The 120817-nt window shown below is 38.1% G+C and overlaps 9 protein-coding genes across 16 annotated transcripts; 6 read left to right on the forward strand and 3 right to left on the reverse strand.

Moving 5' to 3' along the window:
* Positions 1-1958: 1958 nt before the first annotated feature.
* Positions 1959-13190, reverse strand: adra1ba (adrenoceptor alpha 1Ba). The gene is made up of 2 exons (XM_077233462.1): positions 12116-13190; positions 1959-2671 (listed from the first exon to the last, which is right to left on the reverse strand). Exons 1-2 carry the CDS (start codon positions 13041-13043, stop codon positions 2100-2102), a joined length of 1500 nt encoding a protein of 499 aa, XP_077089577.1. The 5' UTR covers positions 13044-13190; the 3' UTR covers positions 1959-2099.
* A 37706-nt stretch (positions 13191-50896) lies between these two features.
* On the forward strand, positions 50897-56763 carry havcr2 (hepatitis A virus cellular receptor 2). Its single transcript, XM_077233466.1, has 7 exons — positions 50897-50984; positions 51543-51881; positions 51970-52038; positions 53157-53225; positions 53329-53378; positions 53538-53622; positions 56170-56763. Exons 1-7 carry the CDS (start codon positions 50942-50944, stop codon positions 56238-56240), a joined length of 726 nt encoding a protein of 241 aa, XP_077089581.1. The 5' UTR covers positions 50897-50941; the 3' UTR covers positions 56241-56763.
* A 159-nt stretch (positions 56764-56922) lies between these two features.
* havcr1 (hepatitis A virus cellular receptor 1) lies at positions 56923-61091 on the forward strand. 4 transcript variants are annotated; one of them, XM_077233445.1, is made up of 8 exons: positions 56923-57073; positions 57317-57658; positions 58686-58772; positions 59007-59102; positions 59205-59257; positions 59345-59420; positions 59513-59546; positions 60777-61091. In XM_077233445.1, the coding sequence occupies exons 1-8, from the start codon at positions 57019-57021 to the stop codon at positions 60904-60906; spliced, it is 873 nt and encodes a 290-aa protein (XP_077089560.1). In that variant the 5' UTR covers positions 56923-57018; the 3' UTR covers positions 60907-61091. The 4 variants fall into 4 exon arrangements, with proteins under 4 accessions (XP_077089560.1, XP_077089561.1, XP_077089562.1 ...); XM_077233446.1 differs by having other exon boundaries at positions 59208-59257; XM_077233447.1 differs by lacking the exon at positions 58686-58772.
* Positions 61092-62925: 1834 nt separating this feature from the next.
* timd4 (T cell immunoglobulin and mucin domain containing 4) lies at positions 62926-70138 on the forward strand. Of its 2 annotated transcripts, none has more exons than XM_077233464.1 (7): positions 62926-63250; positions 64894-65232; positions 65318-65386; positions 66069-66160; positions 69411-69522; positions 69636-69675; positions 69755-70138. In XM_077233464.1, exons 1-7 carry the CDS (start codon positions 63055-63057, stop codon positions 69834-69836), a joined length of 930 nt encoding a protein of 309 aa, XP_077089579.1. In that variant the 5' UTR covers positions 62926-63054; the 3' UTR covers positions 69837-70138. The 2 variants fall into 2 exon arrangements, with proteins under 2 accessions (XP_077089579.1, XP_077089580.1); XM_077233465.1 differs by having other exon boundaries at positions 69642-69675.
* An 11482-nt stretch (positions 70139-81620) lies between these two features.
* fam53c (family with sequence similarity 53 member C) lies at positions 81621-93892 on the reverse strand. Its single transcript, XM_077233463.1, has 5 exons — positions 93403-93892; positions 85991-86196; positions 85793-85850; positions 83671-84515; positions 81621-82835 (listed from the first exon to the last, which is right to left on the reverse strand). Exons 3-5 carry the CDS (start codon positions 85797-85799, stop codon positions 82563-82565), a joined length of 1125 nt encoding a protein of 374 aa, XP_077089578.1. The 5' UTR covers positions 85800-85850; positions 85991-86196; positions 93403-93892; the 3' UTR covers positions 81621-82562.
* Positions 93893-95119: 1227 nt separating this feature from the next.
* Positions 95120-97531, reverse strand: slbp2 (stem-loop binding protein 2). Of its 3 annotated transcripts, none has more exons than XM_077233452.1 (8): positions 97513-97531; positions 97260-97384; positions 97045-97173; positions 96854-96922; positions 96653-96736; positions 96115-96282; positions 95900-96047; positions 95120-95692 (listed from the first exon to the last, which is right to left on the reverse strand). In XM_077233452.1, exons 2-8 carry the CDS (start codon positions 97307-97309, stop codon positions 95516-95518), a joined length of 825 nt encoding a protein of 274 aa, XP_077089567.1. In that variant the 5' UTR covers positions 97310-97384; positions 97513-97531; the 3' UTR covers positions 95120-95515. The 3 variants fall into 3 exon arrangements, with proteins under 3 accessions (XP_077089567.1, XP_077089565.1, XP_077089566.1); XM_077233450.1 differs by lacking the exon at positions 97513-97531 and adding an exon at positions 96403-96549; XM_077233451.1 differs by lacking the exon at positions 97513-97531 and adding an exon at positions 96403-96549 and having other exon boundaries at positions 97263-97360.
* A 315-nt stretch (positions 97532-97846) lies between these two features.
* On the forward strand, positions 97847-102945 carry zmat2 (zinc finger, matrin-type 2). The gene is made up of 6 exons (XM_077233454.1): positions 97847-97927; positions 98362-98452; positions 98731-98854; positions 101382-101455; positions 101744-101889; positions 102428-102945. Exons 1-6 carry the CDS (start codon positions 97910-97912, stop codon positions 102569-102571), a joined length of 597 nt encoding a protein of 198 aa, XP_077089569.1. The 5' UTR covers positions 97847-97909; the 3' UTR covers positions 102572-102945.
* Positions 102946-106110: 3165 nt separating this feature from the next.
* Positions 106111-116615, forward strand: lcp2a (lymphocyte cytosolic protein 2a). 2 transcript variants are annotated; one of them, XM_077233455.1, is made up of 21 exons: positions 106111-106545; positions 106874-106936; positions 107820-107866; positions 108515-108586; positions 110506-110543; positions 110629-110669; positions 110758-110947; positions 111030-111151; positions 111224-111269; positions 111360-111428; positions 111549-111577; positions 112187-112209; positions 112682-112819; positions 112897-112918; positions 113013-113025; positions 113126-113219; positions 113372-113409; positions 113497-113564; positions 115696-115770; positions 115865-116014; positions 116105-116615. In XM_077233455.1, exons 1-21 carry the CDS (start codon positions 106411-106413, stop codon positions 116228-116230), a joined length of 1599 nt encoding a protein of 532 aa, XP_077089570.1. In that variant the 5' UTR covers positions 106111-106410; the 3' UTR covers positions 116231-116615. The 2 variants fall into 2 exon arrangements, with proteins under 2 accessions (XP_077089570.1, XP_077089571.1); XM_077233456.1 differs by having other exon boundaries at positions 111030-111127.
* Positions 116616-118538: 1923 nt separating this feature from the next.
* foxi3a (forkhead box I3a) lies at positions 118539-120267 on the forward strand. Its single transcript, XM_077232717.1, has 2 exons — positions 118539-119201; positions 119306-120267. Exons 1-2 carry the CDS (start codon positions 118595-118597, stop codon positions 119827-119829), a joined length of 1131 nt encoding a protein of 376 aa, XP_077088832.1. The 5' UTR covers positions 118539-118594; the 3' UTR covers positions 119830-120267.
* The last annotated feature ends 550 nt before the right edge of the window (positions 120268-120817 follow it).

The raw sequence follows: 120817 nt of genomic DNA on the forward strand, positions 1-120817 counted from the left end.
ATATAGACTCTTCAGAAACTACTCGTTTAAAACAGTATCTACACAATAATATACAATATGGTTGTAAAAATGCTAATTTTGGTATAACCCCAGATTTCCATTCCAGATTTTTCACAGACATGTATTTCTGCAAAAAATAACCTTGTAAATCTAGCAAAGTTATTTTTTCATATTCATTATTCATTTATAGAGTGCAACAGCTAGGTTCCGGAAGTAAAAATCCCATTCATATTTTTCAATACAGGTATTGATTTTTAACAAATTTATAAACCTTTGAAGGCAGACTTTCTGTGAGCTACGAGGTGTTCATCGATGATATGCTTTTGTTATAATATTCAGCCTGCATGATTTCAGCGTTTTTTGTAAATAATCATGTCTGACCGTGAAATTCCTGGTGCAAAACTACATTACCTTGGATTCTGCAAAGAAATTCTCTAAAACCACTTTTTTTATGCCTGCCCAATCCCATGAAGCGCTGCGAATGACGTGACAGAGTCAGTCTTTCAAACTAATTATACGCAACGTGAGTTAAGTAATCAGACTACTTTTTTCAAGTAACGAGTAAAGTAACTCATTACTTTTAAATTTAGAGAAACAAATAAGTAACGCAGTTTACTTTATTTTCCTTTGTATTGACTGACAGCTCTCCAGTCCTCGTGTTGAGTAAAATGGTGAGTAAGTGCAGAGGCGTTGTGTGCGCTGTGTGAACATGATTGGTATTGTAGTTCTAGACTGAATGTGAGCAATTTACTCATCTTACATGCACAAAAACAGATTCACTATTTCTTAATGAATAAATCAGTAAAATGCAAGCTATTAAAAAGCTATGTTAAATATTTATGTATTTAATCTCACTTTATTAACCAATTTCTTTGCTTATTACTAATAAGCAAATTTGATAGACATCACATTTGTGTTTAATTTTTTTGTTTTGTTTCTATTGCTGAAATAAGAGTGTTGAACTTTTACTCTCTTGATTCATTTCACTTTTGGTGTGAACGGGCCTTTATTTGCCAAAAATAGAACTTTTGTTTTTATAAAAAACATAAAACCAAGTTCAGCACAGGTGTGAAAAAGTAACGCAACACATTATTTTCCATAAACAGTAACTTAGTAATGCAATGTATTTTTTTAGGGAGTAACGCAATATCGTACCGCATTACTTAACTTTTCCCAACACTGATTATGCATATTTTGCAATAAACGTAAAATGTATTCTCTCTCTCTCTCTCTCTCTCTCTCTCTCTCTCTATATATATATATATATATATATATATATATATAATCAATATTCTCCTTTGTTTTTAAGTCGATTATGCCGTTTGCATTGCTTCATGGGATTGTAGTTCTTTCCCCTTACTAAAGCCGTTAAGTACCTTTGTCTTTTTAACCGATTTCCAAATACTTTTTTTCCCTATCAAATCAAAGCTTGTAGTGTTGTGATTCACCGAATAGCTGGTTGGTTTGGTTCATGGCTTATAACTTTTTTTTAAATCTCTATGGGAAAATATAAGGAAAAATACTTCTGGAACCAATGCTGCTGAAAAAGTGGACAGGCACACATAGTGCCAGCTATATTCGTTATCATGCATGGCAATGGGGTCAGACTGCTCAGTGTAAAACCATTATTTCATGCTGTCATTCTCGCTGTCTCTCATTTTACACAAACGCAATTGCCGCCATCTTGCATCTTAGCTGCCAATTTGTGAAGTCTGTGTTAATGAACTGTAATATTGTTCGCCTTGTTGCTAGGCTAGGTCAATTAATTTGTACATTGCCCTGGACTATTTTTTTGTTAGCAGAAGCTTTAAGACAATAAGCAGATAAAATGATCAAATAATTAACTCAAATCAAGTCCACGTATTTATTTACTTATTCACGTCTGCGTCCTGATCACCTTGTTGGGATTTGTTTTGTAATAATTACAAGCTGACTTTACATTATCCCTTACATAGCTACTGCAACTCTCAAATTAAACAATGTAGGCATGCATGACAAGAAGCCCAATGTATTTCACATCTACAATAATGTATCAGATCTGTCCGGAAAAAAACTGAAAGACTGAAATCACTGGCATGTAAGTCACTCTTGACACCAAGCTAGATAGTAGTTTCAGGTGCGGTTCTAGATATTGGCTCATGCTCTGTGTCTCGCTTCCCATTCTGTCCATTGGCATGCTGAGGTCCTTTGGAATTGGTCCCACTGGGGAATAGCGAAGCCATCCTGTTAGATTCGCAGGGACTCGTCGCCCTAGAGCTGGATCTCATCATACCAGGAAAAGGGCTCCCAGATAGGGAGGAAGAGGAAGATGAGGTACAGGGACCCCAGCCTGGAAGAAGGCCTGATGCTGGACGAGAGCCCACGACTCTGCTGAATAATGTTGGGCTGGGGTGCGTTGGGGCCAGGGTCTGCTGACTGCCATTCATGCAAATGGAGCTGGTGTCTGTGTAGACTTGCATGGCCGAGCCCGTCTGGACGCGGTAGTTGTACGCCCTCCAGCCCTGTTGTTTCCTCTGCTGACACTGGCACCTGAGGATCCGAATGAAGGCCTGCTTGAACTCACGGCTGTAACAGGGGTAAATAATGGGGTTCAGGCAGCTGTTGAAGTAGCCCAGCCAGAAGATCACTTTGAAGAACGTTTCAGGAGGTCGTAAACTGGTGTTAAATGACCCTACAAACAGAGCAAACGAGAGGTCATTTTTTGTGTGAACAATCTACATGCGTAGACTTGTTTCATCTGTCACCAATAGATGGCAGACATTACCAACTCACATGTATCTGCAGAAACGCATCTAGAATCTTTCTTCCTTCACATTCAAGGTTAAATAAGCAGTGTTACTTCAAAGAACTCGAAGAATCAAAACCATCAAGATTTTTTTTGGTTCATCTTTTAATCTTCTTGACAATAAATATATCCCCAATTCTCATTAGCGTTATGTGAACATATACTTGATTTTTTGTTTTGTTTCCTTAAAATCAGCATTAAAGGCACTACAACAAATATTATCACATTGTTACAGACATTAGATTTTTTTTACTTTACACTAATAATGGATTTATTATTATTAATAATTATTATTATTATTCATTAGCATTTAGATTTTTTAGCAAATGGAGGGTTAAAAAAAAATCTATATACACACTGCAAAAATCTTAGCATGTTAGTATTTTCACCCACAAATGGTTTTAAGCCAGTTGTTTATATATTTTGCTGTAGTGTGTGTCAGTAGGAAATATCAATTTACATTTCCAAACCATGATTGAAGAAACATACCTGCAAAGGGAACAGTTTGGAACAGTACTGGGAAAAGTTTTAGGCACATGTGTAAAAATGCTGTAAAGTGAGGATGCTTTAAAAAATATTGTAATAAAGAGATATTATTTATCAAATAACTTCTGTTAACTAAATCAAATTAATATTTGGTGTGACCACCCTTTGCATTTAAAACAGCTTTGACAGTGTACACTTGCACAGTTTTCAGGTAGCTTTACAGGAAGGTTTCTTCAAGCGTCTTTGAGATGTTGCCACAGTTCTTCTGGATTTTGTCTGTCTTAGTTTTTTTCTGTTTCTTCATGTATTCACAGACAGACAAGATGATGTTGAGATCAGATGGATCAGTGTGGATCATACCGCTGTTGTTAGACTCCTTGTGCATACAAAAATCTCACTGGATTATTACAATTAGAGGCAAAAGGAATGTTTGGAAATGTAAACGGATATTTCCTACTGACACACTATAACAAAAGACATATAAATAACTGGCGTAAGAACATTTTTGGGGGTGAAAATACTAATGTGCCGAAGATTTTTGCACAGTTATATAAACAGTATTATAATTTTAAATAATAAAAATTAATAATAGAAAATTGAGCAAAATATAATTCCTTATGTGTTTTGATATTGGGGTGGAATAATATATTCCATATGATCTTGACTGGTTTCCTGAGATTAATATTTTTCTGGTCAGCCTCTAATTCAGCATTAATTCGTTCTCTGTCTTCAAACCAGTCTATTTTTGAACACTCTCATCCTGCCATAAAGAGCATAATTTGAATAACTTGTTCTTTGCTGTGCACTCTGTAAGCTTTTATTAAAATGGTTATCTTATCTTAAATTCCAAAACCTCAAAAAGGAAGATTTATAGTGCTTTTACAATTTTACTCCACCTTCAACCAACTATCTATTTATGCACTTCTGGTGCCATTTTTAAAATTGAAATCTTTCTCAGGTTTCTATGCTCCCTTGCTAAAACATTAAATAAAAGGTCACTCAGATCCATCATGCTTCATCCAGACTCTGACAGTAGTTCATTTCCGCTAATGAGTTTACTAACTCACTCTTCCCTGAGGAATTTACCACGTTTTCAATCTTAATAAATGCCTGTAAATGCCAGATTTGCAGCCCGTAACCTTTTTTAGCTCAAGTCTCATTCACTCTGGTCTGATCTTACTAATAAGACAAAATAAGCCAACAAGACATAACTCTGTTCAACTGAAAGTTTATGTTTTATATTTTCAATAATTCCTCTGACTTTTTTTTTTTTTTGCTCGGAGGAACAGGATGCATGACTGAAGCGAGAGACGATTGGTTTAATTTGCTATGGTATATCAGTACAATGCAGACGGAGATTTGGGTTCATTACCACACTTCAAGAAGAGCCACAGATGTGAAGCCTTGCCCTGCGGTCAGCTTCTGTCTCTGCCAGTAAGTGAATTATTCCATTACGCTAAGATGTTCTCACCTCTTTCTTCTTTAAATCACATGTCACTCAGACATCTCTAAGCCACAGCATCTATAAATTAAGACAATCTGCACTATAGGAAGTCAACAAACAATATTTCAGCAGCCTTGTTTCTTTAAGCAAGTGTTCCCTTTCGAGGAATGGGAACGCCCCTGCGTGATTGCGTCTGATGCACATGTCTCAAATAGTCCATTGGCGAGAGTGAATGTCACAGGCGGGTGACGTCATGACCAGGAAAGTATAAAAGCACATCCGGTTTAGAACCGCGCTAGCTTCAAGCGCTCTGTGTCAAACTGTCTGTTATATTTAGTCACGAAAACCATACAGCTTCATATATATCTATCATGGCGTCCAAACAATCATTCAAGTAGTGTGCTTCTCCCTGCCCTCATTATCTTACGGGTGGGGATACACACAAACTTTGTGTGATGTGTTTGGGAGCGGAGCATGCTCTGTCAGCCTTTGAGGGGGTTGACTATGAGCATTGTGAGAGGCTGCCGCTTAGCACGCTCCGCTCTCGCCTGTCATTCTTTGAGGAGGGTGTTCAGGTGAGCGTTCCCTACGGTTCGGGCCCTGCTGCTGCCGAGGCAGCACGGAAGCTCTTAACGTGGGGATTGCAAATGGATCTCACGGCAGGGTTTGAGACAGGCCCCGTCCTTTCTCAACCTTTACCCGTGAGATCCGGTGCTCTCTCTCTGGAGTTGGAAGCCCGCCCCGCGGTTCCTTCCGCTCCGGAAGAGGCACCGGTGCTTCAGCTGTGTAGTTGCAAGGAACTAGATGTGCTGTGCATCGAAATAGGGGAAGAAGAAACGCCAGCTTCTTCCACAGCATATGAGGAGCTGGTGGAGGTTTTGTCTCGTGCTATGTCAAATGGCGCTTTTCCACTGCATGGTACGGTACGGTTCGGTTCGGTACAGCACGCCTTGGCGCTTTTCCACTGCATGGTACGGTACGGCTCGCCTCGGTACGGCTCACTTGTGGTGCTTTTCCACTGCATGGTACGGTACGGTACGGCTCGGCTCGGTACGGCTCACTTGTGGCGCTTTTCCACTGCATGGTACGGTATGGTACGGCTCGCTTTAAATGGTACCACCTCTGTTGAGGTTCCAAGCGTACCGTACCGATACTAAAATGTGACGTGGAAACACTGTAGATCACTGATTGGTCAGACAGACAGAATCGTCACTACCAGCGTCATTGTATTTGCGAGACATCAAACCCGCTGGATTTAAATAGCCAGTAACAGCCACCGCTGTAGCACCTGTTTTAAAACTACTTGCTTGACTTGCTTGAAGAAAAAAAACTTCCAAAAAAGAAATGGCTGAATCGTGGTCAGTGGACGAGAAGCGCAGACGTTCCTCTTGTTGGTTGCCGAGGAGCGGATAAACTATAACGATCAGTCATAATCCCATCCACTTTGAAGCGGTACTAACTGCAGTGGAAAAGAAACCAAGCTAAAGCGAACCGAGCCGTGCCGCGCCGGGCCGAGTCGTACCACGCAGTGGAAAAGCGTAGCGAGCTGAACCCTGCCGCGCCGAGCCGAACCGTGCTGAGCTGTACCGAGCCGTACCATCCAGTGGAAAAGCGCCAAAAGTTGAATATTGAATGGCCAGCCGAGAAGCCAGGCACTCATCCCAAAAGTCTATTAGACGAGTGCTTTCTATGATCTAGTTCAGTAACTCCACCAAGGGGACTTCCATTTTTCCAAGACCTACATAAAGAGCTATCAAGATCATGGAATTAACCATTTTCTTCCAGAGTTTTTAGCACTCAAGTTCATGTTTGCATCCGATTTTAGATCTTCGTCTTCTGAATCGTTCAGTCAATAAAATTTAAATTCAAAATGCTAACGTTGAAGCAGATTGTGCCTCAAATCAGATCCGAGGACTGGTTTGTCACAATAGATCTGAAGGACACATACTTCTATGTCTCCATCCTTCTACAACACAGGAAGTTCCTAAGGTTCGCTTTTGGGGGCAAAGCCTATCAGTATCGGGTTCTTCCATTTGGTCTAGCTCTATCACCCCGCACGTTCACAGAATGCAAAGACCTAGCTCTAGCCCCGCTCAGGCTGCAGGGCATATGTATTCTGAACTATGTAGAAGACTGGCTTATCCTAGCGGAATTGGAACAACTGGCAGTTCGGCATCGAGATGTCGTTCTCGCACATATGAAGAAATTGGGGTTGAGATTGAATGCCAAGAAAAGCGTACTTTCTCAAGCTCAGAGGACCAACTTTCTTGGTGTCTTGTGGGATTCAGTGACAATGAGGGCCGTGCTCTCAACTACTCGTGTCACTTCGATCATCACAGTTTTAAAAGAAATAAAGCTAGGCCAGTCACTCATTGTAAAACAGTTTCAAAGGCTGTTGGGTCCAACATTATACCACTCGGCCTGCTGTTCATGAGGCCCCTACAGTGGTGGCTCTAGACCAAGGGGTTTTCCCCGACTATGCATACTGGCACACCAGATTCTCTTGTGGTCCCTAGGGAAGTTACTCACCCTGAGAGCAGTCTATATTCCGGGACATTAGAATATAGGAGCAGACATCCTGTTGAGACAGGGGTTGAGGCCCGGGGAATGGAGGCTCCACACCGAGGTGGTGGAACACATTTGGGGAGTTTATGGCCAGGCACAGGTGGATCTGTTTGCGTCTCAGGATACAACGCACGGTCCACTTTGGTTTGCACCCGGGATGGTCAAAGCGTTCCTCTATCCAAAACCTGGTTACGTACCTAAGGTTCCAACCAATGTACCACAGCCTATCGTACTGCAGGCATTCTGTCCTCCTCCCTTCAAGGATTTAGACCAGGAGAAACTGAACCTCATCTGTTCAGTGAGAGCACTGAATACTTATGTCCACAGATCTGCCCAGTGGAGAAAGTCTGATCAATAAAATTGGTATGCTTTGGGCCCCCTAAGAAAGGCCTTCCTGCATTCAAAAACCACTATTAACAAATTGTAATATGTTCAGAACTCTGCCGCCCGGATCCTGACGGGAACCAGGAAATTTGACCATATTACTCCAGTTTTGAAGTCCTTAGACTGGCTCCCGGTCAGGTTCCGTGTTGACTTTAAGATCATGATGCTGACATACAAGGTTTTACACGGCTTAGCTCCGCAATACTTATCTGGCTTATTAATCACTTATTCTCCAAATCGCAGACTGCGTTCCTCACAGTGCAATTTATTAACTGTTCCACAAACACATCTAAAATTTATGGGTGATAGGGCTTTTTCTGTTTACGCTCCTAGACTTTGGAACTCTCTCCCTCCTGAACTAAGGGAAGCACACACTCTTGGCATTTTTAAAGCTCTTCTCAAGACACATTTTTTTAAACTTGCATTTGACTGCTGATGTCTCTTCGTGATCGCTTTACAGCTATTTTTTATTATTAATGTTGCTGCTTTTGTTTTTATTAACTTTTATTTGTTGTCTTTTCCGGTTGATTGTGATTTTATGTACAGGGCTTTGAGAAGCTGCTTTTATTATTTTATTATTATTATTATTATCCAAGCAGACGGGTTAGCAAGTGGATAGTCGAGGCTATCTCTCTTGCATATGAGGTTCTGGGCCAGCCTTCACCTTTGGCCACTAGAGCCCATTCTACTAGGGGCGTGGCAGCCTCCAAGTCCCTTATTTCTTGGGTGTTTATTCAAAAAGTTTGTGATGCAGCTGGCTGGTCCTCGCTGCTTACGTTTGTCAGATTTTATGACCTAGACATGGATACCCCGGGGTCTAGAGTTCTCATGTCGTTGCAGTTTAGCACGACAGGTTCTTGGCTGTTACGACTGTAACCCTAGTTCCCAGGGAACGAGATGATGCGTCACTTAGCCATACTTCCTACATCCCTGTGATTGACTTGCTTCTGCCTTTTTCGAAGCTAGCACGGTTCTAAACCGGATGTGCTTTTATACTTTCCTGGTCATGACGTCACCCACCCGCACTGGTTCAACATCGCTATTGGACTAGTTGACACATGTGTTTCAGCCGAAATCAAGCAGGGCGTTCCCAAAGTGTCTTCGACACATCGTCTCGTTCCCTACTCAGGGAACTAGGGTTACAGTCATAACCAGAGACGTTTTCAGTTCTGTTGTCCAGCTGGCACTTTGAGAAACTTCGCCGCACATGACAGATTTGATTTGTTTGCTATTTACTTAATCTGTGATTAAAAAAAGACTTTAGAGATCATAGCCCAAACGTTGTCTGCGAACATTAACCATCATGAACAAATTTTTATGCAATGCAACCTTTTCATATACCAATTCACTCCAAAATTCATAGCATGGCATATGAAAACAAAGGCTACTCAAAGAGGGGAAGTTAACTCCTCAAGGTCAAACACATATTTGCCTTCAAAATAGTTCCTTACTCATTTGCAGGAAAAACATATCTGCCCATCTGCTAATATGACCCTTTAGAAGGTCACTGGGAGCTGAACTTACAGGTCATGAAGTGAATCTAGGAGGGTGATTAAATTCTGAACAGATTTTTCTGTGGTGGGAATGGTACCTCTTCTATATTCCCACACCTCATCAGAAATTTCTGGGTTACGATAGGGAGTGAGCCTGGGAATAAGAGACCACTGAAGACATTGGCATCTCCAGTGCATTCCACCAGGAGACCACAGCAAGCTTCCAGCTCTGTTGTAACTCATCCATTGGTAAATTAAATGACCGCACATCAGGTTAACATGACAGACGTCGCTTTCAATTCAAACCAGCGCACGAGTCAAGGCTTCATACATTGTCAGTGATTAGAATATATTGCAAAAGAAAAAAATAAAGTGAGGTGATATATTATGTCCTTGAAATTAACCTTCTGCATCTGTTCCACTGGATCTCATTCATGACAGAACTCAACTATTCTTTTCTGTGAGTAAACAGTTTTGAACTCTAACAGTTTAAGACATTTTGGACTGAGAGCACAGAGATGGCTAACACAAACATAACCTGAATTAACCAATCAAGCGTTTGAGCTGGAGACGTGTAGTTTTTCCTGGCAACATGACCACATTCTAAAGTGTCAGAAGTGGCACTATCTTGACATTCAATCTTACTATTACTGATTATTTTAAATCATGCCAATAGCAACGTGACTGTGCAACTGTACCACAACTGTCTATAATACACTTTCATGTTTTGTTAGATACTACTAAACCAAAATGAACTATTAATATATAATTTAAAATATAATTTAGCATGCTAAACCTATTTTACATCATGGTCTCTTGCAATGCATGGAGCAAATCCAGCAAAGTGCCACAATGAAAGAGTAAGAAAGGCCTAAAAAAAACCTAAATATATTTACATAATCCCTATTCCCTCTCTAAAAGTGTGATAATGTGCAATAAATCTACATGACATGGTTCTACAGCCGACAAGAATATTTAGCATGCATTCAACTGTTAATAATCAACCTCAGGAACGGCTTTAATTGGCCATAAATTCCATAAAAGACGCATGCTGCTACAAATATTTATAAAAATCTAATTATTGTGGTAATGTCACATGAGTTTGACTCTCATTTGCCCAACAAGGTTGAACTTTATCTCTTATAATACACTAATGAAATAATGGGGCAGACTGTCTCTAATCGTACGCCCTGGACTCCTTTTTACCACAACAATAATACTTGTGCATGAAATATGTGATGCAAGTGTGGTTCTGTGTTTAGAAATATAATTAGGATGAATGCAAATAATGGCTGAATGTTGAACATAGCTATGCACTGATTTAAATGTGGAACAGATCTTGAGCTTAAGTTTATAGCCAAGTTATATGTTTGCTGCAATTTATAAACTACAAATGTAATTTCTAGTAGGGCCCACTAGACCTTGATCAGGCTGGTAGAACACACTTGCCCACCAAAAAGCTTGTTCTAAAGACACAGTTTTCAAACAGGGACAGAATTTTTATAGACAAAAAAAAAATCTACTTTTTTTTACGATATAAAGTGCAGCAAACATATACAGGCCTATTCTATAAACCTAAAACCACTGTTTGACTTGTACTGGTCTGTCTTAAATACAGTTTAAAATGTAAGTTAAGTTTAAATCAGTGCCTGTTATTTTCACATTTAAATTATATTAAATATTGTTACATTTACATGCAGGATAGCACCACAGAACCACAAGTGAAACATTTAAAGGGATAGTTCACACAAAAATGAAAATTGTGTCATCATTTACTCACCCTCAAGTTGTTCCAAACCTGTATGAGTTTCACAACAGACGATATTTTGAAGGATGTTGGTAACTAGACAATTGACGATAGATAGCCATTCATTCCATAAAAAAATAAATAAAATACTACTAATAATAATAATAATACCATGGAAGTCATTGGCTATCGTCAACTGTCTGGTTAACCAACATTCTTCAAAATGTCTTCAACAGAAGAAAGAAACCTAATAAAGGTTTGGAACAACTTTACTGTAAAAAAAATATATTTTAATGCTAAAAGACTGTAAAAATGCTACCCTGGAAAACTGTTATTTGGTTAACAGAAAGTTTCTATATCGTACTACAGTTAATAACTGTGATAGATCTAATTGTACATTTAATGTAATTTTACAGTAAAATACTGTTAAAGTTACAGTTTTTGGAAGTGAAAAAGCGGAGCAAAAAGTCATTGGAAAAAGTCATTGTATCATTTACAGGGAAAAAAGTAAATTGACATTCCCACAAATCCCTGCTTGACACTTCACATTTGATGTATTTTTGTTTCTTCACAAAAGTTTTTTTTTGTTTCTTCATAGTTTTTCTTAGTTTTTTCAAAACAGCTATGTAGATTAAGATTTTATGTTACAATTAATGTTTTTAAATTAATGTTAATTGCATTTTTTAAATTTAAAGTGTGTGACCGTGATGGTGTTTAGTGTTTGTGTGAATGACTCTATGCAGCTTCTAAGTATTCATATTAACTTTCTTGAGGAAAAGCTATTTGTGATAAGCTATTCATCATGTGATTCATCATCACTGTGATTAGTGGATGCTAGTTTGTTACAATGGTACAAAACATATGTTAATATTTCAATAGATATGTAAATTAATTTTATATTAGTTAATGAAATAAGTCAATAACTGTAAATTTAAGTTAAGTTTGTAAAACCTAAAATATTGCTACAGTATTTTTTATGGTCAATTTCTGGCAACCACAGCTGCCAGTTTTTTACTGTAAATTGAACGGAAGAGTGTTGAGCGTGAGTAAATAATGTCAAAATTGTCATTTTTGGGTGAACTATCCCTTCAACTGAAATGTTTGCTTTTGTTGACAATGGAACTTGTGAAGATGGTGTGTGAAGGTGTAATTGTACTTAAAAGTTTGTCATTTGATTTTTGGTTGTAGGCTAATCAATAAAACATACGTACCGATGGGTAGTGCGAGGAAAAATGGTAACCAGCACAGAATGAACATGCCCACTACAACACCAAGCGTTTTAGCAGCTTTCTTTTCTCTGGAAAATTTAAGTAATTTGACTGTCAGCGAGCTCCTCATGTGGCCTTTGCTGCAGTCATCCTGCGTCTGAGAGCCTTTATAATGGATCCGGAGCGTCAGCTCATTAGAGTCCATGTGCTCCTTCATCACTCCGGCCTCGAGGTTTTTAGTGGTTCTTTTGGCAACTATATACACGCGGAAGTACATGGCCAGAATAACCGCTAAAGGGATGTAGAAGGAGCCCAGCGAGGAGAAGAGCGCGTAAAACGGCTCCTCTGTGATGAGGCACACAGTGTCGTCCTCTGAAGGAGGCTCTTTCCACCCAAGCAGAGGTCCAATGGAGATGACAAAGGCAAGAACCCAAACACCCAGCATGGCCAAGAGCGCCCTTTTCTCGGTCACAATGCTCGGGTACTGCAGCGGGTAACGCACCCCGATGTAGCGGTCTATGGAGATTACGCACAGGCTCATGATGGATGCGGTACAGCACAGCACATCCACCGCAGCCCAAATGTCACAGAAGATCCTCCCGAATACCCAGTAGTTAAGAATTTCACGCGTGGCAGACACCGGCAGGACAGTTGTGCTCAGCAACAGGTCTGCAATGGCTAAATTGATGATGAAGTAGTTGGTTGGGATGCGCAGGTGCCTGTTGCACACTACGGAGAGAATAACGAGAATGTTGCCCACGATAGCAAACACAATAAAAGCGCCCAGAACCATGCCCAGTGGAAGCGCGCGGCTGAGGCTGAATGAGCTCGGCTCGGTTCCGTTTCCCGCGGAGCTCGAATTGTACACGTCGGACAGTTCGGAGGAAGCATTACTCAAGAAGTTCACGGAATGATCTGTATCAGAACTCATCTTGCCTCTGCAGTACCTCCATACCAAAGTAAGAGCAGTTTTCACCTTCAAATGCGCAAATTGTTATTTCTGTATTCCAGAAAAAAAGATCAGATGAAAATTACAAATTTCAAAGGATCCGGTTTTGTTGCGCAACAAGCGTGCAATAGGAAATGTCCACAATTGTAAAGGTAGTACAAAGTCCAGTTGAAGATGTGCGTGTCCACAAACTTGGTTGGCTGAGGTCTCCGCCGTGTCTCTCCCGGTGTTCCCGCACTGCTTCTGACCACTCCTGCATTCACCACCAAACCCCCTCCCCTGTGGAGACTACAGACCCGACACAGAGGTACATCTACACGGCCTATTAACCTGTACCCATATGGCAAGCCGTTGTAACCTTCATACCTTAAAATCTTTACTAGCATCTATTTTATGTTACCAATACTTGTTTTTACTAAGTAATCCAGTAGAGTTTTTCAGTTTCATCAACTACTGTACTAATTAATTTTTTTATTAGTCATTAGTACTTATTCCTTTGCTAATCATGTGCCAGTCAGTGTTGGGGAAAGTTACTTTTAAAGGTAATGCATCACAATAAATTAAATAAAGAAACAAAATGTAATTAATTAATTAAATTAAAGTTACCTTTAAAGGTAATGCATTATATATTGCTATACTCCCTAAAAAGTTACTTAAGAAAAAAGTTACTTTTATAAAAAGTAGTGCATTACATTACTCTCACTTTACTTTTTCTAACCTGGGCTGGGTTTGTTTGTTTGTTTTTCAAATGAAGGTCAGCTGCAAAGACATTGGTTAATAAAGTGAGATTAAAAAGAGTAATTAGGCTACATATACATTATTTAATAGTTATTGCAGGTTTACATAATATTGTATGCATTTTACTGTTTTAATTCGTTTTGAGGAATACTGAATCTTTTTGTGCAAGTGAGAGTAAATGCATGCTCACATCTAGTCTAGTACCAAAATGAATAACGATCATGTTTACACTTACTCCCAATTTCTCTCAACATGAGGATAGGGGTCAGTCAATAAATGGGAAAACAATGTAACTTGCATTACTTATTTGAAAAAGTAATTTTATTTTGTTGTAAATCTAAAAGAAATATATTTTACAAAAAGTAATCCGATTACATAACTCACGTTACTTAATGTTTTACCCCAATTCTGGTGCTATTAAATTCTAGGCGTAGATGTTGAAAGCCAAAATACGTTGACATTTTGATAGATACACAAAGTTGTTGTTTTTACCTCAAGTGTTGCTGGATCCCTCTTTATCTTCCAGTTGACTCATTTCCAGCTTTACATGTTACTACTAACTGTTAAAACTTCGATTTTCCTATAGGCCTATATTAATTGAATAGACTAGTTCCTGTTTATTTACTATTTATCAGACAAATCACTGTAAAAAATTATATGATCAATTATTTATGATAACAATATTCAACTATTTTTTTAAATTCAGTTTAATGTAATTTAAGTTGAAATGGCTTAAACATCCAAATTGATTGTACTTAAAAATTTTAGGCAGCAACTTTTTTTTACAGTGTGGTATTATAATTGTATTTACATTTTTAATAACGTTGAGCTCAAATTAGCAATTTTGACTAGTATTTACAAATGACAAATAAAATCATTTGTAACTATTGAGATAAGGAACGTTGCTGGTTACAATAAAGTATAATGGCAAAACTGTGGAATACGTAGGCCTAATTTTCAGTTCTAAGACTGTGACTAGTCAAGAGTAATGATGAATCTAAAAGATCACTTCTGAAATAAGTAGTATCTAAAGCAGTGAAAAGATAATTCACTACTGTATTACTTAGCCTACTAAGGTAAAATATACTAGTTAGTTTTAAAGGACAAATGTCTCAACAGCTTGTCATATTACACCTATTTTGTCGACATGGTGACATGCAAATTATAATAAAGGGGTCACTAAAGGCCCCACAGGGTGCTGTCAGGTAATGTAATGCAATGTCAACAGGACAGCATGCCAACGCATACCAACCGCTCTATTCTTAGGATCATTCACAATTTAAAATATGGAAAACTTGCAAACAATATCAAGGTTGTTGATGCATGGTGCTATCTGGGTACAAATTTAAGTCTCAAGGACTTACTGTGCAGATATACAATACCAAAAATGTCACACATGCCACTTGTCCACAAGTTTCTAAAAACAAGTACCAATTTAATGTCCTAGAACACATTTTCATGTGTCTGGTCCTACTCAAATGAACTGCAGAAAGTCATTCACTGGCAAATGCCTCCTGGCTGTGCCATCTTTAAAGACCGCCATGAGTGTCCAAATATTTCCGCAAATCATCTGTAATTTTATAAACTAGCCACTAACTCAATCTCTTTGCAAATGCCAGCCAAACGGGAATATACTTTGACAGTGATGAAGCACTTAATGGCTTGCGCCAAGAAACAGAAAACATAACTCAAACAGATGGATGAAAACCCCCAAAAGTCAACTAATTTATACTGAAATCAAAGTAAATTACATCTAGTAGGAGTTGTGAAAGAGAAAACAAGCCTGCTGTTATGCAGGAATATCCTTGTTGTGAAGAAATTAAATAAGCCTTTTCATTAAAAATTCAGAGCACAGACTCTGAGAGAGTTTGCAGTGGCATAAAAGTGAGCCCAAACCTTAAGGATAGTTCATTTAAAAAAAAATATATAGACACAGTCTGAAACTGCACTTTCACCAGAGGCTAATGGGAAACAGCAGAGCATGTGACGTGAAGGGGAAAGTTATATCCTTTGTGGATGGGTCGGTAGGCGATGGCACCAAATGTATGGCTGATGCATTTCAACCCAGACGTCCGTGCTGAGCTCAAGGAAAATAGAGGCCAAGCCGCTGTGTGACCTTTGCAGTAAATACACACATGCACACATACCCCACAGCACTGTATAGCTCTTGAAAACCATCCAACTATTAGCTCAAACACACTCCAAGTGAATTAAGGAGATTACATTTAATACCATCGCTGCTTTGGGTGATGAATGGCATAAGGTGATTTGAAGTGAAAGGTGAGATTTGAAAGCAGGAAAATGCTGAGCTGTCAGCCAGACCACACTAAACTGCACCATCTTTTTCCAGTACAGCGGCGGCTGAAGCGTCTGTCAAATGGCAAAGCGACTGTATATATACTTCATATCAGAGAGAAAGCATTTCTTTATGAGTAAATCTCTTGAATGAATTACTTTTATATTATAGCCACAGTATATATGTTTTCATTCTTGAATAAAGAATTGCTTTTAATATAATGAACCAAAGTAGCCTATTCATTGTTGTGAAGAGATAATGAAAAAGAAAAGCTAGAGGTGTTTTGCAACCCAGTGCGCTTAATTAAGTGGGTATAATAAAGTATGGGAAGGAAGTGTAATTATGCGGCATCCTGTGAATCCATAATTGCAGATGCCAAATAGTTTTTTTCATCTTTCATAAGGATGAAAAATATTTGCCTATAAAATGGTAACTGATTTTGTTTCAGACTCAGATTTTAAATTGGACATGAAATTGAGGCCCAACGCCAGACCAAAGACAAAAATGTCCTTAAATTCAAACAATTTAAGTGTATTAATATTACATTAACTACAAAAGCTAAATAGAAAAATTGTTTTCTAAAATTTTGGGATCAAACTCATTGTGGCCAACCTGATCTAATGAGAAAACGTAACTAGTATTTTACAAGTTGACGATTTTGTGTGAATTTGTATGATTTGATTTAAACAAAGGCATATGGTTTTTAGAAAATAATAATAATAATAAAAAAAGTCCACCCCTACACCTTACCTTCAATGGGGTGTGAATCGATTATGTGAAAACGTATGAATACGATTGCACAGATTCATACAAATTCACCATCATTTTGCCAAAACGTTAAATAGTTATGCATAAGAATGTGCTGTTGTGATGCAAAATATTTATTTTTAACAGAAAGTTGAATGGAATCCAATGATTTAGCTTTGTTACATTTATAAAGAGAAGTGAAGTATTTGAGGTATTTTAGTACCAATCCAGGCTCATTTCTGCAAAATGATATCACGTTTCTTGCACGTCTCGCAACACTTTCCAAGTGGAATGTCCAGTGAGTTGTGATAAAAGCAGGGTCAGTTTTATCCCAAACAGATGAACATGAATCTGGTAACATTTTATTATGTTGGTTGTTGTACATATTGTGGCAGTTTGGACATCAAATGCCTGGCGAGTGGCTCTATGAAATAACGTAATGGTCGAATCGTTTGAGAATCATTGAAAAATAATTGTGATGTGCAATATATATTGTGAGAAAATTAAAGTGTTTTTTGACCTTTGATGCATGTAAACCGGTTGTAGGAGTCCTCCAAAACAAAACTAGGAACCTTTAAAATAGCACAATAGTGGCACTTTAACATCTATGGAACCACTAAAGGTTCTTTACAATGGTAAAATTTTTATTTTAAGAACTGTTCACTGAAAGGTTCTTTGGGGAACCAAAAAAAAAGGTTCTTCTCTATGGAATCGCTGAAAAAAAAAAACTTCAGATGCATAAGCCACTAAGTCCATCTGGCATTTTTTCTTTTAAATGAGCATTTTTATCAGGCGCCTATGTTTAGGTTCAGTAATTTAATTTAATGTCAATGAAAAGGTTATTAGTCAGTTATTGAAATGCCTTATTTTCAAAAATTGTTATTTAACAAATGTGATTGTCCATGTGAGCTTTGCACGAGACAAACAGTTGCAAAATCACTAAAGATGCAGCTGGAAACATTGCAAAAGATGGAAGCAGAATTAAAAATGTAACAAAGAAAACGACTCGAGAAATCCTGTCACGATTTTCTTTAGCCTCAGAACAGACAGAATTATGGGTCCTTTTGTCTGCAACTGAAACTACCACCGGTTCATCCATTTCATCATACTCCTCCATCTTGTTTCACAAGTTTGTGTGACCATAAAATCCAAGAGTGTAATCAATAAGCCGGAAACTGATGCCTCTCGGGAGCCGCCATTGTAGCAGAACTTCACCTGCGGTTAGCATTCCCTTGACTCCCATTCATTTTGGCGTCACTTTGACAGCGAATAACTTTACATCTGAGGCGTCCAAAGACTTCATTTGTCCATTATTTATTTCTAAAGAAACACGACATTTATATTTATTCATTTAGCTGACGCTTTTATCCAAAGCGACTTACAATTGCTATATTTCAGAGGTCGCACACCTCTGGAGCAACTAGGGGTTAAGTGTCTTGCTCAGGGACACATTGGTGTCTCACAGTGGATTTGAACCCGGGTCTCTCACACCAAAGGCATGTGTCTTATCCACTGCACCATCACCACACCTACGACAATGTTTAAAAGGCTCCATTACTTTGTATCTTACGCTATGGCCCCATAGAAGCTGTTTTTGTAAAAATAGGCTAACGATTGCGACATAACTGCGCGACCTTCTGTCGCACAATAGAGACATTACCGTATAGACAGGAGGAGAAGCTCTCAGGCAATCTTTTACTGTCTATGAGGCAATCGGGGGGACATAGAGGCATAAAGTCAAGAGAGAAGCCCATAGATAGAGAGTCCATAAAAGCACAAAATATTTCAACAACGTTTTTGAGGAATTAGGTGATTCAGATTTATCTTGGCACAGCTACTAGAAGATTTACAACTGTCAGACTGTCGTCAAGCTCAGTTTGAGCCTGCGCAGTCGCTCAGCCATCAGACAGGAAGTGTAATAATCGGGCTTCAGTTTTCTCCGTTGAAATCAATGGGGTCGCTGTGTCCATTTCTTTTACTGTCTATGATAAAATCTTAGCGTAAGCGGTTAACAGTTTGGGTTTCTGTCTGCTATAGAGCGGCTTAGAGAGAATATACTAGCCAACTCGAGCTCCGATTGCCCGCCTATTAGCTACATAAGCAAAAATAGGAGGGATGCCGAAAGAACTAACAACGGGAAGTGGTAAGAGGCTTTTCTATACCTTGGTATTAATTAGAAGATTTAGATGGGTGTACTCCTCCCGAAATTATGTTTAATAACTTCACTTAGTTAAAAATCTCTTTAAACATGATTAAAAAAAAGGCAGCTCGACAATTGAAAGCCGACTTATACGCACGCAATCATTCATCTTGAAATCATATGTTTCGTCTTCTGAATGGTTCTGTGAACTTAGAGGCTTTTGCTGGCAAAGGGAAGTGGAGTTTAGAGGTTTCTGCCAACGAAACCCAACGCTGTCTCACGACCAATTCGTACGAATTTGCGATTAAAAGGTGGCTAATTCGTACGAATTCATACGACCTGTGCACATGTACGAATTTCTACGATTTGTCTAATCCCACGTGATGGGTAGGTTTAGGGGCGGGGTCAGGGGTAGGTCATTTGTACGAATTCATACGAATTGGGCAACTCGTAAAATATGTACGATTTAGCAAAAACGAGTGAGGTCGAATGAATTCATACGAATTAGCCACCTCGTAAAAGTCGTACGAATTGCCATGAGATTCTGAATGGGCTGAGGCTTGGATTTAGCGGGTTTGAACGTATAGCTACTATTGTGCGGAGAGGTTTTGCTCAATTTCGTTATCTCATTTTTGACGGAGGCTTTTGCATCTTAAGTCTTAATTTTTAAGAGTGTATGTTGCAAAGGACACAGGGGCATTTTAGTCAAAGGAATAAGGACTCCTACTAATGAATGACTCAATATCTTAATTTCACATGTTTTCATCTACATCAGTGCAAATATTGTTAGGCTGGTTAGTATATTTCACCATCTTAGGGACACCAAAAACACACATAGTGCCTTTCACACCCTTGAAAGGTTTATTTAGGACTAAGTGCTGAAATAAATATGATCTTAAGAGCTATTCCATCACGTATAAATTAGACAGCTAAGAAGGATATTATGGTATCTATTAGGAGTTCAACATTAATCCCCCAGTATGAAAGGCACGGACCATTATGGAATCCAAGCTTTTCTAAGCGACTCCTGTTATGGTAGCAAGAAAAACTAATCGTATTTCATCTGTCTGGACTGTGGCCAACGGTACGAGACATTTAACTGCAGAGTTGTGAGGGTTTTAGTGAGAAAGGCAAACAATATTATGCTCAAATACTGTGGCTAGGAATACAGATTAATACAAAGGTTTGTTTAATCAAGTAAAAGTGATTGTAAGTTTTGTTTATCGCTATGAATTTCTAGCCGGTTTAAGTGATAAGGTTCAAATTGAATCATTGACTGTGAATTTCTCTTGAGCATTGCCTAAAAACTCTGTGATGGAGATGATGAAGCTAGACAGTTATGTAACTCAGAGTCACAAAATAAAAATGTTTGCCTACATGTGTGGGAACGTTTGAATTTCGCTTCCACCCTACCATTTCAAATCCCTCCCTTCGATACACAAAGCTATTGTAAAATGACTGGTGTATAAATATACAGTGATATACATTCAGATGTATATTAATGATTCCCCAGAGGACCATACATTTACTAGAGGATCTACATATGCCTCGAATGGTATTTTACTGCAATATACTATTGTTTTTCCTCATCTCTTATTCCCATGGCCTTTTTAAAACTGGCTTTTGAAAATGTTTATTTTACACTTAAGATATTCACTACCAATCTAAAGTTTGGGGTCAGTAAACATTTTTGGTAACACTTTACAATAAGGTCTCATTTGCTAACATTAGTTAATGCATGAACTAACATGAACTAAGAATGAGCAATACATTTGTTACAGTATCTATTAATCTTTGTTTATGTTCCGTTGTTGTTTGTTCATGCTAGTTCACATTGCATTAACTATTGTTAGGAGATACAACTTTTGATTTTAATAATGTATTAGTAATGTTGAAATTAACATTAACTAAGATTAATGAAGTATTGAAGTATTATATTGCTATAGTATTGTTCATTTTTAGCCCATGTTAACCATTAGTGTTACCCATTTTTAAAATAAATTAATTTATTCAGAAAGGATGCATTGATTTGAGGAATGTTGAAAAAGAAATAACAATATTAGAAAATTTAAGTGTTTTTACTGTATTTTGATGAAATAAAGGAAGCCTTGTGAGACTTCTTTCAAAAGCATTAAACTCAAAATTAAACTAAATTTTTGAACTATAATGTTGATTTATAGTTAAATCATTAATTTATTAATACATTTTCCAGCATATCTATATGCTTTCATAATGCCTTTGGTCACATTGCTCTCTCAGCAGTCAAATATAAGGCAAATTTGTAAGATATATGCACATGCCTGCAAAAATGATATTGCTCCTGACGGCTGTGGAATATTCGAATATGAGCATTATTGTAAAACACGTGTTTGGAAATATCACACAGTCTCAAAGGCAGAAGAGAAGAATAACAGAAAGAGAAGAGTTTATCATGGGAAACGAGCCATCAGTCCATGAGATTTATCTTAGTATTAATATCCTGGATGTTATGAGGATAGCATCTCTTACCTTTTCTTTTGTGCTTCACATATTAGCGCTGGAACACTAAGTACCAGACGTCGGTATAATTCGCCCATTGCAGGAAGTGGCTCCATTTGAATTCCATAGTAGATATGAGATAGTTAGATATAGAGTGAAAATACAATCAAATGACTATCATATACCCAGACCCATTGTTGGTAATGTAACAAGCTTGATCTAAAAGTAATGCATAAAAATAGGTAAATTATCATAAACTGCAGAATTGAATTTCTAGGAAAAAGGCATTCACATAAATGTAGGCTACATATTGATGATTTATTCCCTTTCCTGCATTTCAGAACCCTTTTCCTCTTCCCGCTTTGGGAAATGCACTTAATCTATCACTCTTTCCCCCAGATTTGAATGTGGGACCGAATGGAGAGATGCAAGATAGAGATGTGGGGAAATTATACAAGAGTCATATAGCCCTGATAAAGGAAAAACTCCAGAAAGGGAAAATCACAGTGAACACATACATGAATACTAATTCTTTACACTCATTTGAGAGCATCCGCAGGAAAGGCAAAGAGTACTCTAAAGATAAAATTAATGGAAAAGAGTCATCAGATCTGCATGGCATTATACATAATTACATTGAAGACACTTTTATCCAAATCGACATGCCATGAAAATTACAAACAATCACATGCAATTATGAGTAATTCAGAGTAAGCAGGAGCATGACTGGAAAAGTTGTGGAAAGACGGGAAAAGGGAGGTAAAAAGACATGCCTTTAAGCAATATTAGATTTATATTTGTATATGCAAAATAAACGAGCAGGATGGTCATTGACATTCTCAGTGCAGTCGATTGACATACTGCCATATCTATGTATTGGTGTCCACTGATGCACTGTGTTCAATAAACAAGAGGGACCATGAGGCTCTTTGACTTGCTTTTAGATATTTAAGTGGCTTTGTTGACTGTCAAAACTTGCAATAAAACACAAGATTTGTAGTTTGTTCTTCATTGTTCAGGCTTCTTCTTCTTCTAACTAATAAGACATTATTTTATAATGGTGTGTTTTTCTTCCTACTATAATAACTTGAGACTTCTGCAGCATTAAAATGATGTCCAAACACTAGATCCATTTTAAATAACTGTTGCCCTCGTAAATAATAATAACTAATATTTACTTTCTGTTAACATCTGACCTACCCCTTAGCCCTTTGTCCACATTAGCGGCAGCTGGTTTCACAGTGCTGTCCTCCCTTCTGCTCTAAAACAGCTACAAAAACCAGGACAGCAGTCAAACTCTGGCTGCGGTTTGTTATTACTTACTGTGTAGATGTTTCTTTCATTTATTTTTGGTTAGTATTATGAAGCGGAAGTTGTAATCACTTGTTTAAAATACTTCAATGTTTATGTTGCTGCTTGCTGTGGCTGAAACATTTTTTAAAAACTTTGTTAAATTCTCAAGTTACATTTTAAAGTACAGTGAAAGAATTCACATCTGCATGTCACTTGTATTTAATCCATAGAATCCCAGGTAATTTTGATAAATGTGTCCCGAGATAGAGCGTACGAAGTTTAAGTAACTTCAGTATATGATCCTTGGGGACCGAAGAAGATTCTCCATGCTTCCGAGTTTAAATGAGTTTTGCACATTTTCTCAGCTCCTGTGAGACTTTCTGGAAAAACAGCTGAATTTCCCAGTCTGCGGCCCTGAAAAGATGTGATTTCACAGTGATTTAGCGTTCTTTAGCGTTTGTATTGCTCAGCAGGTCTCTGTTGTCACTAGACTGGAATGAATGACGCTGGATGTACGTTGGAGCTGGAGGGTCAGCGTTCATCTCCAGCAAATGTGGAGTTGAGTTTCGTCACAGCCTGACGTCCAAAAAAGACATTAATCTATCAAAATCAGCAACTTCGATTGGGTAGCATGAAAACTGTTAACAGCACAATCATTTAAAATGAAAAATAACCTCATCTTGAATAGATAGGTTTGGCCAAAAGACATGGAAAAGTATTAAAAAGATGAACCCTAAAGCTCTTCCAGCTGGAATCAACAGTCTTCAGCGCACTATTTTTTTCATACCCAAAATAAATGCAGGCTGAGGGAAACCTAAAGTAGTCAACAACTAGTCAATCAAACAAATTGGCCTCACTTTGGTCCAAACTGTACAGTAGAGACGGAACTGTTTTTCACTCAATACTGTATGATCCAAAATACACTACACTCAGCCATATCTTATACAGTATTTCTTTTTTTTTTCTTCTTTTTTTTAAATTACAAACAAAAGAATATATATATATACATAAATGTCCATTTCAGTATAATATAAAAACAGAACAAAAAAGAACCCAAAAATAAACAATAGCAAACAGAAACACAAAACAAAAATGGGGTACAGTGCAGTCTAGTGGCCCCTTTGCATCATTAGTGTTTTATTTCCAATAATAGACTATGATTACATCTGTTATATAATTACTCAATTTCCTACAAATTCCTTCCATCTCTTCCACAACAGAGCCCATTTTGTTTTTGTTTTTAATCTCAAAGAAAAGGTAGGGATTTCCATCCTATATATTTCACTAACAATTGCTTTCCAGTCTTCTATAGTGGGTGAGGTAGGTTGGAGCCATTTACGAGTGAGAGCCTTTTTAGCTGCCACCAGGAATATTCTCCATAGGTATATATAATCGCTTTCTTGTAAATCCAGATTTCCCAGAAAGAAGGTATACCATTGGAATGGGATTTTTATCCTTAATATAGCCTCTACAGTCCTGTGAACATCCTTCCAAAATAAGTGGATAACTGGACACGCCCAGAATATGTGGTGGTGATTTGCTACTTCTGAATTACAGTTTCTCCAACACCCTGAGCCTACTTCACTAGGATCTTTTGAGCAGGTGAAATAAAGCATCTACTTATATTTTTCCAAGCGAATACCCTCCATTGATGGGAGCCTGTAGTTTTCCATTGGTATTTACATGTTTCTAACCAAGCCTCTTCTGATATAGTGATATTTACTTCTTTCTCCCATTTAATTCTGATATATGAGGTGGATTCTGGTCTATGGTTTTGGAGACAATGATAAAGTTTAGAAATAACCTTGCTAATTGTAGTAGCCTTAAATGTAGAAAAGAGTATCTTCACAAAATCATTTTGTTACCAATTCCCGGTTTTATTTACTGTTGTGTTGAAGTGTTGTCTTATTTGAAAGTCTTGATTGAAGTCAAATCTTGATTACTCACTTCAAACCGATTCTTAAATTCTTGAAAGGTTAAGAAAATATTGTTGTTTGTGACAGAATAATATGACGTAACTCCTTTCTTAATCCATTTCTTAAAAACTTTGTCTAAAGTATTGGGGATAAATTCTGTATCGTACGCACACCATCTAATTGTATTTCAATTCACATTTTTTAATTATTGTGACCCATATTTCTAGTGTGATAGTAATCCATGGATATTCTTTACTTATATGGGCTCTTAGTAGTTTATCATCTGCGATTACTGCTTGGATTGGTACTTCAGAGAAAAAGGAAAGTTCAATTTGTTTCCATCTAGCTTTATAGCTTGGATTGCACCGGCAAACTATGGCTCTTAACTGGGCAGCTAATAGTCTTTTAAGGAGGGGAGGGCTAAGCCACCTCTTTCTTTAGGTATCTGGAGTGTTTTATAACGAATTCTAGATTTTTTACCTTCCCAAATAAACCTTATAATCCATTTATCCCAATGTTTAAATTGTTCTTCTGAGACCTTTACTGGAAGTGTCTGAAAAAGATAAAGAAGCCTCTGGAGCATATTCATTTTAATAATATCCACTCTCTCCCCCAAATTCAAAAAAGGGATTACACTCCACCTCTGGATATCTGCATGAAGCTTACTATTTAAATGTCTATAATTTACATCTAGCAGGGTGTTAGTACCTTTTGGCAGGTAAATGCCCAAATATTTAATTACATCTACATTATAATTGATCCTATATTTGGTCCTTATTTCTTAAGATGGAATAAAATTATAATAAATGACTTTTGTTTTTTTAACATTTAGTTTGCATCCTGATAGAGTGCTAAATTTATCTAGTGTTGACATAAGGGTTGTAAATGATATGGCCGGGTCTCTCAAGTATATCATAAGATCGTCTGCGAATAGCGGTATTTTATGTTCATCTTCACCCATCTTTATCCCGCTAATATAATGATTTTGCCGTATCCATTGACTAAGGGGTTCAATGTAGAGGGCAAAAAGGAGGGAGGAGAGAGGGCTATACAGTATTTCTATCATGACAGCTCTCTGAAGATTTTTAGCATGGTAATGGATATGACAATGTTAATGCTTTTGGTCTTGGCAGAATAGATCTGCTACGCTGCTGTTGCTGCTCGATAGCAAGTAAAGAAACTTGCTACTGCCAATACACTGATACACTACTATGAGCATTAAAGACATGCTGCTTCTGCACAAATAGAATATATATTAAATTTCTCATTGCAGATTTATACAGGTGGAGCTGGGGATGGAGGGGGGTTTCAGAGGAACTCTGAAAGCACGCTGCAAACTGCTAAAGTAAACGCTAACAAAGACTTTATATGTAAGACGGTGCACTCGTATTACTATGAATGGGAGAAAGTGCAACGCGTCATGATTCGAACCTTTATAAACAAAATTTACGAGACAGTTGTCAGATTTCATTGGTGATTTCAAATTAGAAACTTAATCGTAAGCTTGACCAACAGTTTTGGAGAATTTGATGTTTCCCCAATTTCCCCTGAGAGGCGTTTCAAAGATGGCCACCTGGAATTTGTTTTTTAAAGGGACTTGGACGTTAACCAGCTATTTAAATGTTGAGCAGCAACCTCATTGGCTGCAGATGTGACAGGAACCAATCAGCTTGTAGCATGTAGTTAACGATGTCAGTATCATCAGTTTGCATTAAGGACCCATCAGCCTGCACCATACACAGTTTCATTACAGAACTTGGTATATTAATATAATATTTTAATAATATAATATAATAATTATTTTTATATAAATGCAGTTTATGTAAATATCTTTTAGCATATATTTCTAAACCCATGATGCAAACCTAAATCTAATTAACGTAGTATCATGTCATTACATAGTTCAGCACATAAAACGCTATATTAGTGGGTTTTGAAGTTATTTTATAATCCTCATTATCTGGGAGGACATTCTTTGGCAAGTTCCCCACAGTTATGAAATAAGGAATGCTGGAGCAATACAATCAATAACAACCAAATCACATTGCAGGGATGAGATGAAATTCAACTTGGGGATTCATAAATAAAGCAGAAGTTACAAAAATAGTTAATTTTGTGCCATGTTGCATCCACGTGCTTTCTTCAAGACATTAGAGATTAGATGTCTGTTTTAAAGAGAAACATTCTTCAAGCCATCATTTTAATGGCCTAAAAAAGGATCATGTTATATCACTACAAGTCTGGAAATCATGAGACTAGCTTGTGATTGAACAGTTCTGTGTGTCTGCAATCTGATTTATCACCCAAACAACACATAGTTTTCTCTTTGTATGAGCAGAGTAGCAGATGTTCATCTATACATTGAAAACTTCATGTTTTGAACAATAAAAACTTAATTATTGTTGTGCTGTAATGTGAATCCACAGAATAAAATCAATACAATTTTAAAGACTTTTAAAGTTGTATAAAAGGAGATATTGGATGTTATTCTTAAAATTTCACTCACTGAATTTAGACAATGAGTATTATTATTACACCTGGTATTAAGATGCATTTTGGTCGATCAGATAACAAGTGGACGACACTTAATACAGTAGTAAATGGGGTCTAAAACGTTTTGAGCTTGTTTTTGAGCTACCACTTCCAGATGTAGTCGAAAACGCATTTAACCAGATTGCTTTCGAAGTGTAAACGCTCATGTGGTCGAATGTGTTCAAACAGCCTCAAAAGATTGCCTACTGTCCATCTACTGACCTAATGCATAAACATTATGGGAAGCGCACTATCCCAAAATGGGATATTATCTTGATTGTAGTGCTTGATTATTTTGTGAAATGTATTTTTTTTTGAGAGATCCAAAGGAATTTGTATTGCAGAACATATATTTTGAGGCTGCAATCAATCAATCAATCAATCAATCAAATCAATCTTTTTTTTTTTTACAAGTTGGCACAATTTTCTTCCAAACATTTCTTCCCAATGTGAGCATGCAAACATTCCTTTAAAGCGAAATTTTCCGGGAAGCCAAAAAGTCAGATCCCCTGCAAAACCTTTGAAAATCTCAGTTTCATTGAAAGCAGACTAATTTTAACTCAATATTCTTTGCCATGATTAATAATATTTCATTAAATTCATTCAGCACTGCTTGGCCTAAACATCATAATGGTACTGTGTCTGGCATGACTAATTTACGGTGAAAAAAATGACAGAAATCCATGGATTCTAACTGTCTGCATTACCAGACTGGCACGGCTTGAAGCTGTGAGGCTGAAGGAGTTCTGGAGTGACTTTGGAACAGGGACAGAGATCAAGCTAAGAAAATTAAGGTTTAATCTCCTGAGGATGCTAGGCTCATCCCTCCATTTTTCCTTCACTACCTGCGGCTTTAAACTGTGAATGGTCTCCTTTTCCAACATCACCTGTACCCACAGTGCTGAATTGTGGTACCGGTGTTATCATCAGAAAATCAATAGCGGCTGCTAGGCGAGTAAACAAGGTCAGGCTGAAGCACATCTGATTCATCCAGGTCCATATAGTCCTAAATGGACTCATTGGAAAATGACTAGTTGGATTAATAAGCTTCATCCTCACTACCTGTTAGAACTGGTGACGACAATAGCACGATACAGCATAATCTGTTCACGTTGGTTGCTTTTTAAAAAACAAACTGATATATATATATAATTGAATAAAAATCTAAAGATAATTGGAATATTGGATGCACACATTGCACTTGGGAGGGTTGACGAAGCTTATCAATGGTTGCATTCAAAATGCATGTAAAATGACTAATTGAATGAATGAATCATGAGGGTTCCTGAATATGCATGAAGCATAAGAATAAGCCCTTAATTAGCCCTGGACACTGAACAGTGAAGTCTGAAGTCTTTTCACAAGCTCTCAAAGCTCTGAATGCGGCACTCACACAAAATGTCTACGTACGCACAGACTGCATTTATGAACATCAGGGGCCAGTTGCATAATAGCCATTATGTTAATACGGTGTCTTAAGATCTATGATCCACGTTAGTCAAGAGGCTGTCAGTCTTACTTTTTGGTATCAAATTAGGACAATCTACGTTTATGCATCTGATTTAAAACAGTTGTAAAGAAAAAAATGGATGATTAACACCCACTGACCTAACGCGTAAACATTACGGGAAGCACGTTAGCCAGATAGGATTTCAACTTTGTGGAGTTTTTGCTTTGCTGGAGACCCAATTTTTAGTTTGATGACGAAAAACATACCAAGCACAATGTTCTCTCACCATTCCTGATTTCTGACTCTCACCGTGTTCGGCGTGGTTTTGCGGCTGTCAGTTTTTTTGCGGCTCTCTGTATGTTTTTCTGTTGTCTCCAAGCACATTCATAGGTACATTTTGTGAGGTTATTTTGTCCATTATATCAAAAGATCTGAAAAAAAAACCCATACATTTACCCATAGACCCTCCCCTCTAAGAAATCAGGACAGAAGTGCTTGAAAGTGGACAAAAGAGACAGGATTAAAACACCGGGTGTAAACGGGTTTGTGTCTCCCTCGTCTACTTGTGATCAGATCGAACAAAACACATTTTAATACCAGAAATCCTAACCCATCATTAGTACATATAGTCTGTTTATATTATCCAGTAGTATAATTACAGTGCAACAAAGACACCGTAAAATAAATTGCAACAATTTATGTTTTTTTTTCTTCTTACAGATAATGGATCATCCGCAAGTAATACAAAGACATAGGCCTGGTTTCACAGACAGCGCTTAGATTAAGCTAGGATTAGACCTTAGTTTAATTAGGATATTTAAGTAGCTTTTATAAACATGCCTTTAAAAAAACATTACTGGTGTGCATCTTGAGACAAAACAATGGCAGTGACATATTTTGAGATATGCCAGTGCAAGTTGCTTTCAGTTAAAACATCTTAAACATGCATTTTAGTCTGGGACTAGCTTAAGCCTTGTCTGTGAAACCAAGGGATAGTGTGCTTGGGTTTACTCTCTGCATCCCAAAAACAACATTTAGAGAAATTTAGAGGATAAAAAATAAATAAAACGGGTTTAGTCATCAAGCAGAGGGAAAAACTGGAATGTTTCATGAGTGCTGACATGCTCTGTATACACTCCACAGTTGTTATGAGCCTTTTTTTTTTAATCGAAGGGACCATCCCACATGAACTGGATGTGTCCTTTGTCAAGAGCAGCAGATATGGATCAGCTATTAGGAGGAACACTTAAATGTTGTGCTTCTATGAGAATCAGGGCAGAAAGACCACGTCTTCCCATCGAAGCATCTCCCCACTGAGCTCCAGCAGGCAGAAGCAGCTCTACTAATTCCCATGAGATAAATCCCATCATGGCTCCCAGCCAGGTGGAACCACGGCCGATCTGTACTGAAAACACAATTTCTAATTACTCTGTTTATATACTCAATGAGCTTTTTAGCTTTGTCCAGCCCATAAATATACTTTCCATTACTGTTGCTAAGGACAGATCAGAGTATAGTGCACTGTTTTGGTTCATTTATTTTGAAGATCCAAGCATCCTCACGCACATTTAGACAGCGCCTTCATGGAAAATCTTTTGGGAATCGTGATGATTAAATCCTTTTAAAATATATAAGTGGTCTCAAATGAAATGTCAGGAGCCTGGCGGATTACTTTATAGGAGGGCTTTCAGCAATGTGGAAAATCAGTCTGAATAAAGGAACAGTCTAAAGTAAATAAAGACTAAACTAAAAATAACTCATTCTAAATTGGCATTTTTATGTTATACACTACACTTCCATTCAAAAGTTTAGGGATGGTGAGATTTTTTAAATGTTTTTGAAAGTCTTTTGCTCACCAAGAATGCATTTATTTGATTTATATATATATATAAAGACTTCAGATGCAAAAAAAAACTAAGTCGGTTTAACGTTTTTGTTTAATATTAATATTTTTTATCAGGCTCCTATGTATAGGTTTCTACCTAAGTACCTGTATTTCTGCATGGGCTGATGCTGGGATTTAGTGAGTTTGAAGTGAAAGTATTTGATGAGCATATACTATGTGCGGAGAGCATTCACTCAATATTATTCTCATTTTTGACATAGGCGGCTTTTAGAGGCTTTTGCATCTGAGGTCTTCATATATATATTATACTATTACAATTTCAAAAAACATTTGAATCTGTTTTAAAGTGTCATTTATTCCTTTTGATGGTGAAATCATTATAATATGCTGATTTGATGCTCAAGAAACGTTTCTTATTATTAACTTTTTTTCAGGATTCTTTGATGAATAGAAAGTTCAAAAGAGCATTTCTTTCAAATAGAAATCTTTTGTAACAATATAAATTAACTGTTTTGATCAATTTAATGCATTCTTGATGACTAAAACTATTAATCTCTTTAAAACAAACTGTATCTTAAATGGATATCAGCTTAATGACCCAGCTTTGCTCTTTTTAATGCAATCCTTGGTTAGAAGCACATTAAATAGTTTTATGTTCATGTTTCTGGTTGTCCAGTACTGTAAACCAATCAAAGAGACCACAGTGAAAACTCTCTGCCCACTGCGTTATCTATATGAACTTATGAAGCACGACTCACTGTGTTCAGCTCAAATCAACAGATGGGGCCGTTGTGTAACAGGATAGCCATGGCATTTTCTGTTCAGCGGCCATTAGAAGAAATCTTCAAAAGAACTTTTTTAAAAATATAAAAAAGCCTCTTTCGTTTTATAGTCATGCGCTTACGCTTTGCCCATCATCAAGCGTTTATAACAGTGGTGTTTAAAAACAACAACAAATGTTAGTCCAATTGTTTAAATACAGAGTTCAAATCTCCACTTGAATCTCAATAAGCTGCTAAATCTCCTGTGTAAACATTAGCCTGTATCTGATCTTCTCTGTTAGGACTACAATGACCTTGTTGGAATATCAGCATTGAGATGCAGGTGTGTGTTACGGGGTTTAGGGCAACGGCCCCAAGAGCACTGAAACTCTTCAGCTGTGGAGATTTTTTGTGCGAGGGGCCGTGAACCTGCAGTGTCATTGTAACTCACAGCACGCGGGGGACTGAATCAGCACTTGCTGCCTGCTTGGCTCAATCCGTCCTTTTTCCTTCCCACTCGGGCTGATTTACTTTCATAAGAGGTGTAAAAGTCCTAATCGCTCAGGATTCATTTTTATAGACAGCAGTGTATGCCACCCCCATGTTGTTCTGGGTTTGCCTGCTGGCTCACTATCTTTCTGTCAGCATTCACACATCAACAGAATTTTACATAATCAACAGAAGTGTGGAAATATTCATTTTATTTATTTATTTATTTATTTATTTCATGATTTCGATCCAATTATCAAATAGAGCAATCCTAATTATTTTGCTGGCTAAAATAGCTGGAAAACAGCAAGATCTACAAGTTTAGTATGAATATAGTAAGTAACTTTGTTTAGGCGTGAAAAACGGGGGGAGGGGGTTGGAATGAAAAGAACAGAGAAAGTTTAATGCCAAGTCATTAAAATCAACTGTGATAAATAAATCTGAGTAAAAATAAATGGATTTGGAGCTTGCTGGTGCAGATGATCGTCCAGTGCGTACCAGAATACAGTCTTTAGGATGTCATCTGCCCGGTTTACCTCATGAGAAAGCTCCAGGAACTTTTCGACATATTCTTCGATCTGGCGGCCGTCCTGGAAACAGGTTACCAGTCGATTACGGGGGTGTGGAGAACGCCCATGTTCTCCTCTTCCACTCTTTAAGCTTTTGGTCCGACCTTCTGTCACAGGTGGTTGCAGGAAGACAGAAGAAGATGAGGGTATCTTTTCAAGCACAAAGGTTTAACAGGAGTGATATATACTAGAGGACAGCAGAACAGGCAGTAACACACTAACACTAATGCAAACACAGATGACACTGATTAACAGAACACAGGTGATACAGCTGAACTGATAATGACAGTGAAGATGACACGTAATATGTGAATACAAGCAGAAAAGTCCAAATTTTTAAATACTTATATTGTAACGTATTTTCCGTTTTGGTTTGGTTTCACTGAGTTTTGGTTCTGTTTCCCTGTTCTAGCTTGTGTTCCCTAGTTAGTCTCCTTGGTAGTTAATTAGTTATGTTCAGTTGATTAATCTCCCTTTGTAGTTAAGGCCTCTGTTTCCTTTGTTTCATTGTCTGGTATTGTTTTTGTTTGTGTGGTTATTTCCTGAGCTTCTTCCCTGTGAGTCTCCTACGTGTTGCTAGTGGAATTTACTATTAAAGCTACAATGTAAAAAAAAAAAAAAAAGCTACAATGTATTTTTTTTTCGCCACTAGGGGTCGCTAACCTAACAATAACAAAGGCGTAGGTTGATGACGCATAAGCGGAATTATGGAACTTGTCGTCATGCTGATGGATCTAATAATGTTTAGGGATGAGTGAATACACTGATGTGTTAACCATGACGATGATATGAAGCAGGGAGCGATTGGTCACGAGAGACAGATATCAGCGCCACACGCGAGTCCCGCGGATATAAAGGAATAAGGACATTTCATTCTACCGAACTACATGCAAGTGCTGTATTAATACTCACACAGGTCAGTTTATTAGAAGAATTAAACTTGTGAGGTAACGCAGCGTTGTTTCACTTGGTCTACACTATCACACTAAACAGCATTTGAGTGTGTTGAAAGTTATAATGTTATTCTATGTGTTAGTTTGTCTGTATGAGACTAGCAGTAAGCTAGATCAACATTAGAACAACACACTGATCATATTCTAACATTTCAACATGTTGAACTATATAACATTGATTAGTTTTATGTACATTTGCTCACCTGTCTAATAAAGTACATGCAAGAGTGGTGTCTCTGTCAAGTCAAAGTTTGTCACGGATGCGGAGCTCTCGGCATCTCGAAAACGCTGATATTGATCCTCGTTTTAGTTCTCCTTTTGTCCCAAAGTCTGCTTGCTATGGTCCATAATGTTCGAACAAAACAACAACAGCGTGAGCGTGCCGCTAGACGTAACGCTGTTGTCCACGTCTGTCACCATGGTTACTATGGCAGTACGAGCGGAATCCAGGGAGAACGCGGATATGATGTCATTGACTGGCGACAAGTGAACGTGCCATAATTTAAAATTCTCAAAGTTTCTCTGAAATTAAAAATCTTTGGGACCTTTGAGATATTGTAAGTACACAACTGCAGGAAATATATCACACTGTGCAGGTGATTTTTGGATATTTTATTACAAGAATCTTACATATTTTAGCTTTAAAGACTCCTTTTGTTTTCCTTTGTGATTGATTTCCCGCCTACACAGAGCATGACAATTATTTATTTTAATTATTTTTAGTACGTTGTTTTTTTATTATTAAATAATATTATTTTAAAGCTTTTTTCCCCTGAGGTCCATTTATACTACTTAAGTTATTTTTAATCAATTTATTTGACCTTCTTTCTGACCTTTAGAATTAACCCTTAAATGCATGAATGTTTCGCCAATTCTTATTACATATTCTGGTCTTTAGCGACCCTAATCTATATCTAACATGAATGCATTTCTACCTGTTGCGATAGTATAAAACTCTCCTGATATTAGAGTAGCAATTACAGAATAATAAAATAAAGCATATTTTGTTACCTTTTGGAGCTTGGAAGGGTTTAGTTTGAGCAGATGTTTTATACCATCATCACTGTCCTCGTCAGAGCTCATTTCCCAGTACATTCAGCATCTGACTCATATTCGCAATCTCCAACATATTCTCAAAACGACAATTTTCCATAACTTCAAAGTCAATACTTTGATTGCTGACAGCTTCTTCACCAGATCCACCATCAAGTGACAGTGATATTTGCAGTACTTCCCTGGTGAAATATAAATATACTAAAATGTATTTGAAATACATTTATTTTATGCTAAGTTTGTTACAAATACATATTTATGTACTTAATATAAATAGCCTGCAATTGTACTTTCGCTGTGCTAAATTGGTTCACTGAAAGTCTGCTTAATTGGAAAAACTAGGGTTGCCCTGCAGTAAATCTCTGAGCCATTTCAAGTTTTGCTGATGATTCTTCCTATTCTTTTGTTTTTTGCCTGCGGTTTCTATGAGTGAAACATCACTTTATCATTCCGTATCAGACACTGCCACCTTGTGGAATAAAGGTGAATTGCACTTATTTAGTCGTCAAAGATTGAATTATTGTGCAGAAAAAATATACTTACACTGTTACACACCTCGGGTCGTTTAGCGACCCTATACAAATTTTACAAAAGAGAAATGAGAAAACAGTGAGTCTTTTATGATTGAATGATTTTTCATGTTATATTGTTTATAATGAATTAATTGGGGAATACTAATAAGTTTGACATCTAACTTAAAAAATTAATGAGGGTAGGAGGGTAGCGAATGATGACTTGGGTCACTAAAGACCAGAGGTATGCTTTTAAGGGTTAAATATGTTTTTTTTTCTTGTTTTTGTTTTTGTTTTTTTGCTGCTGTGCCCTTTTAAGAAACGACCCCTTTACATTGAAATGAGCAACAGCTAAGACACATGACACAGAGTTGCTGTCATGTCCAATATAGTTTTTAACTGCCCCATACTTCGAATACAGCCTCTTATATCACATTTGTAATAGATTCGTAACACAATCCGACTTGAAAAGGAAAATTTGATTTCTCACAATATGACACCTTAAAACATTTCTTGGTTGACAGCTGGTCCCTCTTCAGTTTCATCAAGCAAACAGTTTGAAATGACGGCAGTAACTCTTGCGTTTTTCCTCGATTGCGATGAATTTATGATGTTATATATTTTCTATAACTGATGACCTGTTCATGTAAAAATTAGATCTGTCTCATTGTGTATTATTTTATGTTTTGAATTTATATTTATACTGCATGTCATTAATTAGTTCCTTACAATGCTCACAATGTTGAGACAATATATAAGGGGTCTTCAAAAAATAAGCACTATTTTAGGTAGCAATATCCCTTAAAATACTAAATATAACCAGTGAAAAGAGTAATACATTTCAAAATGATACTTAGCAATAAAAAAAAAACAAGGAAAAGTGCTGAGTAATTTCTTGAAAGATTTGGATTTCTAACCTGGGTTTAAGATTTAAAATATTAGCTTGCAAATGAAGGAGACCGAACACTGGTGAATTGTACGTGGCGAAAATTAATAAGGACTTCTTAGGATAAATTAATTTCATGGACTGAGACTGGCACTGAGGAAAAACTTTGCACAGATGAATCATTCGCAATAAGGCCAGGAATGTGTACTAGTACAAAAATAAATAAGCTTAATATTATACTAATATTTTATAGATTTAGATTTTTGATTATTCAAAGCCCCTGTAATTCAAGTATTCCACTGATTCGGGTTCATCTCCTACAGGATCTCTCACAGTTAGCCTGAATCTGTGCGAGCGGAGATGTAATGTCATCTCCGCTCGTGTGATGAAATGAGTCACGTGTTCCGCTCCGGTGGAGACCTCTAACCACTGACTCATGATGAACGACTTTTTGCGAGTCTGGCAGAGTCTTGTTGAGCATACAAAGACTGTAAAAAAACAACTCCGCAATCAGCAACAAATCACTATGAGCCATGAAACACGTACTATAAATTATCCCTGAGTCTGAGGATGGAGCCCACTCTGTAATCACACCGCTCGATGACATCACTGGAATGACCGGTTATTGATTTCCACCATACAGGAGGTTTTGGAGAAAACTGTTGAAATCATTTGGTCATAACGTTCATGTAGGCTATTTGTATCATATAAATGTAAGAATGTCTAGTTTTACTTCCAAACAAAGAGTTTTCCTTACAATCCACTCACAATTGCTGACCAGTGACATATTTTATGTTTTGGTGAAATATACTAGGCTATGTATGCTTTTTTAAGCATTTGAATATGTATCTCTAATTACATTGCTTAGCATATTACGCCAGTCAGATATTATATTAATGTTAATATCACAAATCTAAAGCATCCATTACAGTAATGGTTCATGGTTCATTTTGAATCAGAGCAAAGAAAGACTCATAAATTGGTAAAGGAGTCAAATGTGAACACAGTAAACGCTCTGAACAATTCACTTACTTCCTGAATTTGACTCTGAACTGAGTTCGTTTCATGCAGGAAAAAATGGTGCAGACTTAAAATATTGAATGAATTAATGCCACATTACAATATTAAATCTAATGAAACTGCATTTGGATGTATACAATTTTTTGCTAATCGATTTTAAGTTATTGTTACAAATTTGTGTCACATCTGCAACCATTTTAGTTACAGTCTAGAGGTTTAATACCAATGGTCATCATCATACACTCTTAAAAAAAGGTTCATTGAAAAAAGTGATCAATTGACTTAACTTAAAAAATGAGGAAACCCTTTGCCTTAATTAAGTTATGAGGAATTGTCCCATTGTATTTTTTTGCACCGATGCCATGAAAGAACCAGAAGGTTTCAGTGAACAGTTTTTAAAAGAACACTTTTTTATTAGCGTAAAGCACATTTTAATAGACTAAATAACTTTTTTCTAAACAACCTTTTGTGGGATGAAGAAGTTCCATGGATGTTAAAGGATCTTCATGAAACCATATATATCAACAAAGATCCTTTTTTATGGTGTACTCTTTAAGATCTTCAAATAACATAGTGCAGTATTTGTAAGATATGCCCTAAAAAACATGGTATCACAATGGTACCAAGTAAAAAAAAACCAAAAAACAATCTTGGGTATTACTGGTACATTTAGATTTTGTTTTCGATCTTTTTGTTAGTGCCAACTGTACGGCCCACCCTGAGAGACCTGCTACTGACCTATGTACTGTCTTTCCTCTTGCTACTGCATCCCGTTCCCTTCCCAACACCCACCTCTCAAGGGTTTCTGTGTTTGTGCCTCAGTAATCTGTTTCCTCTGTGTGTGGGGACAAGTATTTGGCACATGTTCATATCTCCAGCAAGGGCCTGCAGACAGAGCCTCTCTCCACTCTCCATGCAGTCACGCTGGGCTGATAAAGGAGCCATGGGCACTCCGACTGTACAACGTCAATGAAGCTAGTAAAAGTGTCCTTAGCGGTGCTAATCCATCTCAAATTCTCCTGCAGTCTTCTCCTTTTAAGGTCTCTGGTTTAAATTAAACACAGATCATCATCTCGGATCAAAATAGATAGTGTTTAATGTCATTTCCGATAACCCGCTGATTTAGTGATGCTGTTATGATCTCTCAATGGCTTTGTGCAAATCGACAACAGAATGTATCTTTTTCCAACCCATCCAACAAGAAAACAGATTTATGGCTAGATTCATAATCTCACAATAACTGTCAAAGCAGGTTTTCTGTTGCAGCTGTGAGCCTGTTATCAGCCTGGTCCAGGTTGTCCATGCGTCCAAGTTCAGCCGCAGCCAGTTGTCCATTGAGACATTACGAAACGTGCAGGAAGTGACAATTGGCTTCTTTTTATGTAAATGCTATAGTCACACTTTCAAACGCCTAATTCTTGGATCCAGAAAAGCTTCCTTTAAAAGCCGACGTTTAACTCCTTATATTGTATGATGGATTTAACCATGAAAAAGGTATTTCAGCGTAAAAATCTGTTTTGTGTTTACTACCACCCCAATTCAGTTAAACCAGGCACTAAAAGCAACAGAAGACTATAGACCTTTACCGCTAGGCCAATGGTTGTTAACTGGTGGGTTCTGCTCTGACACAATCATATATAGGAAAATATAATAATATTAATATTAATTAAATTCAAATGTGAATAATAAAATGCAACTAACCCTATAATGGAATAATGTATAGGATGGTAAAATAAACAGAACAGACCTATAAAATTTTACAAGGGAGGGAAATATCAAATGCGCAAACTCTCCAGTATTTTGTCACTTGGTATAAGCTTTGTCATTCTTCATGAAGCACAGACAGTAGCTACTTGGAACAGGATTAACATGATTTGTGAGAACACGAGAACAACGTGTTTTGGGGCTTATTGTCTTAATAATAATGAATAAAATAAACATATAGAAATCCTATTTTCACATTATAAAAAAACAGGTAATGTGAGATAAAATGTAAAATAGTAAACATTTACGTGATATAAAGGTTCAATGAACAAATACATTTGGAATTATGAGGCATAAAGTCAAATTTGTAACATTTTGTTTGTTTTTGTACAATAAGCAATTTTGGTTCGGTGTTGAGTCAACATTTAAAGTCCAATGTAAAATCTGGGTCCCAAAAAAACAACTAAAACAAACATGGACCACTGCCCTATGGGCTATATCATCCCTCCAGGATTTGTATGTTAAATTGAATTATTAGTGTAATGTTTGGAGCAATAAATACCAGGCAGATTAGAAGCACATGTTATATGTTAGATCATCGACTGCATTTATTTGTCACATATGCATTTGGTTCAGTGGCACAAAGTCCCATGGAACTTATACGGTGATAAGAAAATAACATGATTACATCCTCTAGTCACAAAAGGTCAAAATTTGTAGAAGTCTCAAATAAAAGAGTTGTGCAAGTAGGAAGTGAAACTGATGGTGGAGAGTTCAAAATGTCTTGCTGTGCGAGATGTATTTTTGCCCTTAAATGTGGTTCTAACTGGTCTTTTTGATACAAATCAATGGATAAACTACCTCTGCACTGCATGGTTCTGCTCCTCTGGCAAAACACAGTGAGGGCTAATTCCCAGGAACAGCATAATTAATTCAGGAGCATGGCAGCATTTAGGAATACACAATGTTCAAGATTAAGGACAAGAACAGCCTGTTAAATTGAGTTTAGGATTCTGTTTGGTGAAGCGCATAAGACACGATTGTACAACAACAGGTTTGTTTCAACCAAAATAATTACTCACATTGAGCATAGAGAATCAGAAAAAGGTCTGTTAAATGAGAAAACGCAAACTGCTCTGGATGGTAATGTCTGTGTTAAATATATCCATTAAAGAAAATGTGGCAGAGTTTCAGTTAATATCAAGCACCAATCTGTGCCGTAAAATATGGACGTCCACGGCTGACATTCTCACAAGATGCTGACAGGGCACATAACAGTGCAATCTTTGAACTAAACTAAACCCAGATTTACAATCCGATGAACAAACTGAAAGTATGAAGAGCTCTGCAAATTTGTATCAACCTTGTCTGCCAATAATAATGATGACATGTAAAAGTCTTAAAAGCATCAATGTGCTGAACAATACAAACCAATCAGTTTATGTCATTGTTTCCAGTAAAACTGTGTTTATGAACTCATCATCCACCTGATTCTGTGTGTGAACTGATTCATTAGCCAGGTAAAAAAAAGGTAATAATTTGCGCTAAAAACCAGTGAGTTTATGATTACGATTATAAATTAAAATAATATAATAACATATAACAGATGGCAATATCAAGCAGCATAACGGACTGTTTTTGTACAGCTGAAATAACTGGAAGTGGATGAGACCGGGAGCCTTGACACATTCAAGTTACAGATGGCTGCACCGGCTCCTATGTTACAAATAAGAGGATTAACTGTTCATTGCCAGTTTGATGTATATTATATTTCTGTAAAATATAAATAAAAAAAATAGTATCTGTAAATATAAATATTTATAAATTTAAATATATATAACACATTTGCACAGCTGCATTTACAAATAGCATTGCATGTTGTTTTCTTAATACCTCTGGGATTTACAGCGAAACTCTATAGACCTCTGTTTAACTTGCTGTTTTTGTGTCTTACGATAGTATTAAAAATAATATTAATAATAATAAAAATATAAATATTTTAGAAATGTGTTGCTAAAAACAAAAAACATTTTCTCAGATTAGACCATTTTTTGTGTGTGGGGTAAGTGAAAATGTTGCAGGGCAAGTAAAAATCGGAACTACTGGCCAGATTTGACAGTAGAAGAATCAATCCTTACTGTTTAGACCTGCAAGTGATCTGAGTGGTATAAATTATGTCTTTGCAGGGGACATTAAGGGAGAACAATCATGGCCGCCATGTTGTGCACTAGGATTAGTTGGAAACCCAAGCTGCCAAAAATAAACATTTAAAGGTGCAGTAATGGCACTTTTCCCCTGCATGGTGCGGTACGGTATGGTTCGGTTCGGTATGGCACGCTTTGGGGCTTTTCCACTGCATGCAACGGTATGGCTCGGCTCGGTACAGCTCACTTGTGGTGCTTTTCCACTGCATTGTACGGTACGGTACGGCTCGCTTCGGCTCGCTTTAAATGGTACCACCTCTGTTGAGGTTCCAAGCGTACCGTACCGATACTAAAATGTGACGTGGAAACACTGTAGATCACTGATTGGTCAGACAGACAGAATCGTCACTAGCGTCATTGTATTTGCGAGACATCAAACCCGCTAGATTTAAATAGCCAGTAACAGCCACCGCTGTAGCACCTGTTTTTGGGCTGGACAATAATTCAATATCAATATATATCGCAATATTTTTTTTTCGATAACGGTGATATGATTTTTAAACACATTTTCGATATTTCAATATACATAGCAGCATTTGTCACTGACTGACGTTAGGCGCGCAGCCGTCAGAAAGAGCAGAACACAATTGGCTACTTTCCTGATGACGTACACCACAGACACGCAGCCACTGCTCAGAGCAGCGGATCTCAACGCGCAAGTTTCAGCCACAGAATGAGCGCCCCTGACCGCAATGCAAATGTGACTGAACGAGCTTCCACAAGTGAGGAGAAAGCATACGAAATAGTTGATAAGAGAGGAAAGACTAATTCAGTGGTATAAATTCAGTGGTGTTTCGGTGTTTCAGCGTGCTGCAAAATGTGCCGGAGTGTGACTGCCGAGTCCGACTAGCAGCGGGAACACATCAAACGAGGATCAGGAGATAGACTGTGCCGATGCGTGCGTATCGCTCCCTGTGAATGTCCTGACGCGCGCGCACACGACGCGCAGAATCCAGTTCTCTTTCTTTAGCGCTTGAATAATAACACACACACATTTATGCCAAAATGTCCGTTTTGTCAATTGTATCCTCACAAGAACAGTCTAAATGAGTTAAATAAAATCTTAAATGAAAGTTAAGAGTAGCCTAAATGAGAAAATTAAATGCGTAAGATCCTCTCATCAGCGACAGATATTAAAGGGACAGCAGCCAATTCTGTCTGTCAGTAAAGTTAACCAAAGAACAAAGGGGAACAGAGCAAATTAATCACTGATGTTGTCTAAAGAACGTGTGTAGCTTTAATAAGGATTAATCTATATTTAATTTATAATTTATGCAGTTCAGACTATTTGATAACCTTATTCAATTTCTGTATAGGCTATTTCAGTTTTATTTACACACAAAACATTAATGGTGAACATTTTTGACTTTATAAAATGATTATCTCAAGTCTTGAAAAAAGTAAGACATATTTTTGTTATACATAGTTTAGTAGCCTACTTTTATTTTTGGCAGAATTTATCATTATAATCAACTTAATTATTTCCTGGATTTTGTAACACCATAGTCCCTAAATTTATGTAAATGCAGGAAATGGGATTTAAATCGGAAAAAAATTCCCCCATTTTGTGTACCAAATGTTATGGCATATGTAAATTTAAAAACAGAAATGCATTGCCATTTTACATATTACATTGTCATTTTGCATATTACATTTCAAACGAAATATTGCTACCCATATGCTTTCATAGTCTTGTAGCAGGTATTGAGAAGAGAATATTATTGTTATGATGGGTTATTTCATTGCTTCATGTAGTTTGTTATGGTGCAGTAGCGAAAGACTTTCATATTGTTCATATCGATATCGGAATTATATCGTATCGACCGAAACTAAGAAACATATCGTGATATAAAATTTGGCCATATCGTCCAGCCCTAACTTGTTTTAAAACTACTTGCTTGACTTGCTTGAAGAAAAAAAAACTTGAGAAATGGCTGAATCGTGGTCAGTGGACGAGAAACGCAGACGTTCCTCTTGTTGGTTGCCGAGGAGCGGAAAAACTAACGATCAGTCATAAACCCACCCACTTTGAAGCAGTACTAACTGTGCCGTAACTTGCGCCTCCAGCACCTGCTTCAGCTCATTATGTGTGTGTAATGTATGCGCTCCTGCATAAACAAACATCCCCGCCCCCACATAAGTCTACACACACGTCAAATACACAGGAATGATGATCGGCCTGTTCACATCTGCCCTATTTTGACATCGGAACGATACCGATGTGTAAAAAATTGACCATATCGGCCGATATTATATCGGCGGCCGATATATCGTGCATCACTAAAATATTTGCAATATTAATGATTCCCAAAGCAGCTAGTTCCGAAAGTACAGCTTGCAAAGCTTATGTTACAAAAAACTAACCACTAAAATCTTTTAACTTTAAAAGAAAGGGATGATATCCTTCACCATTTTTGTATAAGCTCCCATCCCTCAGAATGACATTTTATCATAAGTACACTTGTATGGAAATATCAATAGCATCTTCCAGTGCAGCTGACGTCTTGTTGGTCTGTCAGCAGATTAGCTGCATATCATAAATACATATAAACAGAGCACATTACAAAACAACATTGATACGAATACAATTTTGCAAACCCAATGGGTTTTTAATGGAGGCCTAAGTTAATGTTTAAGTATTGTCTAATCAACAAAACGATTGTGGATGAGGTCAGTTAATATCGACTGCTCTTGATTCGTTTAAGCAGGACCAAACTGCATTTAATGAGTTTGCTTTGTATATTTTCACACAGAAATCTATAGAGAACATCTTCTGTTTGGTCACACTTAGGGCTGATGTAACCATTGTGGCCCTGTTTCAAGTAACTGAAGCTATATTCTAAAAGTATATTTTAATCACTGAATTTAGAACACCTGTCATGTCTTGTTTTGGTTGCATGTCAGTCATGTCTCATGTCTTGTCATGTGATTCCCTGTGATGTGATCCTGCCATGTGTTCCCCATGTGATTGTGTCAAGTTGTCATCGGTTCATTGTGCAGGTGTCCCTTGTCTTGTCATTAGTCTTGTGTGTATTTAAGCCCTCATGTTTGCCACGTGTCCTTGTCAAGTATTGTTTCACTGCAACCACTATTGGTAAACTTCATGGTCATTTTTATGTTTCTGCTATGAGTTTCATGCCATGACTTTGTTTAATGTTTGATCAGGTTTTTGAAATAAAGCTGCACTTGGGTTCTCATCTTATCTTGCCTCCAGTGGACTAATATTACAACAACACCATATTCAGGTTACTGATTGGCCAACTTTTTTTTTGGCCAACTTTCTTTTTTTTTGTTGATAATTCTTAAATTTTCCCCACCCCTCAAATCTCAAATATTTCCAATCCCATCTCCACCACATAATAAAAGAAAATAAAAAAGAGAACGAGAAACTTTATGATTAGAAAGTCACATTTGGAGATATAAAGTCACACTGTGATATATGCAATTGTGAAAGGGAAAAAAGTCAGTATTGTAAGAAATAAAATATAAATTGACAGGTATAAAAAAAAAAATGCAGGCTAGTCACAATTAAGAAACAAAATTGTAATTGAGAGATTGCAACTTAGAAACTCAGTTTTTAAGTTCTGGACATAATTAATGAATGTAAAGTTAATTAATACAATAATGAAAATAAGGGAGATAAAGAAGTGCATGTGACATTGTAATGAAAGAATAACTTAATTCATCTCCTGTCATTCTGAGAAGACGCATAATGAGAAAGATGCTAATTACTATACAGTTTATTTTTTCACAGATGTCACACTTTGTCATTTCCATTTATTACTAATTTAGCTTGACAGTGTGTGATGCTGCTGTTGAATGGACAACAAAAACAATACCTAAAGCCTTGAATGAAAAAACTTGAGTGTGTACAGGTGCAGAGTATCCACAAATAAGCAAATGGTGCCTCTCATTATTATTAAGATAGGATATAAAAAAACAAGTCATATATAAACCCATGCATCTGCTTATGTTACATAAAAGAAAAAAGAGATGCCTGCAGCCTTGTCCAACCAATGTACCAGCGCATGACCCACGTAAGCTTTTATATCGCATTTACCTGCGTTTACAGCCTCAAATAAACCGTCCTGTCTTCGGAATGTTCCTCTGGAAAAGTGCAATTACCCAGCAGGTTTGTGTCATTCTGGTGGTGGTCAACCTGCAGTCACCTCAGATAAGAGCTGATTGAAATTGAATCACACGCCAGAGTGCACCTGCATTTAAGACATATTGACTAGTTTTTTTCCTCAAAGGTAAGCAGGAGGTGCATGAAGCATTCAATGTCTACAAGATTAGAAATCAACCTGTTTACTTGCATCTGTTATTACATTAAACAATTATGACACGCTGCCCGGCGAGTCTTTGTGTTCAACTTTCCTCTGCACTACGGGGTTCAAACTATATGCCACTGAAATAACACTCTCCCACTGAATACAGTTGCACTGATTATGATCGGTTCATCCTGTTATATTACCTTACAATATGATTAAAGATTCCAAAATATAAATAATCACCTCGTGGTTTTGTGGAGCACTCTCCAGATCTACTGGCAATTACAGAAAATGAAAAGAGAGCTCTTAAATGACTGGGGGTTACAAAAAAATAAATACCAGTTCCATGAAAAATGATAATAATGAATGCTCCCATGGACCACAATGTGTTTACCCTTCCAGGCGTCACACTTAAACAGCTGTTTAAGTACCTTTTTGATTTCATATCATATAGGATTTTTAGATTGTTTTGACCTCCGGCCAGGCGAATAGCCAAGCTGGCAGTATCATTTAGAGGAATTGTCTCCAAAGTAAAATAAAAAGAGTAAGCAGCTACCATTACAGTAATGCCCTGAAAGAGCATGAGACAACCAACAGAACAAGACTGCCAACTGGGCAGGACAGCAAATAATTCGATAATGTGAATAAGGAAAGCTGATATCTCTGTTCAGAAGTAGTGTTTCAGTTTTTGTCTTCTTTTGAATATTGGAATTGATTTGTATAGTTAGAGAGGATTGGGGGGGGGGTCATGAAAATCTTTAAAATTCTAATAACCATGCAATAAAGCAGGACAAAAAACTGCATTTTCCTAATGCCAAGACTGAGTTGTCAGTGGGAGCCAAGGAAATCCAAGAAGAAACGGGGTTTAGGACATCATGACGTATAGTAACTGAGATTCAGATACTTCAACAGAACAAAAGTGGATAAAGGCTCAGTAGGATGAGTTGATGAAAATGAAGATAGGGATGATAAGTTAAAGAAAATAATGTGTCTTAAAAATGTTGAATTATATATATTTATACCATGGTCTGTCTGAATACTCTATTCTGATTGGCTGGAAGGTGTGCAGTAAAACTGTTTAATGCACAGGTAGTTCCAAGTCACCTTTCTATATTAATGCACTGTTTTTATTAAAGTGCACAGACACACACATAAGACACACAGAGATGCGCTGAGAAACATTCAGGAGAGCAGAAATCCCCTTTTTTAAGAACTATAGGAATGGCTTGTTTGGACTTTTTACATATATATAATTTTTTTATTTCCTTTTACAAAGAAGAACAGCACTGCATTAAATACATTAACGACAAAAAAACAAAACAAAAACGAATTCATCAACAATAAGGTTCTTGCTGTTATCGATGAGTTTAAGAGATTTTACAATAAAGGAAATCTCAGCAATAAAGGCAAATCTAGGCAAAGGCTTGAGGAATTTGTTTTTGTGAATAAAAAATGTACAATGCAACACAAAGAAATTAACAACATTATCAATAGCATAGTCACTCCTAGAAAAATAAAAGAATATAATATAAGATAGATAACAACCCAAGCTCTCCCAAAGAGGCTTAACCAGATTGCAGTGGTAGAATAAATGAAGCAAAGTTTCTTCCTCAACCTTACAAAATACACACAGGTCAGAGAGATCAACAAAAGAGGCAATTTGTGAGTTGGTTGGGTAAACAAGAATCTTAAAGTGAACTTGTTTGGACTACAATGTGTTTTTTTCCAGATTATAAAGTAATAATGTTTCTCATTTAAATAATCTCCACCCACATGCAAGAAAGAGGACGAGGCCTGGTTGAGCTGCATTAGAGGAGACAATGTTGTCACTCTCAAAAAGACAGTTTGTTTTCCACAAAACTTTCCAAAATAAACAAAAAAATATTTTAAACACTGTTACTGAACATTAAAACCCAAACTGTGTGCTGAACATTTTATGGAGAACAGTTTGTTTTCTGTAGCTTTTATAAACTCTTGCTTTTGTAAGACGGTTCAACGCTCATTAGGAAAGTTGAACATGGTTTTGTGGTCGATTACTGTTTTTATTACCTTATTTTCCCCCACTAATATTGCGATTAAATGATGGATAACATCGTATCTATAATGTATAAGAAATTACAAACATACTCTGAAATGTCCTGAGAAATCTGTGCTTGCAAAGCACAAAGCTTGCATGAAATCTGTTCTGGACGATCCTCTTTTTCGTTAACATTGTCAGGGTTGATGCATCGGGTTCAAAATGGTTTGTAATTGACGCCATTGTTAATATTTACATTTGAGTAGAGCTTGCATTTATGAAGAAGTGTGACACTTCCCGAACACGCTCCAAGCGTTGCAAATCACAACACACAGGGCCAGCTTACCAATCACAGCACGTTTCGTTTTGTTCGGAAGGAGGGGCTTCATCGAAATCGGCGAGTTCGAAACAGATTGGGGAGAGAGGTGCTGTAAAATATCTGAAAAATAATGCGATTTTTGATACACCCCAAAAAAGGGCATAATAGGACTCCTTTAATAAAATAGCTTTGCTACTGAATCTCTACATCTTATTTCCCACCCAGCAATGAGGGGGTTACATCGTTGTTAATAGAGAGAGAGACACTAAACAGAAGCAGATACGAATCTCTCTCTCTCTCTCTCTCTCTCTCTCTCTATCTCTTTCCCCTCGCTAATTAATTCAAATAAATGTAGCCTAATATTACGCACTTCTTTATCTCTGTGTCTGATTCAAAGTGGACAGAATGCTGGATCTAACATACCATAACTGACGAAAATAACGATCAATATTCTGATCATATATTGCGATGCACATATCGATAACAGCTTTAAGTTGTCAATGTTGGCAAATTACCATGGTATAATCGGGATAATCCACGGCTACGCTTTGCGACGGGCAGTTCTTTGCCTCCATGTCGTGCATTAAGTTGTAGCAAATTAGCTCTAAAGATATATTTATAATCAATTAACTTGTTATAATTGATTATGAATATTTGGATCAATTAATAGAATTAACTTAATGCAGTAAAATGAATATTACAATCAAGCTGCTCGTCCCGTGAACACACAGTGTTAATTGTTTATCAATTCTAAGAAATTTTAATTTCCGGGCAGGGAAATGTCTTTCTGTACAGTACTAATAAGAGCCTGTAGTCAAAATCTAAAACATAAAATAAACCTTGTTGCAAGCAGAGAATCAGAACCAAATACGTATTGTGCACAGGTTTTATTAACTGAATAACAAACATAACTAAAGTAAACAAACACACATACATGCATAGGTAAAATGGTGAGTGACAGAAAGAAACCGGAAGCAGGACATGGAATTATGGAAAACATCCATTTAACTATGAAAAGAACCATCAGCTTATCATTTTCAATGCATCTCATTAAATGTATTTTTGCATGGCCTTTGCAGTGAAACATTTCGTGATGTTCCTGAAAAAGGATTTTTGATGGTCCAATGAGTCACAATCGATTTCTTCGGCGTTGGCTGAAGTTGGCTGACTTGCGTGGTTGGTTTGACTCTGTTCCAGTGGCTGGAGTGCAGATTGTGGCCGGCCGGCCCTGGGCTGGAGAGGACACACAGAGCAAACAGGAGAAGGGAGGAAAGTCGGAAGAGTTGATGGGAGTTGTGAAAGACTTCTTCTGCATTGAATGAAGACGTTGTGCCAAACTCCTGAGGTTGTCCTTGATTCTGTTGTGGTTGAGAGAGTCCTCTCTCTCATGAATGAGCACATGGCTGGTGGTGAGCCCTGGGGTCTGGGGTCTGGTGCGGCCCCGCAGGACAGCAGCCCAAACGTAGCAAGAGAGGGAATGGCTTGTGTAGAGGCCATTTAAAGCCTGAGAAAGTTCCCACCTTTCAGGGTTGGCTCCACCAATAAGAAAGCGGGAATTTCTAAGCGGGAGATTCCTCTGTTGGGAGGATTTATGACACTATCTCCAGTGTTGTTTGACATATGCCTTGCCGTTTGTGAGTCATTAAATGAGGTTTAATTAGATAGGAGACGCGATACAGGTGGGGTTACACTGACCGTTGGTTGTATAATAACATACATACTGTAGTATCAAAGACATAATAGTACACAAGACAGTAAATCATTCACACAGTGTCCTGGGGTGCATGTTCATTTATAGATCAGTTCGTCCATAAATTGATGCAAAATCTGTTTTAAGGGCTGTGGGTCTTTTCTATGGCCTCTGCTTTTTCCACGTGACCACATTTTTAACAGCAATAAAACCAACTTATCTGATCGTAGTCATGGTAACCAAGACCCTTCTTGCCCTTGTGGGGGGGAGTGAGTTTGAAAGATGATTTGTTAAATATAACAAATAATTGTGTCTGATTTGTCTCAGTCGTTACAAAGTAGCCTAGCCTAAAAAATAATCCACGGCTAGCTATGCATTAAACAATTTTAATGCACAACATGGAGGCAAATAACCCAACGCAGATACAGACATAGTCTACACGAAATAGTAGTCTATATGTGCTTACATCCAAGATATTTCAATGTTTTGTTGTAAAAACAGACCGAAATTGAAGTCATAATCCGCTCAAATCCGCTATAACATCTGTTTATGGAAGCGGTGCCCATTGAGCGTGGTGTAGACACTATATAAGGAGAAGCTGGCGGAGAATAAATTAGTCACAATCTCGCGAACGTAGTCAATTTTACTGTGTAAAAAGTGAGATTTGAGAATTAGGAAAGTTTATTGCACCACCTTTTGAGAACCAGTCACAACAACAACAACCAATTAATGAAGTGTGTAATATTTAGCCTATAATGACTTATGTAATGCTACCCTGTGTTTTCATTAGTTTAATAAACTTGAACATCCAGTCTCTGTAAACATCTATTTGCAGCTCTGTATACGACTGATGCCATGGCTTTCTTTTTCAGTTCACTGCATTTGACTTATTATGAAGAGAGTACTTGAAAAAAAAAATATATGGAAAGATGAACATCTATTTTGACTATTTTGAAGTGATGTAATGGCGTAATTTGTGTGAGAACGGAAGTAAAACAGTAAACAAGATTGATGCATTTGGCTACTTCTGTCTCATGTGCTTTATTGCTGCGTGGCAGATGCTGTTTTGCTGTAGCATTTGTGACAGAATTGTTGCTTATGGAAGTTTGGAGTCTGTGTCTGTGTCTGTGTCTGGTTGTGCCATGTAGAAACTCTGACACTTAAAAATGCAATTTGCAATGAGGTTAGCATTACCAAACATTACATCTCCTTTCTTCAAACTGAGCCTCCAGACTCATGGAAATATGACTGTCTAGATTTGAAATGCCCTGTTAAGGAACTGTATTGTCAGCAATGTTATGTGTAAAAAAATAAAATAAAATAAAATTGCACATCTGTGGCATTTCTTTTTAATCTTGTTAAATTAGACATACTTTATTAAGCCGCAAGGGAAAATTTAGGTTTTTTTTTTTCACTGAATAATGCTGCTTTCTTGGAAACTGAAATATAAAGATTACACATTCAGTACAAGCATCGACAGCTAACCGTTGATCTTTAAATCTTCTTTTATTAATCATTAATAAATCAATACCTGCTTGTCATGCATGTACACAAACTATGACACATGAGAGAAGTTCCCAACAGGTTTTAAATAATACTTAAGTTACATGTTTTATCATTAAAAGATAATTATTATTTCCCAGTATCTCTCTCTTAAAAGTCTGTAGTCTCTTATTTGATCAATAATTTATTTGAAATCTTTTGTAACATGCCTTTACTGATTTATTTCTTGCTTCTTGAGTCCTTGCTGAACAAAATAAATTTTTTTTTTTTTTAAATCATACTGACCACAAACTTTTGAACAATATATATTAACAATCATCACATAAACAATTACAACAAGGATACAAATTTCCTGTCTGGCTTTGGAACCAATAGCACGTTGAAGTTATTCCCATTGGCGAACAGCCGTCATGGAAAAGAGAAGTTGTATTTTTAGTATATGAGCCATTCACACATGAATTAGTGACTTACTGAGTGTACCACAGCAAAGAAAATGATTGTTTTTCTATTTATCTCAACAAGTATACATGTAGCAAGTAAGTACAAATAATACTTCTATCAGTAGTGCTATAATGTGCAATACTGTGTACTATATTTCGTGCAGTGCAAAAGTGGTATCAGTATCTTTTTGTCTTGTTTTACTTCTCTTTTACAATTTTGTTTCTTATTTTAAGCATAACTCTAGCAGCATTTAATAAAGTTTATGCTTAAAAGAAGAAGAAAAAAGGGATACAAAAATAAACTTACATTTAAAATAAAACGGGTCATACACAATTTACAAGGTTCTTTAAATGTTCCTTGTTTTTAAGAGTATCAGATATTTGACTATAAAAACAAGAACATGTTTTTTGCGGTCTGTGTATAGTATTCTGGGTGTAATGTTCTATGTATTATTGTGTATCTTGTGCTTTTTTTTTTTTACAAAGTTGATTCACTTCAAGTTTATTTGATTAGTTTGATATGTTGCCCATAGTGAAAGTTATGCCTTATAAGGGGACAAAATTTGTGAAATGCATGAGGAATCTAATAATTTGTTACCTTATATATGATTTAACTAACAAGTGTTGATACTCCTCTCTTTTTTTGTGTCGTAGCCTGCAGCGAATCATCAAAACTGGTGTTTGGACAGGTTGGGGATACAGTTACTCTTCCATGTAAATACGACATTAACGCCAATGGCCTATTAAACATTTGTTGGGGCCGACATCAGTCATGGTTCCACTGTGAGAACACTGTTATCTCCACCGATGGCTTGCAAGTGAACTACAGAGAGTCACATAGATTCAGCTTGGTCAGTGGACTCGATCGAGGAGATGTTTCACTTAGCATAAGGGTTGCTCAAAATAGGGATGCTGGGTTGTACGTGTGCCGTATCGAGATCCCTGGACCTTTCAATGACATTAGTCACAGTGTTTATCTGTTTATCAGCAATGGTGAGTAACCACTCAATTTATTCTTTTTGTATCAAAGTTGTGATGCTCAGACGTGATGATGTATAGTATTTATGTTCTTCCATAAAAGGACTGGATCCAAAGAGAGTAATCTCAGAAACACAACTGGTCCCTACAATGGCAAAGCAGGAAAAGCAAGGTATGAAACCTTTCAGTAATAAGTGTGTCACAGCTCTGTTCTGAGCAGGGTAAAACAATGGTAATGCAACTAGCTGTTTAACCATGCAAATTGTAGAACTGCTTCTTTTGTTGCTGATGTCAGAGGTCGTACATCCAAGGACATGGTAAACTTAGACAGGTTGCCTGACAACCTGACAAAGAACTTCATAATATTATGCAGCAAGCATGCATTAAAGGGACTATGTGTAGTTTTTTAGGTATTTTATTATCTAAAAACAAAATTTTTATTCATAAATATGTCCACAATGGTGTACAAATACCTCTGCCAATTATCTGACTTATCCTCGTAAATTAAGAATTTATTATCTTTATATACATGTGACGGGTAGGTCCACGGAGGCTTCCATGTCGTTCCGCCATCTTGAAAAACTATAATAGCAGAGAGGGTCAAAAAGTACTAGGCCAAGTACTTTTCATTCAGAGCCAGCGTCACGTAACAGTGAGAGGCGTTTGTCGCTGCCCCGGCAAGTTTAAAAGGCTGAATTGCACTGTTATTATTCATACTGTAACATTCGTTTGTTCGTTGTCTCAAGTTGCAGTTTGTTTGAATTAACAAACCTGTTCACCCGAGGGAAAACTCGACCAAGTGCTATTAGAAGATATCCTGTCATAGCTTTTTGGTACATAACAGCTACCGTAGATGCAATACGCATTTGAAAAAGCGAGGCGCTGGAGAGCACAATTCGTTTGAATGCAAAATACAATTTCACCGCTAGATGGGAGAAATTCCTACACAATGTCCCTTTAAATTGTACAAAAGTGACAGTAAAGACATATATATTACAAAATATTTCTATTTTATAAATGCTGTTCTTTTGAACACTCTGAAAAATGTAAAATGGTTTGAAGCGGTTTTCAACTGTTTAACTCCAGCTGTTTTTACTGTATTTTGACTTCTTTTATTGTTAATGAAAATATTTTTTATCCTTTTTCATTCATTCATTTCAATAATGAATTCATTATTAGCCAATACATTGATTTATCGTATTATTAATCATAATGTATATCATAGGAATAACCATAATAGTTTATATGAGATTAAATAACCCTGACTAAGCATTTTTGTTTCACACACAGTATACTATGCATCAGATCCAACCACACTCACTACTGAGCTTTTTATCACATCGGAAAAGATAACTGCAGGTATGAATACAATCATGACCACACTTAATCAACATTGAAAGTGATTCAGAATTATGAGCCAATATCTGTCAAGAGTAAATGTAAACATATTTATTTGTTTCAGATATTACTGGCATCTACATACTGGAACCGGCTGCAGTGGTCCATACGGAGGTATTGCAATCATCTGTTTACAAAGAGCTGTTCTGCTTTTGCTGTCAGTCTATATTTTGGCTTCAATGTGTTGTTAGTAATGTATATGCATCTTGATTTTATTTGTTTTGGACATGATCAAGGTGTTTTACTCATTACATACTTGGTGTGTCATTTTAGGTAGCATTGGAACCATTTGTCATAAATACTGTAAGAGTGGGAGCCATTGTCTTCATCCCGGGTTTAATCATCACAATTCTGTTCAGTAAGTAGATTAACAAGTAATTAATCAAATGGTCTAGATCTGGAGAAATATTAAACACTTGTAGCATAAATGGGTGAATGGGTGAACCCTCTAATGAACATGTCCAGATCGCATTTCATTCTAAATTCATTAAAAAAAAAAAAGAAAAAAAAAATATATATATATATATATATATATATATATATATATATATTGCATTAAGAAAATTAAGTTTGTTTTCCATGTGACATATTTTAGCTTAGAATTCTTATTATAATGTGTCATAAAAGAGCAACCCCCGGTTTCACAGACAAGGCTTGGTCCCAGACTAAAATGCATGTTTGAGATGTTTTAACTGAAAGGAACTTAAACTGACATATCTTAAAATATGTCCATCGTTTTGTCCCAAGATGCCACACCAGTAATGCTTTTTTTTTTTCTAAAGCATGTTAATAAAAGCTAATTATATGTCCTAATTGAACCAAGGCCTAATCTTGGCTTAATGTAAGCCCTCTCTGTGTGTGGGACCAGGCCTTACTTTTTATTAAGGTTTTTGTTTGGTCTCAGTGGTGATTCTCAATGTAATTAAAACACTACTGTAATATATTAACCTTTAATTCCACATAAACTTAAATTAGAGGCAGTACAGAAAATCCTAGCAAGAGTATTGTACAAATTTAAATAATTCATTAATTTTCTTGTAATACATTTTGTTAAAGGGATAGTTCACCCCAAAAATGAAAATCATGTCATTAATTACTCTAATAATTACTCTACCTATAATGTCGTTCCAAACCTGTAAGACTTTCGTTCATCTTCGGAACACAAATTAAGATATTTTTGATGAAATCTGAGAGATTTCTGTCCCTCCATTGACAACTACACAACTACCACTTTCAAGCCTCAGTAAAGACATCATTAAAGTAATCAATGTGACTCCAGTGGTTTAACCTCAACTTTATGAAGAGACGGATATGAAAATGAGCGTTTGGTTTCTGACCAATCACAGCAGACTGGGCCATCTGACCAATCAGAGCAAGTGCTTTGTTCGCACAAAAAATAAACAATATAGACCCCTTTTCAGTTGGTAAACATGGTGACGTTTTTCTGTGGGCGGAGCTTAGGTGGTTGCAGAACGATCCCTCTGGCTGCATCCCTAACGTTAGTTTGCAAGTTTTGTTAGCTTGTTTTTTAACAATGACTGGAGAAAATCCGATTTTATCTTAATGTGCAAGGTCACTCACTGTCCAGGACCGCGATTGTTATTTGGAAAAGTTAATTTTAACAGACGGAACCAGATTGGCTGACCCGTACACGTTCAGGCAATGGATGGACGATCTGACAGGATTAAAGTTAACACTAGGCTCAGTCCTACACCTATCCGATAGAGAAACCGAGCGTAAAGACATACTGGGGTCATATAAATCTTTAGATGCCTATAACTATGTGATGAATGGTCATGTACAAGACTTGTGTGGTACGATCCGCAGTTCTGCCTAGCCAGCGCCAAGAAGACGTCAATGTAAAGAGTGACATTACGGTGCAATTTTAATGATGTGAATATTTTCTAGAAATAAAAATTCCAGATACAGCATATTCATTTTTCATTGATTCTTGCATCCAACAACACAACAAGATGACATTTAATAATAATAATAGTAATTTACTATTAAATTGGAACAAATTGGACAAATTGAACACAATACAAATTGGAAATTTTAATTTTAAGTAAATTTTTACTTATTTAAAGGGATAGTTCACCCAAAAATGAAAATTCTGTCAGTATTTACTCGCCCTCATGTTGTTCAACACCGTAAGACCTTCGTTCATCTTCGGAACATGAATTAAGATATTTTTGATGAAATCTGAGAGCTGGATCACTCCTCCATACTCCTCCATACGCTTCAAAAGGATTGAAACTTTCCGCCCTCGAAAAGTTATTAAAGACATCGTTAAAATAGTCCAAGTGACTAGAGTGGCTGAATCTTAAGTTTATCAAGCGACGAGAATACTTTTTGTGCACAAAAACAAACAAAAATAACGACTTTATTTCAACTATACATTTCCTTCTCTGTTGGCCTCTATTCAGTTAACTTAGTGTAATAGCGTAGAGCTACGTCACACGCAGGCTCACTATTGGCCGACGCTAGTCATGTGGGTGATGCGTGTGACGTACAACAACAGAAGCTCTACGCTTTTACACTAGTGAACTGACTCGTTTTTGGGTGAACTAGTGAACTGAATTTTCATTTTTGGGTGAACTATCCCTTAAATATATATATATATTTTTTTTTTACTTATATAGGCTCTCACATTCACCCCAATAAAACAACATCATATAGTCTGAAAAGTGTACTCTGAACATTTTAATGCATGAACAAGATAATGCATGAGCAAGAACGCTTGCTCGTTCCATACGGCTGTGGAAACTTCTGTGACTTCTCGTGCTGCAGCGTTAAATTTCCTCTCAGAATGTGTCTTCATTGCTGAGTGGAAGTGAAAGAGGTGACTCATTGCCCGTTTTGCTTACTGTGCATTAACACGTCCATTTGAACGCTCTGCCCTCAGGACTGCGACGCACTCTTCACCAACAGCAGGGGAAGTTACAAATCTGCCACATCTCCCCAGCCACACAATGATATGGTATCATAGTTACATTCGAGGTCACTAGGCCACATGCATGTAGACTATATAGTGACGTGGATTGTTTTTTTTTTTCTTTAGTGCCTTTTTTGGGGTTTATTCTCAGTGGCTAATATTTATAGCCTATTATAAAGCAATTGATTGATTATTAATCTAAATCTGAGATAACTTATTTACATCATGTTGTCGCTTTACTTTCTCATTGTAATATGTTTGTAGCCTGTGTCTTCATTTGTAAAAAGTTTGTTTGTAAAAAGCTTACAAAATAAAACTCTAATCATATGTCATGCTTCTCCTTCTCAGAAATCAATTACTGAATGTTTCTTTGTTTAAACTCCACGTGGGCTTAAAGTTCTGCGCATTTGTTTGGAAACGGAATCTGATTTATCACACAATACATCATGGTACAGTAGCGACCTCTAGTGTTACACGCAGTCGCATCAAACATATCAACCTTAAAGTTCCAATGATGTACAGACACTTAATAAGATATTAATAAAAAAATGTTTTAAAAACTTACATGTGATGTTTTGTACATGTAGATGTTAATATGTTCTCAGTTGTAACAAATCTCGCTTTTGCTTATGTGAAGTTGACCACAGAGTAGTAAGCCACATATGGAAGTGAAACTTTAAAAAGAAGTCTGCTTGCACATTTAAGAAAAGCTGAGAAGGTGTCATGTGCATGTTGACTTCCGTGTAAAGGGAGACAATGTAAGAAGAGAGATGAGGTAGTCTGGAGCATTGCTTTCAGGGAGACTGAAACCATTCCATCATGACTGATCTTCACAGATGGTTCCTTACGTCCTGGATTATATGTTATCTGACGAGTGAGTTTTGCATTTATATTGAGATGTGCTTACAATCAGTAATTTGTGGCAAAGAGTGAAATGTAACATACATATTGTAATCATTTTTTATTTGATATTTAAAAGAATTATGTATTTAATTTTGCAGTAACGCTTAAGATTATTTTATTTGATCAAGCCAAATTATCTACAATAATTTGGATAATTTTATATCTAAATTTCAAATCCAAGGTTGTTTAAATAATGTCACTGTCTCTCTATCAGTTTGTAAATGCAGCGACGTCATCATACAGAGTTTCGAGGGTGAGAGTGTCACTTTGCCATGCAAATATGACAGCAGATACCATGGAAAATGTGAAATATGCTGGATAAGAGGAGACATTCCCAACATGGGTTGTGGTAATGAAATTATTGGAAGCGATGGGGATAAAGTGGTGAGGAAAATATCTACCAGATACCGGCTGGAGGGAGAAATATCGCATGGAGACGTGTCTCTGACAATCCTTAACAGTAAAAAAGAAGACTCTGGCAAATACGGATGCCGCATACATGTTCCTGGATGGTTTAATGACGAGATGTATTACGTTCATTTGATTGTTGAGGATGGTAAGCAAAGCCGTGATGCCTACAACTTACACTCACTACAAATGTTGTTGTTTTTATGGTTTGTTTTTTGGTTTGGGGTCAGTAAGATTTTTTAAAATAACGGTATAAAAGTAAAAAAGTTAAATGCTTTTTGTCATAGTAAAAACATTTAATTCTTACAAAAAATATTGCAAGTAAATGCTGTAAAAAAAATTGTGAGTGCAAATGAAGGATCTCACTGTAAAAATATATGATCAATAAGTTATGACAACATATGTGTTTACATTGCTTCAACTCATGAAAATAAGGTAAGCAATTTTTACAAGATTCAACTCACTTTTTAAAGTCAGTTTAATGTAATTTTAGTTGAAATGACTTTAAGTTGATTGTATTTAAAAAATGTAAGGAAGCAACTTTTTTTTTAAACTGAACACACGGTTAATGATAATCCAGCTTTGCAGGAATACATTTTATTTGAAATATATTAAAATAAAAATGTAAATAAAATAAAACCATTCATTTTAAATTTTAATAATGTTTCACAATATTACTGTTTTTACTGTTCGAATCTGGACGTCTCGGACGTCTTAGAAAATCTTACACACTCCAAACTTTTAAATGGTAGCGCAGAATTTTTTTTTCTTAAATATTTTTTTATGCTCTTATTCCAACAACATGGGAAACTACATCCCTGTCGAGCAGCACATCTGAGCATGAAATCACAGGAGTATTCACCACTGTCATGACAGAGGGTACTTGTGTGTGTTTCTATGTGAATATCTATGAATTTATACTGTCTTTGTGAATCTGTGATGGCTGAATCATGAAAACATATCAGACAAAACCAAATCAGTACTGATAATCAAGTCTAAAAAAAGTAAGTATTTTTGGTGATGGTGACAAGTTTGTCATTATTTGCCATCATTCGGACATCACAGATGAGATCAGTTCTGTGTAGAGTCAGTACTTTCAGCAGTTTTCTGATAGCTCGTGCTCATGTGAGAGTTTGAACATTAAAAAAAGGAAAATTCTGCATCCTGTTTCAAAGCACCTGGTCCGACCACACAAGAGCCTTTGGTAACCACTAGTTCTGGGCTTATAACCCCTGAGTCACAGACCACTGAAACATCAGGAGGTATTATGATTTTAACCCTGGCAGTGAATCTATAATGACTGAAGTAAAATGTTCATTTACAATAGAAAAACGTTTCATTATCTATTGCTAATTTGCTAATAATGACCAAGTGGTGAGATTTTGGCGCTTGCATATTTTACAAATATTTAGTCATTAAAGATCTCTGCTGTATTTAAAGACATATAAATTGTTAGAGTAGAGTCATTAAATGACATTATCCTTATCTTTTATTAGATAAGAATAAAACACACGAGAATTCTTCATTGGTCAGTTCTTCACACGCTCCCGAGAGCAGCACTACTGGACTGTGGATCTCCAGCACAATATACGGTAACACAGCGGATGATCTGTGCTCTTTTTAATTGTTTTGTATTGCAACATATTGTACGTACAGCATTTGCAAAAATGCTGATTTTGTTTTTCATTATAAAGCAGAAACCTCAGTTAAGTACCCTAATTCGTCCTCTGTGGAACAAAAAGAGAGTGTGAGTATTTCACCATAACAGGAAGCCTTACATGTTTTACGGTTTGAAACAATGACTTGATATCCTAAAACTGATTTGTTCTTAAAGGTAAATGCATCTGCAGTTATTGTGCCTATTCTCCTGTTACTGTTGGCTTTGATAGTCATTGCTGGCATTCTGTTATGTGAGTCCAAACTGGCACTTCACACTTTAAAATTTAATTGCAAAACTCATTGCGTTTATTTATAAAATAAAATTTTCGTTTTCTCTTTTCAGGGAAGCAAAAGAAGAAAATCAGAGCTGTGTTAGAGTAAGTCAATCCTTCAAGTGCTATTAATGCTTAATTTAGGATGATTAAAAACATTCATTCCAAAATTGTATTGATTAAAAACTGATGTTTAAAACAATTTACTGAAATAGGAATTTACAGTTTGCATTGTGCATTATTCTGACCAAATGCTAAAATGTTCCTATTTTAAATAAAACCTCACTTTACACAATAGTGTTCACAAGTTTGGGGTCATTAAAATATATTTTTTTATGTTTTTATTAAGCAAGGACCCTTTAAACCAATTAAAAGTAGCAGTAGAAACGTTTACATTGTTACAAAAACATTTCATATAATGTCAAATAAAATATGAATAAATGCTGTTCTTTTAAACTTATTCATGAAAGAATCCTGGGGGAAGTATCACAGTTTCCATAAAAATATTAAGCAGCACAACAGTTTTCAACATTGATAATAATAAGAAATGTTTCTTGAGCAGCAAATCAGCATATTAGAATGATTGCTGAAGGATCATGTGACACTAAAGACTGGAGTAATGATGCTGAAAATTCAGCTTTGCATCACAGGAATACATTGCATTTTAAAATATATTCAAACATAAAAACAGTTATTTTAAGTTGTAATAATATTTCATAATATTACTGTTTTTGATCACTTAATTGAAGCCTTTGGGAACATGATGGTGATTTAACTTCTTTCAAAAACAATGTAGGCCTACCACCCCCAGACTTTTGTACAGTAGTCTATCTTTTAATTATGTAGGCAATACTATTGTGCATATTATAAATAAATAAAAATGATAATGAAGAATGCAACACATACCACAGTCAGCATTAAAGAAAGAACATCCCTCCATTAGGTCACATTTTATGTTTGTATTGAGGCCTGATCATATCATCATGGGCATCGCAAGTCTTTAAGTGTAACGAGGTTCATTGTAATGGGAAGAAGGAGACGGACATTCAAACAATTTAATAATAAAATAAAACAAAAGTAAAAGCCCGCAGCACCTCACGGATGACTGCTGGCCACACAAAACGGAAATAAAACACAACATGAAATCAGGCCCGTTCCCCTCTCGATCATCAGCGTCGTCGGCGCTCTTCAGTGAGAGATGCGAGATCGGTGCGTCGCGCATGAGATGACGTCATTATCACTCACGCCACCGGCCTCGCGCCGTTCTCTCACATCCCTCGGCCTCGTCCTGCTCGCCACATTAAGCAAGATTTTTCTTATATTTCTCTCCCTCAGAATGCAGAACTCCGAGAACTCTGTCATCTACAGTAACTCCGGCAGCAGTGTGGGCCTGTACAACAGAGAGATGGCTACGGAAAATATCTATCAAATACAGACTGAAAATGAATATGAACAGTGGCATTAATATCTCAGCAAATTCACATTTACTATTAACGTTTAAGTTGATCATTGTGGAGTCTGTTTTCTGTTGTATTGTTTGTAATAAAGTGACAGCTATTGTTGATCAGAGAAATAATTTCTCTGGAGTATCCTTTCTCTGACTTCTAGAGGCTAACACTATATCATTATTAAAACTAATCTGATATCAAATTGTAAATGATTAATATACCACAAATGTTTTTTGGTGCTGTATTTTTCTCATATTCTTCATATTACCATGGCCACACGGGCTTATGCCAATTCAGGGCTCTAGAATTGCCAATATGGTTTCAGAAAGATCATAAATGTTAATTCAATAGAAACTATATTGTAAAGGTCATAAAAATGTTCTGTTATCTGTAATTCATATTACCCCTCCAATGGTTCACACCTCGCACTCATAGTAGGCCACACCTTGGAAACTTCCTTCCTCCATAACAACTAAAAAACAAACTGCTACATTTTTCAGAGTTATGAATGTTGTATATTCTCGCAGTGCGTGTACACAACGAGGAAGATAGTAGTAACCTTATTTTGGAATAAGCGGACTATATGCCCTTGATTATTGTTGTTTTATTTTTTATTATAATAAAAAAAAAAAACATCTCAGTTACGAGAGCATGGTGTAGATTCAATCTCCAGGCTATTGAACCCAATGAAGGTGAGCAGAGAGGACCAACCTGCCACATCACAAACATCTAGAAAAGAAACCCCTGACAACAATGCCTTAAAGGGATAGTTCACCCAAAAATGAAAATTCTGTCAGTAATTACTCACCCTCATGTTGTTCTAACCCCGTAAGACTTTTGTTCATCTTCGAAACACAAATTAAGATATTTTTGATGAAATCTTAGAGCTGGCTCACTCCTTCATAGGCATATATTTCATCTGCCGGCCCAGAAAAGTTAGTAAAAACATCGTTAAAATAGTCCATGACTATTCTCGAGACGAGAATACCTTTGTGCGCAAAAAACCCCCAAAATAACTTTATTCAACTATTTATTTTCTTCCGTGTGGGTCTCTGACGAGAGTTCACGAGAGCGCCACGACGCAAGAAAAACAAATGTATTCTTTTAAAGAGAAAAGCTCTGATTGGGGGACTTAAATCTTTACATCTGGCAACCGCAAAATGAAAGCTCATAGAGGCTTGTTAAATTTTGTCTCCTCTTTTTATTCAACTAAAACAAAGGTTTTGGTAATTTTTTTATTAGTCTCGTCTTTTTATTCTTGGGCCTACCAGCACATCTCCTTCAGACTGGCGTGTAGGCTATCACAAGCGCACTTTGGCAGCGTCTGAAATCCCATCTCTCGAGTAGGTAGTACTTATTTTGAATAAGTAATTACTTCACAACCGCTAAAAAAGTAAGTGCTATATAATGTGAGTGTGCGTAGTTTGTGAATGTAATCTGGAGTTAATACATTCGCCATGTTGTCATTATCATGTGACATACCAGCGTCAGCTGCGTCGCTTCATTGCCATTTACATATCCTCTCCTGTGGCCTCATGGGATAGTAAAGTGTCCATCATATGCACTTCAGAATTTCTCTTTTATGAGTACTGTGAATTTGGACTCACTTCTTTTGCCACATACTTCCTACTTACGGAAGTATGCGATTTCAGATGCAGCCTTGGTATGACTTAAATTTTATATTAATTTGTTTCATTAGAGAAATTGTAACTCATTTGAAAAACAATTGAGTTTTTGCTTTTTGAATTAATGTAAGCCTTTTGTAAGGACATTGTTTTATTAGCCTATAATGAATAATGAGCTATCCAGTTGTAACATCACAAAATCATCATATTTTACAATTTAAGTAGCCTACAATTCTATATAAATACCCAACAGTCTTCTAGCTGTTCCAGCTGAATATTCTCACTCATACTGTCCATGTTTGTTCAATAATTCAGCCAATTCTTCGAGTCTGATGAAGAATCCGCCAGTTCTGACTGCATGAACACTTTGTTTACCAACAATAGCAAACACACGTGCCACCATGGACATGCGTGTACTGTGTGCCGGCCCACCGGCTCATTCATGAAGCCTGTTTACAAGCACATTAGATATCCAGATAAAACTCCATCACACAATGGCCCTATTCTTTACTGCACAACTCCTCCAGATGAGGACTGCAGATGGGTCAGTGGCCCTGTCCTTCTTGGAGATGTCACAGGCGCAGAGCTGGGGAACACAGTCACTCTTTCACATGTCCTCCTCTGCATATCCCTGGTGCCGCCCAGCACAAGGCAGTGTTGCCTAAACACCACACTGGAATGGCTGCTCCTCCCCGGTTATCAGTCCTTCGCTGGATCCTCCTCCTCACCGTTTCAGGCAAGAAACTATTAAATTATAAAATGATGTACTAAGGCATGATAATGTGTTGTAAAAGATTTAACTTATAACAGAAGTAATCTAAAACAACTGAAAATAGATAGATATATAGATAGATAGATAGATAGATAGATAGATAGATAGATAGATAGATAGATAGATAGATAGATATAGATAGATACTGTAGATAGATATAGATAGATATACTGTAAATAGATAGATAGATAGATAGATAGATAGATAGATAGATAGAACTTATAACAGAAGTAATCTAAAACAACTGAAAATAGATAGATATATAGATAGATAGATAGATAGATAAGTAGGTAGATAGATAGATATAGATAGATACTGTAGATAGATATAGATAGATATACTGTAAATATATAGATAGATAGATAGATAGATAGATAGATAGATAGATATAGATAGATACTGTAGATAGATACTGTAGAGATATAGATACTGTAGATAGATATAGATACTGTAGATAGATATAGATACTGTAGATAGATAGATAGATAGATAGATAGATAGATAGATAGATAGATAGATAGATAGATGGATAGATAGAAGTATATATTGCATATATATTATGATAGATAGGAGTTTATTATTTATTTTTAGTTTACTTTTGGTTGATGCTTAAAACAAAACAAATCGCTATTGTGGTATTATCTAGCTATAAAAATGTAGCTTGTTCTAAGGATGTTAAGATATTTTTACTGGAAAACTAGATTAAAATACTTTGTTTTTTGTTTTTTACTAATTCTATATATAAAACTGTGTATCAAAATTCCATTCTAAAGGAACTCTCATAGTTTGGTTTTACAAATTTTTTTTGCATTTTTTTAAAATATATTTAATTATATACACTAATACAGTGGTTCTCAACCAGGGTTCCCGGGGCCCAATACAAGCTTCCAATGGGGCCTCAAGATGACTTAAAATAATTTCACAAGCCTGCTTGCCCGTCCAGTCTTAATAGTTAATGGTAAATGAACTTGGCTTGTTGTCCTCAATGGAGGTTCGAGCCCGAGGCTCGGTTCGAGCTCAACCCCCTTATGACGGTACTATTGAGGGACAATGAGAGAAATATAGGGGGAGATGGGGAGGTGGAGGGATGATTTGTGCTGCCTTCGCAAAAAAATGCTACCCAAGCGCGAATCGATCACAGAGAATGTTGATACATTCTCTATTGTTTCCATAATTGTGTAAATCTCACAATATTATGACATCGTTATTTCATTAGGTGTATCGGGAGCATATTTTGATGTTTTAAATGAACTATAGTTCATATAGCAATTATCACTTTTGATATAACAAGTAAAAATGACATTATTATATGAAATATAATTATAATAAAATTCGAAGTTAAGAGTACAGTATACTGTACTGTTTCTATTTTTAAAACGTTGTGAAAAGTAAAAAATTATCATCAAATATTCATCTTTGACCTGTCAAAGTTTCCTACAAGTCTCCACAGCAAGGATGCATAGATTTATGGCCGTGGTAAGCAGAAGAAAAATTAGTCTGCACATGCGCATAACCAGTAAGTAGCACATCTCGATGGGTAGCATGAATCGTCAGAACACCTGTTGAATTGTCACCTCTTAAATGTTGCTTATTTTTGTGCCGTGCAGTTGACAGGTGCTCTGTGTTGGCGTTTCAAGTGACTGAGGGCAGCACAGTGATTTTGCCATGTCATTACTCAGTCAAGCACCATGGCCTGAGCCACGTCTGCTGGGGACGGGATTGTGGAACGTTCTGGTGCAATGACATCATCGTCCAAACAGATGAGTACGGCGTCATCTCCAAAGTCTCCGACAGGTACAGGCTCATTGGAGACGTTCTGTCAGGACAAATGGACCTCGGGATCCAAAGAATACAGAAGGCGGACAGTGGCCCATACTGCTGTAGAGTGGACATAGAAGGATATTTCAATGATAAGAAGGTGTCCTACACATTGAGGGTCATGAAAGGCAAGTCATACAGATGCTTTAAATTTGGACAACATTTGGATAGTTTCAAATTTGAATAAATCGGCATGTATGTTCATTTCTGAAGCCCCAACGACTGTGCCTCCAACAACCACGACCCCGGCGATGACTACAGAACAACAGGACACACAGACAGGTGAGGGGCATTTTTACGGCAAGACACTACAGATGAACGGGATAGTTATTTTAACAAATGTATTGGATTAAAAGTATGTGAAATGTTATGTGTAAATATGCAAATGAGGCACCATGTATTTAAATATGCACTAGTTTGCATAAATCTCCAGAACAGAAATATGAACATTAGATGAAGCCAGGTTAAAAATTTGTTGGCATAATAAAGGTTTTGAACGAGGTGATTTTGAATCTCTTTTTATCACTCCATAAATCAGAAAATACTGTCGACAGCCAGAACAAAAATATCACCATATTTTTAGGAATCAATTGTTATAGAAATCCTGATGAACAAACCCCTCTGTACAAACCTTCAGAATATAGATAGGAAAAAAAACAATGGTATTGCCTGTGACTTGCCTTAAATAAGTAACAACTAATAAATAATTTCTGCTGACTTACTAATTCCTTTATACTTGATTTGCAGTAAGTGTCGTGCAAGTTTTTCCTTAGACAAACCACAATATATGATGCATCACCGGTTGCATTTCAGTTATTATCTCTACTTGTGCACAACATAACAGAGACCACATAGTGCAGAAACTTAAATGTCACAGACCCTTGTGGTAGAGATAATGTTTCTCACGTGTTAACTGGCATTAGCAGCAAAAGCAATTTCCTGTGTTTCACTCTGAATTTCATAGAGTCATCACTGTCAGATCAGTCCAGAGGAGCAGATTCTTCATTCTCTGACATTTCCTGGCAGAATGACACCCATGTGCATTCTGGGGCTATGGTGAGTTACTGGTAGTCAAACACAGTATATGAAACATGAATATGAAAAAATATGAACATATTTTTATGATACTCTCTCTATACACAATTATCTATCTAATCTATCTATACACAAAAGGTTCGGAAGACAGATTTTTTTTTAAAGAAATTAATACTTTTATTCAGCAAGGGTGCATTAAATTGATCAAAATTGACAGTAAAGATGTTTATTGTAACAGGCTATAATGATGCGCACAATGAAGGAGCTGAAGACAATAGAGCCTTTAATTAATATATTCACAATGTAAAACTCAGGAAATCATAGGAGAATAAACCCAATCACATTAACTAAGACATTGTCAATACCAGACAGGGAACAAAGAAAATCTCAGGGCTTAAAGTAATGAGGAGCAATGAGGCAGAACCGAAACAGCTGTGATGACCTAATTAACAACCTAGTTGACTAACTATAGGGAACAAAGGAAAACGGGAACACAGAAACTAAACAGAAACTGTGACAGTACACTCCCGTGCAATATTCTCGTGCATATGAGGAGGGAGGGTGGGGGCTTTGGAGGTGGACGAGGAGCTGGTGAAGGGCAGGAAACAAGAGGATGTGGTGGTGGGGGAAACCAGGATGGCGATGAAAGTGGGAGGAGCCAGGATCAAGAGTAGCCATGCAGTGACCCAGAACACAGCCAGGTCGATAGCCCACAGCGGAGTAGCCATGGTGGCTGACTACACCAGAGGGATGACTGATGGAGATGAAGCTGATGGATGTGTAGACCCAGGTGGAGCTGAAGAGCCGATGAGCCCACACGACATCGATGGTTCTAGAGGCAGAGGCGGAGCCTCAGCGATGAGCGTTCAAGGTGGAGCCAGAGGACTGAGGTTGGAGCCGGTGGGACCGAGGAATAAGATGGAGCCACTGGGAAGGGGTGGAGAGACAGAGCGCAGCAGACGGCTCGGAAGATCGTGGCGCAGGCAGAGCGACATCTGTCCAAGGAGCCAGAGGGACGAGCGAGCCCGTGGAGCCGTGAGGAAAATGGTCTCTCGTGGAGCCGAGGAAGCCCGGTGCAGCCGTGAGGACAATGGTCTCTCGTGGAGCCGAGGAAGCCCTGTGGAGCTGTGAGGACAATGGTCTCTCGTGGAGCCGAGGAAGCCCGGTGCAGCCGTGAGGACAATGGTCTCTCGTGGAGCCGAGGAAGCCCGGTGGAGCCGTGAGGACAATGGTCTCTCGTGGAGCCGAGGGAGCCCTCGGAGCCGTGAGGACAATGGTCTCTCATGGAGCTGAGGGAGCCCGGTGGAGCCGTGAGGACAATGATCTCTCATGGAGCCGAGGGAGCCAAGGCGGAGCCGTTAGGACAATGGTCTCTCGTGGAGCCGAGGGAGCCAAGGCGGAGCCGTGAGAACAATGGTCTCTCGTGGAGCCGAGGCAGCCAAGGCGAAGCCGTGAGGACAATGGTCTCTCGTGGAGCCGAGGGAGCCAAGGCGGAGCCGTTAGGACAATGGTCTCTCGTGGAGCTGAGGGAACCAATGCGGAGCCGTGAGACCAATGGTCTCTCGTGGACTGAGGGAGCCAAGGTGGAGCCGTGAGGACAATGGTCTCTCGTGGAGCCGAGGGAGTCAAGGCGGAGCCGTGAGGACAATGGTCTCTCGTGGAGCCGATGGAGCCAATGTGGAGCCGTGAGGACAATGATCTCTCGTCGAGCCGAGGGAGCCAAGGCGGAGCCGTGAGGACAATGGTCTCTCGTGGAGCCGAGGGAGCCAAGGCGGAGCCGTTAGGACAATGGTCTCTCGTGGAGCCTAGGGAGCCAAGGCGAAGCCGTGAGGACGATGGTCTCTCGTGGAGCCGAGGGAGTCAAGGCGGAGCCGTGAGGACAATGGTCTCTCGTGGAGCCGAGGGAGCCAAGGTTGGAGTCGTGAGGACAATGGTCTCTCGTTGGCCTCTTGTGGAGCCGAGGGAGCCAATGCGGAGCCGTGAGGACAATGGTCTCTCGTGGAGCCGAGGGAGCCAAGGCGAAGCCGTGAGGACAATGGTCTCTCGTGGAGCCGAGGGAGCCAAGGTGGAGCCGTGAGGACAATGGTCTCTCGTGGAGCCGAGGGAGCCAAGGCGGAGCCGTGAGGACGATGGTCTCTCGTGGAGCCGAGGGAGCCAAAGCGGAGCCGTGAGGACAATGGTCTCTCGTGGAGCCAAGGGAGCCAAGGCGGAGCCGTGAGGACAATGGTCTCTCATGGAGCCGAGGGAGCCAAGGCAGAGCCGTTAGGACAATGGTCTCTCGTGGAGTCGAGGGAGCCAAGGCGGAGTCGTGAGGACAATGGTCTCTCGTGGAGCCGAGGGAGCCAAGGCGGAGGCGTGAGGACAATGGTCTCTCGTGGAGCCGAGGGAGCCAAGGCGGAGCCCTGAGGACAATGGTCTCTCATGGAGCCGAGGGAGCCAAGGCGGAGCCAAAAGGGTCGACAGACTGAGGTGGAGTGATGGGATCAGTGGCTGGAGGTGGAGCCAGGGGATCCTCTTGGCTGGGTGGAGCTGGAGACTTGAAGACCCAAGGCAGATCCACACAAAAGATTGCCGTTAGAGGAGGAGTCGGGGGGCTGAAGGGAACCAGCAGAGGATGGACTGGCTGATTTGGGAAGAGGAGGCGGGAGAGGGCGGGCTGGGTGGGAACTCTGGAGACACAGAAGACTTTGTTCTGGACAGGACCAGCGGGAACAATAGACATAGGGAAATATCCTCTTCCAAATCCTCAAGTAATAATGAGGAGGTCTGATGCAGTGAACGCCGATCTGTTATACAGCACCCACTACACAAACCCGGTGAAGTTACTCCAAGGACCAACATCGGGCAGGCGTGCTTTGGTATTTGGTAAAGGGAGCAGTCCAGAAATTTTGCGTGGCATGCCAGTTGTAGGAATCCTCGGGCGTTGGATCTCTGCTCTTGCACAACAAAGGAGATGATAACAAAAGAGCCTTTAATTAATAAATCCACAATGGAAAACTCGCAGTAGAATAAACAACCAACTATTAATAAGTAGTAATTAGGAGTTTATTGATGTAAAAGTTGTAGTTTGACCCTAAACTAAAGTGTGACCAAAAAATCTTACAATCCCCAAATAGTATTAAGAAATTTTATAAAATATAAAAATATAAAGATAGGGTGGAAGTATAACATTTAAAAAGTGTTTGAGGAACTGAGACTGTTTTATGACAGCTGTTTTTTAGCTGAATTGTAACCTTAAAATGATGAAACCCTGTGAATTTGTGATTTAAAGATGGAAGAGCCGATCTCTCGGATCACACTACAGATAAACATCCCGGTGCTGTCTCTGTCTCTCAGTCTGCTACTGCTCCTCTTGGGCGCACTGGCCTTTTTGACCTTCAAACGTATGAATGACTATGAATCTACTGGACATTTGTTTAATGACATTTCTATAATAAATAAGTTAATCTGTAATGTACATTTTGAGCTGAAAGGAAATATGTATATTCTGATTCAGGTGGAGGTGGCCTTTATGGGAAGGCATTTAACAGTGGGTGGTAAGTATGTGATTCACTTCAAGAATACTATAATGAGATGCAGTGTAATAACAATTGATTAATGTGTTTTGAACCTCAGTTTCTCAAAGGAGCCCCGACACATTATATATGAAATACGCACAAGAAGACCAGTGGAGGAGAATATCTACACCCTGGAATAGGAAACAAAAACCACCTGATTCTCACCGTTACTCATACACAGACATTCACACATCCTGCAAGTCTTTAATATTGTTCATTTTTTGATTTAAGAAAGGGATTGCTCACTCAAAAATGTGTGGAACTGCTCATGTCATTCTAAAAATGTGTATTTTGTAAGAAGATAATGACAAACTTTTCATTTTTGTGTGGAGTATCCCTTTGAGTATGAAAACTCCTGTAAAACTGTAAAAAGAAAATATATGTCTACACATTTTTTCTTTCCTTTACATATAACATTTCATTAAAAAAAAATTATCTGGAATTTTTACTATTGATTCATTTGTTTGTTGGTTGTTGTCGCATTAGACTTACTTATTATTAGACATACCTAGTATTAGTCATACTGACTTTACTCAACAACTTCCTCTCCAAAAATTTATATTTTTAATCTCTTTTTGGGGAGGGTGGGGGTTTGGGTGCTGGAGGGTTTGACCTTTTTACATTTGTGGTGAAAAAATTGCTTATAAATCTCTCCATATTACCATTAGGCAGTTGGGTCTAATGGTAAGGGCAGTCATGGCCTAATGGTAACAGAGTTGAACTGGCGACCCAAAGGTTGCTGGTTCGATTCCAGTACCGGCAGGAATATGACTGAGGTGTCCTTGAGCAAGGCACCTAACCCCCAATCGCTCCCTGGGCGCCACTCAAGGGTTACCATACTTGGCCATCACGTGTCACTTTCACTTTCACTTTTCACTTTCCATATGCTATGTTATTGCCACGTATTGGATTCAGTCTTTATCAACATGTTTTCTTTCAATGAGGACAGGTTTGTATTTCTTTTTGTAACGAATTGATCGTATATTGCCTCATTGGTCTGAGCTTATGCACCTCAGTTTTTTTTTTTACTATAAACGTTTTCCACACAAACACTGAGGTGCAAAAGCTCAGACCAACGAGGCCGACAATCAGTCATAAAGAAAAGGAAATACAAAACGTGCTAATTAAAAGAAGTCAAGTTGGCAAAAATATTTATCCAATATTTGGTGATAATATAGCATAATGAGAGATTTATAAGCACTTTAAAAGGCTTTGGTAACCCAAAGAATTTTCAACAGCACAAAGGTTAATTGTATTCAAGTAAACTGCTCTTTCAAGTAAACCTCTGTGCACAGCATGGTCATGATCTGCAGTGTAACACCACATGATGGCAGACTTTCTTCAATTTCCATTATAACTGCTTTTAGTCACTTTTTATACACATATTATGAATTAAGAATTAACATAAAAAAACATAGATCTTAATAAAACATTTTGCATAGAATGCCAGCTGAAACTCTTTAACAGATATCTTGCAGCCTATTTACTTGAAGTACCCCTGAGACTTTAAGTTAATAAGTTAGGTCAATGATAAAATTGTCAATAATACTAATAATAATACAATTAAGTTCATGGTTCTCTGATGGTTAATGGTCACGTGATATTCAGGCAAACAAATATTTTTTTAACTCTTTTTAAAAAAAAAGTTTTTTATTGCGATTGTTTTTATTTTAAAATTTGTTATTTTAATTTAAAAAAATTATTTGATACAAGATTATCCTTTTCAAATCAATGCGATAAACAAGTTAGGTCAAAAGTAATCAAAAAGTAGTCCGATTATATTACCCTAAATATTTAATGTTGTGGATTACATTAGCCTACTAACAACATTTTCTGTCATGTAATTTGGAGTCAGTAACTGTCATAATTTCTGAAACAGGCTGGTAGGGGAATGCGCACTGATTTTCATGATGAACACGATGTCTTGCACCCTCATGTGAATGAGAGAGAAAAAATACAACCACTTCCCATCGGTCACTTCAAGTTAGTAGTGGTTTTTCATGTTTTGGTTTCAAACACTAAAACATGAAACATAACCATAATCCCAAATTGGCTATCGTTATATTTTTGTAATAGGCTAGCTGTTGGGTAAATACATACATTCAGGTCAACGTTGTGCTTTACGTGTGTCATACGGTGGCCTCAAAAAGTAGGCTATTAGGACAGTTCGGTCACACTTAAAATGTACACTCACCTAAAGGATTATTAGGAACACCATACTAATACTGTTTGACCCCTTTTCGCCTTCAGAACTGCCTTAATTCTACGTGGCATTGATTCAACAAGGTGCTGAAAGCATTCTTTAGAAATGTTGGCCCATATTGATAGGATAGTATCTTGCAGTTGATGGAGATTTGTGGGATGCACATCCAGGGCACGAAGCTCCCGTTCCACCACATCCCAAGGATGCTCTATTGGGTTGAGATCTGGTGACTGTGGGGGCCATTTTAGTACAGTGAACTCATTGTAATGTTCAAGAAACCAATTTGAAATGATACAAGCTTTGTGACATGGTGCATTATCCTGCTGGAAGTAGCCATCAGAGGATGGGTACATGGTGGCCATAAAGGTATGGACATGGTCAGAAACAATGCTCAGGTAGGCCGTGGCATTTAAACGATGCACAATTGGCACTAAGGGGCATAAGTGTGCCAAGAAAACATCCCACACACCATTACACCACCACCACCAGCCTTCACAGTGGTAACAAGGCATGATGGATCCATGTTCTTATTCTGTTTACGCCAAATTCTGACTCTACCATCTGAATGTCTCAACAGAAATCGAGACTCATCAGACCAGGCAACATTTTTCCAGTCTTCAACTGTCCAATTTTGGTGAGCTCTTGCAAATTGTAGCCTCTTTTTCCTATTTGTAGTGGAGATGAGTGGTACCCGGTGGGGTCTTCTGCTGTTGTAGCCCATCCGCCTCAAGGTTGTGCATGTTGTGGCTTCACAAATGCTTTGCTGCATACCTCGGTTGTAACGAGTGGTTATTTTAGTCAAAGTTGCTCTTCTATCAGCTTGAATCAGTCGGCCCATTCTCCTCTGACCTCTAGCATCAACAAGGCATTTTCGCCCACAGGACTGCCGCATACTGGATGTTTTCCCCTTTTCACACCATTCTTTGTAAACCCTAGAAATGGTTGTGCGTGAAAATCCCAGTAACTGAGCAGATTGTGAAATACTCAGACCGGCCCGTCTGGCACCAACAACCATGCCACGCTCAAAATTGCTTAAATCACCTTTCTTTCCCATTCTGACATTCGGTTTGGAGTTCAGGAGATTGTCTTGACCAGGACCACACCCCTAAATGCATTGAAGCAACTGCCACGTGATTGGTTGACTAGATAATTGTTACGTTAGAAACGAGGACACAAGATGCAAGTACAAGACTCTTTATTGAGTGTAAATAAAGATGATGATGATGAATAGTCCAGGTGATGCAGGCGATGGCGCAGGGACTTCGATGGTCAGACACTGAGTGATGGATGAAGTGCAGGGTGCTCTGAAGGGTGACGACGTAATCCAGACACGAAACGAAATCTAACACGACGAAAACTGGAACACAGGAACTCGAGACGGGATACGAAGCACGGGAACAGGAACAGACAAGACGAAGACTTCATGCAACGATCTGACAATGGGAATGAGAAAGTGGTAAGTTTTTATAGGAGATGAGATGAGTGGCAGCTGGTGCTGGTGAGTGATCGCAGCTGGATGCTGATCAACTGTGACGATCCGGACACACCCACTCACACACACACACACACATGTAAACAACAAAGCACGAGACTAGAAAGAGACACTGGATCCATATACCGTGACAGTACCCCTCCCCCTAGGAATGCCTCCTGGCGCCCAGGACTCCTTACCTGTCGATTGTAATCATCGATAAGGGAGTGATCCAGAATGTCTCTAGCAGGTACCTAACTTCTCTCCTCAGGACCGTAACCTTCCCAGTCCACCAAGTACTGGAATCCGCGCCCCCTCCGCCTTGAGTCCAGCACACGATTGACCGAATAAGTTGGTTCCCCATCTACGAGTCGCGGCGGGGGAGGAACCGGGGTAGGCGGATTAATGCGAGAATGAAATACGGGTTTAATTTTGGATACATGAAAGACGGGGTGAATTCTCCTGTACACTGGAGGAAGGTTGAGGCGGACTGCCACCGGACTAATGATCTTGGTGACAGTAAACGGGCCAATGAATTTGGGAGCAAGTTTATTAGACATGGAGCGGAGAGGAATGTTCTTGGTAGAAAGCCACACTTTTTGACAAACGACGTATAAGGGAGGCCTAGACCGGTGGCGATCGGCTTTGGCCTTGGTGCGCAACCCCACGTGGAGAAGAGTCTCACAGGCTCTAGTCCAAGTGCGGTGACACCTCTGGACGAAGGCGTGAGCAGAGGGGACCGCGACCTCGGATTCCAGACTAGGAAAAATTGGTGGCTGGTAACCTACACTACACTCAAACGGAGATAGGCCCGTAGATGACACTGGCAACGTGTTGTGGGCGTACTCCACCATAGAAAGTTGTTGACTCCATGAGGAAGGGTTCTTGGAAACCAAACATCGTAACGTTCTCTCCAAGTCCTGGTTGGCTCTCTCAGTTTGGCCATTGCTCTGGGGGTGGAACCGTGAGGACAGACTGACAGTCGCCCCCAGAAGCTTACAAAATTCTCGCCAAAATTTGGACACAAACTGGGGTCCCCTGTCAGAAACCACGTCTGTCGGGAGGCCATGTAACCGAAAGACGTGGTCAACGACAATCACCGCTGTCTCCTTGGCTGAGGGTAATTTGGGCAAGGGAATGAAATGAGCCGCCTTCGAGAACCGGTCCACTGCGGTCAAAACTACCGTATGACCCTGGGAGGGTGGGAGGGCGGTAACAAAACTTAGAGCGATATGGGACCAGGGTCTCGAAGGGACTGGCAGCGGTTGGCGAAATTGGCGAACCCCAGAAATCTCAGTAGGGCCTTACGAGACTCTGGACTTGGCCATTCTACCACAGCCTTGATCTTCTCAGGATCCATGCGCATTCCCTCAACCGACACGATGTATCCTAGGAATGGAACAGACTGTGCATGAAAATCGCATTTCTCCGCCTTGACAAAAAGCCCATTCTCTAGCAACCTCTGAAGCACTCGTCGGACGTGCTGCACGTGTTCCTGGAGAGAAGAAGAAAAAATCAGTATGTCGTCCAGGTAGACATACATGAACTGATCTATCATATCTCGCAGCACGTCATTGATGAGTGCCTGGAAGACCGCTGGACTGTTGGAAATCCCAAAAGGCATAACCAAATATTCAAAGTGTCCCCTGGGGGTGTTAAACGCGGTCTTCCACTCATCCCCCTCCCTGATGCGGACCAAATGATATGCATTACATAAATACAATTTTGTGAAGATGGTCGCTCCCTGCAACCTCTCGAAAGCTGAAGACATCAACGGCAAAGGATAAGTATTCTTTACCGTGATGTTGTTCAACCCCCATAAGTTGTTCAACTTATGACACTGATTACTCCATGAAGACACAGACTTGAGTTGCCAGTCCACTTTAGGGTTGTGCCGGGTGAGCCAAGGGTGACCGAGGACAATGGGTGCAAGGGGGGTGTTCAGGATATAGAAAGAGATGATCTCGGTGTGGTTGCCTGATGTGTTGAGGGTGATGTCTTCTGTGGCAAGCGTGATGTTGGGAAGTGTTTTTCCATTAAGTGCGTGTACAGCGATCTGATGTGTGAGGGTCTTGAGGGGAATCTTGAATTGACGCGCGAATGAGTGATCCATGAAGTTTCCTTCTGCTCCGGAGTCCAAGAGTGCTCGACAGTGGTGAGTGAGTGTTGACCATCTCAGTCTTACCGGAAGGAGGGTAGATGTTGATGAGGTCTTCTCGGCGGAGATCCCATCAACTCTGAGGGTTAAAGCGATGAGTTCATTAAGAGACTGGGGCAGGTCCAAAGCGTAGATTTCTCTTTGGACGCGGTCAGCCAGCCCATGCAGGAACATGTCCCACTGCGCCTCCTCGTTCCATTTGCTCTCCGCCGCTAGGGTCCGGAACTCGACTGAAAAGTCAGACACAGATCCTTCTCCTTGACGTAACTCAGCCAGCATTCTTGCAGCTTCTCTTCCGCCGGCCGTCCGGTCGAAAACTATTTTCATCTCAGCGGAGACTTCCTGGAACGAGGTGCAGCATGGATCTTCATTCTCCCACACCGCCGTTCCCCATAACGCCGCTTTCCCAGTCAGGAGGGTGAGTGCAAAAGCAACCTTGGATCGCTCCGGAAAGTCTGAGGCTGGAGTGAAAAATGCATGGAGCACCGGGTTAAAAAGGCTCTGCAAAATTTTGGATCACCTGAATAGTGCTCTGGGGTAGGTAGGCGTGGCTCCGACTGGGATGGGCTCTCCGATGGTGTGGGGGAAACGGCCGGTGTGGGCGGCGCAGTGGGAGCTCGTAGCTGTTGGATCTGCCGGGTGAGCTCGGACACCTGCGCCACTAAAGCCTGAACAGCGCGACCAGTATCATTCCTTTCCTGAATGTCCAGACGAGCCATACTGTTACTCACACAGTCTTCCATGGTCGGCGCTGTTGTACTTGCTGTATCCATTCTTGGTCAGATCGTTCTGTTACGTTAGAAACGAGGACACAAGATGCAAGTACAAGACTCTTTATTGAGTGTAAATAAAGATGATGATGATGAATAGTCCAGGTGATGCAGGCGATGGCGCAGGGACTTCGATGGTCAGACACTGAGTGATGGATGAAGTGCAGGGTGCTCTGAAGGGTGACGACATAATCCAGACACGAAACGAAATCTAACACGACGAAAACTGGAACACAGGAACTCGAGACGGGATACGAAGCACGGGAACAGGAACAGACAAGACGAAGACTTCATGCAACGATCTGACAATGGGAATGAGAAAGTGGTAAGTTTTTATAGGAGATGAGATGAGTGGCAGCTGGTGCTGGTGAGTGATCGCAGCTGGATGCTGATCAACTGTGACGATCCGGACACACCCACTCACACACTCACACACACATGTAAACAACAAAGCACGAGACTAGAAAGAGACACTGGATCCATATACCGTGACAATAATTGCATTAATCAGAAATTGAACAGGTGTTCCTAAAAAATCCTTTAGGTGAGTGTATGTTATTGCATTATGCAAACAAATTCTCAGTTTCTCATAAACTAGCTGAGCCATTAATTTTTGCAATAACTTTTAACCAACTTTTGTAAAGTCAAGATCACACATGGTGTCCCTATTGTGGTGTCTACAGTTGTTGTGCATCAATTTACATCAGATTAAAACGTGATGGCTAAATATTTTGGGAGCCACTTTGCACAAATGAAACATCTGTCTTTATACTTTCTCGCTACAAAAAAATAATTATATTAAAAGTGAAGTGCTCTATAAGAATGTTTAAAACAAAATCTGTAAAGTGTAATAATAACTTTGGGCCTAAAGATAGCAAAAACAATAATAAAATATTTATTCATACAATATAATATCATACATTTTGAATGACGCAAAGATTAATAAATAAAAAAGCTAACAAAAATAAATATATATATATATATATATATATATATATATATATATATATATTTATATATATGAAAAATTATAACATTTTAAAAGGTGATGTTCAGACGGGGATATTTGTTTTTAATGACACTATACATTTTCCTAGGCCGAACATTACTATATGCCACTATTGTATTTGTTATGTATCATTTGCATGTTTAATGCGATCTTAATACCTAAATATTTTACAAACACATGTATCAATGGCATCATTATACATTACTTTGTCTGTGAGAATCTCCTGTTCTGAGCACTTAAAACATCTTAAAAGGAAATAGAACATTGATGAGAGGCAAACCAAGTGCAAATTCATAAGTCAACATTGCTGAGTATTTTATTTTCTCTTTAAAACTGCGGTGAACCAAAGAGTCTCAAACACGCCGTTTGAAATAGCTGGTGTTTCTGACGTCATTAACTAACTAACTTGTAACGAATCACGTCAACATGAGGGCGGGCTTTAGCATATCGTTAACCGTGAACTAGCAAGGGAGTCTCGAGACAAAGCCAGGTTATCCCAGTATATTTTTCTGTTGATATGAAAAATCGGGTAGATTTAGCAATATAGTGGTTGTATGATGTTATGATGAACTATATGCCTTCTGAGTTGTTCAAAGCATTTCTGATTATTTTTAGAAGGCAGCTGAGATGATGAACGGGAACATGGTTTGTGTAACATTAGCAAAACATTATTTGTTGTTTGATAACATATTCAACCAAAAGGCTAAACATTTAAATTACCCTTCCCTGATAGCACAATCACGGAGACGTCTATTTGATGTGTGTGTTTACATCTAGAAGACCTATTTTTTAAAAGTTTTTGCTCATCTGCAATACGTCTATAGGATGTTTCCTGTCAGATGTCAAGTAGAGGTTTAGAAAATGTCTTTAAGATGTTTATGATTTAGAACTATGTAAAACTGACATCTTAAAGACGTCTATCAGATGTTAGTAAACAGCAGATGCTTTCCAGATGAAGTGATCTTTAACAGACATCTTGCAGACGTACGTTTCAATCAAAACCCCAGCTGTTGCCTCATCATAGAGCTGCGGGACTGGCAGGACCATCTCGACCAATACATCATGGTCTTAGAGCACCCCGTGCCCTGCATGGGCATGCACAGTCTTTTGGAGCATCACCCTGACCTCTTCAGTGAGGATGTGTCTTTTCGTACGGCAGGTGATTGACGTTGCTGCCGTCTACTGTTCCCAGGGGGTCTTCCACCAGGACATCAAGATGCCAAACCTCCTGGTCAACACAGAGACCCCGGAGGTCAAATTGATTTCGGCTGTGGGGACTGAAAAGCTTGTCCTACAAAACCTACTCTGGTATGTATTATCTTTCAATCATATTAGTTAGGAGTATCCAGAGTACTCTGAGAAGGGTGAGTACCATGGGAAGCATGTAACGGTGTGGCCACGGTGGGTGCTGCTGTTTGCTAACATCACCAGCCGTTTCACAGACAGCAGTGATATGAATTTGATGGATGCTGATGTCTGGTTCCAGCCAGGCTTCTCAGATAGTGAGAATTTCATTACAACAAAGAAGGATAATGGAACTCTTAAACATGCAAAACAGAGATAACAGTGGCTTTATTTTTTTTTTTCTTATGGATAATGCAGGAATCTCCCCATTTTTACAGCTTATACAACCAGTGTAAATTTGTATGTAATAATCAGCCATCTCTTGATCTTTCTGCACATAATGCTGCTGTTTTATTCGGGGTTGCCTGAAGAGCAAGCCAGAGCACAGGCTTCTTCTGGAGGAGATGCTATTCCAGGACTGGTTCAAGGTACTGAGTCTAAGAGAAGCTAAATGATTTCGAAGATATATTGACATTTTCTTGTTTTAGTTTTTTTTTGTTGGCTTTTTTTGGTTGGGTTTGATTATCCGAATATAGACATCAGCTTCCTACCTGCTGCAACGTCATATAGGCAGTCCTTATACACTGCACAGATGTCAAGTTGTATTTTTATGCCTTATGAAATATGTTTGTCTAACTTGTAAAATTTCTGATTATGTTTCAGGTCCCCCTGTAGGTTATGAAGAGGGCCAGCCTTGCGTCCGGCGGGCTGATATGGGTGGCTCCTCCATCCCTGGCGTCTTACGGGCTGGCTGGCTTCGGTTGCGTCTGGCGCCTTGGCTTGAGTACTGCACCACAGTCACCCACAGCTTTCCAGAGCTCCCTGTCAAGTTCCTCGCACTGCCACACCACAGGTTCCTGCTATTGCCATCCGTGTCCTAGAGATCCGTGTCACGGCTGCATCAGAGGTTTCAGTCATGGCCACTGAGCTCACTTGGGCCCAGAATTCCTGTCACGGCCACTCCAGAAATGCCAGTTAATGTCATTATAAAGGTTCCTGTCACTGCTGCTCTAGAACCTGCTGAGGACCCACAGAGATTCCTGACTTGAAAGTCCCAGGACACCCTTTTCACAGCTTCACTGGCCTCAGAAGTCCCTCACACTGTTGCTCCAGAGGTTCCTTCCACGGGCAACTGATTCCCAAAGATCCTGTCAGGTCCCCTCCAGAAATCAAGGCCCGCCATAACGCCACCTTCACACTGGCAGTTGAAATCAGCTCCGTAATACGCAATACGCCCCCAGCGGACGTCGTACTACACCGTTGAAAAGCGTCGGAAGCGAGTAGAACAAAAATGGCGGAGAGATTAGAAAGGTTGATTCTGTCTAACAAAATAGACTATAATAATATTGAAATAACCAAATGAGTTGATGATGAAGGGGTGAGGGAAAACGGCCACAATATTTAATTATAGCCATTTTAATTATTTAATTATAGCCCACATTTTAATTGTATTAACTGCCCTAATAACGTTAGAAAATCATGAAAATAAAAAAATGACATAACTTGTTATAAAATCATTATTTATTTTATTAAAAGTTAAGAATTCAGGTTTGTTTATCAGTACCATAGCAACGCTTTCCTTTCGCAAGAGTAACATTTTTTGAACGCATCAGGATGACCAACTGACACGATTTTCTTCGCACCACCGCACTCGTTCGGACCCGTTTCGGACCCATTCCCATGCGGTCTGCGAATCTCCATAGGAAATGAATGACTTCCGGTCGTTTCGGAGCCGAATCGGAGCTGATTTCAACTGCCAGCGTGAAGGCGGCGTCAAGGTTTCTGACACTGCTGCTCCAGATCCTTCTGAGGTCACAGAGGTCAGAGTCACAGGCAACAAAGATTTTAACGTTACTTGCACACCTTTTCAGAGTTGCTGCAACTCTAGAACCCGCTACGGTTCAACAGATCTGTGTCATAGCAGCCCCAGGTAAACGGCTTCCCAGCGGTTCCTGACATGATGCCCCCTCATGTTCGCCACAAAGGCTCCTCTGGTGCAGATTCATGCCGCGGCTGCCCAAAATCTCCTCTCTCAACCTCCCTGGTCAGATTCCTGCTAAAGCTGCTCTGGTTCAAGACGTTTTGGACTTTGGATCTGCATCAGAAGATCCTTTCACAGCCCCAGTGTTTCCTGTCACTGGTGTGATTTCTCCATGAATATATTACACGTGTGCAACTTTAAACCACAATGTTTGTGAAAATAAACACAATCTATAAATATTAACTATTCCTATTCTGCTTCAATCCTACAGAGGTTAATTATCTCATTTTACCAGTTTCACCAGGTAAGTAACATCTAAAAGAGGAGTTATACTGTGTTGCCCTCCTTTTACTATTTAAAGTATCAGCATGTGATAACAGTCAAATGGCAAAATTTGTATAAAACCAGGATTTGAAAATAAAATAAAGCTGGGTTGCCGATATCTTATAGTGGCCGATATCTTCGTAACAAAATCAACATACTAAACTGCCAAATTTTCCATATGTTGTAAAAAATGTAATCAATGCTTTAACTTGCTCATTGTTTCTGCTTAACTGAAAACACAAATTTAGCTACCCGCATGATCTGTATTATCTTAGAACTGTATAGTTCTGCCATATGGACATTACTTTACAGATTACTCTTAATTGTACCGTATAAAAATGCGTTTTCTGTAAAGCTGCTTTGAAACAATGTGTATCGTAAAAAGCAATATACAAATAAATGTGAATTGAATTGAAAAATATGTGATGGGAAACTAAGAATAACTGAGTTACAGTTACAGACTTACAAACCGTCCACTACATGAAATGTTTCAACTTGCATGCCATACAAGAACCTCAGAGGGAAATTTACCATCAAAAGGCATGTGATATTCCATTTTATAACATCCAGGAGATTGCAAAGTTTTAATGTAAAAATTAATTATTTTAACTCAGTTGCATGTATGTAATTGTGTTGCCATTCATAAATTATGAGGGGAAACTCATTTGGGTTAGTATGTCAACTCGCCATAATTTCAAATAAACTTTATTTTTACATAAACCGAGTCTGAATTGATCACACATACAATAAAAAAAATCTCTAAATGACAGAAATAGCCTGTCTCCAACCTTCAAGCTACCATCTTTACACAACTTATTTGAACAAATACTCGCTGTACAATACAGTATAACAATGTGCCTTCAGAATACAGTGGTTGCTTTCATTGTTTCTTTCTAAATGTCCCAAATACAGTGCATTAATAAATGTATACACATTTCAGTTTTAGAGGAATGCATTGTACAGATAAAAAAAGAGAGTCTGCAGAAAAAAAGAAGAAAAAAAAACAGACCAACAGCTACAGTACACAATTAATTTCCTTGAGGAATCTTTTGATTAAGAGGAAGAAAAAAAACAGGCATCTTAAGGCTTATGTTGAATTAGATGGACCTTCGTCAGGAAGTATAAAGGTCTGCAGAGTAAATACTGCTATGTCATACTGCCCTTTTATATCTCAACCGAACAAAACACTGATATTTATAACCGTCATCCAAGAAAGTCTATTCTTACTATCAAAACAAGTCGAGAGGAAAGACAAAAAAAAAGAAAGAAGCGGGAAGCTGTTCGCCTCCGGATCCGTTCTGTCAGTTTGAAGATGAATTCTAAGAGGACGTCCGATACACATAAAACCTTTTTGAAATATTTGCATCCTTCAGACTGTCTCAGCAACTCATTCTGGAATGTACAATGTTGATGGGTCAGCGTCTGTGACTGCCTGCATATGATAGTAGTCGGCATGTCTTCATTAATGGGCGTCTACGCCTGCGCGCCTCGTGCGAGGGCACAGGGTTCCTGAGAGGCCTGCCAGTGTAAGGTAGCAGGTGGTGCAGAGCTGAATGCTGGCGGTGGAGGTGAGGGGGGGGGGAAGTAGATCTTCCCCAGATAACTTTCAGTTCTCCTCAATGAGGGTGATATCTAGTTCAGTACAATCCCTTTCAAACACGCTAGTTTGCCCTCCGTCGCGGTCTTCAGGGTCCTCCTCCTCTCTCTCCTCCTCCTCGTCACTTTCACTTAACGGCCCGATACTTGTCCTACCCAGGCCTTCAGCTGGTGAACATGAGCCTCTGAAGTCTCCAAAAAAAGGCTCAAGGCCCATACAGACATCGCCTCCACAGGCCAATCTGCCACGTTCCATATAACTAAGAGGGTCTGTGCTTCGAGTCTGAAAATTAAGGGATAGTAGTTTAGTGACGAAAAAACATGGGTGTAATTTCTAAGATTGCCCCCGCAACTTTTTGGGACACAATCATAGATTTTAAGAGTTTTAGGTGCCATGCACAGATGCCACATATCATTTCTGCTGTGAACTGAATTAACTCATTACATTCGTGTTAAGCTACTACAGCTAGCACACATTTTTTAATAAGGATTACTAGGCATATGTTACAGCACCTAATTAATATTCATAAGTCAAGCTGACAAGGGTTATACGTTTTTTTAAACAAAACAATTTGTCAGTTGAAGTTAGACATTTTGGTAACACTTTACAATAAGGTTCATTAGTTAACATTAGTTAAATACCTTAGTTAACATGATCTAAGAATGAAAAATACTTCTACAGTATTAATTAATCTAAGTTAATATTAATTTCTAAATTTAAAATCAAAGGTTGCATTTGTTAACATTATTAAATCACTGTGTGGACTATGAACTAACATTAACAAAGATTAATAAATACAGTAACAAATGTATTACTCATTGTTAACTAATGAACCTTATTGTAAAGTGTTACCAACATTTGTTTTGAGGGGGATTATTATTATTATTATTATTAAATCTGTAAGGTCAAGAGCTTGTAAACAGGAATTGAATCAAATAAAATAGAATCAGGAAATCTGTATCAATACCTAGCCCTACTTTACGCGCTATTTGATGTCGCATTTTGTAATGTCTCTTTTTCTTTTTCGTACAGTCGACTGCCTCCTTTTCCTCCTCAGAAAACAATAAGATATTTAAATAACAGTAGCTGTACTAACTAGGGAATAGCAAACGCATACCTGAGTCATTTTGGCGAAGTCTAACACAGGCCGTGCGCATGGTCTGTCCGGGTCCCTCCGGCGTTTCAGGCCAGGTTTGAGCAGGAGAAGGTCGCAGGGCTGAGAATGGCACCGTGGAAGTTGAGGAGGAAGAGCACGGCGCACCGAAGAAGGAGTGCTGCAGGCGGACGAGGGCGAGGCCGGCACCGCCGGAGGGTGAGACGGCATTTGCGGGGGCACCGGAGGTGGCGGCAGGAATTGGGCGGCAGCTTCTCGGATGAGGACGGGAGAGAGGGAAAAGCGCCTCTGTGGCGGCGGCGGCGGGTGGAGCGGCGAGGGAGAGGAGGAGCATGAGGATGGCGAGGGGAAGAAGCAGCAGCAGGCGCCGCCTCCGGCAACGTCACTCGGGTCCCAGGGGAAAGTCCACGGCAGTGGGGAATCTGGGGAGAGGGCCAGACTGAAAAAGGTGGGACTGGAAGAAGAATGCAGCGAGGAGTTTAGCGAGGAGCTGGGGGCACGCAGTGGACACGGCCCCCCCGCGCCCCCTCCACTGTGGCATCGGCGGTTCACTGGTGTCCAGACCTTGGAGGCGCTCGGCCGCCAGGTGTACCGGCAGCGTGAAAGGTCCTCTGGTACAGACAGCGAACGACAGTGGCGTTTGGGGGGTGGCGGGGGGGGAGGGGGAGGCCCGGGAAAAGACAGGTCCGTTACAGAGGTGCTAGGGGCGAGCGGACTGTTCAGGTCATCCCCCTCCGGCTGGTGGCTTTCTGGAGGACCCAGGGGCACGGGGCCGGGGGGGAAGCTGGAGCTGAGCACCCCCTGCAGGCTGGCCTTCGAAGGAGGGCAGAGCTGCCAGTAACTGCTCTCTGAAAGAGGTCGGACAGAGTTGTACGAGTTAATACCCTTCTGTGCTCCTCGGCATCAATTGTGGGGAGCATGTGACATTTGGAAGACATTACATATTGGTGCTATGACAAAGTCTTTATAGGGTGCTGCAGGGATGACATATTTTTGTAGGCCCAAAACCCAGAAATGAGTTAGCATTTTAGCACTTCTGGTTCCATCGTCCTGAAGTGAATTGGTTTTTTGAATGTCTGAAATAAGGTCTGTAGTTAAGATAAGCTCAAGACACATATATTCTACAAAATAAAATGCATCAGTAATACCCCCTTGTGAATGTCTTTATTATCATCATTACACCGAACGGGTAAACTCATTTACTTACTAGTCCGCTTTTACGGCCTCATTGTGTTTATGGCCGCGTTTAAACCTGGTATTAAGAGTAGTTTTCGTCATTCGGATCACAAGTGGACTGTAAATGGGGTCTAAAACGTTTTGAGCTTGTCCACTTTCAAGCACTTCCGAGGTAGTCGAAAACACATCAGACCGGATCGCTTTCGTAGTGTAAACGCTCATGTGGTCACTCACGTTCGAACAGCCAACTCTCCACCTACTGACCTAATGCGTAAACATTCTGGGAAGCGCACTAGCCAGACGGGATTTTTAAATTTGTCGACTAAAGAAAAACGTACCGAAAAAAGTACAATGTTGTCTCACCATTCCTGATTTCTAACACTACCTCACCGTGTTCGGCGTGGTTTTGCGGCTGTCGGGGCAAAAACAAAAGAAGTTACTGCTCTCCGTATGTTTTTCCGTTGTTTCCGGGCGCGTTCATATGTAAATTGTGCAAACTTATTTTGCCCATTAGATTGAAAGATCTGGAAAAAAAAAATCCATAAATTTACTCGCACATAGACCCTCCCCTCGAAGAAATCAGGACAGAAGTGCTTGTAAGAGGACAAAAGAGACGGATTAAAACACCAGGTGTAAACAGGTTTCTGTCTGCCTCGTCTACTTGTGATCCGATCGAACAAAACGCACCTTAATACCAGGTGTAAACAGGTACTATAAGTGTGCTCTTGCAAACTATTCTAACTCAACTTTCAGGGAATTTTTTTTTAAAATAAAGAATAAAATATAGTTTTTTTAAATTAAATAAAGGGGGGGGGGGGGGGGGGGTAAGTTTGTTACGTTTACTTGGAACTCAGAATAACCAAGAAACTCTGCACTTCAAATTAAGGAGCTATTTAAAGTGATAGATCAATGCTCCAGACACTCAAGAGAGGTCAGATAAGTTACTTACCAGGCATCAATCCATCTGTGGGCCGGCTGGTTTCGGGGCTCTGACGATGACGTAGAGACTGAAAGAAGAAAAAGAAAAGATTAATTGCATTGCTTTAACAGACAGATATTCTGGAGAGCTTGACTGGGCCTATTACACATCTTAAATGGTAAAGTGAATTACATCATACTGTGCTGAGATCTAAAACACAAGTTTTACCAGTTTGCTGTCCAGTGGTCGTTGCTGATGCTGGGACAACGTTGTTGATTAACATTTAACGAAACCATGGCATTGCAAATTGGAGGAGGAAGGAAAGGTGGGGAAAGAGGCTGATGTACACTAAATAAAACTGAAGCAATGTCCACCAAACATCCAGGACACGCTGCTCGCTCGGTCTCACTCAGGAACCATGATGACGTCCTCACCTGGGGCACAGAAGTCAAAAAAATTATTAGATATTTAATCAATTTTATTATTTTGCTTATGATTAAAAAAAAACAATATTATTAAAGTTTTTTTTTGTTAAAAATATTCATATTTTAGTTTTTCACTACCATTTCCTCTTACCCTTTAAAATTATTTGGTCTTTTTTTTGGACTCTTTAGATGTTTTTGAATTACAGCATGTTGTCAGGATCTGATTCAAGGAACTGATTCCTTATGATTATGACCCCTTTAAATAAATGTATCTGAACACTAAATGACACATTTGATTGTTGCTTGTACATCAAGATATTAGATAAGAGATACACTGCCTACTATATAATATGCGAAAAACAGTAAACCAACAGAGTAGTATGCCCGAATCTATAGAATTCGATAAACAGTTGATGTAAAGTCCCCAGATGACCTACTACTTCCGGTGAGATGCTGAGATGTGCATACGATGGACACTTTACTATCCCATGAGGCCACGGGAGGGGATTTGAAAATGGGAGTGAAGCGACACAACTGCTGATAGGTCATGTGACAGTAACAACATGGCGGATGTAGTAACTCCGAATTTCATTTAACGGTCGCAAAGTAAGTTTAAGTTCAATTAAGGAAATGTAGTACCTACTCAGACAGTATGCAATTTCAGACCCTGCAATGATCTCTGTCCTGCTCGTGTCCCACATCTCTCTCAAAGCACAGAGCAGCATATAGGACGAGACATTTATCTTTGTGGAGATATATAAAACAAATGTTTTTTCATGTAATATTTAACATTATTATGTTATTTAGGTTACCATTACTGATATTTATTTCAATTTGTTACAGGCTATAGTGTGTTGTTTCACTTACAGAACTGCTAAAATAAACATGCACATTTTTTTACGAAACTGATGTTTAAGCCTCATTTATTATTTTGTTTTATTATTTCAAAATTAATTTAAGTTCGGTCAATATATGTTATGTATACACCGCCAATAGTTGGTCCCTTAACACCATGGTGGTAAAAAACTGCCACCATCTCCGCCCTAAGGACAATACAAAATGGTGGAACATGAAAAACAGTTAAACAAAAGTGGATGGTAAATGTTCCAGAATAGCAGGGTCTCCCAGTCTCTTGAGTTACTTAGCTGCTATAAGTGTAAAGAATATTACAATTAGCAAACCTACAAAGTATTCCTGATCTACTCTGAATGAAAATGCTTTTAAATTTCTTGTCCCATTCGAATTTTTGAAGTCTACAGTTGAGCTCACATGTAAAACTTGTCATGTTTACAAGGAAGAGTATAAAGTATAAGAGTATGTTTGATAAGAGCCCTTCCTGTGTAACAAAACTTTGCTGAAGTACGCACAGAGAAAAATTATTGCTCAATTTATTTATTTTTTGTTATATTTCCGAATCTTTCCATGGCTAAATATATTTAAACAGCTGTACCAACAAGACGCTAAATGGAAGAATCAAACAGCACCAGCCATCTCCTTTCTAAAAAAATCATTAAACACACCATGAGTCCGGTATAAAATGGGGGGGGGGAACTATAATTTTACCTCCATTACTTTCTTAGTACAAACAATCCTCTTTATAAAGCAGGTATGAGCTGTCTTCATTAACTATGCATTGCCAACAGTGCACATACAATTCCCTTCGATTAATAAGTCCTTAGTACTAAATTGCTGACATCACACTTTTACACTGAAACAAACCAGGAATTTCAGGTGACTGACTTGCATGTATTTAAAGTACCAACAAAACATCACTGGAAAATATGCTCGCAAAAGAAATTATACACGCGCACACACACAAAAAAATCTCTTCAGATTCCTATAAACTAAAATACTGGCTTTATAGGGCAAATATTCTATTTTTAATGGCAGCCATGCTAATCTATTTGAGACACTAACATGAACAGAATACGACCAAATTTAATTTAATCTAAACTTATACTTCTCTTTTGATGTATTGTCAGATTATATTTTAATAAGACAAAAGTGATTGAAGTTCTCGCTTTCCAAGCTCCGCTAAGGACTGTAACCCTGCAGGCCAACGGCCCAGTCTGCTAGTGGTCTCCCATTACAGCACACATGAATAGCGGCTGCTTAGTGACAGGTGTCTGGGAAAGCTGCACAGTCAAGGAACCGGCTGTTCCGCTGGCCTGATGCCACTGTGGGAACTCCTACCAACACTCACTGGCACAGCAAGCACTAAAAACACATCGCCGAACTTGACTGATGTATAGATACTAGTCTAGTCCTTGTTATTAAGGAGTATGTTTGGGTAAAAAAATATATAGATTACTTGATTTTAAAGGGGAACTTGGCAACTATTTCAACATTAATAAAACCGTGTAGAAATCATTTGGATGGTTTAATAACCTGTTCCGGTGAGAATGGTGACTTTCCCCCCAACGTTCCCAGGCGGAAAACCAACCTTGCAACATGGAGACTAACGTTCCGGTAAGATGGAAATAGGAAGTCCGGTGTGGTAAAGAGATGAGTCCCAGTTTAGGACCCCATTAGTATGCCAGTAGTATGCCTGATCTAAATCTGTTCTCATCTGTCATTTATTTAAATGGATAAACTGTAATAAGAAAAATAGTAATAAACTCAAATTAACATTACTTCATGGTTCTTTTAATAACAAAATTTGTACAACAGATGATTATTACGATAAAAATAATGACAATTATAATTGCATTAAGAATTGCTGAGAATACGGTAAGGAAGTAACGTTATAAGCTCAGGTAAAGCTAAGCTAACGTTAGCATGCTCATCGGATAGCTGCATGCTATGCTACTATCTAAGCTAACTAAAAAAAACTAAGATCGGAAAAAATTTTAAATTCACAATCTATAGCTTCGGTTATATACTAGCATATGAAACATAAGTTAAAAAACATTTTAAATTGTTTCAAATGTAGTTCAAACAACTTCTATTATAAAGTTATTTTGTCTGATTTTTAACCAGGCACTAAAGCGATTACCCATAAAACGTGCTTTGAACCAATCGGATAGCTTGGGTCCTAAGGTGGGAAGCAATATTTCGGTGGAACACAACGCTTCACCACACCGGCTCCGATAATAACAAATGCACATGAGCAGCGGTAGAAAGAGGGGGGAAGGGCCGCAAGTGAGTTTTTTTACGACAGTGTTGTGAAATATACACCCCACAGCTGTAGGGGGAGCTCGTTGAGACAATATGCGACAACAAAAGTGAAAATCAGCAAAGAAATGGCTAGAGTTGCCAAGTTCCCCTTTAATCGATACTCATTTTTCTCGATCTCGCTGAACAGAACATTGTACAGCACATCCCATCCAGTAACTCGCAATAAGCTTTGTTACTTTTGATATAAAACAAAGTGTCAGATTTCGAATACTCTCCATTTTATTATGAAATAATAATAAAAAAAGATACTCTTTAATGTGCACTGACAGATCGCTGTTGCCACCTCAGATCAAGCGAAGCGGCAGAGCACGTGAAATTATCATCTCTTCTGCTTTACTACTAGTTACAGCACAAAATAAACATGATTGAACATCAGAAGACATGTTAAAAGATACAGTACAACTTACCGAAATCCGTATCATGTCTTGTGTAATCATTCAATCAGTACTTCAACCGTCGAAAGACGTCAATAAAATATCTTGTAACAATATATCACCTAATGTTATATTTACCTCAGAAAAGCCATTTGATGACCATAAACTCGTTAGTCTGGTAAAAAAAAAAAACTTGAGGGGAGCATTTTGCTACATATATTCACTACATTACATATTCATTATAATTTTTTTACTGTTCTTCAGTATTTATTGTATGTTTTAATAAAATTTGTCAAGTTATGACAGCCACAATGTAAATGTTTATTTCAAAAAACTAATTGTAGTGTGTCTGTGTAATGTAAGTGTGTTTATATACAAATCAGTTAATATTAACCTTCAATATAAATTTAGTCCCTACCAACTGAATCCCTGTATAGTTTACAGCATTTGTTGAGTTTTTGAGTGTTAGTGGCCGGTGGTCTGGAGCCTTAAGTCGGCTTGACTGGAGTTGAGGCTGGAGTCAAGCTGGAAGTTTGACCAGGTGTATCTTGGGAGCCAAGCCGAGTTGGGGCTCCATACTCTGGGCTTAGGGGGGCCCCCCCACACCGGGAGTCTGGAGCCTTAAGTCGGCTTGGCTTCCGAGTTATGCCTGGTCAAAGGTGGAAGTTTAACCGGGTGTATCTCGGGAAGGAAGTCGAATTGGGCTTCAGACTCTGGGATTTCTGGGGGTCTACTAGTGGGACCCCACACCGGGAGTATGCAGCCTTAGGTCCACAGGAAGTGACCATATCTCGGGAAGAAAGCAGAGTTAGGGCTCAATACTCCCAACATAGGGGGCCCACTGGTTGACCCCTCCATGCCAGGAGTCCGGAGCCCCAACTCGGCTTGGGTCCCGAGTTTTGCCCGGTCAAAGCTGGACAGGAAGTGGCGGTATCTCTTGGAGCTGGACGGTCCCAGGGGCTCAGGACTGTGGGGAATGTAGGGTCCCTCTGGGACCTCTCCATGCCCTGAATCTCAAGCCTTAACTCGGTTTGGCTTCCCAAATTATGCCTGGTTATACATTTAAGGACTTTAGGACAAAAGGGGCTCTATCTCATTTGAATGAATGCGTGTAATTTGTAGGCCTATCTAAATATAGTTGTAAATTAAGGTAGTAAGTAAGGTAAGGTTAAAAGGTTAGTGAGGTAAAAGCACACAAATAAATGTTATCATTAAACTCTTTCTGAAAATGTATCAAAGTTTGCAATTAGAGGGATTCCTCATTGGGCTTAAATGGTTCCACAGTGAGTAATGGTGAAAAAAGATAATGTTTTCCTTTAAAAATGTAAGATATGTTTACAAATACATGCATGGAACTTAAATATACTGTGGACTAAGTATCATAGTAATTTTCATTGTGCCTACGTTGAGAAACGTTAAGTTTTTTTTTTATTCAAGGTTAGCTTGTGTTGGCTATAGTTTGCATGCGTTTTGCGGCACTGTACAATTTAAGCCCATCTTAAAAAAAAGTTAATTTATGAAAATAATCTTAATCTTAAAATAAACAATTTATGATGTATTTATTTGTAAATTAATGTAAAATGAATCACAAACAAAAAACATTAATTTTTGCTGTTCACATTCTTAATTCTTTGGCAGTCTATCTTTCTGTAAGGCTAATGGTTTGACCTAGAGATTAGCTTTGAACGCAAGCTAATAAAACTCATTTTTCCATTTAAAGGAAAAATAATATAAAATGATAAAGTATTATTCGTTCATACACAAAAAACAATACATTTGTCTCTTATTTGACATACTATCAATGTAGTTACCAAAGAAATGGCTGCAAAATTGCAGAAATGTGTTGATTACTGAAGGGTCCCGAAACACCAAAGTTTTGGGGTGACTTTGAGGTCCCCTGAGACAGCATGCACATGGGTGGGGCTAACTCAACATTGCCAAATGTGATTGGTATGCAATAAAAAATGCCAGGAAAGTAACAAATCACCAGATTGGTTAAAATAATGAGCAGCATAGAAGATTATTTTCTCTTTTTTTAATTTGACTACATAGTTGAAACTGAAAGTGGGCTTAAAGGGTACATGGGCTTAATGTGTACACTTACCCTACTGTATATCCAAATTAATCGATTTCAAATCGAATTGGAATCAAATTGCAAGCTTGTGAATTGAATCGAATCGTGAAGGTTATCAACACTCAACCCGATTAATAAGTCCCAAATACTTTTTAAACTGGGGTCCAGGGCCCCTTAGGGGGACACAAGTGAGTGCTAGGGGGGTCTGTGAAAAAGTATAAACAAAAACAGTGTAATATTTTTTTAAATAAATTAATAATAATTGTTATTTATATAGCCCCTTACCAACACCCAAGGTCGCTTTACAATAATTACAAAGGTTAGGGAAGATCGTAATTAATTAAAATGAATAAATAAATAAATAAATCTTAGAGTAAGGTACTATAATGAGTAGAAAAAGAAATTAATATAATTTAAATATTTTCCAAATAATATTTTAGACATATTTAAAATATTCATTTTCACTGTATAAAAAATTAACAATTTAAGATGGGGGTTCCTCCCACAGGGATGATCGTATATAGGGTCCATGCATCTAAAATAATAAAAAAAACTTATATAGATAGTGAGGTAGGAAAAGAATAATTCACAGATGCTGATTTAAGTCAAGAAACGTCGCTAGTAATGACGTTTCATGGCGGTCACGAGAATATTCGGGTTCGGTTCCGCCGTTGCCTTGGTAACGCGCTGAGCGGTCGCGGCTGATGATGGAGGGGGAGGGGGCCTGCCTGTCATCTCCATTATAAGCACATTAAGCGTGACATGTAGCACAACATATCCTTCGTCTACGATTCAAATCATCTGAAGAAATAAAATATATGTGTGTGTCTGTATGTATACATATATATATACACAACACACATATTTCACGATCGCATCGCCATTATCAAAACAGAATAAAATCGCGCTGAAGGTCGGGCTAGGCCACTGGCTTACATTACTGAAGCACGAGCGTGAGGTTTGCACGGGGCATTAGCCAAGTTTAGCCATTCCGAGCATGTATACACATTAAGAGTATATTGATTTTTGAGCGCCGAAGGCAAGCGAATGAATTGAGACTATAAATATGCGTCGGTCGAAATTAGGAAGCAGAAAGCGGTTTCATTTCGCGTGAACCGGTTGTAACATTACTCTATTTGCTTGATTTTGCAGCTTATGCAAGCGAATAACACATGAAACCCTAAAACTCCAATTCTATATTTTACATTTTATAAAACGCCATTCATTGCATGATAATTACAAATAACAGGCTGCATGTCAAGCCAATCAGGAACAGGCAACCCGGGCTATAGTAGCTAACGCGGAGCTGTAAACAGGCCTATTACAGAAATAAAGCAATAGAATGTCTTCCCGTTTCATAGGGGTTAGTTCTGTTCGTAAATTTTCAAAAGCGAATTACTGCATCCCTGCCATGTGCTGAAGATTTGTTTACACGCGTTTATGAAATGCAATTCTGCCCCACGAGCCAATTTCTAGCTGTTAAGTTAAGCCATGCACAATGAGCCCGACTGCAGCAAAACTACATATTTATATGAAGAATGCAACATTTAAACGAGGATGCACTGATGATTTTCGACGACAATGGCTTACCTTGAGTCAAGCGAGAGTGGTCGATAAAACCCCAGGCCTTGTATGTTACTCGCAACCGAGAGATTCAGCCGATTCGGTACAAGAAGCTAAAGCAGGTCGGTTTGCTGTCTAATACAAACCGTCCTCGCTTTTGGCCTGGAAATATCTGTATACAATTATCTGTATACAATTGTCGAATGCTCGGTTTAACAAAAACATATCTTTATATGCTGGGTCATAAGCGAAGACCGATAGAGATGATTTAAAGGATCGTGTAAAATTGTGGATAGGTCTGCAATTGCACGCTTGGTCGATACAGACTGTCTTCTCAACGTCGCCCACTAGGGAAAAATAAGTGCGTCCCTTCTATGGAGGAATTTGTAAATAACATTCAGGGCATATGTTCGGGTTTATCAGGGCTGTTTTCAGACAAACAACTAGCAAAAGAGAGCAAATGTTATCAGATGAATAAATGGACGATATAAAGCTGATGTCAGACAATACAGTGAGTGACTCTCTTGGACTGAACCGATCCTGAGAATAATACGACTCTCAGAATCATGGGAATTGTAGTGAACTCTATGAAGGGATTTTCTTTAGTAATTCCAAATCTAATCTAGTGCTTATTTTCAGGAAAGATATGCAATAACCTATAATATTTATCCTGAAAATAAACTCTAAATGAAATCAGATTATTCACAAGGTAAAATGGCAAACAATAAAGCTATTCGCCTGAAGTGTTTGACTAACATTTCTCCACATTCTAACAACTTAGTACTAACATACCCAATCAATAAACTTGCATTGCTCATGTAATTTAGTCTAATAAAAAGGTACAATTGAGTGAGGATACTTTAAGAGGTGAAATTAAAAGGATAGTTCACCCAAAAATGAAAATTGTCATTACCTACTCACAAGTTGCTCCAAACCTGTACAAGTTCTGTTGAACGCAAAATAAGATATTTTGAAGAATATTGGTAACCAGACTTTTAATGGACCGCACTGACTTCCATAGTAGAGAAAAATATGTATACTGGAAGTCAATGGCTATAGGCTACTGTCCACTGTCTGGTTACCAACATTCTTCAATAGATCTTGTGTTCAACAGAAGAAATAAATTCATACAGGTTTGGAACATAAGGGTCAGTAAATGACAATTTAAATTTATTAATGCATCATCCCTTTAAGGGGCAATTTACACAGCTTTCTACTAAAAAGGTATGCATTTCAGCTATAACGTTACACGACAACAGTGTTTTGGGGGCATGTGAAGAAAAACTTCTGAAAACAGGTTTCAATGTTAAAGTTTTTGAAAACTGTTATCATCTCCATGTAAACTACGAAAACTTGAATTTGTAAACACTTTGACAGTCTATAGCTGTGTAGTGTTTCTTTACAAAATTAATGCCAACTACCAGCCTGGCATGCATAATAGGCCTACAGCATTAAGGGTACATTTGTTGTGTAAATGGATAAAGCATAACTTATATCCCAACAAGATGGTAATTCAACTTTCAAACAATGAGAATATTGTGCAAAAAACATTAAAATTTTAATTGCAGAACACATTAAAATACGGTCTGTATTTGACAAACCGTAAACTTGTCCATCAAATCTGACTGGAATGTTCCAGGATCAACAATGTTGAACTTGGTGAAAAGGTTTGCTGCAGATGAACAGCTATTGATACACCAATAGATAGCACAAATAGTTAGTAACATATGGAGAATCATCTATAGCCAGTCCACATCTTTATTAGTTTTGCTTTCCATTCAGAGGTCCACACAAAAATAAGAAATAAAAACTTCGAAACTTCCTGTTTTTAGAAAAACAGTGACGTGACAAACAGGAGGGAAATGTGTCAAGAACAAAATAAGTAGAACCTGTGCTTTTGAAGGACACGATAAAAAAATAAATAAGAAAGTGAGGAACAGAGTAGCAATAACAGGTACTTGGAAGTGTACAACATTTAAACATTCATCGGCAGAGGATGTCTTGATTGCAAAATACATAGTGCACAACATTCTGAACTAGGAGACGGTGATCCTAACGTGTAATTCTAACATCTAACACTGCTTGTAGAACAAGCTTTGCACCCGATCTGTGCAGACCATTCACATCATTTGAGGAGACACTACGTATATCTCCAGAAAGGCTCTTCATGCAACAAAGGTGCCTGGTTTCGGTTGTGGTCAGTCTCAAGAAGAAATCGCAACCATCCTAGGACGTTTTCCTGTGCTGTTAGGTTACTACTAAAGGTATAGCCCAATCCAAGCTGAGAGGTTTGGTTCTGGTGGCATGGGACTCCAATCTGGACAGAAGAATCCCAATTAGCACTGAAACCATCTGTACTTTACAAGAAATTATACTGACCCTTCAAACAATAAATGCGTTGACTTACATTTGCAAAGAGGTTCAGTGTATTAGACCTAAGACATTTACACAAAACTGGATAGTGCGTTTCACTTCAAATACAGCGTTTCACTTCAAATACAGCCATTTAATATTAAGGTCTGACCTGAGAAGCATTAGAAGACAGCCAAGGATCATCGGTTGAGAACTCAGAAGGTTGGGAAATAATAGAGTCTGTTGCCATTTCCCACTGTGTGCTCTCCTTTTCGCTGGCATCACACAACTCTGTATTCATCTTCTCAAGCAAGCTCTGCCTAAGAGTTAAATCAAATTAATAGAATCTGATCAATAAATAAAATAAATAAGTCTTTAGAGACTTACAATTGATCAACAGGGTCTTGTCCTTCCATGTTTTTCTGGGAGGCAGATGGTGGGTCCCATGTATGAAGCGCTCGCCGCCACAGCCGGACTTGCATATCCCAAGATCTGCGACTATATTTGCGGTATTTGTTTGGAGTGGAAGGGTGGATCCCAGGGACACGCAGACGCCTGGACATTGAGGAGATATAATACCCAGAAAGCTTACAGTATCACTACAATCAGGAGAACATCCAACAAGAAAAATGGATGTGAACGATTGTTTGCAACTTAACTTTCACCAACTCTCACTTTGGAACCTGCTGCTCATAGTTCTGGTAGCCACAGGTATTCTTTCCATACTGAATCTGTTTTTGTCTGCGCTTTAAAACTGCCTCATTTGTCTCAAAATGTGACGGGTCAGCATTGTGGGGGCACCACTGTACCCCTGATTGTGACCTATAAAAATGAGTTTGTCATTTAACCGGTTGGAACAAGGCTGCCAAATAAATAGATACTTATTTTTATTATTTACTTATACACCAAGAGACATTTCCCAGACCTCTTGATCCCATCTATGTCTTCGGTTCCAACAGCAACACTAGCTGTAGACATCTTCAGGATGCACCGCTCAAGGATGGAGGACCTGAATAGGGAAGAAATGCCATGATTTAAAATGGTTGTACGAGACATTTAGAAGTTAAGACAAAGCTTCCACCCTAAAACATCCTCTACTAAACCAAAAAGTAACGTAATAACAGACCTGCGAGGCTTCTGAACAGCATTAGTCTTATCTCCATTATGTGAAGTTGACTGTGGGGTTTTAGTGCAGCTGGGTGGGTGGGAGGAAGGAGAATCCACAGTTCACAAGACACCATTATCAAGTTTGCAATTTGTAGCAAAAATATAAGAAAAAAATGACCATGTCATTCCTCAATCTACAGAGATTTTTACCTGACAAGACTATCATACACTGTACTGCAGCCTGGTAGAAGCCAAGGTTCTGGGCTACATGGAAGAGAGTGTGTTTTAGTCTTGAAGTCTTGGGCAACGTCTGTTGGCCACAAGTGAAGGGGCAGACCTCTAAAATACAAAACAAAAGGCACAACGTCCCTACACGCTACAGTAACACATCATTATATTTAAAAACGAACAAGCAGAAAACATACAACCGCGACTCAAAGGGGCTTTGAAGAAGGCTTTCTATGCGTGTTGTCATGATTTTGGCTATAGCCACACAACACGTTGCGTTTCACAAAGCTTTTTATCAGCGACAGGTGTATCGGGGGCGGGGCTGTACAAATGAGAGAGGTAAGGCCAGTAATTATTGAAAGAATAATCACAATAAATTATTCATGATAATAATTGTACTTGTCAGTTTCTCTATTTAGACGCATATTAAGCTATATTAAGTTCTTAAACCTTAAATTCTTAGTAACAACAACAACAACAACGAGCTATTGACAATGTTCAGCTCTTTGCAAAACAAAACAAAATATTCAGTTCATTTAACTTCTACACTTTTTGTTGCGACATGAATATAGGGTAAGTTGTCAGAATTGAACCAGTCTATTTTAGGCTTTTCGGCTAAATTTAAACAGTAAAACAACTATGAAACACAAAACAATTCGTGAAAACATTTTAAACGCAACACAACATAAAACGTGTTTAGAAAATTTTTTTTAAAAAAAATCAGGGTCAGTGTCAGTGACGACAATTTGATCACTTTTGAAATAGATGAGCAACCATAGACAGCAAAAAGTAACAACAGTATTAGTTTACGACAGCCACGTACTCTTTACGACATCACGATAGCAAAATGGCGTCTGGCAGTGGGGTAAGAAATTTGCTAACACTTGTTTTGATTTCTTTCTTTGTTTAGTATTGCAATCTATCCGCTTAAAATTGCAATCTATCCGCGTTATTTTGACATAATTTATGCGCGAATTCAGTTCTAAAATTAATATCTTTAGAAGTGTAGAACGTTTTATAGCGTAGTAGTTGTTGGACGATCAAAACTAACATATCCGTCACGCCAGATGCTTTTGTTTGGTCATATAATACAAGAGCGAAAACAGAGATGTATTTTAATTCTAACATCTCTAGTGTTATTGGCCGACAGTCTTGTTAAACTATTGAAATGATCGTATGGTTTTTTTGTCTCCAATTAATATTCGATCATATTCACAGGCTGTTATATGCAGGTGAATGAATACAGCTGATGTGTTTAACTTATTTATTGTTTATAATATTTTCTGATTGTTTTTGTAGTCTAAGAATGATTTTCGACGCAAATGGGACAAAGATGAATATGAACAGCTGGCCCAGAGACGAATCACGGAAGAGAGAGAGAAAAAAGATGGTATGCAAATACAACGTTGTAATCTTTCAATATTTATTCAGTAAATTCAGGTTAATTGGGACGTTCTTTCCAAGTCATCTCAATGGCAAAAAGTGTCCCAAAAAACCCTGAATTCACCCTACATCAAGTGTGTGTGTGTTTTTTTTCAAGAGCATCAAGTACAGGGTCAAATAAACCCAGATACTGAAATATTCACTTTATGATTTTACCTAAATATTTAATCCAATGAAATAGTTTATGGCAGTATTTCCTATGTCATCCATTTTTTCATTGTCCAGGCAAGCCTGTGCCCCCCGTCAAACGGGAGCTTCTCCGCCACAGAGATTATAAAGTGGATCTGGAGTCGAAACTGGGGAAGACTATCGTCATCACTAAGACCACACCACAGGCTGAGATGGGAGGGTGTGTATCTGCTGTACAATTGACTGTAGAATGACGACGTCAAATATGAGTTCATGATAGAGTGATCACTGGCTATGTTTCCATCCAATGTTGTGAATTTAACTTGTGCACAAAATAGGAATATAGCCTTTATTTGCGCATAAAGCACAGTTTCGATTTATGTTTTAAAAAAGGATGAAATCGGCACTTCGTGGAAAATCGGTGCAAATTATCTGTAATAAAAATAGAAGTCGCTGCAGTCGGCGAAGCCAATGTGGCACTTTTATTTTGTATGGCATAAATTACCTGCGCAGATGAAATGCAATAAATGCTGTCATTTGGTCTTGCATTCGGATGCCTGGTGTTTGGGAATGCAATCATGCGAGACACGCCTGGGAGGTGATTATTCCCGACCGTTTTGATGCTCAGGCATTTCAGAATAATCAAACCAACATTTGAGACACTATGCAATGAAATCGTTCCGCTTTTTAGTCCAGTTATCCAATCACATCCTCTGTTGAGGTTAAAGTCACGTGAATTCTTTTTCACATCACAAGGGATTTATTTGTTAAATTTGTTTCCGTCTGAGTTACTGAGTAAATGAGAGTTACGGTCATGTACGATAAATACGATAAAAAAATGTTTGCACATTTTTCAAACGTATGCACATCTTGGTGTTTCCATGCAGCTCTTTTATGCAATGCAATGTTTTGCGTTTTTTTTGTAGGGTGGTTGATGGAAACATAGCTAGTGCTTAGAGATGCACCGATACTAAATTTCTCCGCCCGTACTGACAGCCGAGTGTTCTGAATGATATCGGCTGACGCCGATACCGAAATCGCTCCCAGATAATAATGAAAACTATACAGGGAACCCTCTCATTTAGTACACTATAACATTAGAGGTTAAAATTAACATCAGGGCTATTATATTCAACTGCTATTTATTTCCAGATATAATATTTACACTCAAATAAAAGCTGAAAAGTTTGTATACTACTCAGTTGCACATAAGGTAGTTTTCATAAACACTTCTTCATGGCAAATTTATTCAAACATGCATATATAATTAACAGTAAATAAGCTCTTCTCTAGTGTTTTTATAGCTGACGAACAAACTGTGAACACTGGATAACCTTCCTGAGCTAAATGCATCATTAAGTGATTTTGTTCACAAGCTGTTTTATTGACGTCTTTCAGCGGTTGAAACGCAGATTGGGTGATTAATTGAGTCATGATACAGATTTCGGTAAGTTGTACTGTACCTTTCAACATACCTTCCGATATTCATGCATGTTTTTCTGGATATAATTTGTATTAAACTGGAAGAAAAGTCTCACGCTCCACCTTTCGTGATAAAATTTACAGAATTTGAAATCGGAGACTTTGTTTCTTATCAGAAGTAACAGAGCACAAAGCTCTTTGTGATTATTGGATGGGAGGAGCGACAAATAATGTTTGCTGAAGTGGGAAAAAATCTGGCAACCCTGGCTTGAACTATGGGTGATTCATAAGGTCAAATAAAGCCCGCATTAACGTCGCTGTTTTTTAACCGTTAAAGCGCTGTTTTCTCGTTAACTTTTTTTCCACACACAGTTTGAGTTGCAGTCTGACCCGTTTTTCCGCACCCTTTTGATTGACAGAATATAATCGGCCCTGACCATCGGCTGTTTTTAGTGAAAATAATAGCTTTAATCGGCCAATGCCGATACATCGTTGCATCTCTAGTGCTGTGTTGAAACGGGTTGCCCAGAGAGTTTTTTCATTGGCTGCCTGTATTTCAGCTCATTGTGCTATTTCTGTTACTGTAATAGAGTGCATTAGTGCCAGTCAACTTTTACAGCAGCGCTGGTCCTGGAAGTATTTTTTCCATTCATTTCTTCCATAGGGATTTCAAAAAACTCTTTGTTAAAGAGTTATAAGCCATAAACCAAGCCAACCAGCTACGAGGTGAATCATAACATTACAAACTTTCATTTGAAGCAGAAAGGTTTTAAAAAACGGACAAAAATACAAAGGTACAAGACTGTGTACTTGATGGCTTTAGTGAGGAAAAGAACTACAATCCCATGAAGCATTGCAAACTGAATGATCAAATTAAAAATGGAGAAATGTAAAATTACGCATTTGAAAATGTTGACCGACTCGATTACGTAATTACCTTTATTGTGCTTTATGGGAGTAGGTGGAGCTAAAGAGATCTTTTGGCACGTTTGGCTTGTTTCGACTCTCTGATTGGTCAAATTTTCTGTACAGCATTGTGGGTAATGTAGTCTTTCACCACGAATTCCGCTATTAAACAATTATTTTAAAACGAAGTTGAAATAATGGCGCTGACACCTTCAACAGAAGAAAATACTATCGATTAACAACCTCATAGCTCACAGTAGGGCTGTCTTTAGAGGTATGCAAGTTATCATTAAATATATATTTCCCTATGGAGAAAATGAATGCAGTTTTTGCTTCTGGAACCGTTCTGTTGCACTTCGTTGTATCTTTGTGGCAATTAATAATATTTGTGTAAATGTGTCTTTTTTTCTCTCTCTCAGGTACTACTGCAATGTCTGTGATTGTGTAGTAAAAGATTCCATAAACTTCTTAGATCATATTAATGGAAAAAAACGTAAGTATTGAGGTCTTTGTTCTTTTCTTGTTTTTGTATCTTCACTGAATGCAATATGTAAATTCCTGTTTATACATTTTTACCTGTACAATATTTAAATTAATATCACACTATCTGTACATACTGTATCTTTGTATACATAAGTTTCTTTTTATTTGTATTATTCTGTACATGCTACTCTTGTAATTCTGTGTCTAGCTGTTGTATTTCTGTTGAAAAGTGAAAGTCTTTGTAAGCAGACTTGGCCAGGAGCATTTTCTAAATCAGTACATTTATGCCCATTTATAGATCAGAGAAACTTGGGGATGTCCATGCGAGTAGAGCGCTCTTCATTGGACCAAGTTAAAAAACGTTTTGAAGTGAACAAGAAAAAAATGGAGGAAAAGCAGAAGGAGTATGATTTTGAGGAACGAATGAAGGAGTTGCGAGAGGAGGTCAGTGTTTTGAAACGGAGGTTCATTTACACATTTACACAGGTCTTGAAAACCAGTGCATCTTAACTCACGATCATAAAATGGCAAAAAAATAATAATTTTGGTCAATTTTTAACGGTTAAATTAAATTTTCGTAATCAAAAAGTATGTCTAATTAATTGAAATCATGAAACTTATACAATTTAACAACAATTTATTAAAAGTTGAACAAAAAATACGTGTTTAGGGCCCTATAAAATACGTTTTAGTTTTTATTTTATTTTATTTTTATTGTTTTATATTTAACATTCTGTTTTCTGGATTCCAGTTAAATGGTTTAATTAAACTGTACTAAACAAAAAGCATGTCTAATTATTGGAATTCATAAAAATAAAAATTTATTCATTCATTATTAATCATATGAAATAAAACTTTTATTTAAAAAAAATTAAAAAAAAAAAGATTTTCCGCATTGTGAAAATCATAGGGCCCTAAGTATATTACTCTATTTTTAATTTGTTGCCTTGTGTTGTTTTTTTATCTTTATTCTGTTGTTAAGGAGGAGAAAGCAAAAGCATACAGAAAAGAGAAGCAAAAGGAAAAGAAAAGAAAGGCAGAAGAAGACCTCAACTTCGAAGATGACGATGAAATGGCTGCTGTGATGGGATTCTCAGGTTTTGGATCCTCGAAAAAAGGCCACTGATCACTCATTTGTAATTTTCACCAAGGCCTTCTCGTAATGGGTTTCCCTGAACTGTATGAACATTTTCAAGAACTTCATTATTCCTTCACAGGACCAGACAGCTTTTTCTTATCGCACAGTCTGTGAAATACTCCTGATTCAACATGTGGTAAAAACCTTTAGTAGGTTCACCTGTTTTTGGCCCTTGATCATAGAACATCAGCTAACTCCGTCATTCTAAACTAAACTTATTGTTATAATTAAGTTTTTGTTTTAAGGTCTTTGTGTAAATAGGGCTGCATTATGCATATATGTTTTTATGAGTTGTGTCTCAAGTAACCCTTTTACCCCTTCTGCACAGTGAAATTAAAACATTACCTTTTTTTTTTGGATGACTTGATGCTTCCATTCTTCAATGTGTGTGTGTATTATATTATACATATATATATATATATATATATATATATATATTCTAGGGATGCACAATATATCAGGGTATCGGCTGATATACGTTCATTTTAATGTTATCGTTATCGACCCACTAAGAATATTTGGCCGATAAGTTGAAGCTGATAAGTAATTTATTATATCCTTCAACTGAGACATTTCAGATGTGCACTGTTAGCCATGATGGTTTTGAATTGTTTGAAATATGTTTGGAATCGCTTTAATAAAGAAAAATACAGTTCAGTGCAACATGCACAGCGCAACTCTGACATATAGGCTACATGAAATTATAATGGGAACATTATAATTGTGTGTTTGGGACATTGCTTTTAATGGAGAGACTTTAGTTTTTGTAATCAGGCTCTCAAAAATTACATAAAAATTTGGATTTAGATTTATCGGCCAATATATCCTATTGGCCGATAATGGCTTTCAAACGGTTTTTAAAAATTAATTTAAAAATTAAAAATTTTAAACACTAAAAAATGACATGATCAATAAGTTATGACAACACATGTTTTTACATTGCTTTAACTCATCAAAATAAGTTTGACTTTAGTGGAGTTATAAAAGATTAAAATAATTTTAAGTCATTTTAATTTAGTTTAAGTTGAAATGACTTAACATCCAAGTTGATTGTACTTAAAAAAATTTAAGGCAGTAACTTTTTTTACTGTGATATTTGTAAATCTGCCTGTAAAAAAGGAGAAAAGACTATCTTAGTATATTGTTTTTATTTTTTTAGTTACAGAACAATTAGTTTATGATATCAGTTGTAGAATATTAATTTACCTTATGTAAGCAAACACAGTGCATTCAAGTAATACATTCATACATTAAATACATTCAAGAGGAACTGTAAATCCTGTTATTGACAAACAAATTATTATTATTCTGGGACTATTTACCAAAAACTAAAGTGAAGGAAAAGTTTCAACCGCTATTGATTTATATAGTAGATCGCCGCTTGAGGGCGCTATTGGATCTCATGAATTTACTAAATGTAAAAAACACTTCGCAAAATAATCAATAAAATAAATAGGTTAAGTCAAAAGTCAGCATTTGACATTCTAAATGATGTTTCATAGACCCTGTCAATGAAAAATGCCAATTCGCAAGATAAATATTCCAACAAAGACCAAAATTTTGATTGATAAAGGGAAGCAGCTCAGCTGTTTATACAGTTCTGTGGCCTTCGATCAGACACACATGGTGACGTGTAGCCGCAGGGTTCAGGCCTTCATTTGCCTATAAATGCCACATTGCCATTGTGCACAGCTAAAGAGGAAATATAGCATGTCAGTTTTATCAAAAATGAGGAAAGTGACAGGTTTGTGATCTCAAAGACAAACTTGAGACGAAAGACTGTGAGTTAAAAAACGCTCTATAGCATCAGTCGTAAGATACTCAAATAATAAAATATAAAATCAGCATTAATGGCTGAAGGAAAGAGTGTAAAGAACCATTGCAAACGATAGTTTCCACTCAAATAAATTCAGGTTGTTACAGTGTGGGAGCTCCTTTTAACATTATTGACGTATAAACAACAGAATGACATTACCTGAAATCAAGACCGCTAACTGACTTGGCCTCCAAACTTATTTTAATACACCCACTTTACCTCCTTCTTCTGCGTAAGCAGCCAGGAAATGGAAATAACTGTGTGACAAAGCAGGGGTATTGCATGACATCAAATAAATGTAATATAACTATATCTAAAAAAAAACATCCGTTTACAGGTTTGTGAATCAAATACATAATACAGCTTCATCAAAGTGAATATTCAGAGATGGAAGAGATATTTACCGAGATATTTCCATGAACTAACCCCTATAGACCCAAGAACAGGAGCAACTGAATGCTTGCAACTCACAGTTTCCAGCTGTGGGTGTTGAATGCAGTTCAGGGACCGAACCAGGCGCTCATGTTGCAGGTCACAGTCAACACAATCATTCACAAAATGCTTTGTTTTTGCAAATGAGGTATTTCGTAATTTCCCACAAAACAATTTGGGTGCATGTTTTGATTGATATATATATATATATATATATATATATATATATATATATATATATATATATATATATATATATATATATATATATATATATATATATATATCAAAACATGCACCCATGCACCCAAATTACGAAATACCTCATTTGCAAAAATACACAAGCAAAAAGTTATACACACACACACACACACACACACACACACACACACACACACACACACACACACACACACACACACACACACACACACACACACACACACACACACACACACACATATATATGGTTAAATTAAAATGATAAACAATAGCTGGTATTATTAATCAAAATGCTAAATCTAAATGTGAATTTTAAATCTGCATTTAAATAATAAAAAATGTGGCTGCATGGGAAGCATCATTAATGGCAAATTTAGCTCTGAACCAAAAGATGTGACTATATGACTAATAAAATAACATGATAATATAGGATAATAAAATCACGGTGTTTATTACAGCATATCATTATTTTCTATTGTAAACTTGGCTGTCCATGTGTGTTATCATTTCTTCTTGCAATGTAAGCAGACATGCACTGTAAAATTTTCAACGTTGTTTTATAAGTTCTACAAGATTCAACTCATTTTTAAGTCAGTTTAATGTGATTTAAGTTGAAATGACTTAAACTTCCAAGTTGATTGTACTTAAATTTAAGGCACAAACCATTTTTACAGTGTGATGGCAAGTGTGTTGCACAAATGGTTTTTGCTTGTGTTTCTTAGAAGTGTGATTGGCAAAGGTTAATCGTAAGTGTGTAATCCCCAAGAAATTACTTTTCTAAAACTCTCCAATTCCACATTATTTGATTCTGAATTTTGATAAATGACTTGAGAGTTTAAGTAGTTTATCAAAATTCAGAATCAAATGACGTGGAACTGGCCAGTTTTAGAAAATGAAGGCAAATAAATATCATTGTTTTTTAAACAATGTTAGTGTGCAAAATGTCCAAATGCTTATAGTCTAGGCTACATGACTCTGAGGGGGCGAGGATGAATTATAATATATCAAGAAATATCTTGTGTTTTTCTTTCATGAAGGGGCTGTACTTCCCCTATTTGTCACAACAATCACTAACAGGAAGTCGATAGGGAAGTGGATGTCATTCTTTCTTTTCATACAGTGTTCAGGCGAATCCGGGGTGTTGGTTTTTTTTAGCATTTATGAAAATGTTGGTAGAATTTTGAGTAATTCTTCCACCTTTACTCTTAAAACTGAGTGAATCAGTCACTGTCTATTTTTTGGTGTCTTTTCTTCTTTGATTTATTTTTCTTGATTTGACACCGGTCTCCTCGTGTTCTGGGTGGACATAGCGTCAGACAAAGTGTGAACCCTCTGTGAGACTGGGAACATTTTTTCAATGCTTGAAGATATCAGGGATTTGATATTCATAAGCAAGTGTAGTAAATTTGGAACAATGAGTTTCGATGGTATTCCATCCAAATCGGAGGTTCTGGGCTGGGATTCACAACGGCTAGCAGACTTTCTGAAGAGAGTAAGTTGCTTTCTATTTTCATCTTTCAATGTCAAAACAAGTGAATTGGAAAGGAAAAAAGAAACTGTCGTAATTATTATAAGAATGTTTATTTTATAGACCTTCAGCACACTTATGAATTTAATACCAATTTTTTTTTTAAACTGATAAATGAGAGACATTTGTTACTGCACAAATGAACCTAAAAATAGCATGAATGTACTTTGATAGACCAATATTTGATGCTAAATTATATTTAATATTGCAATATGTTGTTTATATATAGGAGATATGTGTATATGTGTGCGACCCATATTCAGCTGATATAATTTATTTTTATTATCTTTAGCGAAATCTAACTGGATGTGATAAGGTCATAACAAGATATAACATCAGTGGGCAAAGGTTTCTGGTAAGTACCATTTATATTTCGGCCCACTGGTTTTGCTGGGTCACAGCCATAATTTTGCATTTAGAAAGCAGAAATTACCATTTTCAGCCTACATGTTTTTGTTTTTTTTTGTAAAATGTAAAATTGTATAAATAGTTATATTCTTTGTGGAGCACAGACCAAAAGTACCATTTAAAAATCAGATGTTTGTGGTCTGACTCAGTGTAGCATCATTGTTTCCCTTGATCCAACAAGTCTGGAAGTGCTGTTATTAGAGTCTAAAACTAGCCAAGAAATGTTAGAACTTCTGAATAAATGACAGTGTTATAAATTTGGGTGTATACAATATACAAACACACACACCCACACATATATACTGTATATACACTGTAAAAAAAATGTTGTTTAATGGTTTAACTTAAAGTAACCTGTTCGCCTTAAAATTTTGAGTTCATTGAGTTAATACAATAAAGGAGATTGGTTTGATCAACAGAAACTCATTATGTTATCGGAACCACATGAATTATCTAAGTTGATTTGACCAAAGAAAAAATGTTTAAATAACAAAAAATATATATTTTTTACATTTTGTGTGTGTGTGTGTGTGTGTGTGTGTGTGTGTGTGTGTGTGTGTGTGTGTGTGTGTGTGTGTGTGTGTGTGTGTGTGTGTGTGTGTGTGTGTGTGTGTGTGTGTGTGTGTGTGTGTGTGTGTAAAAACAATATTTTCATGATTTATCAAAATTTTTATTTTATTTCATTTTACACACACACACACACACACACACACACACACACACACACACACACACACACACACACACACACACACACACACACACACACACTTACACTTACACTTACAGTTTGATCAAAGAATTTAAAATCAAGCTGTATTTTATTTTAGAGTATGACTGAAAATGACCTTCAAAGGTTCCCTAAGCTTCATGCGCCGTAAGTACAGACTGCATTTTTTTTCTGCTTATTTTGTGTATTTGTCATTCTTTTTTCTTATTCTGGGTAAATCACACAGTATTCAGCCACAGTATTCAAAGACAATTTTTTTTTTTTTTTTTTTTTTAAATCAGCTGTAGCACATCATGTATTGAACAGAGCAAGAGTGTACAAACAGGTAGAAACATGCAAGAACACCATCGGTGACATAGTGACATTAAAAAGGAAATACTGCACAGGAAAGATAAACCAGAGAAGCAGATGCGGCAGGAACCATTGCGTTGATGCAGAAACTCTTATGCAGATCACGTTTGGTGCGAAATGGTTGAAAACCCCACCACACCTCAATAACACTTAAATAAGCAAATGTAATTGACTTTTCCCCAAAAGCAAATTTGGCATTAGATATGCCACAGTGACTTAATGGTAATTTGATTGTTGTAAGTTTATTAAACAGTGTCAGGTGCACAGAAAAGAGGACAGAAAATGATGTCTTTGTCACCACATCCTGCCTGAGCTGAACCCTCAGTCAGTTCATAAAGAAATAATCACGTGCTTTTCTGTCTCCTAAAACGCCTAGTAATCAATAACCTGCCAGCATTAGTTACACTTTGAGGATTTGAAACTGGTGTTTCCTAATATTTTTAGGCTTATCTCCAAGATTTGTCAGGAAATCAACAAAGAGAAGAAGAGATTCTTTCCACCGATTCCTGCAATAAGGCCAGTACTCTACTATCATAAATCTTGTGTTATATCTGAGTTATAATATACACTACCATTCAAAGTTTGGGGCTGGTAATATTTTTTAATGTTTTTGAAAGAAGTCTCTCATGCTCATTAAGGATGCAATATTTGATCAAAAACAGTAATGTTGTGAAGTATTATTACAATTCAGAATAACTGTTTTCCATTTTAATGTACTATAAAATGTAATTTATTTTATGATGGCAAAGCTGAATTTTCAGCATCATTACTCCAGTCTTCAGTGTCACATGATCCTTCAGAAATTACTATAATGTGCTGATTTGCTGCTCAAGAAACATTTCTCATTATTATCAATGTTGAAAACAGTTGTGCTGCTTAATAGTTTTGTGAATACCCTGCTGCAATATTTATTTTATGAATAGAAAGTTCAAAGAACAGCATTTTTTAAAAATAGAAATAATTTTGCAACATTATAAATTTATTTATTGTTTAGATCAACTTAATGCATCCTTACTGAATACAAGTATTAACTTCATGATTTATTTGCCCGTGTAAGTAAATATTTCAAACCCGTATAACTTTCTTTCTTCTGCGGAACATAAAAGAAGAATGTTTTGAAGACTGTTATTTGAGAAACTCTGTTTTTGCTCTTACACCATTGACTTTCCTTATATTGACAAAAAAAAAATCACTCAGACATTATTCATAAAAAGACATTCAGGTTTGGAACCACATGAGGGTGAATAAATCAATGGAATGAATTCATCATATAACTACCATATAGTGCATCTACTGTCAGTACGTGACTAACTATCCTTATTGTTTTGTAATACTACCATTATTATACTACATATACTACCATATAGACCTTATGCGCCAGAGAAACGAGGGCGCCGCCATCTTTAGAATATTGTCTTCGAACTTCCATTTTTGCGGTCGCTGTGTATATTTCTATGGCATCGCTGTCCAGGAGTAATTAGCTCGTGAAGTTGATTTACTTATTGTAGAGCTAACGAAAGTTATCATGAGCATTGTAATGTTTATCATAAGCATTATAAAGCATATGTCTTAACAAATGGACCTTGGAATTTTTTTAACGAGCCGTTCATTCATAACTACGCACAGGGCCTGAAATTAACACCTGACCACGCGCCAAATGCGGGTGAATTTTGCAATTGGCGGGTAAAACTGTCAATCTACCTTCCACATTGGCGGGTAGCCAATGAGACTTGAGTGATTCATTAGTTGTTGTTTTTTTGCGTCTGTCCGATAACATCAGCAATTTTCATTCAAGCAGCTGATTTCTGTAAATGCATGTAAAACTAAATGTATATTGCAGCACAGGGTGAAGTCAGTATATACATTAACGACGATTTGAGACAAATAAATGTACATTTAATGTAAAACTATGTAAACGGCGCTCTGTGGCGCGGCAGGATTTTGAACAAGGTCCTGAGCCGTTGCTTGGCGCCGCGAACAGACGCCGAATGGCGCCGCTGGTGTGTGTACACTCATAGAAAATAATGTGTTCGAATTTTAAAGACGTGGTTCTGCGCGTCGCGCCGCGTTGCGCATCCGGTGTGCGACCCCCTTAAGAGTTATTATTACTTATAATGATTTTGTTATTAACTTGACAGCACTTAAATGTCAAAGAACAATGTTTGTGTGATTTCTATTTTTCACCTTTATGAGGCAAAAAAAAAATTGGCTGGTAAAAAGTTACTGTGCCAGGTGGATTTTTAAATCCACCTGCCACAGTTGCTGGTGGTCAAAAAAGTTAACTTCAGGCCCTGACTACGCAAGATCGCTGTGAAAATACAGACCGGAAGTCAAAAGACAACGAGCCCAGCGCTGAAAGGGGGCGTGGCTACATAATGTCTATAGTGCATCTACTGTCAGTACGTGACTAACTATCCTTATTGTTTTGTAAATAGGCCATCACAACCAGTTCCTAGCTTCCCACAACCACCAGGTATGATACAAAGTACAATTATTCAATGCTACAAGTATGCGTTTAAAGCTATTGTCTTGAAGTCAGCTGCTCTTACTACTTTCAGTTGACCAATATGCGGATCAAGCGTGGGACCCTGAAGAGTTTGTAAGTCTCTTATGTGTGTCTAAAACGGTTTCGAAGTGATCAGCATCACATCTGACGGGCAGAACGCATGTATTCTTTCCTCATTAAGGACAGTGAAGACGACTACGAGGATCCTAACGAGGATAATATTTCAGAAGGTGATGCTAGCGGTGGAGACTATGAGTCCCCAGAGGAGGGGTCAGACAGTGATAATGGCTATGAGCCTCCTCCATCGGAGCCAAAAGAAGACACGGCCCAGATCTATCCCGCTAAGCCCATGGAAAACACCGATTATATTGGTACGCAAAAGTGGACACTTTTCCATCCTATTGCTGTCTCAGTCCTTTGGAAAAGTCATGATGGGATTCCTTGATTTATCAGATAATAACCGCACACGTGGAGTGAGCAGAAGCCAACCGCCTGTTCCTCCGGAGCGCCCGGGCCCCGGACCCTCTCTCCCTCATCTGGAGCGGCCAAGTGTGAGTCCTTCATATTTCCAAACAGTATGTGTCCCACTTCGTCTATAATTTTCCCGTTTTGAGTCTACAAACAATACAATCTTTATTCAATATCAGGTTGGACAACATCTGAGAGAGGAGCGGCCCCTAAAAAGACCCCCAGGTAAGAGAGTGTGTTTGTTCTCCGTGACAGCTGATCTGGGTGTGATGCTGTTGAACTGATCCACCTTTCCCCCGTCCCGTGCTCCTGTAGCGCCCGCTGTAGACCGCAGCAAAAAGCCAGGAACTCTGGAGAGAAGCCAGCCTCCTCCTCCTGTAGCAGGTCACTGCCACTCACACATGTATATCTTAATGCTTTTTTAGCAGATAATAAGTCAGTAAAAATGCAATTCAGATTACCTACAGGCTAAAGGAAAGTGTTTGACTGTGTTGTGTCTCACAGGTGGAAGGGGCCCTAGCTCATTGGACAGAGTAAGTTTGATTTCTCCTACGTCCACATAGAAGCTGCCAACATCTGCTTTAATTTCCCACTCTCTTCATATTACCAACTTGCCTTTACCAATCACTAATTAATGAATTAATATATTATATTAGAATTAATATATATTTTAAGACTCAATATCAGTAGCTATATTATATATCTTACATATGTAGCATTATTTATAATTATATAACAATTTATATATGTATACATTATAGTGTGTGAATGTGTGTTGTAGTTTATGAATCAATTAACATATATCATTATTAGGTATTTTAATCAATATATATATATATTTAGCATCCTATATACATGTGTAAATATGTGTGTGTGTGTATATATATATATATATATATATTATATATACAATATAATATACAGGCTACTTATATAAATTGTTAAATGTATAATTATAATTATTATTACAACAAAATAAATATCATCACTCGTTATTGTTAATATTATCATTCTACTAGGCCATATGCTTGATATATAAATTCCCTTTTTTCCCCCTAAAATAGTCTCACCATTTTAAAGTTCCATTTTGACTAAAAACAATGATAATTTATATTTTAATATCTTTCTAATAATTTTTTCAGCAGGCTGTCCAACCACCAAGAGGGTATGACTTCATTTAATTGAATTCTTGTTTAATAGTGCATGTGCAGCTTTAGGATGACAATATTTAAAGTCATAATTTACTATTATTTAAGATCTCTTATTGGTTTGTTTACTTTAGCCTATAGCATGATCACAATGAAATTACTGAATGACTGCAATTACATCTGTGCACATAGAATATGCTATTTCTAGGTCACCGTGATTTTGCCAAGTGAGACATATTTTGTTGATCCTGGAACAACATTCCTGTCCAAAAACTGAAAAACCTAACCTAACCTAAAAAACTAAACCTAACCTGTCAACTTGACCCTCAAATCTACTTGATTGATTGGGATGCTTTTCAAGGATCAAGAAAGATGTTGATCCAGGAACATGTTCTACTTGGTGAAATCACTTTAGTAGCGGTCAATTACTAAATCGCTGTTTTAAGTATGATAGGTTTTTCAGGATGTCGCATGCTTTTTATCCTACAGCATTACTGCTGCTCCTCACAGACTTCCGGCATTTGAGATGCCAGGAGAGCCAATGAGACTTCCCAAACCCTCACTTCCTTCATCATCAGGGGTGCGCAGAAGTGCCTCCTCCATAACGCCAGGCAACTCTCAACACAGGTCAGATTCAAGAATGTAACACTGCACCATTCTATTCACAGAGCTGCCAATGTAACCTGTGTTTCTTTATCCAACAGGAATCTTGACTACAGAAACGAGGTACACACAAAGCACACACATATAGTCCTAATTGTTTGTGCATTTCACATAATATAGCAATTCACTCACTACTGGGTTTTTTCCTCTTCAACAGTTTCACGATGACAGTTAGTATTTTTCTTATTTTGTGTATTTGCATATTTCGTTGACAGAATTTGTAAGAAAGCATACACACACCCAATGTTTGAATACTTTGTGATTTTACAGCTGCCAGGCCCAGCTCCAACACATTTCCAATGCACGCCAGGAATCCATCGCCAAGACCGTCAGGAACCCACGGACAGCCTTTTCAAACAGACAAGTGTGTATTCAAATAAGAAAACCGTCAGTGGGTGGTCAGACTTGATACTAATCAAGAAAATGCTGCCAAATTAATACTGATATTCAAAAACATGAGTTAAAGATGCAGATACTCCACTATATCTGACTATTTCTCTGTCACATTTCACACAGTGTTAGCAGTCGATCACTACCGGCAAAACTGAAGGAGGGTGAGCATGGATTGCAGTAGTTTGATTTATCTTACTATATATTCAATGAAAATAACGAGATGCATCTTTTATTTTGTTGAATGAAAGGAATGAACGATTACCATAGAAGTGCAAGAGCACCACCACCACCACAAACAGACATGGGCAACATGCAGGTACAGTACTTCAATGTGCTTGAGCTACTGACAATGGTTGCCAGATCTGCACAACAAAACCAGCCTCCATTCGTTTCAATTGAGGGCGAATCCCAAACAGCGTTTTTGCACCCTTGAAGGGCACTTCGGGAAGGGGACGCCCTTTGTAGGAGCGTTCCAATCGAAAATGAACAACTGAATCCCTTCGCGAAGGGCCCTTCCACAAGTCTGTTATGCGAAGGTAACATGCGATAGTCACTTCAAGGAAGTAATTGACTCATTTAAGGTCATGTTCTGCCCTTCGGAGTGAGTAGGGCATAGGAATTTAGAGAGTACTATCTCAACAGCCATTTATAAGCACTATCTATTCACGTTTAAGCTAAGCTTTTAAAACGTTACAGTGTACACAAGTCTCCGAGCTCATGGCGCCCCGGACATTAATATTAAATATTTATAAAAGACATCACTCTAATAAAAGTTAGGGTCATGATTTTTATGTAGTATTACAGCACACCGTGGGTGTGTATTAGCACTGTTTGTTGTTTGCTTTTCGTAGCCTATAGAGAGTTTTCACTACACGTCATCAATCCGGAAGTCGGCCATTTTGGAGGCACTGAACGAAAACAATGCCACTGAACGGACTTGCATATTTGGCTGATTATTGCTGCTGAAAAATGGTCGTGTTTTGGTATGTATTAATCGGTCGCACCGGAAAAAAACATTTACAGTTCTATAGACTGCCAAAAGTTAAAGAGAAGAGTGCAAAAAACGGATGAAAGAAGGTGTTTGTGGTTGAGAGAGGCACAGCATTAGTCACACGTGTAAATTAGGCGTTGACTATTGCCAGGGACTATTTATATAGAGACATGCCACTTCCTCAATCCTCAATACAACTATATAGGGAAAACCCGTAACGCCAAAGATGGTGGTTGTATACACATGTCCCGCCCCTCCCCCTGGAAAGCCAATCGTCTGCTTTTAACAGTCAAGCCAAGAAACATTTAAGCCTATCGTCTGGTTCCACTGACGCATGCGCATAGTTGAGGTCGTTTGCGACAGCGGAAAATACGTTACTGTTTGAAAAGGCGGCAGATTTGATATGCAGTGTATGTGTGCGTTGTGTAAATATCAGACATCCCAAGTCTCCCGGAAGCTCAGGGAGTCTCCCGCACATTAATAGCGGCTCCCTGATGCCCGCAAATTAGTTTAAATCTCCCAGAATCTAGAGCGAACGAGCACATACTGTGCTTCAAACCCTGTAGCGCGCGCACGGCAGAGGGAGAGAACCCTTGCGCATGCGTAGTAAAAGTATAACCCGTGGGGAAAAGGCGTTTTAAACCTTATTTTGGGGCAAAGTCATCAAACTTTTTCAGCGATTTTTATCATATTTTACTGCTGTTTTTATACATGCAGATTTTATGTCCGGGTAACTGACCAAATCGTGACGTATTTGCTAACCCTCTATCTTGAACCCAGAAACGGTGACACGTGACGTCAGACTTAACAAGCGCCCATAACTAGCCCAAGTTAGGGACCTCCGGTAAAAAAAAAAAAACTCGACTACAAAAACTACCCGCAGCAACGGAGTAATAGTAGCCCAATTCTGCACTGTTGTGCTGACTGCTGCTGACAAACTATCCGCACCACTACAGGCCGACCAGCAGATGATGCCCTTGTATTGCCTTTGAGGTGCTACTGGAATGACTGGAATCTACTTTCTAGTGCACAGAAAAAAAATGTGATGTAGGATTTACTTTGAAACAATTTTCACTCAGAAATTTTGTCACAAAATGACAAACAAAGGCAAGTAACACTGAATAAAACATGAAATTTTGAAGTGGGAAGACAGAAAAAGTAGGCCTATTTTCTTGTAAAACGTAGGCTACTACAGTAATCTTTATTTACTACTTCAAAAAAAATATTTTTTTACAGTGTATGGTGTATTTTTACTTCTCCAAGATTCTGGTGCCTTTTTTCTTACAGTGTAGGCCTATAGTTAACAGCCTGTTCTATGCTACATTTGACGCATGTTACTATTAGGTGTGTTGTGAAATGTTTGGTTTTAATAAATCATAATTGTCTCAGATAAATTCAGAGAAAACAGACAAACATTTCTGTCAGCCCAAATATCTCATTATTTCTCCATTTATAGGACATGGATCCAGCTTGGTATGTGGGTCAGATCTCCCGAGGTGAGGCAGAGAGCTGTCTGAGAAGAGTTAACAGGGTGAGGCTTTGAGTTCCTTCTCAATGGAGTTGGGGAAAAAATATATAATTCTAAGGTTAACAAAGTTAATTTGTTGAAATGTGTGCCCTGTTAGGATGGGACGTTCCTTGTGCGAGACAGCTCAAATCGATCCTCTAACCAGCCTTACACACTCGTGGTCCTGTACCAGGAAAAAGTTTACAACATTCAGATCCGCAGATTCCAAAATGGATTCATGCTAGGCACTGGGATGAAAGCCTCAGAGGTATTCAAACGATTGTTGTTTTTTATGTCTGTAAGTATAGTCACATGCTCAATGACCAAAGCTTGTAACACTGTTGATTGTCTTTGGCAGACTTTTGAGCGGGTTGGAGGCATTATCAACCAGCACAAACACACGCCACTCCTTCTTATTGATGCTAAGAACCGAGAATCAAGCCAACAGAAGCAGTGTGCTCTGATTTATCCAGCTGGATATTAAACATAGTAGGTTTACATGACTAATATACAGTAACTACTTCTGCTTTTTCATTTCATGATTTGAATTTTTTTTTCAACTCAACTTCAAATCGACACAATTCAAAATCTCTCAGGTGTGTGTAAAAAAGACTCTGGTGGTCTGTAAAACATTGTAAAGTTTTGAAATGCATAGCTGCACATTGCATAGTACTTGATATCTGTTCATATAAGCAAAAAGAGTAGCCTATTTTATCACTATTTTGACTGTTATTGTTATTTCTCAAACAAATCAGTTTTGTCACTTTTTATTTGAAAATTTCCATGAGTTCCTGTTTATTTGTAGTTAAATTCATATGATCATGAAATATGAAATGTATATTGACAAGACAATAAAGATTATAATTCTACATGTGTGAGGAACTGATTAATGATTAATCGCACTGTCAACGAGGATTCATGTTTGTTGCTTATTTCTCTGAAATCATTCTGTTCACCTGCCATTAATAATTTGAAGACTCACTTTACAAAGGTAAAATGTAGGGCACAGTTTCCTCTAAATTATCTCACGTCTATCCAACTGTCTCCGAGTTGACAACACATCAGTGCACAAAAGGGGATTCGGTTACAATTACTTTGGCACGAAACGTCAAAGCAACAGGCTACAATAACAATGCTGTTTGAGGAAGACTGGTGAAATTGTGCCGGATTTATAAGTGCTTGTATTACATAATCGACCAGCCTACACTCAGGGTGGGAATTACAGGGGGGGGTTGGGGGGTACGACCCCATAAAGAAGGCTTGCTCCCCCCTGAAGGACATCAAAACAAGATGTTGGTGGGTGGCTGTGGGTGGGGGCTCAAAGAAAGTAGTCTACCTATAGGTTAATATGACGCTTAAACCTGTATGAAGATACACTGCTAGCTCTGACTTATTTGAAATCGTAATTCGGGTCCTAGCATTAACATTTGCCGTAGCAATTTAAGTAAATAGCCTACTCTATAAAACCTTGCTCATTCAGGGCCTTGCTTTTATTGCATGGACTAAGAAAATAACTATATGACCCCCCTGAATGCCATTGTGTAATTATGTGTGTAGGCCTAATTAACAAATATATAAAATAAACAAATATCAATCTATGCCAATCTACCTTATCGCCAAAATATAATGTGCGTAAAGAGTCTAGTTAGGCTACACTTATTGCCATTTAATGTAAGTTAAGTTAATGGTAGGCTAACGTTAAATATTTTAGACGTGATCTGTTATCACGCTTTCGTCAGCCAGGCTGCATTTATATAAAAACATTTAGGCTAAAGATGGAAATTATCCATTAAATAAGCACATTAAAGGTGAAAGGTAGGCCTACTCACTCAATGAGGAGGGTTTTGATGTAACTTCAACAAAAGGTTTTAGTCATCTGGCCACTATAGCTGGCACAACGGATCAAATGGTAATATAAACCGTAACTTAGACTTTCAAGAAATCGCGCGCGAATCAGACTACGCCGAGACAGTGAAGTCGCTCTGCGCGTGCAGGAATGGGTGGTGCGCGTGCACAAATGGGTGGTGCGCGTGCTCTGTTTAAGAATGTAAATTACGTTTGAGACCCAAATGGGTCAAATTGAATTTGCATTATCTCAAGTGAAAGGGAGGGGGTAAGATGAAATAGGGGATACCTTTAACCACCCAACAGCTTCAAGTGATATAAAATGTAAACATATTAACCAAGCCTATGGCATAATGGTGTCTTTAATATAACAATGTTTATAATGCCACAGAAACCACATTGGTATCAACTTAAAATTTGTCAGCATATTGGACAACATTTGTTTATTAATTGAATTAGCTATTTATTTATTTATTTATTTATTTATTTATTTATTAATCTATCAATTTATTTCCCCTCATTTCACTTTAATAGCTCAGATTAAAACACAATAATCTACTTGTAGCCTATGGTGTGTTAAATATGATTAGTTGTATACTGCAAATTTGAACTGATCCAGAACTGTTCCAATTTATTTAAATTAAACATGTATGTGACATATGAAATGTTTGTGTTGTGCATAATGATATGAAGGTTGGAGTTATGCAATGTAATTTAAAACATGCAACTTAAGATATTTCACTGATATATCTGATATATCACAACCCCCCCCCCCCCCCCCCCCACACACACACACACACACACACACACACATCCCCAGAGGAGCCACCCCCCCCCCCCCCCTAAAAAAAACCAAAAAAAACAAATGAGGGCTGACCGTGACAGCCAATCAGAGCAGAGAGGGTGTTACAAAACTTGTATAAATAGTTCAGGTGAGTCAGGTGTCAGGTTGTGATGCACCTGACCAATCCACCTGTGTTAGACAGAGGCAGCAGAACAGTACATGGTAATTTCTCCCAGAACGACAGAACAAACAGAAGAAAAAAGGGAGGAAAGCATGACGTCATTTGTTCCACAAGCCCTATCATCCCAGTTCCACAGCATGGGGCAGGAGTCCCAAGAGTTCAGCCTGTACGGTGACAACTTCTACAGCACTCAGCCTGTGCCTAGTCCACAGCAAACCCTGCCGTCCGCTTACGACTTCGGAGAATACGCCGGACAGACCTCCAACCCTTACCTGTGGTTCAACGGACCTGGGCTCAATCCGGCTCCCTGTCTCAGCGGAGGACCTCAGCACTACGGGATGCCGAAGTCGTACATGTCTGCAGGTGGAATCGGAGGCTCGGACGGCAGCATCAGCTGGTTCTCCCTGCCGTCCCAGGAAGATCTGATGAAACTCGTGAGGCCTCCATACTCTTACTCAGCACTCATTGCGATGGCAATACACGGAGCCCCAAGCCGGCGTCTCACTCTAAGCCAGATCTACCAGTATGTGGCCGACAACTTCCCCTTCTACAACAAGAGCAAAGCCAGCTGGCAGAACTCAATCCGGCATAATCTCTCGCTCAACGACTGCTTCATGAAAGTGCCCAGAGATGACACCGATCCAGGTTAGAACATGCTCAAACTACTTCTTGTGTTTAGAAATGTTCTTGTGTTCTGCTGTTTGTGTTTAAGTTACATAAAATAACATAAAGTTACTTCTGTTGAACAGGTAAAGGCAACTATTGGACTCTTGACCCAAACTGTGAGAAGATGTTCGATAATGGCAACTTCCGTCGCAAAAGGAAGAGAAAGTCCGACTTGGCCGAAGAGGAGGGAAAAGGCTATTCTGGATCAGACTCTGCTCTATCAGGTCCTAAAGAGTCCAGCGACACCTCCGAGAGAGGAAACTCTCCAGTCTCCGCAGATCTGACACCATGTCTCAAAGGTTTCCTAAGTCAAATGGGTGATGTGGCTTCAGGCTCAAGAGAGGCTCTTCTTCTTTCATCTCCTCTGGCATTGCCTTTGAGTCAAAAATCTCCTCCGAATGGGGCGTATGGCTCGTACTCACCGAGTGCAACCGTGCCGCAGTGGGAAACCCACATTCCTCCCCCTGTCGTATCCAGCATTTCCACTTCGCCTGCTCCATTCACAGACAGCTATAATGACACTTTGCTCAACCAGTACACCAGCCAGCTCTATCCCGTGGTGGGCTCCTCTGACTTGCTGTATCCACGGGAGGGAACAGAGGTGTAGCACCATCATGTATGAACTGTGGCTACAGGCACTTGAAGGAGCGGTCGGCCCGCATCGTGAGCCAAGTTCCCACCGTAGTGCCTGATTCAGCAGGTCCGAGTGGACGCGGAGGAGATGCGCTCTGTCAGACAGTTGTGTGAACGCTCTCACACACTCTTCTCAGACTCACGTGCTGACATCATCTAAAGTATGTTGCAGCTGATAGACAACAGTAATCGCTCCGGGCTACTGCTCCCAGTCCCGTTTTTTGTGTTGTGGTTTTTGCAACAGATTTCAATTCTGTAAAATTGAAGGCTGGAACATGCATAAATGCACTGACTTTTGGGATAAATATGAATTTGTCCATTGTTCAATATTTTGTATTTGTATTGTTTGTTTTATATATTTTGTGCTTGTAATATATACTGTTTTTGCCAAAATAAACATGCATATTCACAATTGCTACCATCTTTATTGCTATTATATTTATAAGTGCTGTTATAACAGTGCTGTTGGTTTCTGTTGTTGAAATAAGGCTGAATAAAATATATGACTTTAAAAAATTAAACTTAAGAAAAATCGACATCTTACTTGGCAAATTACTAAAATTAAATGTGTAAGTTGAAATACTAAACCCTGTAAAAAAAAATTGCTGCCCTACATTTTTAAGTACAATCAGCTTGGATGTTTAAGTCATTTCAACTTACATTACATCAAACTGACTTTAAAAAATGAGTTGAATCTTGTATTAAAAAATATTAAGTTGAAAATTGCTTAACTTATTTTGATGAGTTAAAGAAATGTAAAAACATATGTTGTCATAACTTACTGATCACTGATTTTTTTACAGTGTTATTTAAACTAAAAACACAAATTGGAAAATAAATACAAGTATTCAAAAAACGAATACAAATGACAAAATAAATAAAATGAATACTGAAAATATTAAATATTAATAAATAATACTAAAACAACATTAAAAACCTGTCATCATTTACTCACACTCATG

Source organism: Siphateles boraxobius, unplaced genomic scaffold (assembly GCF_051911475.1).
Source record: "Siphateles boraxobius isolate OS27281-9 unplaced genomic scaffold, OSU_SipBor_1 18, whole genome shotgun sequence".
NCBI classification, from domain to species: domain Eukaryota; kingdom Metazoa; phylum Chordata; class Actinopteri; order Cypriniformes; family Leuciscidae; genus Siphateles; species Siphateles boraxobius.

Excerpts from the sequence above, each read along its gene's own strand:
- lcp2a (XM_077233455.1), top strand. The coding sequence starts at position 106,411 with ATGCTTGAAGATATCAGGGATTTGATATTCATAAGCAAGTGTAGTAAA. Across the intron at positions 110,948-111,029 it reads GGAAAACACCGATTATATTG|ATAATAACCGCACACGTGGA; the intron begins GTACGCAAAAGT and ends TTGATTTATCAG. Across the intron at positions 111,429-111,548 it reads GCCTCCTCCTCCTGTAGCAG|GTGGAAGGGGCCCTAGCTCA; the intron begins GTCACTGCCACT and ends TGTGTCTCACAG.
- fam53c (XM_077233463.1), bottom strand. Across the intron at positions 82,836-83,670 it reads ACTTCGCCAAAATGACTCAG|ACTCGAAGCACAGACCCTCT; the intron begins GTATGCGTTTGC and ends CTTAATTTTCAG.
- havcr1 (XM_077233445.1), top strand. The coding sequence starts at position 57,019 with ATGACTGATCTTCACAGATGGTTCCTTACGTCCTGGATTATATGTTAT. Across the intron at positions 57,074-57,316 it reads GATTATATGTTATCTGACGA|TTTGTAAATGCAGCGACGTC; the intron begins GTGAGTTTTGCA and ends TCTCTCTATCAG. Across the intron at positions 58,773-59,006 it reads GACCACTGAAACATCAGGAG|ATAAGAATAAAACACACGAG; the intron begins GTATTATGATTT and ends ATCTTTTATTAG.
- zmat2 (XM_077233454.1), top strand. Across the intron at positions 98,453-98,730 it reads AGAGAGAGAGAAAAAAGATG|GCAAGCCTGTGCCCCCCGTC; the intron begins GTATGCAAATAC and ends TTCATTGTCCAG. Across the intron at positions 98,855-101,381 it reads CCACAGGCTGAGATGGGAGG|GTACTACTGCAATGTCTGTG; the intron begins GTGTGTATCTGC and ends TCTCTCTCTCAG.
- adra1ba (XM_077233462.1), bottom strand. The coding sequence starts at position 13,043 with ATGAGTTCTGATACAGATCATTCCGTGAACTTCTTGAGTAATGCTTCC. Across the intron at positions 2,672-12,115 it reads TTTCCTCGCACTACCCATCG|GGTCATTTAACACCAGTTTA; the intron begins GTACGTATGTTT and ends CTCTGTTTGTAG.
- slbp2 (XM_077233450.1), bottom strand. The coding sequence starts at position 97,309 with ATGACAACACGCATAGAAAGCCTTCTTCAAAGCCCCTTTGAGTCGCGG. Across the intron at positions 96,550-96,652 it reads GACATAGATGGGATCAAGAG|GTCACAATCAGGGGTACAGT; the intron begins GTCTGGGAAATG and ends TCATTTTTATAG. Across the intron at positions 95,693-95,899 it reads TGTCTTCTAATGCTTCTCAG|ATTGGAGTCCCATGCCACCA; the intron begins GTCAGACCTTAA and ends TCTTCTGTCCAG.
- foxi3a (XM_077232717.1), top strand. The coding sequence starts at position 118,595 with ATGGTAATTTCTCCCAGAACGACAGAACAAACAGAAGAAAAAAGGGAG. Across the intron at positions 119,202-119,305 it reads CAGAGATGACACCGATCCAG|GTAAAGGCAACTATTGGACT; the intron begins GTTAGAACATGC and ends TCTGTTGAACAG.
- havcr2 (XM_077233466.1), top strand. The coding sequence starts at position 50,942 with ATGATTGTTTTTCTATTTATCTCAACAAGTATACATGTAGCAA. Across the intron at positions 50,985-51,542 it reads AACAAGTATACATGTAGCAA|CCTGCAGCGAATCATCAAAA; the intron begins GTAAGTACAAAT and ends TTTGTGTCGTAG. Across the intron at positions 53,623-56,169 it reads AATCATCACAATTCTGTTCA|GACTGCGACGCACTCTTCAC; the intron begins GTAAGTAGATTA and ends CTCTGCCCTCAG.
- timd4 (XM_077233464.1), top strand. The coding sequence starts at position 63,055 with ATGGGTCAGTGGCCCTGTCCTTCTTGGAGATGTCACAGGCGCAGAGCT. Across the intron at positions 63,251-64,893 it reads CCTCCTCCTCACCGTTTCAG|TTGACAGGTGCTCTGTGTTG; the intron begins GCAAGAAACTAT and ends TGTGCCGTGCAG. Across the intron at positions 66,161-69,410 it reads ATGTGCATTCTGGGGCTATG|ATGGAAGAGCCGATCTCTCG; the intron begins GTGAGTTACTGG and ends TGTGATTTAAAG.